Source organism: Simochromis diagramma, unplaced genomic scaffold (genome assembly GCF_900408965.1).
Source record: "Simochromis diagramma unplaced genomic scaffold, fSimDia1.1 OVJJ01000603.1, whole genome shotgun sequence".
In the NCBI taxonomy this organism is placed as follows: Eukaryota; Metazoa; Chordata; class Actinopteri; order Cichliformes; family Cichlidae; genus Simochromis; species Simochromis diagramma.
In genome coordinates, this window is record NW_024387414.1 from 4,627,777 (window position 1) to 4,771,955 (window position 144,179).

Here is a 144,179-nt window from a genome sequence, read left to right on the forward strand (position 1 = left end):
CAACTGGTGGGAGATGACCTGTCTCCAAACAATCACAACACAGGGGTATTCCCCAGTGCAGAAATGTTTGTACGGCTGTGTTGAGGATACTTGCATAGCTCTAACTGTCTACCTGTGCATGCCCCTCTCTAAACTCGACAAAATACTTCCCTGAGAATGCTTGCAGGTCAAATGCAATTTGTCAGCCACACCCCTTAACAGCAGTTCTCCTCAATATGCTTGCTCTTGGTAATTTGGATGGTTACTACTTCATTGGCCAGGAAAAGAATAGGCCCCAAGAGATCTGCTAATTTTTAAGGGCTTGAGTGACTGGTAACAACCATGGAAGGCACAAACTATTACTTTTAGTGTTACACAAAGAGTTAGATTCTTCAGCTGTAGTTCTCCACTCATACATGGGAAACTAGAGGAAGAACCCCAAACCTTATTTTATATCCTTTTCATGGGCCCATGCCATACTCTGTCCCTCTCTTAAGTAAGTGGAAGATATAGCCTACTTCCTATGAGGAGGTTACTATGCCAATGCCCACTCCTATATGTTGTTAATGAATTAAATCAGATTTTTCTATCAAGGTATGTTTAAAGTTGAAATTACTCAGTAATCAATGTATATTTATGAGTACAACATTAATTTTTTCTGATTAATAAGCTAAAAAAAAAAATACTTACTGTACCTTTAAAAAAAGAAAAATAAATAAGTAGCATGTTCTTGAGCACCACAGGCTTTTTTATGGTTGTTTTCAATGTTCTTTTCTGTGTAATCATAGTTCATTTCATTTATGTTAATCTGTTTGGCAAGGACCTTGGGCAAGATTTAGAAACCATAAAAGTGTGGCACTGTCATGAGTAACACATCTGTGCTGTTTCACCCTGAATAATGATGAATACTAATGACTTCAGAGACTAATGTCTTTTTATTTTGGCTAATGTAATGATATGGTGCCGTCAAAAAGTGATTCACAATGCTGCATGGACCATACGGCAGCAACAGTATATTAGGAGCCCCTCAAGAGAAAATAAACTTATTGCCTTTGTTCTCAGTAAAATATAAAACATGGTGACCTCATTAGTGATTTCACAGAATGCAACGAAGCCACTGAGTTATTTGTTATTAAGATGGCTAAAATGAATTGCAGGTCATTGTCTGTTAAAGAATAAATATTTACAACTTAAAAATAAAATTCCAGTTTAATCTGGACTTTCCAACAGTTGTATAGTGGCAAATGATAGGTAGTATAGTGGAAAACAGCTATGTACTACTGATTGAATCACCTTGCGATTTCAATGATTTATAAAGTTGCAATATGGGCAGGCTGTTGGATGATGTGGAGTTAATTTATTTGCATTAGTAGAGATAAAAGTTGAGCCTCCTCCTTACACATTTCATTACCCCCTCCAGTAGGCGCAGTATATATAGATATGTGACTATTAAGGCAATCTATCAGTCATTGCAGATGCTTTGGATTCTTGTTGTCTACTGCTTTTCAACCTTGGATGCTCATTTGTCCCTCCATCCCCTCGGCGTCCTATTACATGCATCCTCTAATGAAGCAGGAATGGAATCACTGTTTGTTATATCAGCGGGGGTCTGAGGACTGTCCTGCATAATTGGGAAGTAAGTGGAATAGATATGTGAATATGAATAAATAAGCCCAATGTAATTAATGAGGACCAATGATTCGACCGGTGATAATTAAATCTGCCGTGTTTTTCAATTTGCATGATTAAGATGTTAGTTAACGTTATGTTGTACCCACACGTTACAGGTTGTTCATTCTCAAAATGTCAACATATCAGAATTCTCAGCACTGCACTTAATTATCTTCAGGAGCTTTAAAACTATCAGCTAAATCAATTAACTTTAATCTGTAACCAATTAAAGTGTGACTTTTAGGAATGCTAATGTGCCACATGTTGTACTTACAGTATATATCGGTCTGCACAAGCACATGCATCGCCAACAAATTTTTCAGTGACTTGAAGCGTGGGGGACTGGTTGCTTACTGCTCACTGAGTGTTTAAGCAAGAGCCGTATTTTTTTCAAATTTTTTTTCTCATACTCAAATTTAAGTTGGATTTTTATGCTGTGTTTTATGATTCAAAAGAGGTCAGAAGTGATTTGCATATTTTGACATTTTAAACAATTCACAGTAGCTCTAAAAAGGATTTTAAAAAACTGCCTGAAATGAGCCAGAGTGGTTTTGAAGGAGCCGAATGGAAGGAACCAGCCTGAGTACTCAATTGTGCTGTTAATATCATACTGTCAAATGGAGAGGGCAGCACTTGACAATGAAGAACAATGAGTATTTCCAAGCCTTTCATGTCTACCCGCCACATGCCTATTGAGTAGAGCTCTTTTACTGATATGCTATTTTAATGTTCCATTGACCAAGACAGCAAGAGAAGGTGAAGAGGAGGAAGAAGAGGAAGAAATAAAGGAGAAGAAAATGTTGTCACTTTTAATGCAGAGTTCTTCCACCCACTGCCATTTTGCAGACCAGCCCAGCTTCCAGAGTGCATTGTAACACACTGATATCCTATTGTAATCCTTCTATTGGCCTACAGGTTGTGTAAATAGCACAAAGATTAGCTAGACAAGTTTGTGACTGAAGGAAAACCATGGTACTTTTGATCTTTCAATCATTTGGGAAATCCTGGGAGGGGAGTGATTAAGCACTGGTCCCAATAGTCCCACTTCCTTTAAAGCTTTTTTTTTTTTTTTTACAGTAAAATAGTACCGTGTCTTTTTCACTGTTCACAAACTGAACATGACCATTGCAGTGTTGATACCTTAGTAACTGAAGTGACAGTGACTTACAGGGTTCACTTTAAACTTTATTTATATAACAACTACAAAAAAATGACCTAATCTGATAATCAGTTAACAGTAGGAATAATTTTCTAAGCTAAATGCCTTAAATTGTTTCACTCTAGTTTCTGTATTGTGTGGATTTACTGCCTTTCTCTGTTGTATATAGTTAAAATGAAAATCACACATACACAAACTCCTAGACCCACACAGGTACACACGCACATTTCCAGATGTACATTTTTGGTACAGTATATAAGTACAAAAGCAGAGTTTATACAGTGCTAATAAGTTTGAAAGTACATTTATTTGAGTGTCTTCATAAGTTTATTGTAAGAAACACACATTTTTAAAAACTGCAGCAAAAACAAAAAACCCCAGCATGTGCAACAAAATAAACTATTTTCAAAAGTATAATCAAAGTTCTAAGTGTCCCAGGAACTATATAGAAAGGCACAAAGTCAAACATGACTTTCAATAGCACCAGTGGAGCTTTGAAAGGCCCCAGAGAAAACTACATTTCCTGCGAAAATGGCATCACTTCTGGTTTCCGCAGGTAATGGCACACATTAAACCATGTGATAGTTTGTGTTGATAAGGTGATGGCATTTATTCCAACACAGGAAGTCCTATGAAATTGAATGCATGATATATAAGTAAAGCTCCTCCCTTTTCATATGCAAAAAGAATTATTGCTCTAACTTATTTGGTTGCCATTCTACTGGGAATTTAAAAAATATATGCAAATGTGATTGTGGGGGATCCCTTCAACTTTTATGGGTTAAGCAAGCTTTCTTTAAGTAGTTTCTTTTAGTAGTCTTCAGGAATAGTCCATGGCCAGGCTTCTTGAAGGTCATTTAAAAGGTCTTCTTTGGCTTCCCTTTGTTCCATTTTTTTCAAGATGATCTCACATTGATTCAGTACTGATGAGGTCCTAGATCTTAGGAGGCCAATTGATAGTTAAAAGTGTTCCACGATTGCTAGGATTTTCTTTTTGCCCCTTTGTTTCCTTTGTTTTTTTTTTAATACAGGTGTGTTTTACTGCATTGGCAATGTGTTTTGGATTACAGTAATGCTGCAAAATGAGGCTGTTATCAGTCAGAGACTTTCCACATGGTATTGCGTAATGGATTAGAATCAGACTCTACTTTTCTATGTTAATAATTCAATTAATTCCCCAACACTGTTGGCTGAAATGTAGCCACAAACTATGGCAGAACCTCCACTGTGTTTTATTATTGGCTGTGAGCACTCACTGTTGTCTCCCTGCTGCATAGAGAGGAGCTAGAAACGATGTGGAAGGAGAAAACAACAATGGTTACCATGGTAATCAGAGAACTCGGTGCACTGACCCTCAAATTTGATGAGTAGCTCCAACAGACCCCAGAAATGACATCAGATATCTCTATCCAGAAAAACCCAGTCCTAGGGACCGCACAGATATTACAGAGGAATCTCAAGCTCCCAGGCCTCTGGTAGAGGACCCAAACTTGAAGGATAAAGACTGCCCACAGAGCAAGTGGGGACGTGTGTTTGAGTCATCATTGCAAGGCACAACAATAGTGATCAAAGTACTAAGTAAAATGTATGATGATCAGGTGATGGGGATCATATTTTTATCAGGAAGATTACAATTTTCAAGAGATAACACAGCAGGGAAGATAGAGGTTCACTTAGAAGCTATTAGCAAAAACACCAATAAAGTCAAGCAGAGCACAGGAGGGATGTCAAGCTAATGGGCTAGTTTAAAGTTTCTAGTTATCTCAACCTTAGCCCAGTGCTGTTTCAAGGCTCACTGCTTATTAAAATGAGTTCTAGGTGTTGGGTTGGAGACTCTGTGAAATTAGTGGGGGCAGCAAAATTATCCCTACTCATGAACTCCTAAACAGAGAATACCCTGGAGTGACTATCCATAAGTGTGGACAAGCTTGTGCTTTAGATGTCGAACAGTCAAGAAATAGCAGAAGAAAACAAACAACAAACTTTATATATGCTAACAATCCCTGTGGTGATGACTTGTTATGTGGAGTCTGAGACGTGGAAATGTGGCACACGCTGCAACAGCTCTGTGATTAATAGTACTGACAAAGCAGTAACTAATGATCGATTGAGGATGCTTGGGTTCCAAAGACCATTTCCCCTTCACTTACTTTGCCTTTTTCAAAGCCATCTGATATTTTGATCACTGGCAGGGGCCATGTCAGTGGAATTAATCACTAATTTAAAGTTGAAACCTTCTAATTTGCACAAAACGCTGCTCACAGAAGGAGATTTTTGAATGATTAGTTCGTTTCAGATTCACCTGATGTCAGTGGAGCTGTTACCCTACCTTTGAAAGAACGTGCAATGAATAACGACAATGCAAGTTTTATGAAAGTGTATATTCTTGTATTAAACATGAATTAGGGCTTGCGCTTTGAAGTTTGACATCTTGTGTTAGGCAGTGTTTGTGTGTGTGTGTGTGTGCGTGTGTGACAGAGAGAGGAAGATTAGACTGCATCTAAGAAATATTAGCTTCAGCTACTGTAATATGCCTTTTGGCGGTTTTATTTACTTTAAAGTTTGGAGTATTTTTCTGTTTTTTAAATGCACAGCCCCTCCCAAGCAGTCATTCTTATACATTTATCTCTGTCCACACATATCTGCTACGCTTCAAGTGTCAGTCGGTGAAATCTTCATTCATATCGAGAAAGAGTAACATAGCTCAAGATTTACAGCCTTATGCATTATGCAGTAGGAGCTTTTAAAAAAGATGATTGGAGAATTCCCATCTGAAATGCAGCTGCAACATCAAAGCACGAGTGGGAGGAAAATTAAATGGTACAAAAAATATATAATGGTAGACTTGATGTCGTTGCTAATTGGGATGTCTGGCACTTGGGTCAATAGGGCTCCACCAGGAAAAACCTAAGAGGAACAACTCTCGTGTGTTAAGGTAGTAAGGTGTAACAACTTCTTGTGTTGAAGTGATGGGAACGTGACTTATCATTGCAACAAAGAGAAGGCAAATAAGTGCTCGGTGCTCAGTGGAAGGGAGTGCGTTTCACAAAGAGATTCGGGGAAAAAGACAGCAAGAACGACAGTATACTGACATTCCTTTCCCGCTGCGCTAATGAAGCCCCCCCACCCCCCGTGACTGCTGCTAAGTAGCTATACAAACACTAGAGGGCTCTCTATGTGGACAGCAGCACGGGCCTCTGTTGTCACTCATGCACTTTTCTGCACTCACACACACGCACATTCAGGCATGCAATGATGAGCGTGACCTTTTCACTAACAGTCTTAATGAAGACCTGTTTAACCTTTTCCTTTCTCCTTGTTTTCTAAAACTCTGGGATTTACGCCCTTTTTTATGCTTTTCGTTTCCTTTCTTTTTTTTTTTTTACACCAACTTTCGTTTCGAAAAATGTAAATAAATGTGACCATTGTATTCTGTGTTCTTTGCTTACCATTGCTTTCCATGGTAGCCCCGCAGTGTGTGTGTCCATCTGTTTATTGTTTAACCATATCAAATGGCATTGTAAATGAGCAACTCGGCTTCGTTTCACCGGTCGTTTGGCCTATTTAATTTCATTATTAACCCGGAGAACCGAAGGCCAACACATGCGTCACTTACTAAAAGAAAAAAAAAGAGAGAGTAGAGAAAACACACACACTGCGATAAGAACCGTTTTACCTGCACACATCTAGATAATACCTACAGCTGCAGCCGGCAATGTGAGACGATAACCTTTGCGCGTCCGTGCCTGGGCAGAGCGGCATGCATTCATTTGTGCGCCTGTTGACCCGACTCCTCATCAACCCAATGAGCGCAGTGGAGGGGAGGCTCTCTTCGCCACCGTGCATCTCTCCTCCATCTCTTCCTCACTTTTCCAGTCGGCCAGCAAGCCTGTAGGAGCTCTTAACTACAACACCAACACTGTCACTCCGCACTGACAAACTGCGGGAAGGATTTCTAGCCGTTTGACTCTCCGGCTTTTGCTTATTTATCCACCGCCTCGAATGAAACGCATTGGAGTTTCTGGCGTTTTAAGGGGAGAAATAATGCAGCACTGGAAAAGGATGCAAGTCTCACTAGTAAGTGCAGCCCACCACCATAATACATAAACCTAACAGGTATTATTGAGGTAAATTGGTGTTTTGTGGAGAGGTTGAACAGGACTTCTTATAACCCCTTTCTCCAACGCGTGGCTTCAGCGCATTTTGCCGGGCTCGTTTACAGGAGCGAGGTGACTCGGAGCGACAGAGCAAGTCTACAGAGAGCTCAGCAACTTAGGCTACCTCTTTTGTAATTCATGCTTCCGTCACCAGTATAAGCCGGTCGTGTATGTCTGAATGCTTTTTTGGTTTTGTTTTTTTGAATTCTTATGCACGTTTAATGCGATGACACGGAGTGACTGTCTCCTCAAAGGGTAAAACTTCAGATAGAGAGCAAATTTGGGTAATCGGGATACTGCCTCAGACTATTTTAAAGCCATGAAAGGCGAGTAGTAAGCTCAAACTTTGGGGGTTTATCCTTTCATTTTGCTCGTTGACTAGCAATTAAAATCTCCCTATGTGGGAATTTCCTACCTTGGACAGCTCTTCTTCTTCTTCGCCGCTCTGTTCGCGGCTGAGCTGTCTGGACCGGCTGCTTTCTGGCGGGGAGCTGTTCTGTCTTCGTGGTGCTGAAATCGCTTGCTCTGTCACGCACCACAGAGACTTAAAATGCCGAAGAAATTATGTCAGTGATTTAATGTGACTGACTCGGAGAGAAGATTTTTAAGTTGGCTACGATTTGGCATTTTACCAGTTTCACTTACTCTCTCATCTGTATGCAATTCCGTTTTTCTTCTTCTTCTTCTTTAGTCTTTTTTTTTCTTAACCTGGTCCTGGATCTCTTAGTCTCCGGGTCGGTGTCACAGTAATTCGGATCTCTTCACACTTTGTTATAGTGCAGCTTCAGGTGGAATTCATCGTTACTGTCCTTCGGAATGCGACGCTGTAATCACACAGCATATGACCACAGTGAGATTCGGTGCATAGTAAAAGTTACCAAAACTAAGATTAAACCGCGCTGAAAGTAAGCCGTTCTGTGCTCCGGTAGCATCTCCACCTCCATCAGTTTTAGCTGAGGACAACTCAAAGCCAACCCTTTGTACCTGTGCCTGTTTTACCCTCTGATTTTGCATTCAGCTGAACACTGCCCGTCAGACTGAGCGAAGCATTTAAAGAGCCGAAACTGTTCTTGATTGAAGGGCAAAATTTACATTAATTTACTCACTTCTTCTATTATGTGTTCCTGTAACATCAGTCTGTTGTATCCAATTTTGTGTGTTTGTGTTTCTGTGTTTACGGAAACAACTTTATGTTCACGCTTATCAGAAAACAGCAGTTCAAGTGTAATATTACACATTTGTTTCAGTGAGTAAACATGGCTTTAAATACCACAGCAATTATTTCACCTGGATTACTTGGATATCAGTGAGCTGCAGTGCTGTTGACATGGCTCACCTGCTGCCAGCTTCTCTATTTAAACCTGGTGCTATTGCATGCATGCACGCACCAATATCTAAGGAATATGACCGCAGGCTTTAACAATGCCTAACCCGAAATGTATTGTCAAAACATTAATCACAAGGAACGTGTAATTTCTCAAAATCTATCAGGATAATCCCCAGAACAACAGATTAAAGCAAAGCAATCTGATATTTCAGGATGAATAGCCTCAGAGTGGAGACATAGCCATTTGTTCTGTTGTAGCAGAATAATATGAAAACAAGATTGGAGCAAAGGGTCAGGCTGCTACAGATAGATCATTTGTAAAGATGAAGTGACATCCAGACTTCTTATCCTACAATGAGAATTTATTTTCTTATTAAAAACATCTTTGTTGTATCATTTTGCTACTCTAGAAACATTTTTTCTTGCCTCTCATGCTATCTGTGTCATCTGATTTCTTCAAATGTTAATTTGACTCTGTTTTTTAGTTTGCTTTTGTTTTGTTTTTTTCTGCCTCTCTCTGTCTTCATCATCTTCTGACAGCTCCCCACAAAACCAAGAGACAACTAACAAACTGTGATTTCTTCGTTGCAGGTCCCCCCCTCGGAATAATGCCAAATGGATGCTGTGCTAAGAGAGTTACCCCCTCACCAAATGCTATGGAGGTATGCCAAGGTGTGCAAGTGACCTTTACCACACCATGAATGCAAGCACTGCTGTTAAAGGAGGACACAAGTAACCTTTTCTTGTTATCTAAGAAGGAGCGGTTGATCTGAAGAGAGGAGGGGGCAAACAACGCGGAGAGAAGAATCCCGTAAAACAAACAAACAAACAAACAAACAAAACACACAGCGACAGGATGCCAAAGCGGTCTGAGGAGATGCTCATGGATCTGTGGCTGTCCTTGCTGCTGGTGTGGATTACTTGTGTTCTGTCCGTGTCTATGACTCCTATCATAGGCCAGTCCAAAAGTACACAAACTGGTGGGTCCGCAGTGGTGGCGAGCGGTGTTGGCGAAGGACAAAGATTACTAAGCCGCGCCAAGAGAGGATGGGTTTGGAATCAAATGTTTGTGCTGGAGGAATTTTCTGGACCAGATCCAATTCTAGTTGGCAGGGTGAGTGCTGTGATTGTCAGCATTATATTAAGCTCGCTTATCGTGTGGAAACATTAATTCGGCCATTTGAATGCTCCCTCCATTTTTTTGTTCTTCCCATGGGCAGTGGGAGGGTTGTGGTTGTCAAGGGGAAACAGAGATATGGGGACGAGAGCGGAAGGCAGCGAGAGAGGGTCAGAAAATGCTTATGGAAATAATTAAGCTCCCATCAAATAATGGTGGCACATTTCTTGCTTTTACATTTGGATGTTCTTGCAATCCAAGTTAGTCAGAAACAGAGAAACAAACACAACTGTTAGTTCTTAACTTTTACTTTTTTTGCAAAAAGTAAAGGTACATGATGAGGCTGCAGTCCCTGATTTTTTTTCTTTTTAAAATGCTAGTATTCTATTTTGTCATGTAAATGCATTCTTTAGACACAGTTTATAGCATCGATAAAATCCTTTGAAATAATAGGTCTATTTTAGCACTGGTTACATTTTCCATTGCGGCTGTGTAATGGACAGAATTGCAGGCTAATCCTGCAGCTAAAGGCCACCTGCTCCCTGGCCTGTGTGGAAGTGTCAGGCAGGTTTCAGGGGAGGGGAAGGCTGCTGGCCAGCCCAGCCAAAGCAGCTTGTTCACAGCTCATTGCTGGGATTCACCTGGGGAGAGTAAGGCTGGCAGCCACGCTCACATCCCTCCCTCAGAATATCACCCAGCCACTCTGGCATGGGCAGGGATTCAGGCCATCAAGCATAATATTTGATCTTGTTCAGTCGTAGTTTTTGCAAACAGTTTATCACAGCTAATATTTGATAATTGGTTAGTATGTCTTTTTTGTTTGACTTTTTGCCGTTGCAGTGAGTTTAATTCTTTTTTTCACTCCCTCTGTTATAACTGATGGCTGGACTGATGCAAAAAAGTTGTTTCTATTTTTTTTGTTTAAAAAAAACAAAACAAAACAAAAAAACAAGGCAAGTGCATCATTTTATTCTCACTTTCCGTCTTTTTTTGTTCTTCGTTTATGCTGAGCGTAGTCATATGGCTGCATCAATTAAACATTTACCACCATGTGGGATTTGCACCTGTGTTTTCTAAATACCATGCTAACACAAAAATGCTGTTAAGTGATGCATTAATCTTTCAACTGTATCAATTAGGCAGCCACTGCTGAATTTAACAATGGCTGCTCATCAGAATTCTGAAACAAACAAACAGTAACCGGATTCACATTTTCCATTCTTGAGCCTGGATTTCACAGGCTAGATGTTCAGTAGCTCACAGCTGCAATTGAACATTTCACACATCATCACCCAGACAGTTATATATCCACAGATATTTATCCACATAAAAAAAAGTTTCTAAAAACAGAATAAAGTCAGCACCCTTTAATAAAGATAAATATGTGGATAACACGGTTGTGATTTCAGTTCCAAGCTTACACACGCTTTTGCTTTGAATACTGTGCTGTGTGCCCCTGGCCAGAGTGTCAAATGTTCTGCACATTGTCAGCAGAGAATTGGTGGCACAAAATCAAGTTATGTTCTCGGTCATGAAGGATGTGTTCTCTCAAGGCCTCAGTTAATGCTTTGCAAAGTTGACTGTAGGATAGGTTAGTCATAGATATAAGCATCTTCCTGTTGAAGGACAGTGCAAGGATTGGGGTAGGGTTGGGGGGCAGCTCTGGGCAGAGAAAAAGGCAGCTAGCCTTTTTTTTTGTAAAGCGATGATGATGGGTAGCGTTCACTGCAAGGTTAAGTGCTCATGAGTATGCCTGGCAGAGCTAAGATAAGTCCTGTGTTAGACCAAGATGGCACTGCATCCCTTTAAGACTATAAATCTCTCTTCCTTTCTGTCTTCTTTTCTTCCCCTTTCCCAGTGTTTCTCGTGCTTAATTAAAAAATGAATCAAATGGGTGGGAGGTGTGATTCAAATGGGTCACAAAGCTCTCTGTGTATTTTGCACAATTTTCTCTGCTGTGTGAGGCCGCCTGTGTCTGCAGTTGTGGGATGGTTGACAGGGAGTCCAGGCCAATACTGGACTCTTTCCATCCTATAGCTTTTTTTTTTTTTTTTTTTTTTTTTTTGCTGGTGCACTCTGATGACTATACAAATACTGGTAACAAGAGTAAGAGATTGTATTTGAGAGAAATTGTGCCATTGATTTTTTAACTGTGTGTCAGCCACGGTGCTCTCTCCCAGCAGAGACTATTAGCATAAATGCAGGAAAGGAGGGGGAGGACAGGGAGGTGTGGAAGAGTGAGAAGAACGGCCATAAGGCGTGACAGCCCCCTTCCCTTTTGGTGTTCTTCTTCAGCGCATCGTTTCTCGACATTGTGATTCACTGAGCGGCGTGCTCGTCAACCCCCGTCAGTCCTGCTTGTGTCGCGGAGGCAGACATGCAGTACCTGTTAAAGTGAAGTCGGGGAGACAGCTGTGAAATCTTGTTGCTGTAGCTTAAAACGAACAGCGTTGGAAGGGATTTTAGGATTACTCATCTTCAGCTAGGATGGTTCAGAAATATCCCATCATTAAGAACCGAGAGCTAGTTCATATGGACACATGTTTGGTCATCGATGACAATGAGTGGGAGATGCCAATACCACTTGAGCGAGTAAAGACTCTTATGGAGACCACTGGAAACCAGGCAGAGGGTAATTTTGGGCAAAGCAGCTCTCGATTTACCATTGCATTATCACAATGGTGAAAAATAGCTTTTATTTTAGTATAAAAAAGAGTTTTGTAGTCGAATTTAGGACTTTTTTTTTCTGTGTTTCTGTACAATGCCTGGCAAGGCATTAGCCATGTTTACCAACCATTTTGCATCTTTAATCAGAGCAATTTCAATTATTCAAACATACAACAAAGAAACTCAATTACACCAGGCCATTAAAGGCAAAACATTGCCTTAGAACAGAAGACAAACACTGAACAAATTGCTGTGTTTGCACCAAAGAGATATCAGAATGTGTTTTCTTTGTAGTGCAAGGCAGATTGATGGCAGTTTATGAAGGAAAATCTCACAGTCTCAGATTTAACTCTTAGCTTTACTTCCAGGCAATCATTTAGCATATGGTGTAGTATTGCTAATGATGGATTCCAGGGTTGAGTTGTACTCAAAATGTGTTAAACTGAGTGATCCCTCATCCTATTGTCTAGCACTTTTATTCACCACAGGACTGAATGCTTTTTGTGTTTTTTTCACAAAGAGAATAATGGACCATTAATATTCATCAATTCAGGTGAAACTATAAGATTGCAAAGAGTGACAGTGATGCAGAAAGAAAAATCTGGCTTTGATTACCGATTCAGCAAAGACAACAGATGAATCTCTACAAAAAAAAAGAAGAAAAGAAAATGCTTTGTCTTTCTTCACATAGGTTCTTGGGGAAGAAAATGCAAGCTTTATTCTTCCAAACAAGCTGTTTGACAGAACTCCCAACGAGAAGAGCCAGAGCACTATCAGATCGGTGGTGTAATATAAGTCTGCTGGGTGTTTTGCTGGAAGCAAAGGTGATATTCTGTAGCTCTGTTCCCCCCTAAAATTGAAGACCTTTTTTCTTGTACCGACTTGTGTGAAATGGTTCAATCTTCCGTTCTTGTTTTCCCCTTCAGATGTACGTTCAGGTGAAACTGAAAGATCACAGCTTGAACCCATCCGCGTGTTCCTTGGAAAAAATGTGTCCCTAGTATGTGTTTATTTATTTATTGAATTTTGTATTTGAAAAGGTAAAATTCCCATCACTTCACATGATATCAGAAGAGAATGTTATTTTTTTCAGTCTGTTTACTGTCTCAGTCTGGACCTGAATAGATTACGATTAGCTAGCACAGTTTTTCGAATTCGGTTCAGATCTTTTTGTTACTTTCTGTGCTTTGGACTGCTAGTACAAGATGTGGGATATCACTCTATAAATACTGATGCAAGCTACTTTTGCTCAGCTGGATTGCCTCTCTCAGTCTCTGTTCCCCACTTCTACCTCCACCTCTTTCTCCTTCTTTCTCTCTGTGAAGGGGTGATTATGGAGAGAGTGGCTCTTGAGCCCAAGTAAGCTTGCCTCTGGGGCTGATGGGGTGTGGTACAATGACATTGTTAAAATTTCTCAGAGTGTTTGGCTTTGGCGATGTGAAGCAGTGAGGCAAAGCTAAGGCGAGATTGAGTCCTGAATACAGCTGCCAGAGAAGCCTCAGACTCCCTGGTCCCGCTAAAGGCGCCACTGTTGCCGCTCGAGCAGATCAAAGGTTGAGCTTGCTCCTTGACTCAGTAGTGCCGATTTGGCCTGACGTTAATGAGGATCGCCCACCTTTATCTGAATTTACTCTGGCTCCAACTGTTGAACGGATATCTGGCTATGTCCTTGATTGATGGATGAGGAGTGGGAGTTAATGAGAATATTAGCCGATTTATTGCCAGTGATTGATAGCCATTATGACACATAAATTATAAGCATTGGCTCAGATATAATTAATTCTGAAATATAGCCCAAATTAGACACAGGTTCCAGTGCCATAGTGAGAGGGTTGAATAAAAAAAGCTGTCATCAAATCCAGAAAAGGAAAGCCCATCAATGTTTGTTGGACTTCTTTCCATTCCATTTGGTTTCTCACACCCACAACAGCTCCTGGAATACAGCTCTGTAATCTCTCTTCAGGCAGCACCACACAGATCCATATTGAGCTACAGCTCCTCTGTCTTCCAGCTCTTAGATCTCCATTCCCTCTTCATTTGCAGTTTAGAGAAAAAAAGCAACCCCCCCATTCTCTTAAAAAAACAAACAAACAAACAAACATTAAAAACACTCTAACATATCCCTGTCCACTACTTCCTGCACCTTCCCCTGCCCTGTTACCACACTCTCCTCTTTCCCTGTGAGCCTCACCTGTACAGTACATCACTAATGCCAGCAGGGCCATTATATCAATGGGCCATGGTCACACCCCCCCTTCCTTTTTCCAATCTCTCTCTCTGTCTGTCCCTCCCAGTCTGTAATAAAATACTGGGCCCAGTGATGGCTCTGATAGAGCTGTGGGATCACATTAGTGTTGCCCTCGAAGAGCTTGACAGGTTGTCTATGGCTTTGTATTGTCATCCTGGTTCCCATTAACAAGCTGCATATGTGTATGTGCATGCGTGTGTTGTACTCCAGTCCATTCAGGAGTGTTGAGACAGACTAAAATGAGATGAGCGGACACCAGCTTGGATGGAGTATATTTAGACATTAGGGTTATGTGTGCAAGAGTAAATACAGTGTGTCCACGAAGCTTTATAGCTGGTCTATCTTAGCAAACATTTGCTGGGTTTTCACTGTGGTCATATTTCTGAAAGATTTCTCTCTAAACTGCACGATATGTGCTTTGAGCAGAAATTGCAGGTTGAAATCTACAGTGTTTCAAATTTCCAGGTGATCTCATCCTCACTGGCCTGATTACCTTTCCAGTGTACTGACAGTGCTTGTAGCTTAAATGTTATTGCCAAGAATTTTATTTTTACCAGCATGTCATTTAGTATAAGTATGATATGCCATATTTAAAAATATCACTGATTTCATTTCCCCCTTTATGTGTTTTTAAACACGCACACACTCACACACACCTCACAACCAGACTTCCACAGATCACAATTTCCTGCTTCTCCTCTCACATACGGCCACTGCTTACATACAATTACACACTATATTTCCTCCTCGTGTATTTTCTTATGGGAGCTGAAATAATGTTTCAGTTCAGTGTATCATAGGGGATGCACCTCGTCCGCCATCCCTGGAAGCTCTCTTGTGTACATGCATCAGCTGCAATAATAATTTAACAGGAAAGCACATCCATTCACATGGCTTCAGAGTCCCTGAGCAAAGTAACAAGCTTGCTGCTATCACTCACATCTGTGGCTCAGCATGATTAAATCCATGTTGTACAGTGAGTAGCTCATGTGGGGGCCACTTTTCCGAGCTTCTGCATCAGTACTAATTCATAACAAATGGTCCCTTTATGGTTTCACCTTGGACTGCATTGCTGCGATTAGCTTGCTCCCATGTCACTGTTTGTCAGTCAACAGTGTCGAACTCTTCCAGCTATAATCCAGAGAAACACTATCCTCTCATTAAGTCCGAATCTTAACTACCCCAGCCCTCTCTTAACTGCCTTCCCTCCCCTCAGCTCTCATCTCCTCCTGCTTCCCCCACTCTCCCTGGCTCACCGGGCTTGGCCTGTGCTGGCTGTGCGGAGGTGGAGCGCTTAGTGGGCTAAATCATCTGGCACTCTGCCTTGAACTTTGCTCTAACTAATTTATAGGAATTAAAGCGGTTCACCTCACAGGCTTGGCTGATGCATTGTTTTGTCTAAATTAGCCATGTTTCTTTTAAAAATGGGCTCAATTTTGCTTTGTTTGATTACATCTTTTTTTTTTTTCATCAAGAGTTAAATTTAACAGACTCGAGTTTTGTCTGTGCTGAAAAGTTTGTTGATTTCTTAGGCAAAATACTATGCGCAGCTAAATTAGGCAACAAGTTATCTGAATGACATTGGACATTCTGCTTATAAATATGGATTGTGTTTTCAAGTCAAATCGCTGGCCAAGCATTAGTAGCAGTAAATGAGGTTACAATTATTCAAATCTGATTTTTCAGATGAACAGATTATGAATATCTGAAACCTGCTAATTGGCCCTTGCCTCTGCCATAGTCTTTTGTGGGCATAAGGCACAGAACCAGCAGTAGTAGCTAAAGATTCTTGCTTCCCGTGCCAGTGTGCTCTTGTGGGCTGGATGTTTGGCTCAACTCCCCAGGAAGCTCCTCTCCTATGGACAGATCCCAGCGTATGTGAAACGCTGCAGGCAGCTGCAGGCGGCTTATCCCTGCGCCTCTGCTCCCATGCACGTCCCATCAGCCAAACTGGGACTGCTGGAGTAATCTTGTTAAGAATGGATGTTGTTATTGTGTGACTGGCTGTGCATTTGGCTTCACCGTTAGCTGGGAGCACACGTGGGCTGGAGCAGGAGAGACAATGGGGAGGGAGTTCTGGATCAGTTGGAGGGTGAGTGCCTATTTCTGGCACTTAAAAGATGACAGTCCTCAACATTTTTCCTCTGCTTCCTTACTGGCACACCTTGGCTTCCCTCCTATTTCTTCCCTAGCTAGTCCCTAGCCCCCTCCTCACCTGCCTCATGCAATATAAAAACAAAGTGGCCTTAGTAAACAGTGGGTGTGACATTTACTTGAAGATTGGTGTCTTCACCTATAACGGGTGTTAAAGATGATGATTATCATTACTGCTGAGTTGAAGGCTCGGGGTTGCTCACCTCAATCACGAATGTGACAATAAAAGAAAACACACACACATACATAAGGAGAATTGGCGGCGCCATCCTTTGTGCTTGCTTCTGCCTTAATGCAACCACTCCTGACTCGGGTATCTGGGTGCCAACAGACTGTGGCTTTGACCTTTCTCACAAATGAATTATTTTGGTTTAATGATCCTTTCTGCAGAAAGAACAAAAAGATAGCTGAAATAATAGCCAAGGGAGGCGACAGAGAACGTAAAAGGGCAGCACCCACACACCCGCCATACTTTACTACCCAACCTTACTTGCATTCTACCTGTGAATACACCTGTATCCCTTTAATAATCCTTCTTCCTAGTGTTTGTGTCTCCAAGGTGCATGTGATACAGCTAGCCTGTGTCTTATAAATCAACTAACTTCAAGAAAAAAAGCATCTGGGATGTAAGAAGCAGGTGGCGATGATGGAAACACATGCGTCTTTGTGTGTGTGAAAGTGACACTTTGGATAGTTCCCCCTCCTCCGATGTTTGATTAAGTCTTCTTTTTTCTGTCAGATCAGAAAAGGGGGTGGGATGTGAAGAGGAAGGGGGGATGGAGTGTGTGTGTGTGTGTGTGGGGGGGGGGCTGCATGAAAAATTCAAAACGTTATAATATAAAATCCAGATGAATCATGAATGCTTAATGGGAATCAGGGCCGAGCATGCAGGATGTTGAAAGTGTTCTCAAAGATTCCTGGTGTATGTGTGTCTACTAGTGGAGCATGCACAACGAGGGACACGGCATGTTACGTTGCCTCTCTCAGCTGCTCTCTGCTCTCGATGGCAACAAAATGATGTGCTGAGGGACACCGAATAGAGGATGCCAGAAACATGTGAAAAGCTTTTAGGGGCTATAGGCCGTCTGTTACTGAAGTCTGGCTAATTGCCTTTATCCTAGCGGTAAATGCTTGTTGTTCTGCTTGTGGAGCGGACATGCACCAATGGTCTATCTGATGAAATATTAAAAAATCTTCACCAATGCGTGGTCTTCTCTATTGTGGTTTAATGAAATGCAAAGTTCCAAGAAAAACTGCTGCTATTATGAATAATAGAACATCCAATTAGTGTAACATCATCGTAAATGAGTTTGATGAAAGACTGGACTTGTGTAATGTTGGAGGAGGGTGAACATTTAGTTAAGTTATCAAAGCGTTTAAATGTAGTATCATTGCAGAGGTTGATTACTTATGGCTTAATGGTGATGTCATACATGAATAAACATGAGTATTTCTTTTGGTTAAAGCTAATAAGGATGATTTCACAGACAAACTGATGTTTGAATTCTTTACTTTTATTTTGTTGGGTTTTTTTTGGGTTTTACACAAAAAGGTTGGAACCATTTTTGTACATAAATGTAGAAACAGCACTGAGAGCCCAAGCACTTAAGTGATATCTGAAAGCCAGAGTTATTTTCTATGGTAAGCTAGTGATTGAAAAATGTTGTGTTACATGAATGTTGACACAAGACTCTCAAGAAGCTCTCAAAAGCCGGTTATCTAATATTGCCCCGAAGGCTGGACTACCAACTGGGTTATTGCCCTCAGCCTCCAGACCCAGAGCCCTGGGTTTAGTCTACTTCATTTATGTTTGTGTAATTTCTTTAACTGCAAATTTGTTACAAATTTGTAACTTTGATGAAGAGTATGAACTATTACATCATCACAGACCTCGCGGCACCACTTGTGCAATCTTGTTCAGAGACCTTATTTACTTTATTTAGTAATGAACTCATTTGTCCTAATGATGTTTCAAATCAAATTGCTTTATTTTTTTTCCTGTTTCTGCAATTAACACACAGAAAACATCTCACAAGGTTACATTATTTCTTTATTGATGCATTGTATGCGTCTTGTACTTCTATGATGACATTAATCATTTTTAAAAATGCATTGTTCACTGTGTAAAATTAGTAATAAATGGCCTAATTTACATATTCAAGAAATCTGGCAAATGTTCACAATTTGTGGCATTTTTAATTACTTGAAGTGGATGGATTACTTACCAAGTTGTTTCTTTGTCAGATCAAGAGTGCCGGTTGGTTTCTGGGTAACAAAGAAAAAAGATAAAGTGAAATAATTAGTAGTTTCAGCACAAGCCAACAAGAATCTTTATGCCCTTGGGCACCTTAAGAGGTTAATTCAGCCATAGTTCCTTCTCATTCAGCATTACAGTAATATCATCAAGAAGATTGATTGTTTCACTCACTTCTTGATTAGATTTAGGCATCATGAGATACTTGAGAACAAAAATCATGGTTTTGGTAAATATTCACAATGTCACCCCTGCATGTTAAAAGGGAACTTCTGATTTAATGCCCAAGTGTGAGCATGTGATGAGCTCAAAGTAAGAGCAGCATTGTCTATCCCACATTATGCAAAGGGGGTGTCTTTAATTTTTTGTCCTGTTACCTCAGTCGTACTGGCTGCATCAAAGAAGTTGGTGCTTTGATTTCTGCTTCCTGTGGACTGCATGTCAGAGTCCTCGGACAAGATACATGATAAGGAAAGTGCTGCATGTATACAGTAAAATTATTGTGTGTGTGTGTCCGTGTGTGTGTGAACAGATGAATGTAGCTTGTAGTGTAAAGCAATTTGAGTAATCAATAAAGCCCTATATAGATGCAGTTATTTTTATTTGTACGTTACCCTGTAATTGAATCCTTACACAGAGGAACAAATGAAGTGTTCAAATGTCAAATAGCAGATGGGACTGAGAACTGGTAACAATTTCAGCCCACTAGCAGGGTTAGCAGACTGTGTGGTCAGTGAAACTGAAGCAAAATTAGCTTTACTGGTCACCCACAAAGAATTTGTACATATCAAATGACTGAATATTACAAAGCACAACCAACAGTGTATGCACTCTGGAGACTTTGTTTGTCTGTAGGCAACAAAAGCATGCTATATTATCTAAATATACAGTGGGGCAAAAAAGTATTTAGTCAGCCACCGATTGTGGAAGTTCCCCCACTTAAAATGATGACAGAGGTCAGTAATTTGCACCAGAGGTACACTTCAACTGTGAGAGACAGAATGTGAAAAAAAAATCCATGAATTCACATGGTAGGATTTGTAAAGAATTTATTCGTAAATCAGGGTGGAAAATAAGTATTTGGTCACCTCAAACAAGGAAAATCTCTGGCTCTCACAGACCTGTAACGTCTTCTGTAAGAAGCTTTTCTGTCCCCCACTCGTTACCTGTATGAATGGCACCTGTTTGAACTCATCATCTGTATAAAAGACACCTGTCCACAGCCTCAAACAGTCAGACTCCAAACTCCGCCATGGCCAAGACCAAAGAGCTTTCGAAGGACACCAGGAAAAGTATTGTAGACCTGCACCAGACTGGGAAGAGTGAATCTACAATAGGCAAGCAGCTTGGTGTGAAAAAAATCAACTGTGGGAGCAATCATCAGAAAATGGAAGACATACAAGACCACTGATAATCTCCCTCGATCTGGGGCTCCACGCAAGATCTCATCCCGTGGGGTCAAAATGATCATGAGAACGGTGAGCAAAGATCCCAGAACCACACGGGGGGACCTGGTGAATGACCTGCAGAGAGCTGGGACCAAAGTAACAAAGGTCACCATCAGTAACACACTACAACGGCAGGGAATCAAATCCCGCAGTGCCAGACGTGTTCCGCTGCCGAAGCCAGTGCATGTCCAGGCCCGTCTGAAGTTTGCCAGAGAGCACATGGATGATTCAGCAGAGGATTGGGAGAATGTCATGTGGTCAGATGAAACCAAAGTAGAACTTTTTGGTATAAACTCAACTCGTCGTGTTTGGAGGAAGAAGAATACTGAGTTGCATCCCAAGAACACCATACCTACTGTGAAGCATGGGGGTGGAAACATCATGCTATGGGGCTGTTTTTCTGCCAAGGGGACAGGACGACTGATCCGTGTTAAGGACAGAATGAATGGGGCCATGTATCGTGAGATTTTGAGCCAAAACCTCCTTCCATCAGTGAGAACTTTGAAGATGAAACGAGGCTGGGTCTTCCAACATGACAATGATCCAAAACACACCGCCCGGGCAACAAAGGAGTGGCTCCGTAAGAAGCATTTGAAAGTCCTGGAGTGGCCTAGCCAGTCTCCAGACCTCAACCCCATAGAAAATCTGTGGCGGGAGTTGAAAGTCCGTGTTGCTCGGCGACAGCCCCAAAACATCACTGCTCTCGAGAAGATCTGCATGGAGGAATGGGCCAAAATACCAGCTACTGTGTGTGCAAACCTGGTAAAGACCTATAGTAAACGTTTGACCTCTGTTATTGCCAACAAAGGTTATGTTACAAAGTATTGAGTTGTATTTTTGTTATTGACCAAATACTTATTTTCCACCCTGATTTACGAATAAATTCTTTACAAATCCTACCATGTGGATTCATGGATTTTTTTTTTCACATTCTGTCTCTCACAGTTGAAGTGTACCTCTGGTGCAAATTACTGACCTCTGTCATCATTTTAGGTGGGGGAACTTGCACAATCAGTGGCTGACTAAATACTTTTTTGCCCCACTGTAGCATGCTATATCTAAAATATCTAAAAGTAAAATTAAGGAATTTAATATTTTATACTGAGTTCTTATTTACATATGGCACTTTAAATGTTGGTAATTGTATACCAATGCAGAACCAATATGTCTTACAAACAGCTTGGAGCCATATGGGGCTTGGAGCCTGCCCCAGTACGCATTGGGCAAGAGGTGATAGTTTGGCACTATTACAGGTTGCCAATCCATCACAGTCGAACACACAAACTCTCTCACACACATAACACATTCACACCTACAGGCAATTTAGAATTTCCAGTTCACCCAACATACATCTGTGAGTGGAGCAAAGTCAAAGATGCATAGCAATTCAACTTCTGATGCTATCTTTTAGAATTACATTTTGGAAATTATAATTTACAACAAAAGAAAACAAAGAAGAAAAGAAAAGTAGAGAAGCTTTTTTCACATTTGTCATTAATAATTGTATTTGAGTAATACATTGAACCAAATGCATCCAAAAAATGTAGCAGCGTCAATAACATAGTATGCTTTGTGGAAATTCTTTGCAAGTATTGAAGAGTGAGACTAGAAAGTGCAAAGATGCTTTAAAGGTAACAAAAACAAAGAGATGTGTCTTAGAGGGAACCCCCCTCCTGAGATGTCTCTCCTCGACACCAAGAAAAAGAACCCTTTGCCAAATGGCACAGTGCCCTTTTATGTTACTTTCTCTGCTTTATTCACGTCACGAAACCGCATTGCTGCTGTTAGCTGATGAAGACAATGAACAGCTGTGGTGAAGCAGCAATATTTTAATGCCTCCACAGATCTTTGAATGGTTTGTCATTGGGGGAAACGACCTGGGCCAACCCCAAAATCATTGTAGCCTCCATCTGGATGGAAGCAGTCACACAGGTCCTCGTTTCTCTCCATCTCAATCTGTGCAGCCCTCTCAGTGTTTACAGAAGCTGGGCCTGCTTGAACCACCACTTGCCAAGATGTGGCATGTTTATCAGCGTCACTCTCTGCACACAGTTACACGCAGACACATAAACACAGATGCACATGCAAACACAAACACAAACACACATTGTCTATGTGTCTCGTTGAGTGGCCAGATAAGAAAAACATGACATTATCTTTTTGGTGTGCCCGTGTACCAATGCATGCCCACTCACACAAGCACGTTTCTGTCCATGTGTGAACACACTTAATGTGTATACTGTCAAAATGCTAATGCCATATCTGCCTTGATGACCTTCTCTTCTTTGTTGATGCCCAGTGTTTTTATAAATACTGTGTTGATATCCTGGGATGTGTAATTACCGCACTGCAGCAACACACTGCCTCTTTATTAGTTTTCTGACAATGGCCTTCCTCATCACTGCTGAGCACTCTGTGTATGTGTGTGTTTTAGTGTGTGACAGGGTATTCTGTTGTCCTGTTTGCACAGCTGAATCCTATAGTACACTAGCAGTTCTCATGCTGCTGCTCTGTGGTTTAAGTGTGTGATGTCGCTTCTATTTATATGTCAGTGTAGCTCAACAATAGTCATAATATCCATAATATCCATAATATCCCATTTCTTATCCAGTTATTCATCTACAGGAGCTTCTTAGAAATTATCTCTGGGGATTCATAAATGGATCATATCCAGTCCAACACACAGATGAAAATAGGATGGAGGGATTTAACTGAGCAGATGTGTGAGTGTGCGGCATTGCTTCAACAAATACCACATCGGATCAAGATAGGATTCGGATCAGGTTTTATCAACACAAAATGTGTGCTAACATTTACAATGCAAAAATAGAAGTGGGTTTCCTGTCTTTGTTGCATCACTGGTGCGTAGGGAAAATGCATGTCAAAAAGGTCTATGTGAATATGTAATGGGATCTTGGTCTGCACTGGCTCGGCATTTGTCGATAAGGATCACACTCCCCAGGTTCGACCCAGGGGATTAGGGCAGAGGCCGTTTGATCTTAGCGGTTTTGCATAAAAATCACAAGTCTCCAGAATCCTGTAGCAAAGGAGCTGAGTTAGCTAATTGGGGGGGAGTGGGGTGCTGCTACATGCCGGGTTGGACTTCATGTGGTGTCCTCAAGATGCCTTTGACAATGCTGCAATTACAGTAAAGTCAGAGTGCTGTGTTAATGACGCTTTCAAAGTAGTGGAGACTAGGGGGTATTTTGGGTCGTGTAGCAATTTACACATTGTAACAATGCTTTAACTAACAAACTATCTCAATACTGCAGATGTGTAAGCACAAATAACAACTTATCCCAATCAGACAGGAAACTAAACGTATCCATCATCAAATAAAAGCTGTGGTCAGCCGCAGCGTATCAGAGCGTATCCTGCTCTAAAACTGCATTCAGGGTCCCCTGCGTCCACATCGGATCCACATGTGCCTAAGCAGCCAACACAGCAAAAGCAGAGGGGGTGTGCCAGTTACGGAACATAATTGCTACTAATGACCATTAGGAGTTTGGTTTTCATCCTCCGGGGACTGCAGAAAAGGCCTTCCATCTTATCAGTTGATTAGAAACAAATAGAGGGGGCCGGATCCTGCATATTAAGTAAACAGGGGGCTAAAATGGTGTTACTCTATCAGGAGAAAGCCTAATGGAGTTGCTGGTAGCTCATCCTCTGCTAATGTGTCAGCAAATGGACAGCTACTCAGAAACCCCCGATCCACTTGTCAAATATTGGTAGCAGTTTGGAGTTTTTTTCTCCTGCCAGTTGAAACTGTATCTGAAAATAACTAAACAGCAACAAAATAATAATTCCATCAGCTGCGTCTTAGAGTTTAGTTTCCTGCTTCTAACAGTGAAATGCTGTAGACCTTTGCGCTGCTCTGTAGTAAAGACACTTATGTTTTTCCAGCAGCAGTGCTGGTATCCAACTGTCAGCGATGGCAGCAAAGTTGTTTTTTCCTCTCAGAGGATTCATTTGCATTATGCAAATGAACAATTGATATGGATCTTCTCCCCTCCGATGAACATTTTGCACAGCAATTTGCCAAGCAAGTAATTACTTATTGACAGAATGATATTACACAGGAAATTGTTGTATAAAATGGCAAACTCATCTCATTGAAATGGTGGCAAAAATAATAAGAATAACAATAATAAAATTAGAAGTCATCAGTTAAATGGACATGAGTTATGGGGGCTTGCACTCATCACAGCTCTTAGTGCGCTCACTTCACTGCCACCTGTGGTTGCACTCTGGGCTCGTGGCTTTGCATTTAAATTAATTCCAAACATTATTAAGGATACAAATTCACTGTCTCACTCGACTGCACTACGCAATGTAGTTGAGCTGCAGGAATATCAGCAATTATCCATATAGTGATGGAATATTTATGCTGTGTTTGTGTACCCTGCATGTCATATTGTGTTCTACCTGCTGATAACACTTTCTTTTTTACTTGTTGTAACATGCTAAAACTGGAGAAATACAAAATATTTGAAAGTGAATAACAACTCTCAGAATGTGCATATGAAAAAGTTAAAATGAGACTTTTCAACTCTTAGTCACACCTACCTCTTTTTTTTGGCGGGGGGGCATTTTCTCCTGTTAAAATATAAATCAAAGACTGGCTTCAAAAACTATGAATATGTCCATATATCTGATATTGTTTTTTAAGGTTAGTGTAATATCAGCTCTGAGGGAACGTCGAAGCATTCATCAACAGAGAGCTGTGACCTTTGATAACCTTGGTTGAAAAAAACGCTTCACAAAGCGAGTAAGGAAGGCTCTCTGGTCAGCAGGACAAACTCAGACTTCTTTTTAATCACCTAATTCATAAGGACCATTTATATTTCCTTTTTTCTGTTTCCACCTTTGCCGCAGAAAGAAATTATTTTTTCAATGTGCTTGTGTCAGCGCCATTCCAGCTCTAATATCGAGCATCCCGAGAGATTGGCACCTGGAGGAAAACAGAGAGGGAAAAAGAAAAAAAGAGGGCCAGTGTGCAGCTGCATTTTCTTCCTCAGTAATCAAATCCCTCAAAAGGGGTCCATTTTTCTTCATCTCCCCAGGTCCATAGGACCTTTAAACAGAGCAAGGCACCAAAAGAAGGCGCCATAGAACACAATTATAATTCCAATATAGTCTTGTAAAGAAAATGTAAACAGATAGCCAGGCTGCAAAGCTGCCCCCATTTTCCCAGAAGACTGGTAATAAAGTAGAAAAGATGTAATACTGGAAGAGGCTTTTTACCCCCTGTCCTTTTCTCACTCCAGAAATTGAAAAGTGTGGCTCTCTGCAGTGGTGCTAGTAGAAGAAGGGATGCTCCGAGATTTATGAGAGATTTAAAGGGGAGACAGAACCGGGGTAGATTTTACCAGAGGCGTTAATGTGGTTTTGCAAATGAACTTTAATGCATGAGTATTGATAAGAATAAATGCTGCTATGCAGCACTAGCAGAATGGTTTTTTCTAGTACAGTAACTGCATGTTTTGTCACAAGCTTAATTTCAGAACCCTCCAGACTCTGACAGGGGACACAAACAAGCCACCATCCCCTCCAGAAGTCTGAACAAGAGCAAATTGGTGGCAAATTTTGATTTGTAAGAGTGTGCAGCTTTCCTATTGGCAAATCTTGAATTCTCAGAGCGAGACATTTTTATCCCTTCCTATACAGTAGTTTCCCCCACTCGTGAATATTCTGTTTGTTGTGTGATGTCTTGGGGGTAGTGTTTGTTTTATGCCCGGTTTTGTTTTTTCTCCAGTTTATTCTCCAATCATTGGAATGCAGAGAAAAACAGCAATAGGCTACTTATGATAATTTCCTGGCAGCGGTTGCAACTGTTCTAATAATTATTACTGGTACTGGAAGCTGCTGGGGCACACAGCTCAGGGGTTTGTGCATGTGTGTGCACGTACCAGGGACCAGTGTCTTTGTGTTGGACTCGTTCAGAGCAGTCCTCAAACTTGAAATCATCCATCATTTATACTTCAGTAACAGTCATGTAAGGTCAGGAATGTTCAGTCAGTAAAACAAGCTGGATGCTTAGACAGTGTTGCTGGATTTTCAGCTGTTTTAGGAAAAGTCTATTCTTATTATGCAAAAGAGGTGATGGCCGACATCTGCTGCCGCTCTTTGCCATATGGGCTGTTTGGTAAGATCCAGTGACGTGACCTTTAGCATTTCAGTGTGAATCCAGTCTTGTAGAGTTACTCACTTTGCCTGAGAGAAAATAGGCTCCAAGAGTTGTTTAGTGGGATGAATGTGTGGCTATGCAGTTTCCCACCAAGTGTAAATCACAGAGAGAAAGAGAAAGGCATGGATGCTTGTTCTTGTGAGAGTGTGCATGTATGAATATCCATGTACTTTCCTCTGTGTGTGTGTGTGTGTGTGTGTGTGTGTGTGTGTGCGTGTCTGTGCCGATCTCAGTCCGGGCCAAGAAGCAGTAAGGCCCGGCAGGCTGGGAACGAGTGGAGAAGGGGGGTGTGACAGTTTTGTGTGAGAAGGGGAAATGGCATGGTGCTAGTGAAGCTAGTCATCCGTCTGCTGTGACACCCAGCATGCATGGGAGATGTCCCCAGGACTCGGCAAAGGCAGAGGAAGTGTGGTCTTACAGAAGAGTAGGAAGTGTCATTCTCTCTGTAAGTGTCAATGTCTCTGGTTCGTTGTCTTTCTGTTACACAAGGCCACCATATTCCTGATTAAGATTTGCTGTCACATTCTAAATGTCCAGCCACCTTATTGTACAAACATTTGTATAACCTGCTGCACCCTGGACTACTCCCCAGGCCTATGCAATACATATCCATGAAATATATCGTCAGCCGTGACACTAAGTCTTATGAATGAAAGGACTGAAGGGTCCAGTTTGCTGCTTATTCTTAGATGTTAAGAACTATCAACACTTTTGCCACACCAGTTTTTTCTTGCTGTGGGGAAATATACATATTTTTGCTTATTATATGTCCAAAATTCTGATTCCTGTCTCCCGAGGACCCAACCAATTCTTTTAAGTGTTCTATTTCATTGGATTAAGGAAAATATATTCCACAACAAATTAGCTCTTCATGACATACAAAGTTTAATATATCTCAATTCACATTTTCAGTAAATAGAACTTTTAATGGACTTTTATTTTTAATGATGGCAGCATTTTTGAAGGGAGTATTCAATTGCTTGTGAATCCTTGTGAGGCAGTAAACACTACACAAACATGATCATTCTAACTATTGAAGAGTGAAGGGTAGCTCACATTGAGAACACTTGTATAGATTAGTTTTTCAGATGAGAAACATAGGAAAGGAACAAAAGGATGAAGGCCCATGCTGGAAAAGCGTTGAGGATGTTGCCCTGTGTATCTGAGGACACTGCTCATAGAAATAAAGGTTTTACACTAATTGAATGTGCTTTTTATAAGGGGGGGGGATTTGTATTTGGTTTCTGTTCACTCATACGTCCGTGGGCTTCCAAAACACACTATATATGTATCACTAACAGAACAAATAAGACAACAAAAGATTAGAAGAAAATAGTCTTAGGCCTTAGTACACAGAATAACTCATATGGTCCGTAATAGGTCTTAAAATTAAGTACAACCTAATTTTTACCTTATAAGCACAACCTCGGATGACCAACACCATATGACATGTTACACTGTGCCATTATTTACTTAACAAAAATGATTTTCACTTCCATAGAAGGGAAGTGGCAGGCAGGTGCTGATAATCACATGCACTTCATTAACCAATTATCAGAGTGACCGCCTCTAGAAAAGCAGTAGTAGTTTGGAAAGATGAGAAATGATATCAGCAATGATCTCAAAAAAGCAACTGTTGCTTCTCATCAATCTGGGAAGGGTTATAACACCATTTCCAAGTCCTTCATTCTACAGAGAGATTATTCACAAGTGAAAAATGTTTAGGACAGCTATCAATCTTCCCAGGAGTGGATAACGCTGCAAATTGACCCCATGGTCTGAGCATGCAGAAAACCTCCAAAAAACCACAAGAGCTAAATCTCAGGGTCTACAGGCCTCAATTAGCATGTTAAATATTAATGTCCATGATAGTAAAAATAGAAATTAAATGAAGAATAATAGCTTATTTGGAAAAGTTGCCAGGATAAATTCTCTTTTCTCTGAAAAGAACATGGCAGCACAGGTTAGCTTTGCAAAATTTCATCTAAACAAACAAAGACTTGTGATGTTCTTTGGACAGATCAGAGCAGAGTGGTGATGTTTGGCTGTAATGCACAGTGTCATGACATATCAGCACAAACACAAACACCTCATTGCAGCTGTAAGCACAGTGGTGGGGGATGATGATTTGGGCTTGTTTTGTAGCCACGGGACCTTTGCACCTTGCAGTCATTGAGTTGACCATGAACTGCTCTGTGTATCAAAGTATTCTAGAGTCAGATGTGAAACCAAATCAACAACAGAATGACTGGATGAAAAAAGAAAAGAATCGTGGTTTTGCAATGACCCCGTCAAAGTCCAGACCTCGAACTGATTGAAATGCTGTGCCAGGAGAGAGAGCTGTGCATAGATTAATACACATAAACTCCAATGAACTGAAGTAATGTAAAGAAGAGTGGGTCAAAGCTCTTTAAAATGTGAGAGGCCGATAAAGTCATACAGAAAATCATTACTTGACGTTACTACTTTTAAAGGTGTTTCTACAGGCTACCAAATCACGAGGTGTACTTTTAACACCACTAACTGCAAACAACAAGATTATTTGCATTTACTTTATTTATTTACTTTTAGTTTCTCTTTTTAGACTTTATGTGTGCTTTCTTCTTACCTTCATTGTATATATTTGGAAATCAATACTTGTTTATTTATGCACTTTACCATTGAAGTCATGGATATATATATTTTTTGCTGAGACAAAAGTCTTTAAAAACCATGAGAGACCAGTGTCAGGTACAAAAAAAAATCTTAAAAATAGAAGTCCTGCCTTTAAAAAATACACCAGTACTGGTGGAAAAATGCAGTTGAGGAATTAAAATATTTAAATTTAAATATATCTGGTATATACATATACACACAAATATTATATATACAGAAATATTTAAATAGTAATACTGAATACACTAGAATCTATCAGAAGAGATACAAGTTGCACTTGTTCTTTCAGTAATGATCTGCTTGGTTCAAGATAAATAATTCTTCTTCTATGAATAATTTTAACTCATTTAATGTTTTTAGAAGAACAACCTATTACCTTCAGTATCACGTTTCTCGCAGGGCTGACCCAGTTGGGAGAGCGAGGGAGACAAAGAGAGACGGTGGGATTGAGAGGGGGGCCAAGGTTGCTGGGATTTTAATGGCTCCTGTCTGCCAAGTGTGGTCATGAGCCTCCAGTGCACAGACAAGTCCTAATCAAAAGTCTCATACCGTGTGAGTGACAGCATCAAAGTGCATCTGCACACTGAAGTGAATTCTCCCAACTTTCTGATTTCTTCACAATTAAAGTGTATACACGAATGGAAATGCACGCTGTGATGATTTCTTCCGCCTTATTTTTTTCAACCCCTTCTTTCTATTTCCTCTATCGTATCGTAAACAACTCAAGCGCTTCTCCCGTTTGCCTGCTATGTTTGTGTACATTATTTCCCAACCCTCAGGAGGCCCAGGGGAGGAGATGGAGAATTAAAAAGGGAGAGGAAGAGCTGAGGGGTGAAAATGCAGAAAAGACACGCAGAGAAACTGAGAGGAAGACGAAGAGAGGCAGTCAAAGCTAAGAGAATGTGAGAGAGCTGTATTTTCACACTATTACTGTTTGAAGAACATTTTAGCACCCTGAGAAACTACGCTACCTCCCAAAAAAAGATGTGCTACTGCATAAAAACATCTTTCTGGAAGACAACAGTGTGACCACAGCAACAACAGTTGACCAACAAACTATAAACAGAACTTGAATAATTTCCCATCTCAAAGACACGACACAGTAGCTTGTCTTTGTTCAGTCGTGTTCAAATTTTCCTCTGCTATTGCACAGTTTCCCATAAATATTTCAGGCAATACAAGTTCATCTAAAACATTTCTTTGAGTGGTAGGAAGCAAAAACTTCAACAGGATAAAATTTAGTTGTCAGGTTTATAGTTTCTATCTCTATTTCCCAACCTCCCATTAGTGGATTGGCTACTTAAGTGCTGCTTCCTATCAAGGGAACAACAAAACCGCACAAACTAGAACGGTGAAAATTACTTTCCTGGCTTCTATTTTTCTCTATGGCAACCGTAACATGCCTGGAGTGTATTTCAAATGTAATTGAGTTTGGTTCGTTCACAAAGGCGTAATAGTGTGCTAGTGAAAATCTGCACATTATTTCACTTTTGGATATGCTGCCAAACTTTTTACCCAAGTATATTTGCCTCCTTCCAAAATCCACCTGGGACTCGTTGACACTGTCATGTGGCTGGTTTTGTTTCATACCTGTGTCCTTTAGACCTTTCAGTCCACCCTAATCTCTTCTTCCAAAGTGACTCTAAAGCTCTTCCGGTTGGCTTTGATGTCATTACATGAAAAGACCTCAGGTAGCAGTGGTTATGCTGGCACTTGCTCACAGCATCACACTTGACAGCAGCCTTTGGGAACACACCAAATTCAATTTCTTTTACTGCCAGCCTAATGACGATGACGACCTCACAGAGTAACTGCAAAGTTAAACTTTTATTTATTACAGACTCTTAGAGATTATCCCTGATGCTGTGACATCCTTTGTTTTTTCATCCACCCGTACTGAGAGTGCAGGTCAATAGGTTTGGCCACCCTGTTTCTGTGTATGTAAGCATTTTTGCCAGCATCTGGAGCGACTAAATGGATATTGGAAGCTGTTGCCGGAGCCGAAAGAATGTTGGACAATGGTTGAGATTGATGAGTGTTTGGGCGCTTTCCCTGTGACCCCACCGCATCTGGCAGGAACAAAGTCAGGCAGGTGTGACAGCCAGCATCCATCTACTAGTCAGCTGTAATAGGGAGGGGGCATTTGTACAGGGACACACACATACAAATACACACAAACTAATATGCACACTACAGGCTGTGTTTTCCACACAGCTTAGCAAGCAAGGATGCACACACTTATGTCTCTGTCTCTCTCACTCACGCACGCACACACGCATAAAAAAGCAGAAAACAAACAAAAAGAAAGAACGGTAAATTGTGCACACATTTATTTAAGCACACATGCACACTCAGAGTGACTCACTGAGGGAAAAAAAAGCCTTCCTGGCAAGCTTCACTGTGTGTCTTTCCAGGAAGGAGTCGTTTTGCAGTGCTGAGTTTCTTCAAATGTCTGCGAGCTCTCATGTCTTATTACGGGAGACAAATGGCATGTCGTACCAACGGCGCATCCCAACTGGTTAGCTCCGGACATGACAACCATCGCAACACATTTCACTTCACTGTGTGCGCTCTTCTGTTGGTTAAACATCTGAAGCAGTCAGACAGAACACATGTTGGGATTCGACATGTAATCACTGAAATATATGCAGCTTATTTGGAGTTTCAGTTAATTAATAGACAATAGCATGTAGGATAGTATTGCTGCTTAAACAGAGGTCTTGAACCCAAGTTGCATTACATAAAATGTGACTGAAATGTACACCATTCAGTTATGGTTTTTTTTTTTCCTGGAAATAAGGAGGAATAGATCATATTTATTCTGAAGTTCACATAACAGTCATCAATTCTGATATTTTTTTAGTACAATGTACACATTTTTTTAATATATACATTTTTGTAATTATTAGAATGATAGGTTCAAAAGGTTATCCTACTGATAGCAACTGAAATATAAGTCCCTTACAGCTTAAATGGCACTATTATTTAGCTGTATTAAAATGAGGAAATGTGGCTCCACAGTGCTGTATTCTACACATTTTCCTAATAAGGAAAAGAGCCCCAGTTTGATCCTGGGAGGAGACACAAATCCCGTGAGTGTTGTGTCAGGAAGGGCATCTAGCGTAAAAATCTGCCAAATCACATATGTGATGCTACCTGCTGTGACAACCCCTCGTGAACAAGGGAGCAGCTGAAAGTAGCTCATTAAGAGTAGGAAATCATTTTGAAAGCGATAGCATTCTCTAATCATTTGCCTAAAGTCATATTATGCCACTGCAAGAGTTTGGGGTAGCACTCACTTATGGATCCTAGTCTATTATACATGTCATGATTTCCCTCAAAAAATGCTAGAAAAGAAAAAAGAGTATAGCGGTAGAGCAAAATTAAAATTCCTGCCAGTGGTTCTGGTGGGCCAACAGAAATAAATTCAGAAATGACTTACAGATGCAGTCCACAGATAAGGTCCATTATGATTTTCTTTTTACAGAGCTTACTCCATGTAATAGAATGTAACATTCAGTTTCAGGCTAGCTGTCTTAGCGCACAAAAGCAGAATCAGCTCCCCACCAGCACTAGCAGTAAAACTAGGCATCCGTGTAAAGAGGTTACTTTAATTTTGCTCATAAAACACAACATTATGTAAGCTTTTCTTAATATTGGAATCAAAGTAATATGACTTTCCAATTTTGTTATATTTTCATGATTCAATTAAGACCTGGAAAAAACTGACATAAACAATTTTGTAAAGCCTTATGGCAAAAGCAAGAAAGTGTAAATAGAATACAATGAGAAAATAGGCAGAACTATGTGAGACAGTGCTACACTTAGTTAGTGAAACCCCTAACAACCACCTTGGATGCATCGGTTTGCACGTGATGCAGTTACTCTTACAGGCATGACAGTGGGTGCAGTAAATGGAGTATCGAGACTCGTCTAGCATGGGGCCCTGATTTAGTGCGGCGCCACTTCGTTGATAGATATGATTACAGGTGTTCTACAAAATGTTTTTTCCATCTTTTTATTGAAGTTCTGAGACGTAACAATCAAACTATAATCCAGTTCCTCATCTTACCCAATTTAACAGACACAAAAACGCAGCAGGCATGAAACCACAACACACAGTTAATTTCATCCCAGAGGATCCACAGTGTCTGTGACTGGCTGGTGTGAGTTAGTATTCTGCTCACCTTATACCAAGTCTTTCACTGAAGGGGCATGTTTGGAAATCCAAAACTGTGCTCAGTATATAATCACTACAGTCTACCTCAGTTTTTAATTTACATATTAATTGCTAAATAATCGCAGTATTATTGGTTTGGTGGAGTGTTTACCATGCCACCATATGGCTAAAACCATTAAAAAAATTGCTGTGCAGCTTTTTTTGTTTTGTCTTTTGAATATATCTAAAAAAATGGTCTACATATGAGGTAAAAACATAAATTTAAGCCATCGGAAACACAGTATATACTGATTATATGCTGGAAATAACTCAGTCAGCCCTGTGTGCTGTATAGGGAGAATGGTGACATTTAAGGAGGAAGGCCTGAATGCAGTCACGCTGGTTCCCTTTGCAGTAAAAGCATCTCTCAGCCGGGTGGTCGACGCCACTATTGTTAGAGTGCCTTACTGCGTCAAGCCCCAGGGTACTGGCTCCATTCACCCCCACCTCCTACTTACCCTCCACCACCATCACCGTCACAGCTCCCATCTCTCTGCTGGCATGGAAAATCCCCCATGAGCCTCTTCTCTGATGTAAATCACAGGTAGGGGAAATGTGAGCCTGGCTGATGCACCGGCACTGTGCCGTGAAATCTCTGTTGACATTACCGACGGGCGATTCCAGAAAAAGACACAGTGCGAGAGCAGGAGAGGAGGAAGAGAGTGATAAAGACGGGGAAGGAGCGAAGGAGAGAGAGATGTGAGGAGACGTGAGCATTTCAGAGAGTCACTTTTGACTTTCTTACTTTTTGACTCACTGTCTTGCCCACGTCTCCAAGATGATGGACTGAACTCAGTAGGCTGCGTGCTGTCAACCCCAATCTTGCATTGTGATTTGGCATCTTTAATGATTTTTACCTTACTCTTTATAAGCTGACAGAGAGAAACTGCCATTTTTTTTGGCTCTTAAAAAAGCTTCTTTAATTCAACTGCATCTTACTGTTATAATACCCTTAAGGCCTAACCTGCTTTCTTACTTTTTGCTAGGCAACCTTTTAACAGACAAAGATTGATTCTTTTTTTCTTTTTTTTTTCCAGAGATGGTATGTTTGTTATATGATAGCAAGTAGTAGAAAGATGAGGATAACTTGGAAATGAAGTGAAGGCAACAAGGGAATCAGGGAAATGGGTTATGAGAGGCAATTTTCATGCCCACTCCCATCCTGTGTGCAGCGAAGGGAAGAGTAATTGACTTTTACTTTACTGTATAAAAATATTTAGTTGTACTTCATCGCAAGTGCAGCATTCTAGGAGAACCTTTGATATAATTTTTCTTTCTAGTTTGTGTTTTTGCCATGTTGCAACTAGAAGCAAAAGTTGCCCCCTTTTTAGCCAAAAGATTTTATTATGTAAGTGAAAGTCCTTAGCTGTTTGTTGTGGCAGATTAAGTTCGGGGACTTTGTCCCTGAGCGATGTGGCGAATGCACTCGATGGTTGTTCGTGTTAGGTGAGTTAAGGCATAAAAAGAATGTCATTGCAATCAGCCATGTAAGACAACAGAAATGACTCTGTCTCCTTTCTCTTGTCTACTTTTTCTCTGTTCCTTGTGCCTTTGTTCTTCTTTCTCTCCCTCCCTCCCCACTCTATGTCTCTGGGTCTGTGTTCCAGACAGAGTGTGAAACACGTATAGTGGCATCATGACACACAGAAGGAGTGCTTGTTCTTGTAGCAGCCGTCCACTCCAAGGTGATCTGACATCTTAAAGCAATGCTCTGTGCAATTGCACATTCACTCAGACAAGCGTGTTGACATTGCTGCCTAGCCAAAAGACCCCTCCTGTCCTCCCTTACCAATCTGAAGCTGGCTGCCAAGTGCTTCCGCGAAGAGGATGGCTTAATTGTTTCTGCCACAGCCATGCCTCTTCTTCATTTTTCTCTCTTTCCTTCCTAATCCCATGGACGGGAAAATGGAGCTGTTATTTGCATGTCTAATGATACTCGATATCACAGGCCTCTCAAAGGAGAAGGCACAGATGATTATTAATATAGCCAACGAAGCCCTCATTTATACTGCCTTTTGTTCTTAGGTCTGTGCAAATACTGCTTTCCAGTACCTGCATTTTTAAAGCCGTATCCCATAGAGAGATACGCTAGCTTTGAATACGGTAAAACTACAGCTGATAAGTGCAAAGCCTTTTTGTGACTTTATGAGTTTTGACTTTGTGGATCTCTTGGTAAATCTGGCATAGATTACTGATATGAAAAAAAAAGTTGTAGCTGCGATATTGATCCTGCTGGACATGAGATCGATGTTCCTATCCTTAGATGTTTTTTACACATGCATGATATAGTTTTTCTTTTTTGGCAACAGTTACTTGTAAAACCTATTCTGACTTTATGGGAAGATTTTTGGCATTCAAAGAAGATTAGAGTAATTTCTTGCATTTATCATTACTAACAAATAATAAATCCATAGTCTGTGTCTGTTTTAAGAAAGAATAAAGATGAAATGAAATATAGCAGAATTTTGCTCCAAGTCAAAAAGGTGGTTAGCCAAGGCTGTCAGAACCCATTATTCAAAGTTACATAAAGAAAATGTATTGTATACGATACCTGCAGGAATATTCAACACCAGCAATGCATGCCTTTCCAGCAGTGGCAGCTGGCATTGAAACTGGCTAATTTGCAAGACTTCTCAGGTTGAGAACAATGACTTTGACAGCTCGAACAGGCACTGTGGAGCACATCTGCATTTTTCCACAGGAATAAGTCCAAAAGAATGGCTCCGACTCTGCGTGCCTTCCAATTATGGAAATCTGAGCATATCTACATATGCTATACATGAAACACATTTGAAACTATGTTTTCAAAATTAAAACTTTGATAATTGCCCATTGCAGGTTTGTCCACTAATTTATCTAACAATTTATGGCTTTATTTATTTCTTTATTTATCAAATATTCATAATCATGCTTATACAATCCTTAATCTGAATATGATTTGCCACCGTTAGGAGAAGTAAGTTTGTTTTAGTGTTTTTGGTTAAAAGATTGTACGAAAATGTTGAGTTTTTTCTTTTTTAAACCACCTTGTTATTTGAGTTATTTACCTGAAATGATGGATATCCGAACACTGTTACATTTGAACTGTTTCTACAGGGTTAGAAACAATTCTATAGAAATCTTTTTGAATAGTTTACCACATAACATAATTCTATACGAAGGCTATATTTTCAGTTTATACAGATCGCTTTTTCCTGCTTTGCTTTCCAACAATTGAGCTCCAAGATCTCTTCCATAAAACTCACCAGCCGGCATGTGTTGTTTGTGACATTTAACAAGATCAGAGGATCGCAAGCTTGACAGATGAGTTTATGATACTTATCCACATCAGTACACATTTACTTGGTTGTTAAACGACGAGCAAAAATCAGAAAAAAAGAGAGTGAAAGAGAGAGGGTGGAAGGAAGAAAGAGAGAGGGAGGAAGGGGGAGTAAAATGTTGAAATATGAATTACAAACCCGAGCAGCACCATCTGGACCGAGAAAACACACATCATAGTGGAGAGCCGGCACATTGAATTAGACTTGCTACGGGATCCATCTGCACCTCGTGAAATCAATCTCATTCCTTGATTTGATTAGGTCGGCCACACAGAAGAAAGAGAAAACTGTTGTGGTCCTTGATTAAGCTTGTTTTGTTTAGCACCTCTCCACACCCACCCATTTTCGGCATGCTGTGTATACCGATAAGTTTGTGGCCCACAGGTAGGGTAATGGCAGCAGTTGAGGTTAATGTTAAAAAATCTCCCTCTATTTAACACTCGGCATGTGTGCCGTAGCCCTGTAGCTGAGCTCATTTACACTTTTTCACACACTGTCTCTTTATTGTTCACAATATTTCTTCCTCGTTTTTTGTTTGTTTGCTTGTTTGCAAATCACAGGTTTTTCTCACAAAGGCTTAAATCTGACTGCTGAGCTCTTCAGGGGCCACATGTGGAGCAGCCATGAATTGGACAAATGTGTTATATCAGAAGTCGTGTTGCTTTAATTTACCTTTGTTTTCTGGTTATATCAAGCACACACCAACCAACAAACTGATTGTCCAGTTCTCTCTTGTTCTAACACCAGGATATAATGAGCAGGCGGTAAAAATCTATACTGAAGATTACTTGCATACAACAGGTCTTTCTTGAACTGAGAGCCAATATTGCCGACAGCCTGAATGCATAATGCGCCATTGTTTTTATTTTCCTGTTTCCCATTCTCATTGCGGTGACACTGTACCCCGCTATGATTAAAATGCATCCTCCAATGTATCAACATTCACAAACAAAAGGCTTTTCATGGGTGGCTTAATCTAATTGTGTTGCCCTCTTTTACTAAAGGTAGCTGCTTTGACTTTGACTTATTCTCCAGAAGCAATAAAGTGCCAGTGGCAGTGAATGGAACACATGTGCCATTGCTCAAAGTGCATGGATAGACATGAAACACATTAGCCCTGATTGACCTTGGTACAGACTGCGCACAAATGCAGTACAAATTGTTGCCTTTTTTGTTTGTCCCATTAATTCATTGTTGTCTGGGAAAAAAACTAAAGCAGAACGAAAGCAAAAGGTGATAGCTTGCTGACAATTCAGTTCTGTGCATGTGTGTGGAGGGGGTATAACACTGGGAGACTCTTTACTGATTGTAATTACTCTACCTTTTCTGTGTGGAGTTGGCTTCAATTACAGACCATCACCTTTCCCTGTATATGGGTCATGACACCATCTCTCTCTCATTGTCTCAATAAAGCAAGAGTGTCAGCAGTAATAATAAATGAAGAGGAAAACATGTGAGACACTCTTCTCTCTTTTTGGCCTCCGTGAATACTGTGATTGACCTCTGAAAAAAAGCAATATTGATTATTGTTATATGGCAACCAATGGCTACAAATCCCAAAGGAATCAGTTCCTTTGTGTCATGTGCAAGGGAGCAGCAGTAGATAACGGATCCTTTAAAACAGTTTATCTTGATTGGGGGTATGTAAAAAAATCTATATTTGCTCACCACAGAAGTAAAAATGACTGAGTCACATAGCATCTGAACGCATTTACTTAACGCCTTTAAATTTGGCCTCATTTGTGGTGTAAAGAATTGAAGAGCTGACAGCATTTCACGTTATGATATTTCTGAATTAAACTTTCTATTTCCAATGCCCCAGCATCACAGAGCTTCACTATATGATTTCCTCCAATAAAGTCTTTTGTGGTTCACACCAGAAGGGAACTTTTCTGTCCAATTTGATAAACCGCTACGTGCCATGAGACAGACTGGAGGGAAAATGTTTCCAAGAATAGCTAAGTGTATCATATATCATGCATCGCACCATCTGTTCCGTACATTCAAAATGTTATTGCAATATTTAGAATTACAGATTATTCATGTAGGTGTAATTAACAGAGTCAAAATCCAACAAATGGGAGGAAGCTACAATTAATTCCAGACATGTTTGAGTAGAATCTATCTGGAGTAACTATTTAGGCTACAGTTGCCTGAGGGTGTACAGATGGAACAAAAAAGCTCTAATTTTATCAGTGGCAATGAATTACCCTCTATTGATCCCTCATTGCAGTATGGGGCCCTCTCAAATTAATTCTTTGGATTTCTTCTGTGAGATGGCATTACACTGAACAGATGAGGAGAACTGGGCCATATTAACTGACTGAGCTGAATAGAAAAAGGTCAACATCTGGCTCTTACAAAAGGTGCTATGCGAACTAGTTCATGCAGTGCACGGCCTTGAGGGGTTCGTATACATTTTACATAACAACATGCCGTCGTCTCCATATTTAATGGTTAACATGGCATTTCTACTCCACATTATCGGCCGGTCAGACCACGCATCCTCAGCTAAACAAACCCACATCGGGATTGTGCTAAACATGACATTTAGAGTCAACACAGTGATGCATTATACAGCACTTCTTCATGCTGTCCTGCACTTTTGGCAGTGTGCTACATTAAATGTGTTCAGAATGCCTGTATTATGTAATAACAGTGGAAAGAATCTAAGTGCTTTTCCTGAGTTAGTGGGCAATTTGGGGTAGTAATACTGTATTGGTACCTCTTTCTGATTCTTGGAGTTTCCACTCTTTGATATTTTAGAAAGGAATGTGTAGTTTTAAATAGCACAGTATTTGAACTGTTACTATAGCTCTTATAGATGGATTACTTTTCAGCTTTTCAGCAAACTGTAGCTACATACATTTGTTTTTCAGCAGCGGCAAAACATGAATCTTCTGTTCAGATTGTTTGCAACTGTTTAATGGCTGTAAGGAATAAAATTATATATTTATAAATATATATATTTTTTAAACTACCCAGTATAATAAGACAAAATTGTGTGTTTGTCAGTAACAGAATGTAGTTAGTATTTGGTATCATATGATAATTTGTTAAATATCATTCATTCTTTTTTTTTGGCAGAAAAAAATGTTTTTACTTTTCCTGCTTTCGTATATTTTGTGATCACTGTGATTCCATGTATAATATTAACTGCAGACCTGGAACATTTTTACATTTTTGTACATTTCCGTAAACAAAAGTAATGGATCTGACTTCTTCCACCACTGATAAAAAACCAACACAGTTGCAGATCGAATTCATCAACCTCTGACCCTTACTCCAACTGAAGTAGACTTTGCAGAAAGCAATCCGACGTACTGTGTGAAGTCTGTTCTTGCAGACGGTAGCTGACAAGCATCACAGTGACAGTATCTCCTCCCTTTCCCTCTTTGCGTCAGTCTTTCTCTCTCCCTCTACAGTCCTACTGGTACATACATAGGAGGAGAACATGTCCTATCTACCATTTGGCCTGACAACTAGGGAAATCATTAGTTCCTTCTGTAGGGCTACACTTAAGCATCAGGAGCCCAGGCCCATGGCGGGGGTGGGGGATATGTGGGAGTAGAATCTGTAGAATCTTCCTCATTAGGACACAGTGATTGTTCAAGTGATTGCCATAAAAGCTCATCTTCAGCAGGGACTGACATGTTTCCTCCTCCGCTGACAGGATAAGCAGTCCCATGCAGCCCCTGATTGGGAGTTGCGGTTGGCAAATGGAGGTGTTCAGTACTCTATGTTTATGTGTGTGTGTGTGTGTGTGTGTGTGTGTGTGTGTGTGTGTATACTGGCAGACATCAGAGCACACAAGTATTGCCACAGGAAAATATCTTCTGTCACCCAAGTCTTTTTTTCTGAACTGGAGCTTCAAAACATATGGATGTCTGTCTTTTCAACAACCTGACCTACAGCGGCTAAAGCCAGAGATATAATAACTTCCAGAGCCTGGATGCACTTGCTGCACATACAGACAACGTTATTTCTTCTTTGTGATAGATTTAGTTAACGTTCATGGAATAATGCAGTCGATGCTCACTTTAGTTATGAGAAGACTGGACATACACATGAGAGCAGTAGTATGTTTGAGTATTATTTGAGTTTTAGCAATGCGTTGACTCGATACCAAGACAGATGCTAATATCGTCAATGCCATTCTTACTAAGCCAATACATAATCAACACAGACACAACAGACATTGTGGTGTAAGCTTTCCTCACCCTGTGCTCAGAATACTTGTTGTTTTCTGACACCAGTGTAGCACATAATCATCACAACTACAGTGTTGTTATCCATTATCTGTTAGTTTCCTGAATGCCAAAGTCAATGTCACTTATTGTTGGTGCTGTTTTAGTTGCCCAGGCAACTCAGTTAATGACAGGGACCTGTGACAGACTTTTTTTTTCACGTAATTGTACTCTTTGATGAGAATTTGTGCACTCTAGTGTGAAGGCTGTGTACGAAGTGGGTTCCCAGGGCATTTAGAGGAGACAGTTTTGAGGATTGTTGTTGGTTATAGCTAGCTCAACTCAACCCTTCGTGAATTTAAAGTCAAAAGTGGCAGCTTCTGGGAAAATGACTGAATGTGTGACTTTTCTTTTTCAAAAGAAACACAGCATGCCTTTCTATCAAGCTTTTATTCATCTTCTGAATTTTTGTTAGGTGTCTGTGACAAGGCAACATTGCTCTACCTTGAATCTATACAATGGTTTAATGTCATTTTTTTTAAAAAAAGAAGAGAAAAAAATGCTTATAGAAGCTAAGAGACAAAAGATTTAACCCCATCTTAGCTCAAAATGTGTTTTAATCAGTGGTACTCATCTTTAGTGGGCATTAATTTTTTTCTAAATGTTTTTTTTTTTTTTTTTTTTTTAGATTATTCAGCTTCAAAACTGTCTTTGCTATCTTATGTTTGCTGGGTGGGAAACAGGGGTTAGGTGTTTGACGCAGTCTATTTAATTTAGCAACTTAATTTTAATATTTTTCATTATGTTTGGTTTCTTGGTTAATTAATGAGGAAAAACAATCTGACATGCCATGTCTCAAGCATCCATGTGTACAAGGTATTGTACAAGGCGCATCCTGACCAGTACGTGAGAAACACAGACAGGCACCAATATCCATACATCTAAAATCTAATTTAAAATCAGCTTTTATGATTTAACTGTATGTGAGAAAACCACAGCATCTTATTTCGTCACATGATAATACTGTAGGTCGTTTCCAGCATGCGATGAGTTTATAGCATACAACCATGGATAAGCATTTCAGAGAGCAAGAATTAATCTCCACACTCATCACATATTAAGCCAGTACTGGGACCATAATACAATACAAACTTGTTTATTTTTAAATAAATATTTATTTATTTTTGCTTAGGTTCTATTCACTTGTTTATTCAAACTATTTAAGTGTCATGAGGTTGTAGTAATTATAACACTTCGCAGTGTGATTTTTATGGTGGGGTTTTTTTCTTAAAATATTTTGATTGCTTTATAAGTTGCATGTTTTGTTGTTGTTCTTTAGAGTAGATTTTTAGACACTTTTTAATGCATTTTTGTTTTTTAAAATGTTTACAATTTCTTAAATACAACTCCACAAAATTATCTACACCTGTGCAAGTCCTCTGGGTTTAATAGGAGAACAGGCACAGCACAGATGTACATGGCAGTGTGACTCAGTGGAGCAACCTCCAGCTTGGAATAAACATGGGCCGTAATTTTATTTGAATTTTATTTGGGGCAAGTAGGCAACAGTGGGCTTTATTTTTAAGACTCTCAGACACTGAGATGGAGGCAGGGGAAGACAGACATGAAAAGTGGTCCAGTCCTCAAGACAAAACTAGCAGACAAGCAGGATTCAGCTTGCCTCAAGGCCAAATTATGGTTCAGCGGTGGTAGCACATTTGAAGTCCCTAAGCAGTGTGTGAGCAGCTATGGGCAGCTTTCTATCTGGAGAGAGCAGGTAGTGGGGCAAAAGGGGTATTATTAAAATATGTGGGGGAAGTGTCAAAAATATACAACCAGTCTTTGGGCTACTCTTCTTTAAACTGTTTTTGGTCCATCAGCCAGCCGCAGAGAAGAGTGGGATTATAGCAGACACAGTACTGAAGTGAAACAGAGTGTTAAAAACAATAAAAAAGTGTCCACTGCAGCCCCTGCCTGTACTTTTATATAGAGCAAAGTGCAGTTGGATGACAGCACAGAAGCACGTTTGCGTTGGTTGAAAACGTCTCTCTGTAAGCTCTCTGTGGGCATTACATATGGAAACAGACACAATCACAGTACTATAAAATCGCGGTATTGCTCTGCACCTGATCAAAAAGGTTTTCTTTTTCTCTTTTTTTTCTTTACATAAGTACAGAGTGAAGAAGTGGAGCGTCACATTGAAACAAACCAGGATTAAATCCAGGATACTTACCTAAAAATATTTATGATTAATGAATAAACCAAAACCAATATGCTGCTAAAATAGTCAGTTTGCCTCCCGTTGCGGGAAGCACCAACATGCAGTCATATATGCTGAGCTGCAGGCTTTAGACTTCACATAAGTAGTCATGCATGGGATTTAAAAAAACAAAAAAAACAATGACAGACCATCATTAATTTGAGCTCATTTAAAGAGTTTCTCAGTGTGCAGGATGTTGCGAGGCATTTGTGTTAATGAGCTACATCATTCATGTGAAATGATGGCACAATTAGGAAAACAAAAGTGCAAGGTGTGACAATTTAAGCGAATGTGCTTTGTCAGTGTCTGCAAACAACACCTCGGAGACAGTATATGCATAAAAGCCAGGTTCTGAAAACATTGCAGGGGGTTTAGGGGTCTGTAGTCACCAACACATTTCTACCTTGCTATTCTATACCCTAAGCGTGCTCCCACAGGAACCTCTGTTGAAACGCCGTGGCAGGGAATGAAATTAAAGCTGCTGAATACAGATGTTTTGATGTATGACTGTGTACTTGGTCATGTGTGTGTGTGTGTGTGTGCATGTGTGTTTTTAAGAGACGCATAAGTTGACAAAAATACAAACTGAAAAGAAGAGTGCTGCCAGCCATGTCCCAGCTATATTGTTGGATTTGTAAATGTTGCTTCCCCTCCCTTCTGAAACTCACTCACTTTAGGAATCAAGAGGCTTATATGAAAGGTGACTTTCAAGTACAGGAAATGCTCTGTCTCTTTATAGGAGCAAAAATTAAATTCTTTGCTTCTTTTGAGTCAAAAGGCGGCTCTTTCTCTTTTTCCCTGACCTCTTTGTGTCCATACCATTGTATCCTGTGCCCTTTCAGTTGACCCTTTTAACTTGAAACAGCAGAATATTTTGCCTGCTCTTCTCAGCGCAGATATTTGAACAGCTTCATGCCGCATCGTCAAATTCATTAGTTATACTCAGCCCGTGCAATGAGTGGGATCCAACCACTCAGCCGGGCATGCAGTTCTAGTGAACTAATGAAACGGTAATTACAAAAATAATGAGAAATATGAACCATCGTCCAGTATCTTTGGGGCTAGTTTGAGAGAATGCATCATTGTGTGTAGAGTTTCCTGTTGAATTTTTAATGGATTTCTTATTTTTCCAGTGTAGTACGATGAACATTGAAAGGACCTCTAACGTCTTTGTCCGGTAAATTTCATACTGTAGGGAGCAATATACCCCATAACACATGTTTGTGTGATGTATTTGTGATGTATAACGAGGAACAACCTAGACTAAGGTCCATTTCCTGTGCAACTTATAAAGTTATTGTCCCCAGCGGGCCTCATTTAGCAAAGTGTAGGCTATGCTGAGCCACGTTTAGTATCTAGTTTCCACAGAGTACAGCAGTGCAAACAGCGCATTATGGTCATACTGTATACTTAACTGCATTTATGTGGTGAGAACTTGTAGAATCTGCTGAGCATATCAGCTTGCATTCATTAAAAGCTCTTCACACCCGGCTCCCTAAGTTTGTCTTTACACTCTGGGAAAAAAAACAAAATGGAACTTATCCTTTATTTTTCTTCTCTTTTTAATTGCAGCTTCACACAGACAAGGTGGACAATGACACAGCCAGATACAGCCTTTCAGGTGAGGGGGCAGGCACCATCTTTGCCATCAATGAGAAGACAGGTGACATCCACGCGATGAAGAGGTTGGACCGCGAGGAGAAGGCTGAATACACACTAACCGCCAAAGTCACTAATGGCATTACAGGCCAGCTTCTGGAGCCCATGACTGAGTTCATCATCAAAGTCCAGGACATAAATGACAATGCACCAAAGTTCACCGAAGGCCCGTATCATGCTGCTGTTGAAGAAATGTCTGCTGTTGGTAAGTCACAATACAGACAGAGCTCATTTCTGCTCCCTGCCTCACACAGCAGCCTAATCAGTCTGTGAGATTTCCGAGACGGCTGATCTCTAATGGGCTATTGCATAAAAATAATGAGTGAATAAGAACAAGAGGAAATGAGTATGCCTATTTACACGCTTGCCTGCTATGAGTATTTTTCCACAAATGAAAATACAAGAATGATAAATCAAATCAAATCACTAGGACTTCACCCATAGCTCAGTGCTGTGACTGAACATCGAGCGTCAATGTCGACACACACTTAGGGAAGGCTCTCAACAAACAGCTCACTTACAAAGAACTAACAATATGGAAACATGAGCCAGATATTAGATTGTAAAATTAAATAACTCACCACATGTGGCAAGCATGTGGTGAGTTATTAAAATTTTCATACACAATCAAAATTCTGCACAAGCTGAAAGGCACCAGTGGTACATTTCGGACAGGCTACAGCAGCATATGTAGATATTGCCTTAGGGCATAAATCTGCTATTCTTCACTTTGTGTAGGTCAGGGGCCATTTTTGGGTTAGTTTTTTTTTGTGGGGGGCGGGGGTATTGCACTTTCCGTCAGTTACTGTCAAATTATTATAGCACACTATAATAGATGTTTATCCAAGGATTTAAAAGTGCGGAATATAATACTGATTGATGTTGAAAGCAATGGCAAGGAGATTAAGAGGGTGAACCTCTGTGGACTGCATTACTTTGTGTCAAAAGCATTTACAATTAGTCTTTTTTTCCCATCTTTCACAACAGTAAAGCCTAACAGTCCTCAAAGTAGGAAAGGCCTGATATGGACGGCTGTTACTTCAAGATTTAAGCATTATAATAATATCATGGTTGAGAAACATGTTTGCATGTGCACCCATAAACTGTCAGTTAGCTCGACAATACTGACGGACGCCAATTGCAAGCTACTATTCCTCAAGCCCCCTCAAACTGGTACGCAAAACTTTTGCCCTTGCACTGTATGCTAATATATTCATATATTCTCCTTCTTATTTCATCCATGCATTTAAATGACCACTGCATGATGATAATGCAGCTCATCTAGGACAGACAGAAGCCTGTAAGTGGATTGTTACACTGTTTTGAGACCCTCACTACTAACCCCGGCGCAGCTGAGTCTTGTAGAAAAAAATGCTTCCATCAGTAGCAGGAAGGAGATCAGAGTGTGTCTTTATGCTGTGTTGACATTGCAGGAGTTCAGCAAGGATGCTGGGGTCCGTTGTTGGGTGGTATACACTTGTTATTGTGTTTCCTCAGTGAGCTTCCTGTTGTTACCTGTCACAAAGCTGACATAACTCGCCAGGACAGACGGTGTTAGGAGTGTAATGGAGTCTATTTGGTACATCCCATAGGATGCAGTCTTTGCATCGGTTCTCAGGGGGAAAGCTATATAAATATATATTTCTGTGTAGCTTCTCATGATAACTGTATCTGACTCTTATTAGCTGCTGCTGTGGAAGCAAAAAGGAACAAAACACAATGCAAAAGTATCCATGTAAACACAAAGTAACAGTGAACTGTTCTTGTCTGAACTCTGTTACTTGATCCCTGCTGCTCAGCTTTGGATCTCAAATGAAATGTACTGTAGCTCTCCAAGGGTTTTGTCAGTGGAGTGCGGTAACAACCATAGTGATAGGGTAGAGAGCAAAGTGGTAGTTGACAGCACTCTGTGATTTGCCAGTGGGAATAATGCATAAGAAATGGAAATCGGCATCTCTTTGTTGATTGTTGTTCCCTTTTGTCACTACTGATTAATTAAACATTCATGAAGGCTCAGTTGTTAGCTTGAAAGGCTTTTCTTTTAGCAACTGGTTTCCTTCTTGTTAAGTTTTCATGTGCTGTGGTGTTATGGGGAGAATTAAGCTCTCTGGACAAACAAACAATAAGTCGTTCATCTCGCTCGCCTCATATTCATAAATCATCGGATTCTTTACAGTAAATTAGAATTTGCACAGGACTCGGTGGATTCCTGCGTTTTGAGTGGCGCACAACTAATAAAATCCACGTGAAAGAGAGCAGAACAGAGATGAAGATGGTGAAGTCGTATGAGCAAATCTTCACAGTGACAAGAAACTGGGAAACATTAAAATGCAATATTGCACATGCTAAAAAACGTTGCATTACATTTGGTACAAAGCTGAGACAATGCTGAGTGTGCTGATGAATTTCTGCTTAGCGTGAACCCACCTGTGTCAAATAATCAAAATCTAATCCAGACCGTAACAGCCTGCTTCTCCTGACGATGTTATCCACTTACAGAGCTTGTCAGTTCCACTTCAGACTTCATCAATGTCTTCGCAGCTCCTTGCTTATCGGGAGTGTATCCACACAGTATCAGCGAGACCAGGGACAAATATCAACACCCACCTTTTATCTGTCAAGGACTATGGCTAGATAGAGAATCCTCGTACTGAATGTCACCATCCCCCATAGGAAACGGTCCCCACAGCCGCATGAGATATGTGACACGGGTCACCGAGGTCGCCATGTATCCTGTGTGCGCAGGAGCATAGAGGTTAATGGGAAATGAAGGAGAAATACCTTTTGTTCTTCCTTTAAAAAGGGCCAGTCGGATAAGACGTGTGGCTTTCTGTGACTTTTGTCTGACTTTCATTTTCCTGAATAGCTGAAAATGGAGGTGACTCACATTTTAATTGTTTAGTGAATTGTCTCTGTAGGTACAGTGGAACAATAAGATGAAGGGGAAAGCAAAGGTTTTAACTTCACTAAATCTGCCAAATCTGTCAGAACACATTTGAAACCATTAGCATAAGCTGCTAGAATTTCTGTGAGTGCATTACATTGAATTGTTTTCTAGGGGTAAAATGCTTCTACAAAATTTCTTCAAAACTGTGTTAACTGATTTTTTTATTTTTCTGGGCTGCTCAAACCCTTTATGAATAATTCCACTTCATTTCCCATTACTGTGGCTCATGTTAGCTATGAACTCTCCACCTAAAATTGATAGATTTATGATTAAGCACAATAAAAAGTGAATATCTGAGTAAATCACGTACAGCTTTCTGAAAATTAGATTTTTCCTAAACTCATGGTAAAGTTGGCAGATCACAAAAATGGGCCACTTTCAAAACTCAATTTGCTTTCGGTATCATCTTTTCTTTTGTTTTGTCCGTTCCTCTGCGTTCTGGTTTGAATGGGATCGGTTGTCAACAATAAAACGATTGCACCTGAAAAGACCCCTCCCTCAAATTTCAGCTCTACCTACTGTGAACATTGTCTTATGTGGTGTCCCCTGAAAACTTTATTGTAATTCAGTTGTCTTGCGCATGACTTGTAGTCTTCCTATATTTTTGCATTTTTATTTACTTCGACATATGTGCCATATGTTACAAAATTGTTGTTTATTTCTTGATATTGTATCTTGTTGCTTGTAATTCCTTTAGGGACTATTGCTTTAACATTGTGAGCAATCTCAGTTCATCACTATGAGAAACCATACCCAGAATACTCATGCTAATAAATTATTTTATAGATTTAAAAAATGTTAATAATTGCAGTTTTAATAATGGATACTAAATATAATCTGGATAATTCTGTTTTTTATGTTTTGATAATATCCTCTAATCCTCAGACAAATAGGGTGCAAATTATTATCCATTCATTTGATCCAATGAACAATATACGTAGGTATACTACCTCAGTTTCTTCATTACATTGTAACTTTTTTAGAGTCACTTGAGGGAGTTAGCTGCTTATTTTTGCAAGCTGGTCCATGATTAGAATTTTAATTCTTTCACATGGATTGCAAAGAGCTCACAAGATTAACAGATTTTGTTCTCCTGTTAATGGGGTCTTCAACTTTAAGGCCAGTACAAGCTGACAAATTCCCTTGTATGTCTGTCGACCATATGCTGGAATTATGAGGCTCTGCCACCCGTCTGCAGCTAACAAGGGGGTTGTGATGTAGTTGGAAATTACAAAATCTGCTTGAAGTGACACAACAGGTAATTAGGAGGAGGTTGCTAGACCCTCCTTCCTGTGCTAAGGGGGGTGCAAATGACAATAATTGCCACATTGCGAAACAAACTTGCTGCAAGTTGTTTTGCCGGTTGGAACTCATGTGAGAGTTGCCCCAGGAGTATTGGGCTGTGAGTTCGCTTCATTATCAGGGCGATTAATAAACGGGCACGTAGACAGATGGCCCATCTCCTCTTTGCATGGGCCATGCTCTGTGAAACTTCAGCAAAATGAATACCTGTATGAGAGCACAGATCCCTGCCAAATGTGTCAAGATTTGCTAAATTGGAGTGTAGACATAAAATTGAAGTGACATTAATAGATTACCTGGAGTTGATTTGCATTTTCAGAGTTATTATGGGTGCGGATAAAAGGACTAACAGGCACAGCCATCTATGTAGGACCTAATGATGTTTCTGATTACGCTCTCATCACCATCGGCAGCTGGGAAAATAAGTAAAGGCTTGTCATCTCAGATTTGGACGATAAATGAGCAGACTTGATCAAGGGGAGACATATGGAAATGAGCAGTATGCAGACCTTTATCAGAGCTGATCGTCTCATGCTTCCAACATACAGGAGTACACTCTGATCACAGCTGATTTAATACGCTTGCAGTTTTCAAAGTGATCCATAGATACATAACCTCAACGAAGCATAACGATATTAAATACTGCTGTATATTTTGTCATAGCTTGTGCCTTTCTGTGTGTTCGAGCATATCTATCTATCTATCTATCTATCTATCTATCTATCTATCTATCTATCTATCTATCTATTCTTTCGTCTCATGAATTTTTCTGCACATTGCAGTTGGTCAGATCAATACAGGGACAGCTGAGATATTTTCAGACCATTTCATGCTTCACTTGGGCCAGATGTTCTATAAAAATCCTCTTTCTCGATATACCAAAAATATCATTGTTCTGTGCTGATCTTGCAGTAAATCTTGAACATATCTTGCTCTTGGAAAGTATGGCTCTGAATGCATTAAAAACAGCTTAACTTGAATAAACCCTAACAGTATTTCAGGGTCACAGCAACCCACATAAGCAAAAGAAGCCCATTTATAGTGCATCTTTTATCTGGCATTTCTCAGTTGAGCTTTGAGCTGAGAGCTGAGAAAGAGGGTGTCTGGTGTTTGTGTCTCTCTTCTCTGATCCTAGGCTCTGGTCTGCAGCTTGGCAGATGGGCTGAGTGGCAGGGGGCCCCTGGCCCTTTAACATAGTGGGCAGCTGGGCCAGAGCTAGGCCAGGGCCGGGCTGGGGCACATCTGACGAGCAGGCTCCTGGGCTGGACAGGGATGCGGCAGACCGGGACCATGATGATGGTGGTGGGTGGCTCACAGGCTGAACTGGGGTGAGAAGGGGTCAGAGCAGTGAACCTGGCCAAGGCTCTGACTCTCTCAGGCCTGTCTAACTGCCAGGAAGCGTCCATGCCAGCCTGCCCTTTTTGTGGCCATGCTAAATGGGAATAGGACAGGCCTCTGAAGCAGAAAGGATTTAACTGACATGGAGGAGTTTGTCTGTAAATAACCTGCTACGACTATTTATCTCACCTCATTTGGCACTAGCATTCTGCATATCTGAGTGTATTTACATGCTTGATTTGGTTACTTGTGATACCAGTTAATTGCCCAGTCACTTCTTTTTTCCTTTTACTGCTACGTTCTTTTTACATTCGCTTGTATGTTATTAACTTAGATTTCTTTGTTTCAGACTAAGCTGCAAATCACATGGTATTCAAGAGTTAAAATAAAAAAAAACCATATAGCTGTTCAATATTACCTACAAATGTGTATTACTAATTCATCAGATATTGTTTATTATCCAATGCACCTCTGAATTATGCATGTAACATCATCAGTCATTGGTCCAGATACAGTAATATGAGCCTTTTAAAGCCCCCTGGGGTATGTTCTCTTTTTGAGAATGCACAAAGGCATCCACGCACATACACACATACTAAACTGTGTGTTTCACACGCACATGCATCTCTAACATGCATCTCTGTTAGCATGAACCCACAGTGCAGATGTAAAGATGGTGTTGTTCAGGTGTAATTTGTCCCTTCTCCCCTGTGTAGCCTGCAGAGATGCACTCTATTTGCAACCCTCCGCACATATTTTTCCTCCTGTTCTGTACCTCTGCCACCCTCGCACTCTCTCCCTTTTGCTCACCATTGCTTTCCTCTGCTAAGCTAATGCTCTCCTTCACTCTTCCCTCGAGGGAGAACAAAAAGTAGCTGGCTTCTAGGTAATGAAGCCCTTCAATGTGATCTGCATAAGATTGCCTCCCTTGCTGGACTGGCTGCCTTGCCCCAATGAATAGCAAGAGGCTCTCAATGAGAATAAGGACAAAAAGCTGCCTTCTCTTTAGCCACAGCATCATTCCTCAAACAAAGTCTGACTTCTTTTTTTTCTTTTTCCTATGGAGTAGAAAGAGAAGAAAAATGAAAGGCAAGGAGGATAAATAACCAACAAAGTTCATGAAAGGGAAGGTAAATGAGAGAGAGAGTGCATGTTTATTTATGTGTGAGAGCATGTGCGTTGGCTCTTGTGTGCATCTTTTTGTAATGATGGGGAGACGGATGTGAATAACTGAGGCTGTCATGAGCGTCACCGTCTGTGTTGTCGCACTGAGTGGATGTGATTAAATGAATTTCATGCAACAGGGTCAACAGTAGCACAATGGGACATGAGAAAATCAAAGGTTAAATTTTAAATTTGTTTGTCTGAATGCTCTTTTTTAAAATATTTATAAGGCTGCGGTATTAACCTGAATAATAATCAGGAAAAAGTTTAATCACATACAACTAACCTGTCACATTTCCAGGTTTCTTGCTTTTCAATTAAGTATTAGTCATGAAAGTTTTGTTGCTTTGAAATTGGATTATTTGTGGTTGTCATACTATCACACACTGCTGTTCATTATTTCAAGGTCAGCTAATTATTCTGAGAACAGAAACAAGGACGCAGCATCCTCAATTCAGCATCAGTGCAGAGTAGGAGAGGGGCTGATTCAGTTCAGTGTGTCATCTAAAGATAGTGTAATGCCTTCTAATGGCCACTGGTGGGCATGCAGACTAACTGTGAATATTGCATTGTACAGATTAATGCAATAAAATTTACACAAACTGATGCACCAGTAACTAAGGGTCAAAAATATTAGTTAATTATTCAATGAGAAGAAAATGAATCAGTAACTAATCTGGTAGTGGTAGTTTTTTATTATTGTTTAAGCCATTCCTTATTCTACGACCAAATTTTTAATCGATTAATGGATTTTTTAGGAGAATAAACAGATGATGAATCAGTGATGAAATTGCTAGCTGCAGTAGTAACTCTAACCATCGCTGTCCTTTACTTGGATGGTTAAGCCTTTGTCATGCATCAGCTTTGAATTGGCATGCTTCTGATGCCAGCATTAGAGACGGCTTATGCACAATGAAAGACTCATTTAATACTGTGAATGAAACACTTATTGAGATGGGTACTTCTCATTATAAAAGGCTACTACAGCCATGTAGTTGGCCTTCCTGTCATTTCCCTGGAGTTGGAAATTTAAAGACAGCAAAATAATAAAAAAATAATCAGAAGGAGGGCGAAATATCCTAAATACTGTCTAAAAAGAAACAAAAACCCCGGATCCTAAAATTCCCATAATCTCACTCCATGCAGTTACTGGTTCACCAAAGTTTTCTTGCATGACAACACATACAATGCATGCATTTTTATTAGTTTTGAGCTCGATCAGCACTTACAGTACACAATGCTAATCATGTGTAGCCCACAGTGCATCCTGTTGCGAGCATGTCCAGAAATGTAAGAAGATGTGTGCAAGACTGTGTGCAGACTTCAACAGGTTGCCTGGATAAAATCCCAAATCAGTATTACGTGTCATTTAATTTAACAAAACTATATCTTTCATGTAAAAAAAAAAGACCATATCCAATAGGGTGTGATGGTCGAATAATGCTAAAACAGTAGCTTTAGTCTGTCATATTCACAGCTATGACAATCCATGTACATACTTTCCAAGGTCATTCTCCCTGTTGTCATTATTTTGTTAGAGTAATTTTGGTAAAACAGCGCTTAAGTTCAACATTTATTAGCTGTAAATCCCACGTGATTTATCCAGTTCATTTGAAAGGCATCTGAAACACTCTTAAGTCTAACACTGCATTATAAAACCATCACTGCCTCCTAGCCTTTTGGAGGTTTAATTACGAAACACATTAATGTATATCTGTGGGGAAAATGACAATTTCCTCGCAAATGACTTGAAATTTCACATAAGTCATGTAAAACCTCAGTCACATACACCTAAAGACCAGTTGGCAACCCCCTGGCAACTTCTGGTCGCTAGGGAAAAATGTGTATTCCCTGTCCAGTTGTAAATGGGCTTGCAACCTTCACCTGGCAGCAGCCAGCTGGAGGCTGCTGGATGCTGCCAGGTTAAATCAGTCATCAAGAGGGTGTTTATACAAAAACCTCAGTGTGATTGCTTTGCTAGCAGATTGCCACAGTTGTCAGAAGCTTATATGAGAGATGTCAACTGGTGCTCTGCAAATACACACTGTTTACTCTGTCAGCTGTACTAAAATTTGAAAAAGTATGACACAAAATATAAATGGTAGTGATGGATACACCTTTTTCCCTCACAACCACTAATTGCCAGATGCCAACAAAAAGCGTTTTGGCCTGTGCGACCAGGGCCCAGTCATTGTTTTATTCGGCACATACATTAAAACATTAATTAGAGCAAGGTTTAAAAACACATCTGATCAAATATTCTTAGAAAGAAAATATAACTGTCCCAAAAAGAGGAAAATTTGAATCGGCCAAGTAAGCCTTCAGTTAGTGCATGTGCCCTGTTTTTTTTTGTAGACTGTTGGTAGAGTAATACTTTAAAAAACACTATAATTACTGTTAATGTAAAGGGGAATAGTTCCATTGTTTAGATCAATCAACTACTTACTGTATCAGCTTATATTCAATCTGTTGTCACTGATGCTGCATTGAAAGCAATAGATGTGATTGTCGAGGAAGATTTGTAGCATGGCGATCAATCTTTAATTACTCTTTAATGGACGTGACCTATTTAATGTAAGGGTTCTTTGTGTATGTGTTTTACAAGTTTGTTACAACACATCTGCAGATGGTGGCCTTCTGCTATTGTGCATATCAACTCTAGCGATGCCACACAGGACTTTGGCACAGCCTTGAGTGTGTTATTGCTTTATGCAGTACTCAAGCACTTGTAGCCACAGACATGGAACCTCTACAATACTGAATATTATATTTAACCTTTTGTACCACAATATTGCAGTGTATTTAAAACTATGGAGGGGGTTTTTTTTGTTTTGTTTTTTGCCATTTTAGCCTCTTACTAAATACGCTAAAGCCTTATACTCAGTAACAGGGAACCAACTAATATTAAGCTAAAAAATATATACCTTCAAAAAGCAGTACTGCAAAATAGTGCTTTTTACAGCAACGAATCTTCAAGAAAGCAATAGCATCTTTTGTGTGTGAAAGAGAGAGCGAAAAATAGGGAGATCTGATTAATGATTGATAACTTGATGAGTGTATTTCAGAGAAAGACCTGAATAAATTGTAAAACTCAAAATGAGTCCTGTAAGCACCTTGAATGAATTCTGTGTATGGGAGAGATAGCAGGAGTATGATAAATGACTGATCAGATAATCAGCGTCTTCTAGATAAAGATAGAATTGAAAACTGTACAGCCACACAAAAAGCTGACTGCCCCATTTTGGGTTTTTCTTTTTGGGTTTTTTTGCTAGACTCCCACAGAGAGCTGTAGCATAATCAATGAACAAATCAACTAATAATTCAAACAGAAAATGCTGCTATCTGACTTACTAGTAATGCCGGAGGTGATTTCAAATGGGAAATGGTATCAGAAAGGAAAGCTCCTTCATTAGGGGGCTTTTCCCCTCAGCTTCTGCAAATTTGTGCAACAATAAACATAGAAAAACAATTTTTACATTAAAAAAGACAATTTTCAAGTGTCATTTTGCACCCATTTGTGGTAAATGTTTCATTAAACACAGTTTCTCTGGTTCTCTTTTGGACTATGTCTACTTTGTTACTGAGTCTTTTTGCTGTTAAAATATGGGCCAAATGTGCAGGGGTTTAGAGAAATAATTGGGCACACAACATGTTAAGTTATCCATCCATCCAACCAGATTCTTCAGCTTATTTAGAGTTTTGGTGGTCTAGGCAGCCTATCCCAGCTGTAATGGGAAAAGAGACAGGGTACAACCCAGACAGGTTGCAAATCTATTACAGGGCTAACACAGAGAGACACGGACAACTTTTCACACTCACTGTCACATTCACACCCACAACCAATTTAGAATCATCAATAAACCTAACATGCTTGTGCTTGGACTGTGGAAGGAAGCCTGAAGTATCTGAAGAAAAATCACCCAGACATGAGGAAAACATACAGTCCTAGCCACTGCACTACTGTGGTACTGATGTAAAGCAAATTTCTTAAAAGAATCATTGCACTACGCTAACTGTTTTTAGATGTAGTTTGGCCCTACCTCACTGGTTATTCCAGCCCCGAAAAAAGAAAGAAACTCAGTGGCATCACCCTTGAATCAACAGGTGTAGCTGACAGTACTAGAATTCATATCTTCATCCGAGACCTGTGAAGTTTGCTGTGGATGCCATCAGCTACATTTATTAAGCAGGTCACATCTTACTGGAAATAGATCTGGTGTAGCTCAGCTGAAACAGTCATTGTCTTACACAGCCAATCCTATACTTGCTCACTAATTGCCTACAGGCCCCCTGCTCTGCAGATAACAGACTGAGATGTGACCATTTGCTGCACATTCTCTGCTATGCTGAACTGTACAATATGTTCTTTTTTATAATTTTACACAGATTACACGTTCATTTTGGTTTTGATATCTCTTCACTTATAAAAGCATAAACACAGTGGGGGAAAGTTGATTATTAGCATGTAGATGTAGATTTTCTTCCCTTTTTAAAGTTTAGATCTGTTAATTCTTCAATATCACACTTCAAAAGTTAATTTTCAGATATTTTTGATGAAATTTAAATACTTTGTGAATGTGTGTATGGGTGTGTGTGCATGTATGTTTACATATCTTTGTGGGGACCAGCAGTCCTTACGGGGACAAATCCCCGTCCCCAAGCGTTTGAAGGCATTTTTTAGGCTCAAAATGCAATTTTAGTGCCAGAGTTACAATTAGGTTGTGGTTAAGTTTAGGCTAAGGGTTAGAGTTAGGCATTCATTTTTATTGTTAGTGTTAGGGTAAGCAGCTAGGGAAAGCATTATGTCAGTTAGATGTCCTCACTAAGATATGAAAGCAAGTGTGTGTGTGTGTGAGTGTGAGTGTGTGTGTGTGTGTGTGTACTATCACCTGTGATACATAACAGCTGATATAGACTGTTTGAAGTCATGCTGGTGAGTGGAAGGTCTTTTCTACATTACTGCTATAGCATGCAAACTGAGGATGGTTCCAGATCGCACCTTAAACTTGGCGCATGCTTACTCATATCTGCTGAGATGCCAGAAAGGTTTCTACTTCAGTACACAGCCATGGCTCACCTTTTAATTATTCAAGAAGAATGTTGTGGATTTTTAATGTATTGTTGTAGGGCCTTTTTTTGGTGCAATTTTCCTGTGGTGTGTTCAGTCCTCTTTGCTCCTTTGCGTCTATTTCCTGCTGCATCTGGCACTGCGTCCGTCAATCCCACTTACTTTTGTTGCTTCAAAAACAGCAAGGATTTTGCTCCCTGGTTTTCCACTCAACATAGCGTGTGCAGGTGTGCGTGTGTGTGAGTTAGATGTTGTGTGTGCATGTTTTTTTTTTTGCATCTAATTTTACAGTGATGAAAAGAAAGAAAAGAATCCCCACACTCTCATCCCTCCATGTCTGCATTATTAATTGTCTGAGCTATCAACTATAGCTATTTGGACCCCGCAGGCACCCAACAGTCAGTACCTAAAATTAAAAGCAGCAATTGCTTCCCAATGAATGCCATAATAACACTCTTTAAAGTTACATTTTGCTCCCACAAAAGAGCGTAGACTTAATTTAACTGCAGAAGAAATAAAGCAGAAACTGCATAAAGAAAGACAAAAAGGAAGTCTTAAGAAAAATCTTTATTAGCTGTTTGTGTGTGTGTGAGCGTTCATGTGTGTGTGTGGCTACAGCTAAGATTTGTGCAGCCTACTGTAGCTTGTAGTGGAGAGGGATTGGTCAATGCAACATAAATGAGGGTGGAACACATTCATCAAGGTGGGAGAGATTTGAGACTAGAGAGTCCCATCCAATCACTGGCAGAGAATAAAGGGGAGAGGCATAAAAGTCTGTACAGCAAGGTCTTTTGAAAAAGAAGCTGATAAGACGAAAGGATCAAATCTCCAGTGCGGGCGAGGCCTTACTCTTGATGTCTCTCCCCATTAACTAAAGCCCTGGCTTGGCACATACAGTCGTTGCCACGGTTCAGCTGTCTGATACAATGACGAGAAAGTAGAACATTAAATAAATCAAATAAGTCTTTGCAGTGTTCGTCATCAAAACGTATGTCCCTGAAAATTCATATTTCAGTTTTTATTTTATATTTTTGTTCACGGATGACTTTAAATGATGAATCTTTATTGTGGTTTTTTGCAAAGTGATACAAAATTCCACTTGTGTTACTGTGTGTTTTACCCTCCTGTCTTACTATCACACGGGCTGCTGATTTTTGGCATCAGGCAACCTTGTTGAGCTCTACCTTTTTGTGTTTTGGAGCATTGGCAGCTGTATTGCTCTCAACACTGCAGTATGGATTTAGTCAGTTTGTAGTTTTACCACAGTCACAGTCTGGTGTACACACGAGTATGCACACGCACACACACACACACACACAAACGCACAACCAAATACACAAGTCAATCCTACAGCAGGTTTGCTATGTCACACTGGGGGCTGCTGTGTAATTGGGTGAATCTGCTCTCCAGCACGCAACAGAGATAGCCCTTTAAAATTTCACTTCACTTCTGGGAGTGTAAACAAACCTTGGGATTACTAGGGGTGTAAATCCACATTCTACCTTCTTTTCTTCAGTCATTCTCCCCCCCCCCCCCCCTCTTTTTGTTTGTTGGCCACGTCCTTTTGAGAGTTTATTGCTGTGCTGGATGTTTGCTCAGTATTTGGAAAGGGTTTCTGTGTGTGTCACTGTGACTTGTGACATGTTAACAAGCATGATAACAAGTGCACATCTGTGTGCCTATGCGTTCATTATAGATCTGCATGCGCATCTTTGTCGGCACGAGTCAGTAGGCGTACACTCTAGGCATGTATTTTAGCATGTCTTATGTGCGGACACTCTATGTGGCTGCGTGCAGCTTTCTGTCTGTGTGTTCTCTGTGATGGATTGCTTGTCAGATGCCAGCATAGCACCGCTCTTACCGGCTGATGGAGACATTAAGTCACCAGTCACGTAGATGTAGTACGTTTCAAGATTCCTCAGGGAAAATGCTTTAACCCTTCCCGCTCCAGGACGGCTGTCAGACGACAGTGTATGTTACTTAGAAGGTGCTCCCTGCAAAGACCCACAGTATGGCTGGATTCAGTTGAGTTTGGTGTCTTAATGCATTTGTGTGTACTTTTAGATGGGCCAATTGCTAGAGTTATGGGCTGCAAACTGTGTACTATGACTGTCTCTGAGAGGCTTGAATTTTTATTTTATTTTATTTACCTCTGCAAGCTATACGAATAGAAAATATGTAATCGACAGAGAACATCTTCTAGTAGTGGCAGCCTGAGGGAGTCGTTGCGGAGGGAGGGATTTTAATGCCCCCCCCCCCCAGTTCTGTCCTTTGTTTTTAATGCTATATTATTATCACTGCTGCTGCTCTCCCTAGAATATTAAAATAACACACTCTGAATGAATGTCAATGTTCACGCTGGCAACTAAGGCAAATCAATTTTTTTTCATTAGAAAAATCTAAACTAAGTCTATTCATTTGCAAAGGCTATTGTCGATCAGTATACTATCCAGTTTTACAAGAACTTGAGTGTTATTATAAAATGTATTAATGCATATAAAAATCTACTTTTTGAAATATTTATTTTTTGCTTTTAGATTAAATTTAGCCCTTTACTTACTTTTAAGAACATTTGAAAGATTCACCATCATGTGATTGACAGAGGCCTGGTAAGATAATCAAACACCTGTGAACTGTCATCCCAGCCACATTTAAATAAATAAATCTGTTGTAATTCTGATCATTATAACTGACCCCCACTTGCTTCAAAACACAGATAAGAGGACAGAAACACACACACACACAGACACACGCACACAAACCCACACTCAGAAATATCGCAGTGAAAATAACCCAAACAGTCAGACTTCTTTATGTTTATCTAGACTAGGACTTCAAAACTCGTAATAAAAAGCTTGCAAGAAAATGGTTCCAGAGCCTTTAAGCATAACCACAACTGAACATTAAGAGACATAACTCATTGAAGGTAAAAAAAAAAAAATCAAATTTTCAAGTTCCTCTGGCTTGGTAGTGCTTTTTCCTTATATTGAATCAGCAAGTCTTCTTCATGTCTGCACAGTACTGTCTATTTTCTTGTCTGGGTTTCAAGGGAACCTTGCTGCGTTATCTGCTGCTCTTTTTCTCCCCACTGATGTGGCCTGATGTTTTTCTGGAAGATTTGATCCTGAGGACATTTGCTGTTAATGCACTGTGAGGAGCTTGAACTTGATCAGTAGGGAAACCGCACAGTTTGTGTTTGTGTTTAAACAAGGATTTTGAAATAGGATGTTAGACTGTGCAATATCATGCATAGATATATATAAATATACCATATCCCAACAACTGTGTTATTCTACTGTGGCTTTCAATTGATAGGATGCTTATAATACTGTCCGTGGGAGCATGTACAGAATAAATCAGCGTACACACAGGATTTGTCTTCCCTGGTGTTCTCATGACCACTGAGCAGCTCAGCTGGAACAGTACAGGGCTACATACACTGTTAAGGGTATTTTAGGCACAATGTACACAAGCAATTCATTTCTGATATTAAGTAATAACTTTGATCTTTGGTTTCCGCACTCAGGAGCTGGTGGTAAAAATATTAACCGCAAGTTCATTTCCTACCTCGGTTTTGCATTGTGCTGAAACATGTTTTTTTTTTTTTTTCATTCTTCCATTGAGGAAGAATAATTCACATTAAACACCCTCGCCCCTGTGGCAGAGTTCCCAAATTAAGCAACATTTTGTTCATTTACCCATGATAAAGTTGTTCATTAGACAATATACTTTGCCTTATTCTTTGTTATTACCTTGCCATTGTAAATGCCTTGGGAGCAATTAAATATGTGAAGTGCCCAATTTTCCGTCCTCGACTTCCAGTCCTGAACTCTATCTGCATGTTGCACACATTTCCTATGAACTAATTAAAGTGAATCAATGACACAACCCTTTAAAATGGCGGCATATGTCAGGGCCATCAGTGGGGAACAAAAGACCCTCTTAATTATTTTGTTCCTGCCGTTCCTGTAAATGGCTTGTCAAGGCAGCAGACTCAGTAGCCGACTACTTGAAAAGGAGATGTCATGTACACACAGAGACACACGTACCAGCACATAAACACATACACAAACACTGGTTTCTCTGTGACGGCTCCCTCTCTGTCTTATAAAAGACTAGTAATTGTACTACAACAATGACAATGTAAGTGCTTAAGTGTAACAGTCCCCATACTCTTCAAAGGTGCAGCATCCCTTATCCATCATTGGCTCTGGGGAACTATTTCTTGGATGCTGACAACCATATCTTATCTTGAAAAAAAGAAACAAAAAAAACCAATCTCACCCCTCAGGGGGAATCTGCTGAAGCCACTCTTCCAGTTTCAGGATACCCAGGTACTTCTAGCTGTCCCGTATATCTGCTATTCTGCCTTCTGGAAACTCCACTCGTTCAGTCCCAATCGCTTTCCCCTGTGTTTGTAATCGTTCAGCCAAACCAGAGTGATATCATGATTTCCTCATCATGGATCACTGTGAGATGATATCTCGTTCACTCTTGGCATACAGGTTGATGATCACTCCATTTCTAAATCTATATCTGTATTCACTCTTAGTGATAAGATGGCGACTTGTGTCATTGCCTTGGAGTTGGCCTCCAGTGTTGCCTTCCACAGTCCTGCTGAGTTTATGATGATACAGCTGGAAACTGTAGTGGCAGCATCACTGTTTTTGCAACATTAGGTCAGGGTTTGAATCCCAGTCAGGGCATGCACACTAGATACCCAATGCTACCCAAGCCTACCGCGGAACATGAGCGAGAGACAAATAATTATAGCCATTACATTTTTTTAAAGAAAAAATCTGGTGCAAGTTGTTCCTTGCTGTTCCTCATTCGTTTAACCCGTTCTTCACCTGCATGCTGAAGCCCTGCCTAAATATGCAGCTTACCATGAGTATGCATTAATTCTGTTATAAACACTGATGTGTTACAGGAGACTTTGTTTTTTCCCCTTTTCCCCTGCTTTGCAATTATTAATCTCACCATCCTGCCTTGTAAAATACTTACATCTGCCTCATATTAATGTAAATCATCTTAGTGAAGATGTCTGGGCTGTAGATGAGTGAAAATGGTGACAAATGAAAGCACGGGAGTTGTGAGGCTGCACTGGTAAATGAGAAAAATTCTCACATGCCAGGTGTTTATGAGCATGCTTATTTGTTTAAGGGTTTTTCTTAATGCCCATCTGCATTGTTGCCATAAATGCCCATCTGTAGCCCAGGAATCTCAAAGTGGCTTTGACTACTGTCAGAAAATCAACTGGCAGTGCTCCAAGTATGTCATCTTCTCCTCTGAGAGAATAAATGGACGGGGATGGTTGGATGGATGAAAGGATGCCTCGACACGCTTGTTTTCTCCACCTCGTTACAACCATTTTCTGTGTTATCAAGAGCTTTGGCCTGCCACACTACAGCACCGCGCTACACTTTGTGTTTGACAATACTCTGCCTCACAGTGCTAATCGCCTCTTAATTCTTGCATTACTCCCCATCCGTGAACATGAATTTCAATTGCATAGGTGGTACTGTCCAAAAATAGTGCTTGCAGCACTGCCTGGAGAGATGGGCTGTCAGTCTACCTGTCTGATCATGAGCTATTATCCTCTCTGCCCACAGACAGGAGGGAGAGCTACACCAGTGTCTATGTGATCATGATCAATACATAATCACTTTCCTGTCACTGCAATGGTGCTATCGGGGGACAGTCCAGCCTCATAGACAAGCCATTTCACAAAAAGGGATTTGGCAGACCATCGTTTTTGACCTAGAAAAAAGGTTCGGTTGTTTTGTGGGTGTGTGATGGTGGTGGGGGTCACAGTGGTTGAGGCTAGGTCGGATGGCTAAGTGAGGGCTGGATTCATTTAATCAGTAAATACTATGTAGTAAGTACCAGTAAGATTATTACATGGTCAGTATGCTTGGATAAATTGCACAAGTTTCATGCTTATAAGACTTTAAACATAGTTTCTGAAAAAGACAGCGTCAATAAAGATATTTACAGCTTCAGTAAACATGCAGTTGACAATTGTCACCAGTTACTCCATTTGTTGCTTCCCTATTTCATAATAGATTTTAATTCATTTAATCTGCACTCCATAGCTGAAAGTGTATTGCTGATAGTAATGAAATAATCCCTGGCAGCAAGCTGGAAAAAAAAGAAATTTCTGTGAAGATTTTTCCAATACACTGTCAAATTGTCTGAAATCCAAAGTCAAAAGTCCCTCTGGATTTCAGACAGATTATTTAAAACTATTATAATGTTGCAATTTATGAAAAACTAGCACATCGTCATATAGCTGAGGGAAACAAAGGGATTTAAAACATGATGTAAGATTCAGAAAATATTTTGTCAACAGTATCTTATTCTTGTTTGGAAACACACACACACACACACACACACACACACATACACACATATATATATATATATATATATATACACATATATATATATATATATATATATATATGTACACATACTGATTTAGTTACGTGATTACATTACTTTTTACATTACAATTTTACTTTCGCACTGTCCAGAGCAGCACATTGATCAGATTCTGTGCTGGTACAGCTGGCATCAATCTGCTGATGTAAGTATACGGGGTGTAATGTTAAATACAGCAGCACTTCAATGAATTGAAGTATCCCTTTCACATTTTTCTTAATCGTGTACACTGAAGTGACTGATAGTTTTGCTTGCTGCAAACATATAATACAGTAAAATATAGACAAAAACCACACATCAGCAGTTGTGTTTCAGATGAGAAGATGAATGCATGTCCAGTATTCTATCTTGTTTAAGCTCTACTTTGCTCCACTATGGTCACCACCTGATTGGCAGCTTTGAGTTTGTGCTTTTTGGTGCTGGGCAAGATTTATTTATTCATTGATTGATTTAGTTTCATTTTGATGAAATTAGTTAGTTGAGCAGATAGCTAAAGAAAATCAGACAGCTTTATAGCAAACACACTATAGCCATTGGGAGTTAACAAAATCTTATCAAGATATTCAAATATTTAAATTTTCAAATATGACTTTTTAATTTTTCTCCTCAGAAAAAGGTTGTTTTAATAGAATTAAATTTTGTTTTATCATTTTTTTTCCTCAAAGAAAATATTGTAATATCACTGTCTAATCTGCATATTAAGCAACAAGCTATTTAATCTTCTGTGCACCTATGTGTACACCGCCCATCTTCTTTTCTGTCTATCCATCCTGGTTTCTCTCTCTCTCTTTTAACACCCACAGTGTAAAGCCAGTCAGACATAAACAGTATTGTTTTACCCGGGTAGGGCTCACAGCAGGGCACTGTTAGCACCACGCCTCATGCAGCCCACAGCTCTCCCCATGCCTCAGTGATATCCCTTCTCCATGGCTCAGTGCTTGCATACATATGAATGCCCCCTGTCTTCTACCCTTCACGGTTCTGAGCTGGTCCAAGCTGAGAAGAGCTGAGATGTTACACAGCTGCCATGCTTGTTGGACAGACAGATGTGGAGGAGAATTGTAGCATTCCAGTGTTAGTAAATGAACTGTAATGACACATTCTTTGGAGTGATTATAGGTGTGATGGTACTTGAACTCAGGAGTGCTTTCCTGCGGTGCGATTTGCTGAATTGTACTAAGCATGCTGAGGGTGAATTTGGGGCAATAAAGGAAAAAGAGGAGTTTATCAGTTAGAAAATGCAACCAGTATGTGTATGCAGTAAACATTATAATGAAGACTTAGTGCAGTGTCAGAAACTGGGCAAAGGTTTTTGTACAGCAGCTGATCCTACAGTGTATCCTAGTTGTGGAAAATGAGCATAATAATGGAACTTTCACATTTCTGGACACTTAATAATGCTTTCTTTTTGACAGAAATCTTGTGGTTTAAAAGTGAAGATTCTGCTGACAGGTAAAATAAAAATCTTGATTCGAAGATAAAGCTTCAGAAGATTTTAATGCTAAAACTGTCTTTTTTCCTTGTTCTGCACAGCAAGTTTTACTACTTTGGTCTGTTTGATTATACTTATATTTCTTCTAAGGAAATAAGCAAACTATACAGAATCAAGCTGTATTACAGTACAATGTGTTATTGAAAATAAGCCGCAGCGTCCTTCCGCAGCCATTGTGTGTCACACTGGGCTGCATCTCCCAATTTATCCCCTCTCTGGTTCAAGAAAGATTCCTATTGATTTCCTATCACCGAGCCAGTGTACAGAGTAAATAGGAAGTGTGAGCCCTATTATTTCTGTCGCTTGGTAAAACATAAGGATAGACCCCCGTGTCTTTATCACGAGGAACCTTTTAGCCACCACATGCCCTTCAACCAAAACACTACGGCTGTAAATTTTCACACACTGTACAGTAATGATGTCCTTTGAGAATGAGTTTGTGTTTAAATTATTGGTGTGGTATTAAATCCTGTGAACTTCAGAACATGATTAATGAGATTACACTTAATGTGGGAAAACACCCGTAAACGCAGGCTGTATTTTCATACAGGCTTAATGTGCTTTCCCCTGCGGGCCACTGCCCAAACCAATAGAGGGAGATTTGCTTTCCCGGGAGAAGCTTCTGTGCACTCTTTCTGAGTCTTTGCATGTGCTAAGCAGTAGGAAACAGGTGAGACAAATCCCTTTAGACACCAAATAGCGCAATTACACGTTTCTTCCATATATGTAACAGGTCTGACCAAGAATATGCAACACTTTTGAGGAAGAAAGATGTGTGCAAGACATTCCACTGAATAGTTTTCATATTCCATTGTAGGCTTTTTACATCCTTAATCCATTCCTGCATGTTTTTTGTTTTTAGCAACCATTCATATTTTTCATCCCTGGACATTTATACTGTAGGTGTTGTGTTGCTATTATTGTAGTCGCCACAATGCTACAGGCTTCAAATAAAAGCCAGAGACAATATTCCTCCTACAATTGAGTTTCTGTGCCCATTGCCTGGCCTACAGCTGCATCCATTTCTGCAGTGTCCCTGAATTCTCTGTGCATTATCAAGGGGAAGGACGAGCTAATCTGCACTGATTTGAAACAGGACCAAAACACTGGCTTTCCTAATCCCTCATTTTTTTATCAGGGGTAGTGAGGAGCATTTTACCCCTGTGGGAGGGAAAGAAAGAGGGAGCTATTTCATGCCTCACTGGTTCCACTGTTTTTATGAAGATTTTTTTCCTACCCCTACTTCCCTACTTCAATCCATAGTGTAACTGAATTTCTAAAGCCTGTTTGCAATAGTCAGACACCTTTTAGAAGTACGAAGGTACTTTTCATAATTAGGGATGTGTAGATGGCTGCCTCCTCCCTCTGCAGTAGTAGTAATTTAACTTTAAGGCAGATAAGGCTCTGTATCTCTGAAAAAGGGAGGTGCAATTTCCTTGCTGTCTTTCATTTTATTCATTTGACAATTGGCAAACACCTATGGCACACAGGATATAATTTGCTTCCTGAAAATACAGCACGAGCGCTCCAATTTGGATTAATGCACACATCTGTGAGATATAATTCAAATAATTATGTTTCCTTAAATTCTGTCAACCAATTTATGTAATACTTCATTCACTTATGTAGCACGTTTGTTGGAAATTTCCACTTTACATCAGGTGCTCTGGCAGGGTTGTCACATGGAGGCCCTCATACTGATTTTTCTCCAGTGCACATGCAGTTTCTGTTGAGTAGAGTTTGCAGCATTGATAGATACTGAAATGTGAAAATTTTCTATATAATGTAGACTGAGAACAGTTCATGTGAATGACAGTTTCAGCAGATAAAAGCAATGCATCTATTTAAGTGTATTAGCAGCTGAAGCTCAAGTTGCGCTGGGTGTTGTTGTTTTTTTTGTTTTGGTTCTTTTCTTCTTCTGTTTTTTTTTTGTCAGTGCTAGTGCAGTGAGCAGAAACAGAGAAAAAGAGCTCATTGATCTGCTATGATCTAAACACTGCAAAAGGCATGGGGTGTAACAAGCTCAGGAAATTTACAAGGTAAGCCTTGGCAACACAACAGCACGGGTCATCATAAGACTATGAATTACTGGAACACCTCAGTCTCAGAGGACCACTTGAGGTTCTCTCACTGTGAAATAATTGGGTTGCAACAGTGAAACTGCTACACCAGTTAGAGTGCAAAGGGGGCTTTTGCTTTGTTTTGCTGTTACAAGACCGCAGACACGGCTGTGACTATTAATCAGCAGGTGACACGTGTAGCTGACGGCATAAAATGGGAGATAAGATCAAAAACTGCACCACATGGATGCGAAAATCATCTTATTTGTAATTTTTTAACCCATTTTATTTTGCAGTTGGTAAACACTACTGAAGCTATTTGATGTGAATATTAAACATGTATTTTCAGATTGTTTGAGTCCTTATTGGTTAGAAGTAGTACGTCATTACTGTGGTGCACACTGGTGAGCAGGCTTGATGAAAATTGTTTCGGTGCTTGTAGAAATAGCAGAAGATGATACGCCAACAGAATACAGATGTCTGATTTGCGGGTTACACTTTGTAAACTATGGAACAACTGCTCATATCACATCTGGCAAATTTATTTATTTTTTTTATTTATTTTTCGTTATTTAATCCATAGCCGAACATCTGAATCAGAGTTCTGGAGCCAGAGCACTTAACTTGTCACAGGTCTTTGCGCAACAAGCATTTTCAGTTGCAGCGGACAGATTTAGGTGCCTGTGGCAGGACCTCCGCCGTCTGTGACTGGGGACATCTCACTTTGTTGTCAGAACACCTCTAAACATCTTTCACAGAAACAATTACCATACCATCTGTAGCTTTCTGCCAGCATGTTGCTCACTGTCAGCACGTTGGGTTCTTTTCTCTTTTTTCTTCTCAAATGCTCTCCTACACCCTGAGACTCATGAGGAGTTAGGTCACTTTGGATTAAAATGGATGATTTTAATTACGCGAATTGCCTCTTTATATCAATATTTTCAGTGCTCGTTTTGTCCCGATACCTTTTGATGGACGGGTGAATGGTGGATTGAATTGCCACTAATGTATTTCCTGATTTGCGCATTTGACTGACTTGGAATATTGATGAAAGTCCTTGGATACATTTTACTTATAAAGACCTTATAAAGCTGGTGTAAAAAAGAAGTTTATTTATGTTTGAATACTGATGGTGTGAAGGTAATTCTTAATTGCTGTAATTGATAAAGAATGCTTGATATCCCATAAGAATTTAAAAATACATGAGCCAACACTTACACCAACACAGCCTTTAATTTTAAACTTAAAAACTTTTATTTGACAAACTAAACTTAATAAACACGCTACTTTAATAGAAGGAGAAGTGTTTTCTTTGTGGTTACATCCAAATATCAAATAACCATCAACAGAGTAATACTTATGCTGTCTGCTGTTCTGAAAGATCAAAAGCTGTGAAAAAAGTAGTCTAATTTGCCCATACATGTCTGCAATTGCTTTGCCTGCTATATTAATATCTAACACACAAATATATGTCACTGACACACTAGATGCCACAGAAAGGACATATAATTAACAATTAAATAACTTCTTTGCAGACTTAACTGAAACTTTCATTATAAAATCTTCAGATCCATTTTTCATGCCATATTTACCACAAGTCAGTAGACACTCCTGAACTATAAATTAAAGATATGCATCAACACATGACCAATGCAACGTTTAACTACTTAGGTCTCCATCACAAAGTCACACAAGTAACCCACTGGGAGTGTTGGGGAGTAACGGAATACATGTACCACCGTTAGGTATTTAAAATACAAATTATGAGTAACTGTATTCCGTTACAGTTACTGTTTAAAAAGGTGGTATTCAGAATACAGTTACTTTGTTGAAATGAATGGATTACATGGCAGTATTTTCCTGTTTCATAAGGCTATGCCCTCTTTATTTTTGGTTTCCACGCAGGTGGAAACCCTAACAAAACACGCATTAAAAGCCTCTAATGTCTGTGTCTCAATCTTACTACGGTTCGGAGCCGCGGACCTGTTTTATATACACGCGGAATAGTTTTCTATATGAGATCGCTGCAAAAAGTGCAGCCTTACCTAATGTCCACCCTACTGTTACTCATTTTATATTAAGATTTAAAAATCTAGTTGGTATTGATATGGTGAATAACCTTCAGTAAAAATAATAAATCACACAGCAATAGTACATTCATGTAGTTGTAAAAAGCATGATAATATATTAAGTAATCCGAAGTATTCAGAATACGTTACTATCATTGAGTAACGTAACGGAATACGTTACAAAATACATTTTGGGGCATGTATTCTGTAATCTGTAGTGGAATACATTTTAAAAGTAACCTTCCCAACACTGCCCACTGGCAACCTCTGGTCAAAACAGAAAAATGTTTCTGTTCGGCAAGTAGTTACTGGAGGTTCCTGGTTGTTGCCATGTGGAATCGCCCACAAATTGGGTGCTGCACCAAACACTTCCTTGTGATTGCTTTTACTGCTAACAGATTGCTGTGGTTACCCATAGTTTGAATGGAATACACTGACATGTCTGCACACACTCATCCAATCCGGCAAGAGAATGTTTGCTTCCAAAGCAGAAATTTCACACTTTAAAATGTATTGGTCGCAGTAGTAAGACAGAACAAATGTTATTTCCAGTTTGTATTGCAGTTTTCAATACTTGGCCAGTAGTGTCTGCAGACTAGTCAGTGTTTTTCATGTAAATTTTCCATGTAAATGACCACTTCAGAAACCAGCTACAATGACCAATTTTATGACAACAAGCAACCTCTACACACTTATATCTTGCAAAAGGTGGTTACTAGGATTGTTCTCCAGGCCTCCACGAATGGGCCTTTAGCAACTGATTTTACAGCAACCACTGGCAACCACTTGCATTCACTAGGCTGGTTTCTAGGCCTGTGTGATTGGGGCCTTAAGTGGAACAAGATGGGATAACTGGGACTAGAGTCTCATCTGGATTCACTCAGCACTTAGAATTTTAGTTTACAGAGACATGGAGATCATTTCCTGTAGGGATGTTTATACATTTGTCTTTCTGCACCACAGGTACCTCAGTTATCACAGTAACAGCTACAGATGCCGATGATCCGGTGTACGGAAACAGCGCTAAGCTAGTCTACAGCATACTGGAGGGACAACCATATTTCTCTGTTGACCCCAACTCAGGTAAGTCTAATTTCTTGATAATTGCTGAATTTTAGGCTTAAGCTAAAGTAGTTTGATCAAATACTCCATTGCGTTCATGAAGGAAAAGCTGATTAAACCTCAGATTCCAAGTCTTGTGTGAGTTAACAATCATGTGGGTTAAAAAATTCATGCATTTAAAATATTTGCACATGCAAACTAGGGAATTTATTTTATTTTAATTACATTTCCTTTGTTTTTAGGAGCCATCTGTGCAGGATGACATTTAGTTGCATATTAAGTAAAAAACAAAAGAAAAAAAAAGGAAACATGCAATAGTTTATAGGTCTCGTGTAATCAGAGTGATTTTAAATAAGGAGAAAAAAATGGAGGGCACCTTTATGGGCCAGGCAAAGCCCTTTGTGCTGTTATTCATTGTTTGCTTGACAAAGCCTGACGAAGATTTCTGTGAGATCAAAACGTTGCTTCATTAAATTTAATGGGAGCTAATACAATGTGCAAGTCCTTTGTCTGCTTCTAACCAATGGAGAGCATAATGTATTACAAAATGCAATGAATGAACACGGCGTTCATAATGGGACAAAAAGGAAAGAAATAGGTTTTACAGAGAGATGGTGATTCCATCTAAGGATTATTTCATAAGTCTTTTTCTTCTAGACAGGGCCATGCACATCAGGCCAGAACCTTTTAGTATTTAAACACTGTCCTTTTTCATTACCTGCTTTGAGTTAGATAAATGAGCTTACAATGTCATCTCAGGTCAAGTTGTGGTCTATCACTATGTGGACAAGTCTCTGGTTAAGTATGTCCAAATGACAGGAATAACTTTACCAAGGTCAAGCTTATGCATAAATCTAAGTATTTTAAGGACACAGCTGAACTATAGGGACTGCTTTAAGCTTTATGGACCCAACTCTGTATCTGATCAGCTATCAAAAAGATTGAAAGTTTAAACAGTAACTGAAACATTTTGAAAGTTATCTCACTAAATAGCTGATAATATTTTAGAGGTTTTAGGGTTACGCAGCACAAATTGCATTGATACTTGACTGGATTTGTTAAGCCCTTTATAGTCACAAGGCTTAATTGTTTTCCCATTTAAAATCACTATAATAAAACACTGATGCATACTATGAGTTGATACTGAACCCACTGCAAATTAGTGGCTGACTTGAAGTGGAGTTTTTTGCAGTAAGGTCCATTCATGATATGAAATACTGTGAGGAATTTCCCCTTTGTGTTATTTAGGCCATAGGTGTCAAACTCTGGCCCGCAGGTCAGATTTGGCCCGCAGCCTAATTACATTTGGCCCGCGAAGCCATACCAAATTATTATTAGAGCTGGCCTACTGGTATTATACAGCTAATATATATATTGTTTAGTATTAAGCTTTGCTTGTTCCATATTCAGTTTTTCAGCAAAACTTGTTTGAGTCCATAAGAAGAGATTCATTCTTAAATCTGGAGGAAGATTTTTTGTTTTTCAATAAATATTAATGTTAGCCCGCGACCTTGTTCCAGTTTTGAATTTTGGCCCACTGTGTATTTGAGTTTGACACCCCTGATTTAGGCTGTATACTTATCCACTCTAAAATATATATTTAATGGAAGTTTAGTTTAGTTTGGAACCATTCATTTCTAATGTAGTCGACTTTCTGGTACCTCACGTCTATGTGCTGCCAATACTTGGGATTCAAATACAAAATAAATACTAACAGAAGAGAGATATCCTGCTTTTAACATGTGCACTGCTAGCAGGTGCTACAGGTTGTACTAATTCCAACAGGTGGAGATGCAACAGCTTCCCCACCTGCTTGCCCACCTGAGGTGATAGCAGTCTGTTGCATTGCATTTATGCATAAAGTGCAAACACCTTCTGTAAGGACTAAAAGAGGATATAGTCTGACACTTAACTATTATAACAAATGCTGTATGTCTGCATTTTCATGCAACTTCAACTCTATTCAGCAAAGCTGTAAGGGACAAAATTACATGTCTGTAAAAAGGAGGCCTGACAATGTAATAGTTTGAAAAGTTGTGTAAAAACATCAGTTCTGCAGGTAACTCAGACCATCTGGTTTTTTTATGCTTGTAGATTATTGCTGCATGGGGCTGCTGTTAAATGTGGCTTCCTGGCTCACTCCCTTTTGCTACAATTCCCCTCTACAGCTGTTCATTCATGTACATTTATGTTTCAATATTTATACCATACGCAGTGGCAAACAAGTTTTTTCCTGGGAGCATTGTAACTGTTCCAAGGGGTGTACAGATTTGATTGAAACAATAGATATGAATGTAATGGAGCAACTTGATAGAAATGAATGAAACACAAATATAGTCCACACACACTGGTTCATAATATATTGCATAACATATCATTTTGATTTAACAAAAAGACTATCTAAGTATGCAAAAATATTTTCATGAAATAAAAATAAAATATTGTATATTGGCAGTATTAATTAAGGGGGATCTTTATAATAAATTAACTAACCATGGCTTTTGTACTCAGTCACTCGGGATGGCACTGAACAATACTAAATGGACCTTACACATTCATAACCTTTTATAAAAGGAAGGATAGAATTTGCATGAATTTTCAATTCAATTAAATTTCATTTCATTTATACAGCACCAAATCACAACAACATTTCCCTCAAGGTGCTTAATGTTGTAAAGTACAGATCCTACAATATTATAAAGAAAACAGAGAAAACCCCAACAATCATATGACCCGCTATCAGCAAGTGCTTTGGCCACAGTGGGAATGTATGTGGCTAAAGATACAATTCCAACATTTTTCAGTGGATAAATCAAGCAATGAGGTTTAACTTGGATAAGTAACATCAACGCATTTGAACAGTGGACAGTACTGTACAGTTCCACAATGAGTTGCGTGGAATTCATTATTGAAACCCAAATGAGATTTATATGAGAGCTTTGCATCAGTGAGTTGCATGTTTTGCTCAGCTGACTTCAAGTCCTAAGTACTAAATGGGGCAGCACTCCTATGATGCTGTGGTCCATAACATCACTGGGTTATGAATTCCAAATAATGGCAATGATAATAATTACTTCTTCCTTTCACAAGGCAGACTCTTCAGCAGCGTCATGGTGCATAAAGTTATCTCAAAACATATTCTAGATTGGATCTTTAATTGCTTTTTCAGCTGACTTTTTAACATGTGTCTGTAAGCAATATGATTAAATAATGGTGAAATTACATTAATAAGAAATGAGATGGAAATTGACGGCTCACAATTTGGAAAACAACACACAATAAACAAGCTTCAAGAAAGGAGGACTCAAAATTTATGTACATAATTAGAATGAACTTTCATAATTTCAACACATAAAAACCGGGCTTGTCCTCACTGGTATAGGTGTCGTAATCTCGAAGCCTCTACAGCTGGACCGTGGCTGTCGAGAAGGGGCTGAATGGACAGTTTAAGGATTAACATTCATGCTTTGTGTGATCGCTGTGCACATGCAGATGGCTCATTCAAGTGAGCCAGATGTTTTAATGAATGTTAATGAAAAATAAAAGGTAAGGGGAAAACAACCATTAGAATGCATTTGACACTTACAACACCACACTGGAAATGAAAAGCATTCAATAAATAAATAAACATCATGCCCCAATTCATCACTTGGTTAATGGTCGATGAAAAAAAAAAAGTTGAAACAAATATCTATGGAAATGAGTGTTTGTCTATCTTCCCTTTTCAGTGATTAGGAATTAATTTGAATAATTAACGATGATCAACAGAGATGACGGTGTTGCTCGTAGCAGGATGACGGAAGAGTGTGTGTGTGTGTGTGTGTGTGTGTGTGGGGAGGAAAAGTAACTTGTTTGTGTAGCTCTTTTTCCTTATTGATTTGTTTGTTTGCATTTCGGGTGGTAGGTCTACCTTGTTATTGCACATCAGAGCTCAGAGCTAAAATTAGAGAGAAGTAATTTAAAATCCTATTTCTCTATATAATATCTGCCTATTCATTAAAACTGCAATGACTTGGTGATGCTGATGAAATGCTGGTTTTACACACTTCATCTTTGAGGCCATCTAAGGGTGTCCCATGTAAGAGAGAGTATATACAGGGAGTGCAGAATTATTAGGCAAGTTGTATTTTTGAGGAATAATTTTATTATTGAACAACAACCATGTTCTCAATGAACCCAAAAAACTCATTAATATCAAAGCTGAATGTTTTTGGAAGTAGTTTTTAGTTTGTTTTTACTTTTAGCTATTTTAGGGGGATATCTGTGTGTGCAGGTGACTATTACTGTGCATAATTATTAGGCAACTTAACAAAAAACAAATATATACCCATTTCAATTATTTATTTTTACCAGTGAAACCAATATAACATCTCCACATTCACAAATATACATTTCTGACATTCAAAAACAAAACAAAAACAAATCAGCGACCAATATAGCCACCTTTCTTTGCAAGGACACTCAAAAGCCTGCCATCCATGGATTCTGTCAGTGTTTTGATCTGTTCACCATCAACATTGCGTGCAGCAGCAACCACAGCCTCCCAGACACTGTTCAGAGAGGTGGACAAAATACTCATTTGCCTAATAATTCTGCACTCCCTGTACATGTAACACAAGAGCTGTGTTGTTGTGTTACTTTTTTAAAAAAAATTTCAAATAGATTTTCTGTAATTATTCTTTCAAATAATATCACAAGTGTGTCCGTGGTGTAATCATCTATAGCTCTATTCATATAATTCTACTTCACTTATTTAAAAAAAGAAAAAAAGAAAAGGATTCTCGAATGTTTTCAAGCTTATTTTGTTGACGTGACACTACATGCGGTTTACTAAATGTACAAACATGTAGAAGTTTGGTTTTACCCAAGATGCTTCCTCAATAATTTTATACATAGCATGTTTGTAACCAGTGTGTAACAAAAATAATAAACGATGGCCAAATCAGAAGACTTCAGAAATGTCACGAGCCAAGCGGATGGGCAGCCACAATGAAAACACAACCATATAAACGATGAAGCAATACTTAAGTTGTATTAGAATTTTTTGTGCACTGTATTACAACTAACAACAATAACCAAAATAGTGTGCGGACACAGAGACCCCCAACAAATAAAGAAAAGAAAGTTAGACCCAGGTCTTTTAAATTGTCAGTGTGATCCAGTTCAGGCCTGTTAGGTGATCTGGGCAGTTTATTGGTGTGAGCTCAATCCGATGATCGATGTATGATTTGCACAGTTTGTCCTACCACAATTCAGGCAACCAGACTGCAAGATTCAGTTCCATATGGGCTGTGGCTTGCCATCCATTGCAATGGAAGATCATTCTTCTTCTATGGATTTTCCAGAAGGTCTGTAATTCGAAGCTCTCTGTAGAGTCTCAGCTCCTTGATCTCCAAATCAAAAAACCTGACCTAAGAGTGAGGTCAGAGTTACTCCAAATGAACATTGTACATACTTAACTAACAATGATCCATAAACATTTCTGCTTAAGGAAAAAAGCATGAAGAAAGTCTGTTTCAAATTTCTGTTTCTAATGCGTTGTACAACGATCAAATTCAAAATGTTTTGCATTATGTGGCAATGTAGTTATCACCAATCATAAAACTAAAATTAATCAGGTCCATAGATCTAATCCACACTGCTCCTAGCAGCAGAATCAATATACTCTCCTCATTGCTAATTAACAGCAATGGTGAATAAAAATAACACAACAAAACATTTCAATGCAACAGGTATGCATGCTGTTTTTCTTAACCTACAATAGCTAATAAGTTCTCAGATAACAGTGAACAAACAGGATTGTGAGTTTAGATAATACCCGCTAGCTACTTGCGCAGGACCTTCACCGTTAGCATTTGTTTCCCAAGCGAACAACATCAACATTTCAGCAAGCCGATCAGCGGCTATAACAGTTCAGTTACTCACCAGTGCAAAGCACTGTGTATTCATAAAAACAGCTTCGGGTCTCCAAATCAGCAACCACGTTCCTCTTACAGGTGCAGCTATGGCGGGTGTGGGCTAAGCAGCCTTACTAGCATAACCAAACAAGAACAGTCAAGGCGGGAAAAACAATCCCATTGGTTAAGGACTGACATTGTGCATCCAGGTCAGAAAATAACCTTTGTTAAACAAAAATAACAAAAATAAAGTACATTGAACCCTTCAATACAAAATAACTAAATGTTATACAATTTTTAAATTAGAAAAGGAGTTAATTTGAAATGTAAGTTTTACACTTTCAGCTGTTTGTAGAAGCAGGAAAAAAAGTCAAGCAGAATTACTGCTAAGAAAACACGAGCAAAAATCAAGACATCACATTTGGTGGACAGAAAAATCTCATTCAAGGTTAGAACATGGGAGGAGTAATCAATTACCCCAGTGTTATCAACTGGTCCAAGTCACATTGGTCTTTCCACCCCACAGTCACTAAATGTATTTTTTTCTTGTGAAAATAATAATAACATAGTTGAAAAAGACTTCCTTTAATAAATTACTCGAACAACAAGGGCATTGTTTTTTTTCAGTACAGTCTTACTGAAGAGGTGTCCAACTATTGTCCTTCATTTTCTCTTTTTGTTTAAATCGTCTGTGTCGTGTGTGACCTCCAAAAGCACAACTGACCCTGAAATTTCTCTGAGGAAAAATCTATCTGTAGAATAAAATGCAGACACAGACAACATTCTAACCCCTCCCATGTTTCCCATCATAGCCAAGCATATTATCATTGTCTGAGGCAGCTCAGGACCAAGGCAGGGTGTCATGCCAAAGCCTGGCTTTTATGAGGGGTTTTATATTCATTTGATGATCCTGCGGGCCTCTGTTTCCTGAGTGGATTATCCGTATATGCCGGTGCTGAGCCCTTTTTATATTCAGTGCTGCGGCAGAGTCAATAAGGTCCATTCTGCATACAATATTCAAGATTATACAAGACAGACAGCATAATTCACACTCAATCAGAATACAAATGACTTCAGACGGTGGAACAACACATTCAAAAACAAACACAGCTGATTCTCAGTGCTGCGACTGGCTCAGTCGTGGGCACCTTACTACATTCACTCAGACGGTGCTTTTTCTGAGACTAAGCCTGCAGGGAAATCTTTAACCCTGCTGAGTATGGGGTTCATGTTTAGTAAGGTCATGGTCTAAAATAATGCATGTTATAAACTGGGGAATAATATGAGCATGAAGGTGACTGCATGCCTTTTTTTCCTTGAGCTTCCTTACGTTTACTCACATGAGCATCATTACAATTATGTGCAGAGTATATCAGTCATATTTATAATTGGGTGAATGTGTTATGAACTGTTTCCACCTCCAGCAACCATAAGAATTGCTCTGCATGGGATGGATCGTGAGATGAGAGAGGATTATCAGGTGGTCATTCAAGCTAAAGACATGGGAGGTCACATGGGTGGTTTGTCTGGAACTACTACTGTCAGCATCACACTACAAGACATCAATGACAATCCACCAAAGTTCTCTAAAAGTAAGTAACTTCATAACCTTACCCATCCCAAATTGAATAAAGAGGGAAAAGAAATTACTGCCGCTCTAAATGAGCATTTCTCTGATTGGTAATAATTAGGAAAAATAAATGTTATTTTGTAAATGTCATCAAACGTGCTCCTCAGAAACTAATTCCTCTAACTGTGAAATGTCTAATGATGATGCAGTAGTGTAATATGCTTCTGTAATTGTGCTTAATTTGATCAACGTTTCTAGAAACCAAAAAGCTGTGTCTGTTCATCCTCAGGTTTGTATGAGTTTGTGATCCCTGAAGACCTACCATTAGGGAAAGAGGGTGGCAAGGTGAAAGCAAATGACCGCGACATCGGTGAGAATGCCAAGTCGACGTACAGCATCATCGAAGGAGACGACCAAGGCGTGTTTGAGATTATTACGAACGCAACGACACAAGAAGGGATTCTACAGCTCAGAAAAGTAAGACCTAGATGATGTCAGGATAAGAGCTAATTGGCTTTTTTTCTGTCTCTTTCTTTTCTGTTTCTATAATCAATTTAAGTAAATCAGTTATTTTACTTCCCGTACATATAAGTCAATACAGTATAAAGATTGATGTTTAAATCCCCTTCTCAGTAGGTCTCGTTCTTCTGTACTTCTTCTAGCGATTTTTTTTTTCATATATATGCTTTTAGAGAAGGCAGTACTCAACAGTACACCATCAAATATTAAACACTGAAGCTTTCCCCCTGAGTAGCTTGGAGGCTAAAGGAGCATTTTTTAAATACATTTCTAAAACCTACTTTTCTTTTATTCAGAAAAATCTATGAAAGAAGATAAATAGTAGGAATAAGCTTAAAGGTAATTTTTAACAATATTCTTTTTGCCAGAAGTAATGCAGACTGTGTGTGAATTGACATTAAGTTGGAGAATACGTTGGACTAAGAGTTGAGAGAAGACACTTTTATTTTGCATTACAGTCCATTCAGTTGTATTTCTCTTAGCTCAAGGTAAATTGGTACATATTGTAAATTTGTTCTGCCCACATTCAAAGTTTGCTCAAGTTTTGCTGGCATCATCACCATAAGAGCAGATGGACTGAACACAAAACTGCAGTGCAAATGTTTGGCCCCAAAGTAACTTTAGTAAAACAGTTGCTTGTTAATCGCCTTGTTCAAAGGTACAGTTGCAATATTTTAGAGAAGAAAAGACAATGCTCATTGTTCATCAAGATGTTTTCAGATGTATGGTTTTGAGAAAAATCAAAGAATATTATTTCTGTCACAAAATGTAACCTTTCACCTCGAGGCAGTAAATCAGGCCAACAGTACAGCATATAAGACACATCCTGTGCTGCTAGTAGAACAAGTATCCAAGAATCCCAGCAATTTTCATACATTATTATACATTATTATACATTTTTAGCCACGGAATATCAATATTTCCTCCAGGTTCAGAGCTTGAGAAGTTTAGATGTCATCACTTGCCAGTAAACACTTAGAGCACCCCCTCCCATACCGTGCTTAATACCGAAGTATACTAAATTCAAATTTGAAAAGTACAATGCATTTTAATAACCTGCAGGAAAATCTGGATGCACCTGTATCACAAGGACATCTGTAGAAAATCAAACTGAGATTTCAACAATATCAAACATACCACTGCACATGCTATTTATAAATCTATTATATATGTATGTATTCTATATATTCAAAGTCCACAGAAGCTCAGCTTGGTAGAAGATATTTACATAGACTGAATCATACACATGATTGATGGAGGAGGTTTTTAAGTCTTAAGTCATGGTTGGTTCAGTGTCTGCTGAGGACTACATATCATTCAAATGCACAATGCTTTTGCGTTGTGATGTAAAATGACATTACCCCAAGGACATGTGGTGTGACTTTGTCAAAGTGTGAACAATGAACTGTGTGGGGGGTGGAATGTATAAGAGCTAAGGCAATCTGCTGGGACTACAATTCATTGCCACTAAAGAAAACATCAGCGCTGCAGAACAAACTTGACACAAAGTCATAAAATCTCTAACTGTTGACAAAGCAAATGTCAAATGTGTTAGTCTTTTAGGCAACCTCCACTTCCATGTCCCACAGAGACACTCAGTCTTCCCATGTCTACTCAGTTTTCTCTCTGTGGCCCTGAGTTGGCTGCCTACATAACTGAAGCAAGATAGATGATAATGCACTGGGAAAGTAGCAAGACATTTGCACACTCACTGTTTTCTCATCCCTCCAGATGACAGTGTCTCAAGTTGAAAGGAATTTACGAAGCAGTTGTTTCACTTTTCTTCTTCTATTCTGTACCTTCACCAGTTATCCACCATCCAGTGTGACAGATTAAACCTTTAACATAACGTTTTTTCCCAAACACGCCTAGTCTCTGTCAACAAGGGAACACGTCTATGAACTCCCATCTAATGCAGAATTAAAATTATTAAAGATACTTTGCGGCAAGGTTAAATCATATTGATCTGAGGCTGGAGAGGCACAAACCAGGGGAGAGATTCTTTTCTGTTTGAGTTTTAAGCTTTTTATCTACTAGCCCCCAGGCCTGTCGAGAGATGTTAGTGGGATGCTGAGCTTTCACCCCTGCAGCCAGTGCTGAACTTTGAAGTCTCTAAATGGCCTGTGTGTACATACTGATTTGATGCTAACGCTTGAGTGAGAAAGAAGAATGACACGGTGGGGTGGGACACGACAGCAAAGATAGTGTTAACACTGAAAAAACAGGAACGGTTCTTCTTTTGCTGTTTGTGCCTTTTCTTTATCTGTTTTAAATACTTGCAGATGTTCAATTAAGCTATGTTGTTTGATGGGAACATTGGAGAATATAGCTTGACTATGCAAAGTTTGCTGCGTAATGTCTCGTAGTTCTACTCATTTGATTTTGCACTCGTGAATCTCTCAACACTAGCTCCATAACAGTGCCGCCATGCATGCTAATAAAAATCAAAGTGGCTCTCCCTGGACTATTCAGTGAAAGCACTCTGTTTGTTTATTGAATTAATAATTTGAACTGGTCATAATATGACTTGTATTCTGTTTTCATGCTATTAAATAGTTTTAAAATAGAAGTTTGAATAGATGCTTTATTTGATTTTGCAATTTGTATCAAAAAATAATTAAAATTACTTAGTAACAAGGGTAATTAAAGAAGCTGTTTACAACTATGTTTTCCTTAAAGTGGATTTGGTATAATTAAATATTCCTCAAAGCCTCTCTCTTCCCCTTTGCTGTTAGGACACTGGAAACAAATGTAATGAGTTCTTTCTACATAATATCACATGGGAGTTATACTGAAATATGTTAACAAGAGAAAAGCAAACCCATGTGAGTAGTAGTGAGTAACTATATTGTAAAGAAAGAAAATTGCTGTACTTATACCAAGTTCACTTTAATCTCAGACTGCAGCCTTATTTTTTGTTTCCTAGCAAAATTAAAAGTAGAATGAGAGGCAGACACATAAACTGTCAGGCCCTTATACTGTGGAACCAGCTTCCAGTTTGGATTCAGGAGGCAGACACCCTCTGTATTATTAAGATTAGGCTGAAAACTGGTAACCCTGAACTCTCCCTTAGTTATGCTAATTATGCTTATGTCCCAGAATGCACTGGATGTTTCCTTTTCACACATTTTTTTCTTTCTTTTTCTTTTTTTTTTAAACATTAGCAATTGCTAAACTCTCTCTCCTAAATTTGCCTCTTGTCCTGTCTCTCTCTCTGCCACCTCCTCTTTCCCCTCACCCCCAATTGTTTACAATAATGTGGCAGATAACTGCCTCTCCTTGTGCCTGTTTCTGCTGGACGTTTCGTCTTTTTAAAAGGGAGTTTTTCCTTCCCACTATCACTAAGTCCTTGCTCATAGAGAGTTGTGTGATTGTTGGGATCTCTTTGTAAGCTTGTTGGATCATAAGCTTGTAATATTAAGTGCCACTGGTGCTATATAAATAAGAAGCAGCTCAGAAAAGTACTTTTAAGCCTGCAATAATCACCAACTTTATAATATGGAATTGGTTTCTCAAAGTTAGACTCATATCATTTTTTTAACCTCGACAAAATTCTAAAATTATATTAACTAAACACCTGCTAAAGCATAGAATAGCCATTTGCTAAAACACAATTTAATTACATATTTCTGTGTTAAATTTAAAAAAGCAAAATGAAACCACAGCTTTAATGGGCCAAAATGTTTGCTGAGATGATAATGATATACAGATGAAATGCCATTCCAAAAATAATTAATATTAAAATTTAGGTCTTCCCCATTTCTCCATTTCCATAGAATCGTTTCAAGTGTCCAGCCAAACATTATACAAGCTCTTACTCTCCACTACCTCTGAATTAAAGCGTAATCCATTGGCTCAAGATCCAGCCACACTCTGTACTTTCTCAGCACAGAAGGCAGGATCAGTGAGAGAGAAAAAGAAGGGATGGCAGAAGAGGGTGGGTGTCAAGTGAGGAGGAGGGTGAGGAGGAAAAGAAGAGGAGGTTAATAATGAGTGTTCCAAAGAGCTCCTCCGACCGTGGAGAGGCCTCAGAGCCTTTGGTCTACTAGTGGCCTGATGACAGAAATGTAGAAGTGTGGAAGTCAGAGCCTCAGGTCACTTCCAGCGTCCCTCCGGCTCTTGCTGGTGTCTCAAAGCTGGGCCCCAAGACACTCCTCCACCCACCTGCACATTCTGGCCCCTGATCTCTCAGCACTGGCCCTCTAGGAGCTCAGGGGCAATTCCTCTTTCGCACTCCTACCTTCTCTAACTGAATACATTTCTCGTTTTGTTCATCTCTCTCTTCCAAGTCCTTCTCTCTCCCCCAAGCCAGCTCTTGTCCCCTCAAGCGGCAAGGCCCAGTTTTGATTTCCCTATAAATCCTGGTTATGGAGCGTGGAAGTGACTTGATCCCATTATTCTAGTAGTATGAGAGCGACCAGAGGTGATTCAGAATGAAATTGTGACAGTCTGGGGTGCCCTCAGAGATGCCAAGAGAGTAAAATTGTTACTATCCTCTTTCTTTGAAATATTAATGATGGGCCATCAATTGAGAAAAAGAAAAAAAAGATTAAATAGATATTCGAGTCACACAATGAGATGTTCCTGTACAAAGTGTTTTTATTTCCCTTTGTAAAATTACTCCTTTCATTGGTAGTCTTCTATAAACACCTGTCTCATTTACGTTCTGTGAGCTGGTTGTGATAGCAGTATGAAAGTGCCAATAATCTACTCTAACTGAAAGCTTTAGCGATGAGATTTCTGTTCTTTCATGTTGATAATGGTTGAAAAATATTTTCAGGTTATATAACTCTGAAAATTGCACAGTGACTAATTGATGTGTTGTGATGTTGAAATAAATTCTGGCCAAATAAAATGGCTTGCTAGAATATACAAATAGCTTAGACATTATCATAGGCAGTCACAATCTCTTCAAAAATAATGTCTGTGTGCAATATGAATATGCTTAGAGCAGGTTAAAGCAAGTGTCGTTTAGAGTACGGTAAGTTTTTACACGCTGAGACTTTGAGTGTGATTTGCTGGTCTCGGCACCGATGCTGCCAGGGGTTTGGGGACACGTAAAAAACAAATATTACTTTGGTTCTCGCCACTTTAATGCTAGATAAATAGTTTTTTTTTTTTGATATTGTGTGTGATTGATGAGATATGTGCGAGACATTTTATTTACATTTTAATAATTTAATGATAACATTATTAGATTTTTGATTGATTGATTGGTACCTTACACCAAATACATTATTATTAATTATAATAATATTATTAATTTTAACAGATTTTTTAAAATAATGTATTATTATAAAATTATTTAAAATTTTACATTTAAGAACATTAATAATAATGTTGTAGCCACAGCTGTCCTGGGACAGACTGACAGAGCGAGGCTGCCATATCGCGCTATCGGCCCCTCTGGCCATCACCAGTAGGCGGTAGGTGAAGCGTCTTGCCCAAGGACACAACGACCGAGACTGTCCGAGCCGGGGCTCAAACCGGCAACCTTCCGGTTACATGACGAACTGCCAACTCTTTGAGCCACTATCTGAATACATAATATAACACCACATGTCTTGATCATATGTCAAGGTTGTTCAGTTTTGCGTTGAATGACAATCAGTATTAAAGTTATCAATGCCGAGGATATACAATCCTTAAACACTTGCACTCCACTCTACTTTTTACCCCTGGACTGTACATTACATTTTGGTGCAGGGTTAGTTAATTAAAATAAAACTTCTGTTTCATCTTTTCATTACAGCCTTTAGACTATGAGAGCAAGAGAAACTACACACTCAAAGTTGAAGCTACCAACATCCGCTCAGAACCCAGGAGTAATGGGCCCTTTAAGGACACAGCTACAGTGAAAATTGTGGTTGAAGACTCAGATGAGCCTCCTGTTTTCTCCAAACCTATGTACTTATTAGAAGTGGATGAGAACGCGCCCATCAACAAGATCATAGGCACAGTCACTGCCAGGGACCCGGATGCTACTGGGAGCCCTATCAGGTAAGATGCAGCTAACATTAAGCCTGTGACAGAATTTCCACCTTTGCCTCAAAACTATTTGCTGTTAACTGACCACAGCAGAATGGTAGCAAAATCTGCACACACACACAAAAAGTACGTTGACTTCAAACAGTGGAGAGAAGGTTAACAAAATGAACCTTTTCAGGCTATAATGACTTGTTTTAATAAAATGGTTGACAGTGAGCCATGCAATTAAACCGCCTCATGTCTTTGACCTTTGGAGAATGTGGTAGTGTCTTCTGCAGTGAGGAAGGGACTCAATGATTGTTCTCATTTCCACAAATGTACAGAAAAAAAGTAGATTATGAGTTGAAGGCCGCACAACTTTATCTTTCATTGTATGACCAGGCCTGCTGTACTCTCTTCTAGTGTGACTTAGTCTTGGAAATACCACAAGGGCACCTTGAGGATAGGTTATACAGGCAATTTCTCTCCCTCCATCTTGGCATTTCATTAATTCTCCAGTGACTTGCTGACCGCATTCCCGGGACAACACTCAACAGGTTGTGTGTAATTGCATGATAGAGAGCAGGCTGGGTTTCGTAGATTGGCTGAGGTTATAGAGCAGTGGCCGTTCGTTCTATTTTTTTTTTTCTTTTCTGGTGTCATCCTCATGTTTAGTGATGAGATTGCCAGGAGGAATTGAACCCCACAGATGCATGTCGCTTCCCTGGTAAATAGAGAAGGATATTTCATATATAATGACATCCTTGGCCTTAAAACTCAGTTTTACGTCACGGTGCTCTTATGTTTGTTAGTGGAAGTCTGTGTTGGGGAGAGTGACAAGGTAGTCTATAAATTAGTGAAATTATATTCTAAGTGTGTGAAAGTCCACTTCATAATTAAATACAATAATCTCATAATTGCATTTTACTCTGAAGTGGGTGTAGCTTTAATAGCTAGTTGTGTTCACATACTTTTGCTATTTGCTCTCTTCAGTGGATCATTATTGAAAGAAAAAGTAATTAAATAACGAATGAGTGTGGCTGCAGATGGCAGAACCCTGCTGACATGATCTCTTTGGCCATTTGTTGCAATGGAACTGTCCACATATCAACACATTCTTGGCACAGTCTTGGCACATTTTAACTATTTTGAACATGAGACAGTGAAAATTGAGTGATTGACTAGGTCATTTCTATATTTGCAATTTATATTTTATTTCTCTTTCTTTATTAGTTGAACTTATTGCAGAAAAAATCTCTAAGCTCTTAATCACTAATTTAATATTTTGCAGTGAAACGGTTGCATTGCTTCAAGATTATTTTTTTTAATAAAGCTAATTTTAATCTAAAATAGAAAGCAGAAGAAATGGTGACCAGGTCATAGAATGCAGTAAAAAAAAACCTTTATGTGCCATTCTTCATGGGAAACAAAATACAAACAAACACCAGGCTGCATTTTGCCAGAACAATTTGCTTTAAACTAGCACATGAAGGTGATCTGTCTGGTGAGATGGAGCAAATTATTGTCATGGGGGTCTCAGTATGTTGCACCACTCTTACTAAAGACCACTGGATTTCACTTCCAGCTCTGGAGTTTGGTGTTAGCATGTATTGTGACTCTGAGCATTTTTCTGAGAAAATAATTCAGTGAGTTTTTGGTCCTTGTAAATGTATTGGCTGACAGAAGGTTATAGCTTCATGCCTCATAAGAGATCCCAAGTCTTTTCTACAGTACAGAAAATCTAAACAAAGACTTATCATACAACAAGTCAAACATTGAGTCGTCATTTGGTCTCAAGAATATCATAGAAATCATATTTTCTTTCTCAAATGATTTACTTTGTCCAATAAAACCAAATGAAAGCTCAGTGACTCACAATGATAGAAAACTGAACCAAAGTAGAACATTTACACACCACAGAAGCCATGTTTTGAAACTGGAATGATTGATAAACATTAAATGTGCAGTATGCAATTTCTTCACAGTATCCAATTTCTTCTGCTGGGGTCCTCTCAATCAAAATAATAAAATAGATAATTTAATGATGTTTTCAAGTAGTGTGAGAATATTGCCAATTAAAATCTGTCATACCTCAGGCAGAAATGTTCACGAACAGGGTGATATATTGGTTTAACACACATTGTGTTTGGTGACACATACACCCACAAATTTTTAGTTGTGGCAGCTGAGTGGTCAAAGCAATAAAAAAAGAACTAAAAATGAAAATTGAATGAACTAAATCTTAATGAACATGTTGAACATTGTTGTACAACTAGAAAGTGACAACCATTGTTTCCATGAAAGTAGAAACTAGAAGTTAAAATTTATTTATACAGCACGTTTTAAACAACCTCTGTTGACCAAAGTGCTGTACAAGTTATACAAATTATACACTAAATAGAAACAGTCACTAAATACAAAACAAATATATGCTAAGTAAATATTCATAAATGTGGCTTCAGCCCAACTGTAAGTTGACTGCAATCAAACACACTATTCTTATTGGTGAAAATGTAATTTTTTTCTTTTTGAAAATTCAAAAAGTTCAGGATAATCTAAATTCCAAAGTCACCCTGGTCATTTCAAAGTCTAAGCTCATCTTCTCAAAGAAATGGCATTGACACAGAAACCCTCTCTACTTGCAAGATTAGGTTTAAAACTTTTCTTTTTGACAAAGTATATAGTTAGGTCTGGATCAGGTGATTCCAAATCTTCCCTTAGTAATTCTGCAATAGGCATAACATGCTGGGGGCCTCTCATGATGCATGGAGTGTTTCTGCAGTCAGCACTCACATAGTTTGTCTGTCTTTGGACTCATCTACGCCCAGTCGGACGATAATCACTTAGGTCTGGTCCTGTCAAAACGTTTTGTGCACTGTCAAGTTCTTGCCATCTCACTCCCGTATTTTGAGGGTTTACCGATATAAGCTCGCGACAGCATAAGCCGCCCCTCCCTGAGTCTGGTTCTGCCAGAAGCTTTTTCCTGTCAAAACAGAGTTTTTCCTTCCCACTGTTGCCAAGTTCTTGCTCATAGGGGCTCATCTTATGTTGGGTTGTTTTCTTTCTGTTATATGTGTAAGGTATTTTAAGCATGGTGCTGATTTTCTAACACTAGAAAATAACTCAAAATGTTAGAAATATTCCAGTGTTAGAAAACCAGCACTCCTCAGTGTTAGCCACTGTTAATCTTCAAAACTGACTAGGTTACTTTTAAACATATAACACTGTCAAAAGTGTTAATTTAACACTCAACTGTGTTGTATTTAACACTCAGAGGTGTGGACCCATATAGACACTCTCCAGTGTTAATTTAACACTGGAGATTTTGCTGTGTACCTGGAGAGAACCCACACAAACACAGGGAGAACATGCAAAATCCACACAGAAAGACCCCAGCCTGATGGTGGAACTGAATTCAGGACCTTCCTGCTGTGAGGCAACAGTGCTGACCACTGTGTTACTGTGCCACTGTGATTTGGGGCAATATAAATAAAACTGAAGTGAATTGAACTGAATCCACAGCAGTCAACTCTGATAACAAATGAGGCTTTATGCCATCCATTGACGATGGCCTATTCAAGTAGATTTTGGAGCTTTCTTTATAAGATGAGAAACTGAGAGGTCATCCTTCCATCTTACAGTGAGGTCCAGCTGGCGAGATGTTTTTAGTAACCATGTCCTGACTGCCACACTTCTGGAAAGAGAGGCTTTCTTCTAACACTGACTTGAACGCCTCAGTCAAAGGTTTGGTGCAGCGTAGAGGAAAAATACTTGGCTGTTGTTCTTGCCTTTGCAGTCTTGTTTACTTTCCTTTGAAACGTAATATTTTCGATTGGTAGGGCTTAATGTTTATTACCTTTGACCCTGTGGAAGTCTGTATATTTGGGGATTACTGCAAGGACCTTATTGTGACCCCACCTGTAACAGCCGTCTCCCAGAGCTTTGAGGCAGCCAGTTAATATATGATTAAAACACTGGTTTAAAATATACACTTTATTAATCTGTGTTTTCCTTTGTTCTTATCTCTTTGTTTTTCTCTTCTTAGTCTCTTAATTTCTTCGGTTTTCTAAAAGAACAGGTTCCTACAAAAGAAAGCTGTCGTTAGTAAAGTCGGATCTATAGCTTTGGAGTGGCAGCAGTAATAGCAGCTTTAGTTAGACGCTCTCCTGCCATCATCTGAACAAGCTCCTGATTCGACCCCTCTGATTAGAATCACTTTCTGTCTTAATCCCCCCCTGCCAGACCAGACCAAACCAGTTTGAGTCAAAACCACTCGAGGCGAGTGCTCTGGTGGGCTGCCATGTCCTCTGCACTCAGGAGACAAACTACCCCTTAGCTGTACTTAATGCATCCAACCAATAACATTTCAGGTGCACTCCATGAAATACTTCCTTAGTACAGCTTTTCTCTGGAGCTTGTGCTCTGTCGTTTTCTACCTGACTGATCACAAATAAAAAGCAATGTGACATCTGGCAGTCACTAAGGTTGTCTGACACAAACTGTTTGATTTCATATAATATGTGTAGTTTATATCGGAAATATTGATACAGTGACAAGCATTGGCAAAAGATTTTAAACATGTTTGATTTTCATCTTTTTGTTCATTCTTGTTTTGTTTTTTTTTACTTTTACTTTCACTTTGAAGTAATTTACAGGAGCATAATGAAATTCTAAAGAATGTTTGTTTATGCCGGCTCAATATGTTACGGCACAGCTGACAGCTGGCATACTATGTATGGTAATACAAGTAGTCAAGCAAAGGAGATGGTTTTGAAACAAATGGAAATGTAATGTCACTAAAGAAAACACCTTCTACTTCACATGGATATTTTCCTATATTTTTAATATTTTGTTATTTATACTATATATTATTTCTAACTCTCAAGCAAATCACCATCTCCATTAAAAGAGCTTGGAAATGAAACTAAATAAGATGTTGTGTTCAAACATAAATGGTCAGCATTTAAGAGTCGGGAAAACGAATGTTACCCCTGTGATCCTCCCAGGGGAATAACTGACCTAATAGCAAGCAGGATTATCAGGGGCATTTTATTTGCTGCCGACAAAAAAAATAAATAAATATTCTCAATCTTTTTACCTTATAGTCTTCCAACTTGTACAGGCGCTCAGTCATTCACATTCACACTGTAATGGAGATAAAACCCCAGCCAGTCAGGGGTGTGAAAAAACACAAATGGACATAGAAACCTTTCCATGGCTGCTTAGCCTATAACAGATAACCACATACCCGCAGCACATGTTGTGTAGCATGCTTATATGATATATTGGACGCTTGCATAACAATACATCAAACAGTTAAGTGGGAGGCATCACTATCATGCCTAGTTTGGCCACAGTAAACCACTCATGTATGTCTTTCATTTTGAAATAAGAGTAATAAGAATTCTTCCATAACGACTAAATAACTTTTTTGAACTTTTAACTCTAACCGATTTGAACTAATGAAAACTTTACAAATGTTTCATTTATTATTATCATAACATTTTCTCTTGGTTTTTCATTGTATTTGAATATTTTAATTCATCGTACTTTATAAAACTCCCTCCAACATTGCCAAAGCCATATGTAAAATTGTTTAATTTAAATTTTTTAGGAAATGCTTCTGTTTTATGTGTACATTTTTTTCCACACACATATAAAATTGGTTATAGAGAAACTGAATTAGAGCCTAATTTTGGGAAAGGAAAAAACAAACATAATATACTCATTTTATAATAGAATCATTAGTGTCATCTTAATGATTCATTTTGCACTTTATGAGTATAGCACAGCAATGTGAACAAAAGCAAACTTGACTTTTTTGTTCCTTTAACACATAAAGAATTTTTTTTAATAATATATAATATGTAATTGGGTTTTGTTCCTAGTCTATGTTATTGACTGAAGAAAATTTTGTGACAGAAAAGAGACATCACTGTGCATAGTAAGCATGACCAATGATAGCTAGTCCCATCCTGGCCACACTGTTTGATAGATGACACTCTGTGAAAAATGCAGTGCATCAAAGTTCTAATTACAAAAAAACAAACAAAAACAGTCTAATTATAGCTTGTAGCTATTTTGCTATTTGAGCTTATGTTCCACTAATGTATGATGATGATGTTTATAGTGATTCTGAATATTTTTGGATGTCAGCTGCAGCACTTATAAAATATTTGGCACAAACAACCTCAACATGATGGATAACTGTTTGACCTAGGCCCGTCCAGAGCCTTGGAAAAAAAAAATCTTCTGAAACATAAAGCAAAGCTGAAATGATGTGATAGAAATACACGGACGCGTGAATACATTTGCACCTGTTCTCACATCACACTCGGGAAAGCTGCGAACGTATAATGTTGGAGATCATTTTTTTTATTTGCTTTTAATTCTTTTCACATCACATTGTCAGTTTGAGTGACAGGTGGCAGAACATTTCAGGGTCTGTCTCCTCTCTTCCACGTGAGGCTGTCAGACTTTGACTGGGATCCACTCAGTCTGCAGGAGAGAGGCTGCTCCCAGGTGGGTTGCTGCTGTCTGCCTGTCTTGAAAGTGCTTTGCGTCTGCAGGCCAAGAGAGAAAGAGAAGGAGCGGTGGGGTGTTGGTAGTGGGGGGTGGGGTCCTTATGGACCTCTTCCAGCCTGGCGTCTAGAGGATTTTACACCATTTCATCTCAAAAATGGAAATGTCACGGCTCGGTACATCTCCCCAACAATTGGAATCTGGGCCAGTGGTTTATTTATTTCATTCCCTACCATTCTTGTATAAGCAGCAACCTTCTTCATATAAATAGTTATTGTGACTTTGTCTTTGCCATTTTCTGGTGCTCTTTTTCTGTTTTTTCTTTCCTTTCCTCTGCATTCCTTTCCATTCTGTCTTTTCATTCATTCTCTCACATAAATACTATAGACTCCCTGCCAACAGGTCTACAGTGATAGGGATGAGCAGTTCCAGTGTGAGACAGAATGAGACCCAGGGTGAGGAAGGAGGAGAGACAGGGTGAGCAGTGTGCCTGATGGCCGGGATGTCTGTGTGGGGAAGGGGGTTTGCTCAGAATTGGATAGGGGGATTGGATTAGTAAGAGCTTGTGACCCAGCTGGATAGAAAAGGAAGAAAAAAAAATACTTTTGCAATATTGTGGGTGGGTAGGTGGGGTACTGTGAGGAAACAGAGAGAAAGTAACAGGGACAATGTGTCCTGGAGGTATGGAAACCCTTGTGCTGTGCAGTACATGTAATTAGTTCACGTGAATCACTGCAGCCTTGTGTTTTGGGTGAGTAGGATGTTTATGACAGTCACACATAATGGCAAATGAAATGTGTGAAACCAAAGATGACCCATAATGACAGATTCTTTTTTAGTCAGTTTTGTGTGGGCTTGTCCCAAGAATTGGCGCTGTGCGTGCTGCAACATGAAAGAGCGATTTCACAGCTTCAAGTGGCATCAGAAAATTCTCTTTTATGTGCATTCCAGTGCTTCTGCTTTTTTTATTTTTTGGGGTGGGGAGTTTTATGTGTTGCACTATTTTTTTTAAACTTGAAGACTATACAAGTCTCAGTCAGTGTGTCACGGGCAGGGTCATAGATTAATTTCAATCTGCAAAAGGACAGCTTGACAAAAATACGTAAATAAAAAATGAATAAAGCATCTCCTTCTACTAGTTTAAAAAGAAAAAAAATAATTTGCTGAAATCGGACAAGGGTTCTTAATAGGCAGGTCACTGTTTAACTCCTGTAATATTCATTACCTCCCCACCCCCATGCCCCTCTGTTGTTGGTGTTGTATGTGACACAATGCTGTCCTAACTCATTAATGCAAAGCCTTTGGGAGCCATTGAGTGTTGACAGATCCCAAACAGGGTTAACAGCACCACATCTCTTACCCTGACATAACATGTACTAATGGTCTTTTTTGCAGGAAGGAGGCATCGCCTAGATGGGGGGGAGGGCTTCTAGGCTGTAATGCCCCCTGCTGTTCATGGGGAGGCAATAATTATCCCTCAGATGATAATTATTGATTTCCAATTGTTTTTAAATGAATATTGATCTACAGGTTTCTCCTGTTAGGCACAACACCCCAAGGATTAGAAAAGATGCTTCAGTGGTGCTGCCGCAACAGTGTTTTGGCTCAAATTTCTGGTGTTTGTTTATCTTGGTAGGTACTTCATTGATCGACACACAGATCTGGAGAGGCAGTTCAACATCAATGTGGACAATGGCAGGATCACGCTGGCCAAACCATTGGACAGAGAGACAGACATGTGGCACAATATTACAGTAACAGCCACAGAAGTCAGTAAGTAACATTTGCTGGCTCTGTTCTCCCCTGCTGTGCACACTGTCCGTAATGATTTACCCCCAAAGCTTTAGAAAATAAAGCTTTGGGTTTTTTTGTTTTTTAATGGGTAACAGCAGAAACACATGTATGCTATCTTACTCCTTTGAACAACTTTATGGGTGTTCTCAGTCAAAGGAATCACTGACCTGCTTCACAAAGTTCTCCATTCAACAGTATAGAGCTGCTTTCTAAACCAGCACTTTTAATCGCTCCAAGAGTATGGCACAAACAATTAGCATTTGAATCCACAGAGGCATTAAATACGTTAATTTGCTGAGTTTTGATTGAATTAAACAGCTCAGTAGTCAATTTGTGAAAGTGCAAGAACATTAAGACGTATCAAATAAACAGTTTTAAAGACATGCTCCAGAGTGGATTGCTCCAACGCCAGCATCCATTACAGATTAGAGAACATCTGCGAACCGCAAAACTCACTGACTACGTAGAAAATCTTGCCGGCAGAGCTACAAACAGCTCCAACCATATGTAAGGCTTTATTTGCATACAGATTGTTTCAGGGGGGCTGTATGTTGTGATAAAGCTTAATGTACCCCTTTAAGCTATTGGAATAGAAATTTACACAGCTTGTAACTTTTTTCTGTCTGATTCGTCTCTTCTATCTCTTCCTCCTCTCTATGTCTCATCATCTATCTGTCACTTTCTTTCTTTAATCAAAGAAAACACATATTAATTGTCAGAAAATAGAAAGAAAAAAAAGTCCGTACACTGTCGCAATGTTTTGGCCATGCGGTAAAGACAAATCCCACCGTCGCAGCAGCCTATTGGAGAAACTGAATGTGTCTCATTTGATAAGCTGGTTCCCTTGTCATGTCGTGCACCCTTACATTGAAAGCACATTTTCATGCCTCTTGGCAAAGTAACTGTGGCTTGAGATAGTGGCATCTCTGAGAACACCTAATAGGAATTTGCCAAAATAAATACAGCAGTTTTGCTATTCTTCACGGATGGGGAGGAGAAGCCGGTGTCTTCTCTGGCGTGAAAAGCAATAGATGTGTTCCCAGTTCTATCCCGATGCCATTTGCCACCCAAACTGAGGAACGTTCTGCTGCCTCGCACCAGTTGACATCTGACTAATCAGATTCTATTCCCTGTCTGCTACTAGGGGGAAATCGCTTGCGAGGGGAGGGCACACTGTCTCCCCTCCCTCTGCTCTAATCCATCTATCACTGTCTATCAGACTGTCAATTTCCACTCACCTCGCTGCTTACCTCTTTTTCAATTCATCTCCTGGAAAGGCTGAAGGCCCTGAGTTTCTACTGCGTCTACTGCTTCATTTTAAGGTTTTACTGAAATTATGAAAGAGAAAATGCTTTTATGCAAATAATTTGGTATTCCATGCTCAGAAATGTATATTAATGTAATCCTCTGTGACAGTGGTTTAATTTCTTCATAGAAATGTGACAGTGTAACTTTTAAAGACAACAGCTGTTGGAATGGCGGGAATTATCCTAATAAATAAGCAGTGAAAGGCAGTCTGGCACTTTTCACAGCACTCAGGATTTCTGCTGCTGCAGCTTCACTCTGTCTGGTATGGCCCGATGTTTATAGCAGATAAAATCTGAGAACTCTGGGAAAATGCGATCACATGTGCTGACTTTATGATGTGGTACCTGGTATACAGCATAAAGTATGTTGTATATAAGCATGTCCTCAATGTAGCTAATCTGTAAAAATGAAAGGAAATTACAAAAACACACGCACGGTTCAAGAAAAATGTAGTGTACGTCTAAAATAACATTGCAAAGCATTCTCTTAAATTGATAATTTTCCAAATCAATAAAAATAATTTAAACAAAAATCACTATTGTCCCTGGCCACGGTGACACAACCCTCTTGGGTCCACATTAATAGATAATTGCTTTTAAAGGTGGCATTTGCACCACTGATTAATAAATACACCATTCACAGAGACTCTCGAAAGCGACTGTCAATTACCAGTGATGAATAATTCCAATCAAAATCTAATCTAATTAAACTGCCTTTTATTGTCTTTTTAGACTTCAGTTACCAATGACTCATTAATATGCATGTTTTAACCCTCATGTTTTAAACATTACAGTGTACAGGGGATTTTCAAAAGCACTTTGAATAGGATTTTTTTCCATTTCTGTTGCCTGGAATCCTGTTTTGCATCGTTGATACTGGCTGAAATTTAGATTGATGTGGCTTATCATCTGTCCTCCCATCAGCCCAGGAAATGAAGGGAGAATAAAGATGGAAAATAAAGGAAATTAAAACTAGGTCACAGAATTTACCTGGGATTTCAAGTATAACATTTTTTCCATCACTGTCTCTTCTTATTTATTAATCTCCACTTTCCTCTACATCTTTTGATTCCTTATGATTCTATCTATCTATCTATCTATCTATCTATCTATCTATCTATCTATCTATCTATCTAATCAGGAAATCACAGCCAGATATCAAGGGCAGTTGTGGCCATCAGAGTAATGGACATTAACGACAATGCACCCGAATTTGCCACCGAATACGAGGCCTTTTTATGTGAAAATGGAAAGCCTGGACAGGTAAGGAAAGAAGACGCTCATTCATCAAAGCAGTTATCTATCAATTTCTTACTCTCTGTCCTTTTCTTTCTCTTTCTCCTCCTTTGTAATGATTGGCCACAGTGAATTATAGGCTATTTATTTCAGTGGGAAACTACAGAGGTGGGAGTACGGTCCTTTTTCTCCACAACAGTCCTCCCTCCACACAGTGTGCGCTGAGCAAAGGGGAAATGAGAGCAGTCAGGATTGATCAGAGTGGATCATAATTCAAGACTGTCTTTCATGTCCTCCTCCAGATGGCACAATGCTTCCCCCAGCCAAAAATCGTGGACAAGTACTTAGCATTCTCCTTTTCATCAATCGACCTCATTCACGGGACCTGTGTATATACCATAGGGAGTTTTATTGAAAGGAGGAGAGAGAAAAAAAAGTAAACAGAGAAAAGATGAAACTGTCCTGCTGGGCCTGAATTCTAATTTCCAATAAATCATAAAGACATACAGTGTGATAAGACCTATGATGACAGATTAACAGATAGAGCCAGGAGCCTGAAAGTGTGCCAGACTAGACAGGACCTCATTGATAATAATCTCAAACTCCAGGAATGAATAGGGCACATATTTCATCAGGTATGATCCAGCCACTATTACACTGAGGCAATCTGCGGTGGCAAAAACAGAGTAATGAATAGGCTGCCTCCTCTAATGGCTTTGAGCCCTCCTCTGTAAATCTGCTTTTCTATCTGTTTTCAACACAGGTGATCCAGACTGTCAGTGCGGTGGACAAAGATGACCCAATCCAGGGCCATTACTTTGACTATCGTTTAGTCCCTGAGATGCTAAACAACCCCAATTTTACCATCAAAAACAACCAAGGTGAGAAGCAGGTGACATCAGAGAAAAATAAGTCTTTTGTTGCAGAATGACTGAAGTTTCTGCAAATTTTTTCAATGGCTTTCCAGTCTAATCTCTAACCCGCGGCACGTTAGCCATACTGGAGATGAAATCTGGTAGATCAGTGTAGCTCACAATTAGCAGATGTGAAATTGTCTGGACACCAGCTTCTTTTTACTCCCCAGCGCGTTTTGAGGGAAACTAAATGAATGGGATCCAAATGGCTTTTCCTGGTATTCTTTCAGCTAAATGTAGGGTGACTTCCTAGGAGCTGTTGCAGTGTGGCAGATGGTACTAAATTTATTTGCTAAATACTTTGAATGGTTTATTTGCCATTTTCTCATGTTTTTTATTCCATTCCTCTTCTCTTGCCTTTCCTTCATTACCGACTCTGAACCGACTGTGTTCACCATGAGTTGTGTAATAGTTTCAGCTTGGGGCAGAAAGATCTTCATATGGTACTACCCTTCTGTTTCGATGTGGAAGCTGTAGGCAAAGTTACTGCTACCTCTCTTTGATGCAAGATGGGTTTGTATAAATCAGGTCAAGTGGGGTACCATTTTTTTTATTATAATATTTTTTAACAAACCTTGCGCTTCCGAACAGCAGTGGCAGGATATGTGTATAACATCCCAGCGTGTTATGAATAAAAGGCTGCACCAGCACAGACTTGCTTCAGATTATTTAGTCTTAACTCTGGATCAACTTCAAAGTTTATAAAACTTGCATGCTCCTGAATCCTGTCCTTTTGTGCAGAGGAGATTTATTAGTTTCTTAAGATGATGTAGCAGATAAAACCTCCACTAGAAATGATTCACCTCTAAAAGCACAGCTCTGTGTTTGACCAGTGAACAAAAAGCCTCCTCTCTTCCTCAAATGCCTGAAACAAAAGTAAATATGTGTTGTGGTTTGGCTCCATATATTACATACCACACCACAGCAGCCACTTGTCTATGGTAATGTTAATTCTAAACAGAAAAAAGCCCATTGCACCATATTCCTCTGCACTTGAGTGACTATTTCTATCTGAGGCGGCAGCTGTGGGAGACACTTCAGTGAAGAGCGTCGGGCTCCTGTGAGCCTCTGTGTGCTGCTTTTGTTTGTGATGATGAGTCTAATTGTAGGGAATGCACAGTGAAGAGGTTAGGGGTAGCCTGCCATGGGGAAAATGGCGAAGGTTCTGACCAGCTATATAGAAGATACTGAGCGTCCTCACAACTGAGTATTCAGTAGGCGGGATGCAACAGAGCAGGGCTTCCCATCCTTGGTAGCTGAGACAACATACTCACCATGATGCAAAAAATGTAATTCTGCTGATAGACATTATTTTCACACTAACGTTTGTATGAGGAAATAACACAATGTTCCTTTTACAAATGCAATGTTCAACACATTAGGAATAAAATGTACTATTGCTGAATTCATTATGCTCAAGGGTTTTACCGCTACAGTTTCTGGTGGCTAATGTCACCTAATCTTTGACAGGTACTGCTTTATCGTCATTAAAAGAACAGAATCATCTCCTTTTAGAATTATCTTTATACTTGTGACTATTCAGAGTGATCCTTGTTTATTAAAAAATTAAAGGGTCCATCAAAAATGTAATTCCTACTTGGCAACACTTTTTTCCTGGGTCCCTCCAATATTTGAGGTTCATCTCTAGGTGCCCTCCTATTTCCATGACCATCAAGATATATTATGAATAAATGTCATACATACACGCACCGTGCATGTGTTTATCTGCTTTTGACTGCCAGATTGCCAGAGTGCCTGCTGCACACAATCTACATATGCAATCCACACAGTATATCCGATTTTAAACTGCAACCTCGTAATCCAGGACCTAATACAGTTAGACAGACAGTTAGATGCTGAATAATTTTCTCTAAAATTGCTCCTTCACTTTACCTCTACTTAAAACCATGTTGCCTCTTTTTTAGCATCATTGTGAGCGGGACAAGTAGCACTGGCCAGTAACTGCAACAGTCCATATTGCAGTTACTGGTTATGATACATTGCTGATAAATCGTCTCTTAAAAATTTAAATATAAACAGACTTTTCAAATAAGAGTGTAACTATTCAGACTGCCCAAAGTTTTGTCATTATGCCCCCTCTTTCCTCCTACAACACCAAAGAATTGTGTCTTGCACCCCGACTTGCTGAACCAGCTACAAGACAAAGGTTAACAAAGGAAAAGTGCTTGCTAAAGTAATTTTGCAGGCTAATTAGCCAATTAGCTGTACACCGAACAGCTTCAAACTTTACCTGCAAGTGTCAGTCAGTTTAAATATTAATTGTTGTAGTCCTTATTCTTCATCACCACTGCTGAATGAGCCTTTACTGCATGTTAACACAAAATTGTCTCCGGCTCTATAAACAACATTTACTGCTGCAAGTTAATTTTGTTAATGTTGTGATGCTGAAAGATTGTCAGTGAAACATGTAGTCTTACACTCAGATTTAAGGAAAGGCTTTTTTAGGGACTAATTATTAGTGTCTGTGATTATACAGCATACAATGACATGCCAATAATGAGGACACAATACAACTGTGACACAAACTGACACCCTAACCATTTTGTATATTTATTTCTAAGCAAATTTGGCCCTACCAATATGACCTCTTTCACTTCTTAGATCCTTTCATGTTAGGTTATAAAACATTTAATTTATGTAGGTTGTGAAACTTCAGAGGCATTGGGAATTTGAAAGTGTTTAGACTGTTGGTGTCACTTTTGCTGTCACTGCTGTCATTTGTAGCCTCCCACATAATACGTTATTTATAGCAAATCTTAATTTAAATAAGGCTTTGCTTTTGTCATAGTGACAATTAATATTTCAATGTACACAGTGTTCATCAGAACGCTAACAGTCAGTAGATGAAACACTGTTCAAGTGGCCTAATATATAAAAGATAATAAAAACAGCATTGTTGTAAACCTGGTGAGTTCAGTCTGTTTGAAGGTTATGTGCACAGCTGTCTTTCTCTTTGAGTAGAAACTCCGTGTGTCGATTGGCAATTCTATTTTTTACCATCAATAGTTGCTAGGAAAATGCAAATCATCTGCATATCAGAACATGCCCCAATGGTTTACTTCACTATAGTTTATACTTCTTACTATGCAGTGCTCAATGATCTAAATAAAAAGGGACATGTCGGTGCTCACAAAGCAGAGTGTATCACTTTGTTGCAGCACTCATAAGAAAATAAATCTGAGCATATGTTCACATCAATTACAGATTGTGCAAAGCAAATAATTCTATCATGAAGTCTTCCATCTTATGATTAAGTTTGCTCTGTCAACACGAATGTTTCAACTTGGCCCTTCTCTCTGTATCACCCTCAAGCTGCGAGGCAAAGGTTAGACTATCAGAAATCTTGTATGTTTTCCATAAGATCAGCAGGAGTAGGTTCTTATGGGACTGCAAGTGTTTGATAATGTGAGGAAGCTAAGGAGTGCCAGCTAATGAGCAGACAGCTTCACAGAAGTGCCATCAAAGAGCAGCTGGCACCTTTCTGGGCCGACATGTGCCATCTTCTTAGCCAGTGTCGCCTGCCGTGGTCCCTTCATTTCTTCCACTTTCAAAGAGGGACGGCGAATTCAGGTTCACCTTTCTTCAGAATCCTCAAATTGGACTGTAGAGAAACGAAGGAAGGTGGTTGGAATCTATCTACAGCATTGGAATGTGAGAATGCTAAAAAGCCTAATGGCGATTGATGTGAAATTAGTTTACCCTCATGCTGCACTGATCTTCACACAATTTAATAATAGAACTTCAGTCTGTCACCACCATGAATAATAATGGGTTTTTCTCACGCCCTTGCAAAAATTCATCTCTGGCTTTACATCTCTCTGACAGACAATTCAATCAGTGTCCTAGCCAAGCATGATACCTTCCGACGACAGAAACAGGAGATGTACTTCCTGCCAATCATTGTGACGGACAATGGGAATCCGCCGATGAGCAGCACCAACACCTTGACGATCAGAGTCTGTGGGTGCAGTAAGGATGGCATTGTCCAGTCTTGCAACGTGGAGGCGTATGTCTTACCCATTGGACTTAGTATGGGGGCTTTAATTGCCATCCTTGCCTGCATTATACTACTGCTAGGTGAGGTATCCGTTCTGTTGTGCATCATTCCATTGAAGTGGTTTTAATGGATGTTGTAGACATCATAGATTTTTTTTCCTCCATAAAAGATGTACTTGTACTAACACAAAAATCCACTTGACCAATCCTAACCTAGTTTCCCGTGTATTTTTCTACCTATTTTTCAATCTTTCTTTCTGACAGTAATAGTAGTACTATTCGTGACCTTGAGGAGACACAAGAACGAGCCTCTGATTATCAAGGATGACGAAGATGTGAGGGAGAATATTATCCGTTATGATGATGAAGGAGGAGGTGAGGAGGACACCGAAGCATTTGACATTGCCACGCTGCAGAACCCGGATGGCATCAATGGGTACCTGCCACGCAAGGATATCAAGCCTGACCTGCAGTTTATGCCACGGGCAGGTCAACATTCGGGTCCAAATGGTGTGGATGTAGATGAATTCATCAACGTACGGCTCCACGAGGCAGACAATGATCCAACAGCACCACCTTACGACTCCATCCAGATCTATGGATACGAGGGCCGGGGATCCATTGCTGGCTCCCTCAGCTCACTGGAGACAGCGTCATCAGACTCTGACCAGAACTATGACTATCTTAGAGAATGGGGTCCACGCTTCAGAAGACTTGGGGAGCTCTACTCTGTGGGTGAGAGTGACCGTGAGACCTGACCTTTGATTTCTTAAAAACAAACAAACAAAAAAAAAAAGACTTAAGATTTTTTTTTTCTGTCCACATACTTGTGTATTGAACGCTAGGGGGTTTGTTGGCTTTTAGAAACTGGTGTTTAAAAAGAAAAAAAAACAGTTAATAACAAGGGAGGCCACCTTTTTGTAATCTTTTTAGAGTGAGGTATAGCAGTTGTCATCTACTATGTCAAGCGCATTATAATTGTTCAGCCAAACAATGTCTTTATTAGGAGATCTATGATTCTTGTGGAGTGTAACTTAGATTCCGTTGTGGAGTGTCTAGCAGTATTTTGGGTGTTAGTCATTTACTGTGACTACCAGTAGCAGAAAAACCCTGGCATTGCTGGTAGTTGCTCAGTGAACAGATATTTGTGGGTTCTCTGAAGCTTGAGCGGACACCATGCTCGATGCTCCATGGACAACAAGCTGGACTACAGAAGGTGGAGAGGGTTTCCTGTCTCCCTAAGCCACCCAGCTGATGGTGATTGCAAGGAACAAGACAATGACAAAGCAATATATGGTCTTCATTACAATGATGAATGTATGTATGATTTGAAAAAAAGCAAAAAGACAAACCAGTATTGGCTTTAAGGTGAATTTGTTATCATTTGATATGTTCTCTGGTGGCCACATTTATAAACTATCTAAAGCCCAGAAAGGCTTGCTTTATACAACTCTTTGTATTTACATGCTACAGGTGTGGGTTGCAAGCGTTACTAGCCTATAAAAGACTGAAGTGAAGACAAAAAAGAGAAATGTAGAAACTCTGAGGCCTTCTTTTTACAGAAGCAACATTAAATACAATTGTAATCTACTGTTTTTGACAAGAGATGTGTTGATTCTTCATTATTGTTCTGAGTTTTTGTATATCTGCTCCTAAGTCTTTTTTTTCTGTGCTGACTATTTGAAGTGAGTGTGTTCAGATTATTTCACATTCAACAGTTTTTTTTCTAACCACTCAAACACTATTTCATAACAGCCAAACCATATCATAAACCTATTGCAGTTGATGATGTAGATTAGATTTAAGCAGGCAAACAAGACCTCTAGGTTACTGTAGCAATGCAGATGAATTCATTAATTGGGACTTCAGAAATGGGATCTTTCTGACACATGCTAATTCTGTGTAAAATATATTTCGTAATATATTCCGAGGTGCAGCGTCTGAGCACAATAGTCCAATTGAGAACTAAGTGACTCTTTTTAAACATCAAATCTCATTTAGGAAACACAGATTGTGTTAGCCCAAGAAAAATGAATTTGCGGATCAAGACCATGTGCATATTGTGCTTACACTGTATGATATCAATAAAAAGACTTGTACTGTACATAGAGTTACTGCTAACGTCATTAGCTTTCAATGAGGTGGTAGGTTTTGTCTCTGCACGTTAGCTCTTGCACATTATGAGAATTTCAATGGCACTACAGCTGCGTGCATACTCAGTTTGTACTGATACAGTATTATGGCAGTTCTCGGTAGACTAAACAATATATATGGAATAGTCCTACATGCAGATCATATTTTCTACTGTGCTTTAATGCTTATAAATGTGTATGTTCAATTATTTACTCCCTGTACTGTAATCTAAGATACCCTGTATTGTTTCCTACTTTGTGAAATATATTTTTATAAATATTGCCGAATGAGTGTGCTTTTCTTATACAGGCTAGAGGTCAACACTACAAAACGTTGAAGACAGTGCTATGAAGATAATTTTCATGTCAGCTTAGTGACACAAAGCACAAAGTCATCCTTGGGCATATATTTGAAAAAGTAACCCTGATGACATCATGCCAGTGTCATCAAGGTCATCCTTGCCTGGAGACTACAAATAGTATAGCAGAAAGCACGTTTTACAGACATAACAAAACAGGACCACGGCCATCAAGTACTGATATTCTCTTTGGTGTCACAGGCATTGCTACGTTAGACACAAGTTGTACACTACTGATGGACTGCCCCACCGCTGGACTTTGAGAGCTAATTTGCCATTTTTAAAGAACAAGAACGCGTACATTTGATTGCGATATTGTAGAACAGAGAGAAAGCTGGGGAGACAAAGTGAGGGAATGACATGCAGCAAATGGCCTGGGGGTGACTGAAACCCAGGCAGCTACAGCAACAACTAGGCAGCTCTGTCAGGTATGCTACAGGGGTAGCCCCACCACCTATGGTTTTCAATGGGACTCCTTCACGAACCTCTATATGTGATAAATTGGGAGTGAGAGACCAATCTGTAACATACAAGCAGCTTTGACAAAATGTCAGTAAGATATCTGAGAACAGGCCAACTTGGCTGACTACTGAAATATTAGGATACCACTGTTGTTTAAGCTATGTTCATTACCTTGTGCCTGCAAGTTCCTAAACTTCCTGAAAGTAAGATTCAAGTATATAAATTAGTTGAAGAAGACCTATTTAAAAAAGCAAAATCATTTACATTTTTACACAAAAGTGCACTCAGATTTAAAGGAAATACACCAGAAGGGATACTGCAAGACATCAGCACAAAATAGCTCCTGCAATGTTTTGGATGTTCAAGAAACAAATACAAAACAACAGAATCTAAGATCAGCAGACACAAGTGGACCCATTCTCCAAACACCGGGATGGCTGTGCTGGTTCTCTAAAAATGCTTCTGGCAAGATTGTGCATCATCAGACAGCATGATAAAGACAGAAGCTGCCCTGTAGCATTATATTTCCCACACCGTTCTTCACTTAGTCACCTAGCATACTTTGGCCCTGCGCTGCTTGAATGCTATAAAAGTCAGTTTTGCTGTGTTGTTGATGTTGCTTTGGAAAGCAAAAATGGACTTCTAACCCACTTGAGTTAGTATTCTGTTAAAACAGCCTTAGACTAAACCTGCATCCTAAAAGCAGAATCAAGATAGGGAAATACATCAATAGAGAAAAAGAATGTCAGTGCTTATCATTTTCCCCTTTCCCAGTTTACTTGCCTTGAAAACAGCTGTCATGTTGAAGGTAACCTTTCATCCTTAAAAGTTGCCACTTACTTGAAGAAATTGTGCTGTCTTAAGAATTTAGTTTATCATTTTGACATTATGAAGATGGAACAGTTCTAGTTTTGCGAGAATGTAGCCAACAGTGCAGCAGGACTGAACTTTGTACTGCTTTGTCATGCAGATTGGAAAACAGCAGTCATTTATGGTTGCAGAGTCAGTGAGGGAAAGAAGGATAGAATCAAGAAGCATTACACATGCTGTGTGTATTTTTACACACTTGTCAATATCTAAAACATTTTGTTAGTCTTAACATTTAAACTGTGCCATATCAAGATACCATTGTGTATTAAACCTGATTTATTACTCCTCTCAGATATAAACCAGAGAGATTCTATTGTGTTACAGTAAAGCTTATCTGACCATGCTATTTATTTATTTATGTTTTTGGAGCAAGATCTCCTGTTTCCTGGCCTTTATAGCATTATTTCTTAACGATATTTCCTTTTCTTGATGTCTTCTTTCTGTTAATCTTGTTGGAAGATTGAAATTTTTACGGGTTTATCTGATATCAAGGTTTCTCATAAATACAAAAAAGCTTTGATAGTATCAAATACAGACACTGCCTCACTGAACTGAAAGACAAAAAAAAATCATGCTAATCTGCTTGCACATATGCCTACAGCATATAAAGAGTGCACATGCACAGCTAATACTGCTGCAATGAAAACAATACAAATACTAGCTATAGTGATTAGTTACATTTAAATTAAAAACCAAAAAAAAATCTGATTCTACACACTATTATTCACCATTTAGTTTTCCAAACTTGCCAGAGTGGTCTTAGTTTTTCAGATGCTATTGGCCTCTGGGTTTGGATATGATGTTAAGCCTGAAGGCTGCTATCTTTATGCACCTAAACCATTAGTCAAAATCAGCCATGGAACACATTTTAGCAACTGATATCTTCAGCTAAATGATAGCACAAATTGTTTTTTGGAATGTGCGACCCCGGCAGGTCAGCAAACTCATTTGTAGTCAATCTTCATGCTCCCCCACTGCTGTGTATGGCTGCAGGTTTGACAGAAGTTGCCTAACTAAAGAGTAAATCAAATTACCTTCTCACTTTTGTCACGTAATGGAAGTGTCCCTCGGGTGACAACTTTGCGCTCGTTGTTCCCTGCTGATATGTGCCAGATTTTATATGGCAGCCCTGTGGCTCCAACTCGTGTGGTGTAGAAACTGTAATTACTGTTGCCTGGCAGAGATGCCCCCAATTATAAACAAACTTTGGTGCATACAAATTAAGAAAGCTGCTTTCTATTCTGGCTTTGAGCTACAGATATCACATTTTTTTCTTCTTGTGTTTTTTTTTTTTTTGTTTGTTTTTGTGTGTGTGTTTAGTTTTTTGTGTTTGTTTTTTTATTTATTTATTTCATATTCACCTTGGCTTTATTAATATTTACTGGTAGTGTTGGAACGGGTGAGGACCGCTGATGGGGAATTAGGGAAAATTGGGGGTGGTTTCCACTGATCTAATTTTAAAAGTGTCAGAGAATAGAGGAATGAGAAGTACGGTAGCAAAATGATTGGCAGCAGTCTGAATGGGAGGAATTCCTTCAGTGAGATGAAGTCTTGAGTTAGGAATCATCTTGCTAATTCAAGATCGTGTCTAACACTAAACTTCATGATAAAGCAATTAACCAAAGAGCTAATGAGCTTGAAAAGAACAAAGCTTGATTGAAACATGCTATACTGCTGCAGAACACTATTCATCCTATCAGCTATTGCTATTTTAAAAAAGTGTTATGGTTTAGAATTTCAGTAATGATAGTTAAAAACTTTAACAAATCAAATGTAACACATCTCTGAAGACCAACACAGAGAGACTGAGGAGAAGCTTCTTTCCGCAGGCAATACGGTCTCTCAATCACACCACCACATAGTACTGACCCACACATATGGTTTTTACACACACACTGGACATTCTGGACATTTGTTTACACTAGTGGCCACTGCACAACTACACTGCGTGGTCATCTAATCAAATCACTTTATCACAAGTCACTTAAATAAATCACTTTTAAGCATATTTGCACTGCACAAGACACTTAAATATGTGGATACAACCCTGGACATTACATTTCTTTCATTACCATTTATTACTCGTACAGCTGCTCTTATTGTTCTATATTTCTTCATTTATTCTTATATATTTTCTATATTGTGTATTTTGTGTATTGTGTATTTTGTTGTACAGTTATTTTATTTTTAACTTTAATTGTTATATTTTATTTTATTCTTTCCTAGTTAAATTTATCCTTAATTTTAATTTTCATATTTATTTCCTATCCTATTCATAGTCTTTTATTTTAGGTCACGAGCAGTTGTCTAAACATTTCACTGCATATCGTACTGTGTACGACTGTGTATGTGACAAATAAAATTTGAATTTGAATTTGAATATAAGTAATATATAAATTTATCCTAATGTTCTCAACATTTTAGCTGCATATTTAGTTCCCAAAGTTAAATTAACAATGACCAACCGAAAGACAATAATTGTGCAGCTTTTAGTAGGACTTTCATTTGCCTATTAGTACATAATAATAATAATAATAATAATAATAATACCTCTCCGACCTTTTACACCTTTATGTTCCATCTCGTGCTCTACGATCTCAGCACTCTGGCCTTCTAAAGGTTCCTAGAGCCAGAAAAAAAAACAATTGGAGAGCGTGCTTTTTCTTTTCGTGCCCCGTTTCTGTGGAGGTTTTTTAAACTAAGTTGAAGACACATTTGTTCACCCTATCCTGCATTTCTTAATTCTATGGCTTTTAGTTTTTAAATTTTTATTGTTTTTAATTTGTATTGTGTCTTTTACCTGTATTGCTATGTATCACTTTTATTCTATTTATCTCTTAGTTGTACAGCACTTTGTTTGAAAGTACTTTATAAATAAAGTTATTATTATTATTATTAGTAGTAGTAGTAGTAGCACATACATCCCCTGTCTTAGGATTGAAAATAACTCAAAAAATTAAATATTTGTAATCTAACTCACTGAGCTGCTCATAAAGATATTGCTAAAAGAAATCATTAGCCTTCCAAATACATACTGTACATATTACTGTATGAAAAACTAAGCCCTGTACAGTTTCTCTTAAATACTTTTCTTACCTTTTCTCTCAATAAAATCCCAACAGAATTCACAAACAAACCTGTTTCTTTAGTCTATGAATTTATTCCTTCATTATGATTGAACTTATTCAGAGAGGATAACCTTAAAAGTAACTTTTTAATTATGTTCCATCAAACAGTATTTACATATCTAATTTAGTCCACTTTGATCTTCACTACAAAAGAAAATCAAAGTAAAAACTGGATTCAGGTACAGCGATAATGGAATACATGGATGTTTCTACACAAATGATAATAGCAAAAAACAAAAAACAGAAAAGAAAACACCCAACATTAAAGAAAAACTGTCTTTAGGCTTGTTTCCAGAATGGAAAGCGATTTGAAGGGATTAAATCCTACCAGGAAAAGAATCATGAGAATGGTCTAACTAATCTTGTGTTTTCACCACTGGTCACTGAACCGCCAAACCACACAAACACCATATGGTCCCAGCTGCTGGACTAATTCATTCTCCTAGCACTGTTCAAAGTTTTCTTGACATGCAAGACTGTGTGACCAAATCTCAGTCAGCAAACTTTGACATTCAGTTAAGCTACAGTTGGAACTTCCATTCCTTCTGGTTTGTTGATTTGTGTCAGCCGGTAACTAATAAAATATATCTAAATAAATTTTGTGTTCCAAGAATGCAAAACAAAAAAAAGCTACAGCAGAAATCCAGCCACAAAAAAACAGAGAACTCATTCATCCAGACTCTTTATTTTCTTTTTTTTCAGTATCATCAGCTACAAGCAGGCAAACATACACGAAACAAAATTTTTCTTTATGTGCATTTATTTTTCAAGAGCCTGGAAGGTAGTTTTTAGTCAGAAATGTATTCACAAATCCAAGTATATGTTAAATTATGGTTTTCAGCTGTAATCTATCTTTCAAAAATATTCTGGTCATTCCTTGGAAAAACATAAAGTCTCTCTTATTATACCTTTAATTCAGCACCAATATGGGGTTTTTTTGTGTTTGTTTTTTAGGTGTGTGTTTGTGTGTGGGCTCCAGTTTTAGCAGCAGAGAGGATAGCTGTTGTTTTGATTCATTGGTCGCTAACACGGTGGTCCTAATCATGCACCATGGAGTGTATAATTGACCCCTCTTGCAATTAGCATTAATTAGCACCTCTGTTGGTGGATAGCACAGCCAGCAGAAATGCACCATAACTGTCCTGCCGTTTCTGTCATGCACCGTTTTCTCAGCTTCAGCCAAAAACCTGCTGGAATCCAAATTGGTTCCTGAGCAGATCGGAACCCTCACAGCTGCTCTTGGGATGAAAGAAACTTGGTCCTGCTGGAGTACAGTTCAGGTTTTATGAGCAGACACGTAGAGCTGGTTAGACACTGCGCTATTGAGAGTTACAGCTGTTCACACCTACATCTTCACATCTATTGTTGTTTTTTTAATTTGGTTTCTTTTCAATAAAAGCTACATAAAACTAATAAGCAGCCGGAACTGTAAATGACAATTAAAAATATGGGCTGAAATATGTATTTTTCAATGCTTTCCATAATGTCCAAATGGAAAACAAGTTTAGTCTATGCACCCCTGTATTTAGTACTCTAAATCAGCAATTACCATAAACTTAAATATTTAACACAACTCAGCTCTTTCTACACAATGACCAACCAGTACAGCACCAGCAGTAATGAACCAATCCATCTTTCACTTTCTTGTTCCACTCTCCATTCACTTGTGAACAAGGCCCCTTATTAAGCTTTGTCTAAAGGGCGGATAGGTTCTCCCTTAAAGATAAGGTGAGGATCACAGTCATTCAGGAGATGCTCAAAGCAGAATCGCATCTCCTTATCAATGAGATGGTTTGGACATCTAACTAGGATGCCTCCTGGGTACCTCCCAGGTGAGGTTTACAAGCATATCCTAGCAGAGGCCCCTGGGCAGATCCAGGACATGGTGCAGGAATTGCGTTTTGAACTCAGTTCCTGGCTCCTGGTCTCTGTTTTCATGTCTGGTGTGAGTCCATCTCACATCTCCCATCTCCATGTTTAGTGTGTCTTTTGAGTTGCTCCATTTTTTTTTACTGAGTTTTAGTTCATCTCTTGCATTGGTTAAAATAAATAAATAAAACAACTCATATTTTGTTATACAATCAGCCTGCGGTCACCCACATTTGGTTCATCTCCTCTTCCTGAAAGCATATTATTCTTAATAGATGACAGCAGCAGTAGATTAGGGGCATGGAGTATTTTACATATATATGTTTTGTAAATTCCAAATGTTTTTCCTTACTTTTAACAAAATAAGACTGTGGCATAAATGATTCTTATATGCTGATTTTTTAGTTGATAGTATTAAATACTAAATAAAATTTAAAAACAAATAAGTATTGTTCACACCCTATTTAAGGGCACATAAAAGCAGTCACTAATGGCCAAGTAATAATGAAGCAGCATTGACATAAACTGCACCATTTTAAAGAATGTAAAAAATCTAATCTGAACATAAAGAAGTAATGATTAGTTATTTGCCATTTAAGCAGCAGATGCAGTGGTCATAATGTAGACATGGCATACATGAGTTAATCATTGTACACTGGGTCATTAAGGTCTACTGCAATGCTCTCCAGTAACATGGAAAATGTTTTAACTTTTGATGTAGTTAATTACCTAGCAATTAAACTTTCTTTATCAGCACTTTTCTCAATGATGTATTAGCCTGTGTAGTAAGAATAGAGCTGATATAGTCAGGACAAAATGACTTACCACATTGTCACTTCAAGATGTGATGGAGTGAATTTATCAAGTTGTATCAAGAGACTCAAAACGCCTTTTTTGCCTTTCATGACAAATGGGTGCAAGCTGCTATGTGCTGCAACTTTTCCAGGTTGAGAAAGTTTAGACAATTCAAAGAAACTAAATGATTTTTTTCCATTATATATATATATATATATATACGGGGTGCACATAAGTGGTCCGCAGGTGCGAATCTGCTGTCAAAATAAAAGATGCGCATCAGATAAGAAGTTGCAAGGCACGTTTGCGTACATATAAAAGGCACTGTTTTTGTCCACTAGAGTGGGATTTTCACTGCATATTCTGCACCACATCTCTGTGCATTCATCATTTGTTTGAAGCCAGCTCACCTCCTGCAACCACTTTTCCGAGAATACGTGCTTCTTTTGCGGTTCGGACCCCTTTCTGACATTTCTTTGGAGGTGGAGGAACACCAAAGTAATTGCTTAAAGGAGCTTGCTTGCTTGCTAGGAGATCTAAACAAATGTCTGTCCTCCTCCAGAAAATCTTATGTACGCAAACGCGCGTTGCAACTTCTTATCTGGTGCGCGTCTTTTATTTTGACAGCGAATGCGCACCTGCGGACCACTTATGTGCACCCCTGTGTATATATGTGTGAGTGTGTGTGTGTATGTGCGTGTGTGTGTGTATGTATATGTAAGGGGAAAAAAATCTGTGTACTGATGAGACAAAAGTTTAACTTTTAGGAAGGTGTTTGGAAGGTGCCTGTGGAATTCACAGGTACCTGTAACTGTCCACAATGTCTGCAATGTTGCCTACTGGAACTGCAGTCAGTTCTGACTACTGGCTACTCCCTCTTTTGTTACCATCTGACTAAACTTCTCCAGTTCGAATAACATTGCGATGTTGATGCTGTAGATCCTAGCGGAGTGGATCAGTGAATCGATGTCTTATTAACTCCCGGCATACAGCTTGAAATCATCCATGTAGAGGAGATATCTAATGACTGGCCTATTCTGTAGTTTGTTTTTGTAGCCAGTCTTGTCAGTGATCTCACTGAAGGGGTTCAGGCCTATGTAGAACAGCAGTGGGGACAGAGCGTCTCCTTGCTAAACCTTGCACTTGATGGTAACTTGTGCTATGCTATGATGCCTGCCAGGAGATGTGGTATCGAGGCAGGTTATTTGGAGGTAGTTGGACGGGCCCGGTCCCTTTTGGGGATCATTGTGGATCGGGACTGTCCATTCAGGGTGAGTATTGTGCATAAGCAGCTTGTTCGTTTGTGCTCCTAGAGATTGATGAAGTGTAGTTAGCATCTTTAGCCAGTAGGTGTGAATCACGTCAGGGCCTGGTACTGTCCAAGACCCTTTCTTTCTTAGCCTCTTTAGCCTCTTACTTAGGTTACTGTGCTCTTGGATCCACTACTATATACATATATATGTACTCCATGGACATATGATACCCACATGAATTACTACGCTAATCTGACTCTACATGCCCAACATTTTATTTGACCATTTATTTTGTTGAAAATGGTTTCACGGGTTATATGTATATATATTGATGTTCCCTAGCTTGTAATCCTGTTGGTTCAAATGTAATATTCTTTCCCTCGAAATGTATTATTCATCCTGTGAGTTGTTTTGATGTGGGAAATAAAAGAGTTGGCATGCAGGCCTCTCTGTCCAAAGCCTCAGGTAAAAAAAAAAGATGACTGCTGCTAATCTCCAGCTGGACTCTGTTACAAGCAATCAATACCATTATATTCAAATCAAAACCAAAGCCTCCAGATCACAGTATTCCATGAGTATGGTAAGTACATTAATCCATTCTCTCTCTTTCAGTCTTCAGAGACAACACAAAAACCCTTTCACATCACCTAAAACTATTTTTAAATAAGTAAATGTATTTGTAAAATTGCAGTTTTGGACAAAATGGTCCAAAGGCGCTTAGGGTTTCAAGAAGCACATAAACTCCAGGTTGTGAGCTCTTGTAGAAATGCTGCCTTGCACACCATCACCTTTGATCGTGATATGCATATTTCATGGCCAATGTAATGTCAATGAGTCCTCGACTAATCCACCTCAGAGCCACTGGGAGCACACCCAATGATAAGGGTGAGTGAACTCAAACAGACTGAGATAAATATTGTATTTTATGAGAGGGAGAGAGAAAGATGTGACAGGACCAAGGGACACGAAGTCAGCAGGAGGTGAGATAGCGGGAGGGATAGTCAGAAAGAGAAGTATTTGAAGAACGAGACAAAGAGCAGACATGGAGATGAAGTGATAGCAGGCTAAGAAAAAATAGAAGACAGCTAAGGTTATTTTAGGCCAAATGTTGCCATCTAGAGACACTCAACGCTGAATTAACAAGTTTTTTCAAGTTTACAATTTCTCTGCTCCACTGACCCTGAAAGCATACAGTATTCAGGTCAACACCAGCTTGTTTCAGATACTGTATTGACTCATCTCCGATCCATGCATCATTAAAAAATCTATTAAATCCCTCTAACAACCAGGAATTGATGAAACAGATTGAAAGTTCAAAAAATTGATTTGAATCTTTTATAACTGTGGCATGTTTTAATCATTACAAATATGTTCTCACCCTGAGATCATGTATTTTCCAATATGGCCATCGGGAGACAGATCTAAAGGCACCCTGCTGAGCTGGCAAATGGCTGGTACCTTCCATGCAACAAAACAGCAGGGGAGCAGAGGAACTGAACTGACAGCCAGATTTAAAACTCATTCATAGGAAGACAGGGCGGGCTTACTAATTTGTCAGACATATAGGCCTATATGTCTGACAATTCACTTGTTTCATAAACTCTCTAGCAGCTGAAGATGAGAAAAAATGAACACCACAGTTAGAGTTTTTCCATAGATATGTTTGCCACTTGGAAGCTTTTGATTCTGACTTTTTTTCTTTCTTTTTTTTTTTTTTTTTTACCTCAAAGCATCCTAGCCCTTTGCACATCCTCTTTTGAAGAGATGTGACACTAGATAAGTGATTATAGGGTCCTCCATCCCCCTGGCAGTGGAGGGAAGAGGTTATGTGTTAATACAGGAAGAGAGGTTGTATTTTATGTCCAATCATTAGCCTTCTTAGACCTAATTATGTCTCTGGGGACAATTGCTCTCGCCTTCTATGGTCTTCATTGCTCCTTTTTCCTTCCCTATTCTATTTCTCCTCTATTCTTTTTTTTTGTTTTTCTTTTTTCCTTCTTGCTTAGACCATTCTTTTCTCTCTCTCTCATCTAATAGACACTCAAGACTCCCTTTTCTTTCAACACTCACATACCCTGCCCCCCCCCAAGTAACCCAAGTCAGCTTGAACTGTCTACAGTGGTGTTCATGAGAGAGAGAAATAAAGGTAAGGATAGGCAGACAAGCTAAAAAAAAAAAAAAACTTAAAAAAAAAAAACCTAAAAAAAACCCCAAACCTCCATGAACGGCACAGAATTTTTGTATTAAAAGAGATGAAGGAAAGGAAAGGGAAGTAGAAAAACAGAAAAAGAAAAAGAGAAAGAAATGATTTCCACTACACTGAAACCCACTTCTCTTGATTGTGCATCAATCCCTGGCTATCTCTCAGCTGCAGATGGATGTGAAGGGAACCCGATTCCACCTCAGTCTGAAATCTGAATAAAACATGCTCTCTGCTTTACAGTTCAAGGCCACTTTAAAGGCATACAGGCCCCTCTAAACTTCTAGAAGTAGGACTCCCACTCAACAGATGTCAGTTTGGCATCCTATCATGAGCAATCGGAGTGTGATGGCAATCATTGAGTACAAACATGAAACCTTTGGGGTAATAAACTGTGGTTTACTGTTACTCATTCAATACCTCTTTCATGAAAAAAAATCATGCTTGAACAAAGTTTATAGCATTTGAAAGAATCAGTATATTTATTTATTCCTGTAGAAATAAATGAACTCAGCTTCTTTACCATGGAATAATGAAGCGGTGGACGAATAACAAACTATTCATCTGATGCTTGGGCTACTTTCCTTGACTTTTCATTGTGAGTAATAATCTTTTAACACAATTAAAGAAAATAAAAATGGGGTAAAAAGAAACAGAAAATCTAATATTAAACATAACAGTTACTGTGGTGCCAACATGCAGCTATTGATGGCTGCCAGTAGCCTCGTCCAAAAATCCCCACATCTTCTAAAAGCCTCATTCACATCTATTCTGTATCAACCTTCGGGCAAACAGCCAGCCAGAACATTCAATACCAATAAAGGAATTTCCCATCATAGGTAAATACAGTAGAACTAGGTATTTGCAGTGAATGGTAAGCATTAAGTTGCAGCATCAGTGCTGCACTCGTGTAATAAAACTGCATGGTTATATTAATGGTCTTTTTTGTGTGTGATATAATTATAATGACTGCTGACCTCAAGCTTGTCATGTTTGGCTTACAAGACAACAGCAACAATGAACTATTCTCCAATGTGAAAAAAAAGGCAACATTTTTAAAATAAGCTAACACGCAGTCAGCTCAGAATGAGTTTACTGCTATCAATGATCAATGCAATAGTCAATTTGAAACTGAGCTCTTCCACCTGACACACTGACATGTGTTTGCCATTACCAGTACTATCTATGTTTCGCCAAACTGAACTAATAACTTGTGAATTATAATCCTATAAAGTTGTGGAAATAGGGAGAAAAAGAGGGCGAAAGCAACCCTAGAAATGGAAATGCCAACACTTTTTTTCATCCATCCATCCATCCATCCATCCATCTTCATCCGCTTTATCCGAGGCCGGGTCGTGGGGGCAGCAGCCTAAGCAAAGAGGCCCAGACCTCCCTCTCCCCAGCCACCTCCTCCAGCTTATCCGGGGGAACACCAAGGCGTTCCCAGGCCAGCCAAGAGATATAATCTCTCCTCGGTCTGCCCCGGGGCCTCCTCCCGGTGGGACATGCCTGGAACACCTCACCCAGGAGGCGCCCAGGGGGCATCCTTGTCAGATGCCCGAACCACCTCAGCTGGCTCCTTTCGATGTGGAGCAGCAGAACATATGGTCGCAGGTCTGGTGATACGATTACAAAATCGATCATCGACCTACGGCCTAGAGCGTCCTGGTGCCACGTGCACTTATGGACACTCTTATGTTCGAACAGGGTGTTCGTTATGGCCAAACTGTGATTAGCACAGAAGTCCAATAACAAAGCACCGCTCGGGTTCAGATCAGGGAGGCCGTTCCTCCCAATCACGCCCCTCCAGGTCTCGCTGTTGTTACCCACGTGAGCATTGAAGTCTCCCAGCAGGACAACAGAGTCTCCAGGTGGAGCACCCCCCCTCAGGGACTCTAAGAAGGCTGGGTACTCCGAACTGCCACTCGGCGCATAAGCGCAGATGACAGTCAGGACCCGTTCCCCGACCCTAAGGCGCAGGGAACAAACCCTCTCATGCACCGGGAAAAACCCCAACGTACCGGCAGCAAGCCGAGGGGATATTAGAATACCCAGCCCGCCGCCTCTCACCAGGGGCAACTCCAGACTGAGACAGAGTCCAGCCCCTCTCCAGGAGACTGGTTCCAGAGCCCAAGCCATGCGTAGAGGTGAGCCCGACTATATCTAGCCGGTACCTCTCAACCTCACGCACTAACTCAGGCTCCTTCCCCACCAGAGAGGTGACATTCCATGTCCCTATTGCCAGTCTTGGCAGCCGGGGGTCAGTCCGCCAGGGCCTCCGCTCCTGGCCGCCACCCGGCACACAATGCACCCGACCCCTATGGCACCTCCTGCGGGTGGTGGGCCTGCGGGAGGATGGGCCCATGTCTCCTCTTCGGGCTGTGCCCGGCCGGGCCCCATGGACTAAGGCCCGGCCACCAGACACTCGCCCTCAGGCACCCTCCCCGGGCCTGGCTCCAGGGCGGGGACCCCGGTAACCCTATCCCGGGCAGGGTAAACTGTTCCCTCGATATTCTTTTCATAAGGGTCTTCTGAATCGCTCTTTGTCTGGTCCTTCACCCAGGACCAATTTGCCATGGGAGACCCTACCAGGGGGCAAAAGCCCCCAGACAACATAGCCCCTGGGATCCCTGGAACACACAAACCCCTCCACCACGATAAGGTAGCGATTCAAGGAGGAGCACTTTTTTCAGATAAACTATATTGTTAAACTATAAAGAAACCTAGTCAGTTTGTTTTACTGCAGACACACCATCAGCTTATTGCTGTATGCACATTGACTGATAAATAATAAAAAAGACTAGTGAAAACAGAATCATGTGATGGATGTGAGGAACTAAATATATTCCTGTATCAACCCTCGTTAATTGTTAGCAAATGGTATCATTATATCAAGTTTTGTTTTGTTTTTTGTTTTCATTTAAATACAGCTAAACTCAGTATTGACTTTGAGAGTGTTTGCAGTCTACAATTGTTGACTTTTGCTTAACATTTGTACAACATTTAGAATCATTCATATCTATTTGGATTTCCTTGTACAGCAGAACATGTATCAACTCCCTTTCATGCTACCTTTATTCAGTTCAAATTGAAGTGAATTTGTGATTGAGTGGGCAAAACATCTTAGTTTGTGCATTTTTAAAAAGAAAAAATCTCATTTCTAATGGGTTGAATAGAGTGAAAGGGAAACATGCAACATTCCCCTGACACCAATTACAAGACATGAAGCTGTGATAATTGCAGTTGATTGCTTTTTACAGGAAATCTGATGAATCCCTTGATTTTGTCCGAATGTGAAAAAGGAACTCTGGCAAATGTTGATTTCACACTGAATTACAACATTTAACACTGTGATCATTTCTACAAGGGTGACACATAGGAAAGCACAAAGAGTTTAACTCCACATTTAAATTTTAATTGTTTTCTTCTTGGTCTAAATGGCACACTATCTCTAAATGCAGCATGGGGAATGTGGAAGGTGGAAGTGCTAACTGATTACTTAGTTGACGGCAGAATGTGCCATGAATTGGTGCGCTGAGCGGTAGAGCAGAGCTGAAGTGAGCGTCCACTGATTGGCTAAGTATGCAAAGTGCTTCTGTCCCTGCAGTGTGCTGTGCTCCATAAACACTCATTTACAGAACCAGTCCGCATTTTTGTATAGTGTGCTTCTGTCTATTTTAATAGTCCAATACAAATTTCTTTCAAGGATTATAATAAAAGCTTCCACAGCAGGATGATATGGCAGAGTGTTTCTGATGAGCTGACGATTGCGGTAAAAATAATAGGAAAGATTACACAAAATCAGGGGGAAGGAATTGCAAAACCCATAATTTCTCCTTAATAATTTGTGAAAAAAATAATCACAGCAACTTAAATCTCAGACAGAATCTATTTGTTTGGAGAACGTCAGAGGAAAAGACAGACACATTAACCCTGAATTATCCTTGCATGATCAATATGTCGCAGCTTTGGCCTCGGCTTTAATGACTATACTGTGCTAGTATATTAGTGTGATGCATTATAAATCCAATAACTTTGTTTGCCAGTGTGTGTTTGTCCCAGCATAACAAAACAGTGACATAATAGAGATCAGAATACTTAGTCTTAATTTTCCAACTCACTGTAAAAAAAGAAGAAGAAAAGACAGAAAAATGTATTCTTAATATTCCTCTTACACACAGTTTGAATGTGTGCATGCCTTTTTTCCCGTCTGTCCTCTGCTGCTGTCTGTAATTAAATGGGGTGAAACGGCCTTGTGTTTCACTTTTATGTTTTTCAATTTTGTCAGCAAGTTTCCCCACAATGCACCCATCTGAATTTCAAATGATAAATGAAAATTCTGCTCTTAGTGAAGTAATTCCATTAAAGGTCCACATTATGGAAATAAAGACAAAAACCTACAGTATGTAATTCAATTTTCTGTGTTTGGTTTCTCATAGGGACCACAGTGGATGAGACCATCTATTGAATTTACTAATATTTAAGTGCCTTGTCTTCCCTGAAAACCACATTACTCTGTGCATAAATGAAGCATTTGCATTGAGCTATTCGTCTAAAATGTATTTTCTTTTAACTTTACTTAGCCTGCATGAATTAGATATTTGGAATTTATTTCCTCAATAACCAAATCACTGTCTCTTCTAGACCACATCTTCTTTCTATTCAAAGTTTAAAAGCTTATCGGATTTAATGAAGTCAACTTTTGTGAGTTGCAACCCTAACAACCTTTACATAACTCGGGAGATTGATTACACACATAGTGAATGTTTGAATAATGTGCAAGACATGACAGAGGGCACAACCAGGAGTTATTTTCATGCTCCTGGCATGTGTTTGGCTGCAGAGGTGGCAGCCTTAACAGGAATATGGATCCTGGCCTGGGGAGATGTCTCAGCCTTGCTGTGGGATCATTATTCCAATGGACAAAGCCTCAGTTATAAATAGGTTCATGAAGTTCTTGGGCGGCACACTCTTTGTTTCCAGACTGGCCCTATTTGTCTTATTGATCTGAATATGTGTGGCCACACAGTTGCTGTTTGGAGGAATAGGTGAAAGGGTGTTTAGGTGTTGTTTTTTTCTACTTTTTTCTACTTCTGAAGTCTTTTTTTTTGTTGTAATTCTTTGGTATGTTCTTATATAGGTAATACTTGACTAATACAACTAAAACTAACCAGTAAACCAGTATAAACCTTCATTCACTTCATTTTAATGCAATTTTAATTTATATAACAGCAAATTACAGTTGTCTCAAGATGCTTTCTATTGTAAGGCAAAGACACTACAATAAAAAAAAAAACACTGTCAAGCAGATGACAGTGGGGAGAAAAAAACCCTTTCCTTTTAACAGGAAAAAATGTCCGGGAGAACCATGCTGAGGGAAGAGCATCTGCATTCTGCTGCGACTGGTAAATGCATCCATTTTAAGCAACATTACATGGTGCGGTTCATTATATACACTCAAATATTTGGACAATAAAAGTTTTGTAATTTTGCTACTGTATGCCAGCAGTTTCAGACATTTTCAGTAAAACAATCAATATGTCAATATGATTTTCAACATTAAAACTTTGGACTGGGTCGTTTTTTTGGACGTCATGTGGATGTCTATGACAGGTGCGGTAAATTTGCATGGTTAATAAAAGTAATATTTTTATTTACAAATATCAACATTGTTGTTATGAATATGATACATTTGCACCTTAGAACACACATGCATCAACACTACAATGAGCGGGTGGAGGGAGGTTTGGAGTCTTCTCTCACCCCCATTCTCTGCGGCCTGCTGGAGCGGGGGGGCTAGGAGGAGGAGTTGGCCGTCCGACTGCGGTCTGGAGTGTGGGGCCTCCCTGCTGCTGCGGAGTCGGGGCGGTCTGCCTCCCCCCACCGCAGGGAAAAGGGTAACACCACCTGGGTCTGGGTGCAGTTCCCCCTCCAGGGGCAAGGGTACCTAGACCCGGTTCGTAGAGTACACTTGGGGAGTGTGATCGTGTGTACAGCGTCTCTTTATGTCTGTCTCCACGTTGGTTGAGTGTGGAGTAAGTGCATATGAGAGCATGAGGGTGGGAATGGATGTTTGTATCTGTGTGTGCCTGTATGTCTGTGTCTATATGTCAGGTTGGGTGTCAGACACCACTTCTCTGGGGACATCTCAGGCCCTCCAAGGTTTGGAGGCCTATCTCCCCCTACCACCACTTCCCCTGCCAGTGGCGGACTCCCTCAGATATCGGTGCGTTGGTGGTTCTTTGTGTCCGGGGATGGGCGTCCAGGTACACACCGGCTCACTCCTTGGCGGCCGCTTATCGGGGCCTGGAGCCTGGGGCTCGCTCGGGCCACTTCGGAGGTGGGGTGCCCCCGGCCTCTTGGCCTGGGGCTCGGTCACTCAGGCACGGCTGGCTGCCGGCGGAGCTCACGGGCGCGTCACTGCAACTCCCCCTGGCTTCTGCTCCGCGGCTGCTGAGTGAGCCCTCATCTGGGACTCTCCTCAGCTCTTACTGGGACAGTGGCGCGGCTGCCCCTCTGTTGGTCTTCCTTGGTCTCTTGTGTTCTGGGGGCCTCTGGATGTCTGGAGTTTTGATCTCCTCCATACCTGCTTCATGCCCTGGAGGACGGGGCTGTGGCCCCCCCACACCCTCTAGCAGATCATTACATGAAGGAACCTTTTAAAAAAAACAAGCGCGTCCATGCTCACAGGTGTACACACGGGTGATCACACCCACAAACTACACCCTTTTTGGCTCCTACCTCAAAGCACACTGTGTTCTGTTGATCTTATGTGCTGCACAATAATGTTTAATATTTAGTATTTACTGTCATATTCCCATATATCATTGTGATGTTGTTTATTCTATTACTCTTGTTCTCTTCTGCTTGTTTTCTTTTTTCTTTCTCAGCAGGTGATCCAGGTGATTGATATATGCATTCTTTTTTTATTTTTTTTTTCTGCCCATTCTGTTGGTTTTTGTTTTTTGCCCTTCTCCCCCGTCCCTCTTCTCAGCTGTTTCTCTTTCCCTCTTTCTTTCTCCCCTTCTTTCCCCCAGTCAAGTCTGTCCCGTATTCAGTAAGTGAAAATAAAATAAACAATAAAAGGTGAATCAAATGGACCATTACGGCAAGGCTGGGATGGTCAATTTGGTAAAGTAAATCCGTTGGGCATCTTTCTTTGCCTTTAGACAACAATTCTGATGGCAAAAGAGCCAAACGGGACAGGCAAAAAAAAAAAAAAAAAAAAAAGAATATGATACATATGAATGGATTCTTTCTAAAACACGATTTGTTATGTGTGAGCCTATTGATTTATTCAGTACATGTGGATAATTTTTTTGTTATTTTACATTTTTTTGTTTTTGTTTAACTAGTTAATTTATTTCAGTTAATCAAATTATTTGTTTGTAACCAGGTTAAAACCATCATTTATTAAAAGGTGTTGAAATATCAAAAATGTTGAATTCCATGTTAAAATATAAAATAAAAATGGTTAAATTATTTAGAAAAATGTATGCTTTTAAAAGGAAAACAATGTGTTTAATACGTTTAAAAGAGCATTTGCATTATATATATATAGTAGCTTGTTTTATTGTGAAGAGCTTTGTATGAAGAAGGGAATGTGGTTGTGATCAGCAGCATGACTGAGAGAAGAAAGTACAAGAAGTTTGTGCAAGTGTGTATGAACTGGACTATCTGCTTGAAAGTCTTTGTCAATGTGCACAACATGAGATGTTCAGTAGACGTCACTTTGCACAGTGGGACTGTTTACACCTAAAAACACGAAGGTCACAACAGACTTTGTCAAAAACATTCCTGGGGAAAAAAAACTTTAGACATATTCAACCAAGATTAAATTTTACCAGAGTAATGGGAGAATAAAATATGGGGAAAGAAAGGTACAGCTGATGCTCTAAAGCATAACACAACATCTATCAAACAAAATATGTGGCATTAGTGTGTGGATGCCAGTGGAACTAGTTCTCTGTATTTACAGGGAGTGCAGAATTATTAGGCAAGTTGTATTTTTGAGGAATAATTTTATTATTGAACAACAACCATGTTCTCAATGAACCCAAAAAACTCATTAATATCAAAGCTGAATGTTCTTGGAAGTAGTTTTTAGTTTGTTTTTAGTTTTAGCTATTTTAGGGGGATATCTGTGTGTGCAGGTGACTATTACTGTGCATAATTATTAGGCAACTTAACAAAAAACAAATATATACCCATTTCAATTTATTTTTACCAGTGAAACCAATATAACATCTCCACATTCACAAATATACATTTCTGACATTCAAAAACAAAACAAAAACAAATCAGCAACCAATATAGCCACCTTTCTTTGCAAGGACACTCAAAAGCCTGCCATCCATGGATTCTGTCAGTGTTTTGATCTGTTCACCATCAACATTGCGTGTAGCAGCAACCACAGCCTCCCAGACACTGTTCAGAGAGGTGTACTGTTTTCCCTCCTTGTAAATCTCACATTTGATGATGGACCACAGGTTCTCAATGGGGTTCAGATCATGTGAACAAGGTGGCCATGTCATTAGTTTTTCTTCTTTTATACCCTTTCTTGCCAACCACGCTGTGGAGTACTTGGACGCGTGTGATGGAGCATTGTCCTGCATGAAAATCATGTTTTTCTTGAAGGATGCAGACTTCTTCCTGTACCACTGCTTGAAGAAGGTGTCTTCCAGAAACTGGCAGTAGGACTGGGAGTTGAGCTTGACTCCATCCTCAACCCGAAAAGGCCCCACAAGCTCATCTTTGATGATACCAGCCCAAACCAGTACTCCACCTCCACCTTGCTGGCGTCTGAGTTGGACTGGAGCTCTCTGCCCTTTACCAATCCAGCCACGGGCCCATCCATCTGGCCCATCAAGACTCACTCTCATTTCATCAGTCCATAAAACCTTAGAAAAACCAGTCTTGAGATATTTCTTGGCCCAGTCTTGACGTTTCAGCTTGTGTGTCTTGTTCAGTGGTGGTCGTCTTTCAGCCTTTCTTACCTTGGCCATGTCTCTGAGTATTGCACACCTTGTGCTTTTGGGCACTCCAGTGATGTTGCAGCTCTGAAATATGGCCAAACTGGTGGCAAGTGGCATCTTGGCAGCTGCACGCTTGACTTTTCTCAGTTCATGGGCAGTTATTTTGCGCCTTGGTTTTTCCACACGCTTCTTGCGACCCTGTTGACTATTTTGAATGAAACGCTTGATTGTTCGATGATCACGCTTCAGAAGCTTTGCAATTTTGAGACTGCTGCATCCCTCTGCAAGATATCTCACTATTTTTGACTTTTCTGAGCCTGTCAAGTCCTTCTTTTGACCCATTTTGCCAAAGGAAAGGACGTTGCCTAATAATTATGCACACCGGATATAGGGTGTTGATGTCATTAGACCACACCCCTTCTCATTACAGAGATGCACATCACCTAATATGCTTAATTGGTAGTAGGCTTTCGAGCCTATACAGCTTGGAGTAAGACAACATGCATGAAGAGGATGATGTGGACAAAATACTCATTTGCCTAATAATTCTGCACTCCCTGTATTGACAAAGGGACTGCTGATAGAAGTATAAAGATGAATTTTTAAATGTACGGGGCTTTAGTCTGCTCAGATTCAGCAAACTGGTGCAGAGCACAGTGCAAGTGGACAATAACCCAAGAGTTTCTTAAAGAAATGGGGTGTTCTTCAATTTTCAAGTGAGACACCTGACCTCAACCCAATATAACATGTTTTTTATTTAATTCAGACAAAACTAAAGGAAGATAAACACAACAAGCAAAAACTGAATGTGGCTGCAATAAAGCAAAGACAGTGAATGGGAGGAAACACAGCATTTGCTGATGGCCATCCTTTTCAGGCAATCTTTGATCTCAAAAAAATTTCAATCAAGTAACTAAAACAGTCATTTTATTTAAAATAAGTTTAGCTTGTCTGGTTACGTTTGTGCCTCTTAAAACGATTCACTAAAAATGTCTCTAGTTCTGTAATAGTTAATCCAATACTAATATCACATTAGTAATCTGTTCAATCAAAAATGAAAGACTGCATTTCAATCACATTGTGATATATTTTAAAAACAACTGTAGTGGTCTACAGAGGGAGAATAATAGAAAGACTGTGTTGTTGTCCAAATACTTATGAACCTTAACTGCACCCAGTAGAATGAACTTAAACCAGTCAGAAATTTGTGAATGTTCGCAATTCCACATCCAAACACAATAGGGACCCTGTGATACAGACACTGCTTTAGAGCACCACTAGTGGTCAAAAACTCCTCTCATCACCTTTAAGCACTTTTAGCTTTTTACTAACAGATTCTGTTTATAAAAATAATAGTTTAAATCAGTTTACTGTCCTTTGGATCTTACATTGTTAGTGTACATATGCAATTTTATTATGGATGTATATCCACAACACCACAACTGCCCTAAACAGACAAGAAAGAGCAATAGTATTGTTATAATAACCTATATAACAATAATTTTTTTCTTCTCCAAATGGTGTGTGATTTTATTAAACATTAAGAGGACAAAAGGCAAAGGAAATACAGGTTTTGTCCTGCTTTTCCTTAAATCCAATCATAAACTATTTACTTCCAACATTTAATTAATTCAATTTTGAATGTGAAAAATACTGTTACTAGAATTTCATTGCAAGAAGGCAAAACTGCATGCTTAGTAAGGGAGGGAGAAGTTTTCAGTTTCTCAATCCAGCATTGCTTTCAGGATCAATAAGGACAAGGAAAAACTTGGTGATATTTGTGAAAATAGACTTCAAACTCTAACCTTCCACCAGTGTGTATAAGATTAGGTTAATTTTTGCTGCGCTGCATGGTCTCAGTAAGGGCTGAAATCACAGATGTGCTCTACAGGGCTCCACATTGTTATACCAGCGTCAGCAACTTTCCCTACCACCTAGCATATGTGGAAACTCAGCCTGGAATGCATCCATGAGGAAGAGAGCAAAGGAAGCTTTGCTGACCCCAGACAAAATCAAATGGAGGGAGGTGAGGGATGAAGAGAGGGATGGAGAATGGAGAACACAGTATGTTTGTGTGTGTGTGTGTGTGTGTGTGTGTGTGTGTGTGTGTGTGTGTGTGTGTGTGTGTGTGTGTGTGTGTGTGTGTGTGTGTGTGTGTGTGCAGAGGATGGAGGCTTCCATTTTCAGAGGATTAAAATGTGGCGGTAAAAGTTTAATGAGTCCCTGTCTATGGACACAGAATCACCTTGCTATCTACTGCTTGTCCACCTTCCACATATCACTCAGTTAAAAAGAATATTACATAATTAAAAAGCTGTGATTTGTCTCTAAAGACCTTTTGAATTATTTTTTGAACAATTAATAAATAATGTTTTGGTGCATTGAAACAGTGATAGGAGTACATTAACAATGCTCGAGGGTATTTTGACCTTTTTGTATTTTATAATTTTGTTATTTATACAATCAGACATTAGTGTAGTAATTAAATAATATGTAAACAAGGAAATCACCCTTAAGAAATGCTCTTTTGCCATAAGCTCTTCTTTTTCTTTGAGCTGCTCCCTTTAGGGCTGAATCAGCAGATCTTCTGTATGCTGGCATAATGAACTGAGTTGTATGTGAAAGTTTCCGCTAAGAGCATAAATACCTGGAATGCTCAGGGTTGGATGACACTTCTAATGCTCTCACTTTTTTAGATGCCTATTATCTTTATTAAATTGCACGTAAAAACTGAAAAATTACAAGCAAAATTTCCCTTAATCCTGTGCTATTTATAGGCAAAATATTGATATCAGACATGGCAGAGGGTGTGCCTGATATCAGATGAGAAAAGGCACAGGACGCGTTCACATGTAAGTGATGACATCACTGCAGTCAATAACACATGAATAACACACCAAACAATGTATTGTTGTCGCTTCAATGTGTATTTGAACATTTGCAACATGTGCATTTGGTGGTTCCATCACGTCCACCTGTTAGAAGGAACTGACTGACAAGATGAAGCTGCCTCCAATAAGAGGCAATATAACAGCACATAAAGAACTACAGCAAGTCATTTGAGCCTATATTTGCATTACCTTACACTTGGCCCTTCTGAGAACCTTCCACTGTCATGAAATGTGGTTGTTAAGATTTTTTTTTCTTTTTCCTCCCAATCTCCTGCATTAAAAGAGAAATGTGTCTTACCAGTCACAAACTCACATTGCCCTTAAGCTCATATCTTTTACAGCAGCCAATCAGAGTCATTTTCATTTCATGTCCATGACTGGTCTGTGGGCAGGAAATTGTCTTCTGCTCTAATGATGCCGCAAAATGAAACTGTGCATTGAAGTTTAACACAGACTGTAATGGAAAAGGAAAGGGGAAACTAATAAAAGTGTAGATGGATATAAAAGCATGGTTTAATGAGTTTGTGTGTCTTTTCTTACTGTATGTGGCAGGGTAAGAATCTCCCTTTGTGCTGCATTTACTTATAGTAAATATGCGTGTTTGAGTGTTTCTGGATGTATGCGTCGTGTGTGTGAGGGAACAGTTGGGAGACTGGCTGACCTTTCAGAGGACCTCCCTCACTGAAGCAGTCCTGTAGTGGTATTAACATTACCATTTCAATACACTGCCAAGCCTGGCTGGCAATAAAATATTCAGTTGACCTTTAAGGCAAAAAAGACTTAGTTAGAGACTGTCATATCATTTAACCTTAAGACTGTACGGCATAAGTGTGAGCTGTGTCGCTGTGTGCCCCTCATTACTGGCCACACTCTGACAGAGTTGTCTCTTTAACTGAAAGCAAGCCTGTGGCAAAGGGACAACCTACTGTTCCCACTGAGGGCCATTTATTCCATCTCTGCCACCAAATTGAAGACTCAACCTTGCATGTTAGTGCCATTCATCCTGATGCGTTTCTTTAAGTATGCATGCGATTTATATACCTGTAAACCACATGCAGCACTTGTAAAGTGTGTAGTGTATTTTAATATTAGTTTCATAGCCTGCAGGTTATGATTGTATTCTGGATTGTCATATCCTCCCATAAAATGCTTTATGTCAAAGTCAACCTGTTACACGTGTACTTATATACATTTGAAATAGATCAGAAAAACAAACAGTTAAAATAATTAAGTTAAAATAATCAACAACAGTCAACAAAAATGAGTAGCAGAGACTCCAAATAAGACATCAAGCATCTGTTCTGACTGACAAGTGATCTTTAAGCAGTCCAGTGCAAAGAAATCATAGTAATGATGCCTGGCTAAATGTTTCTTGATAGAATAGCAGAAATTAGGTGGATAAGATGAAAAACAATGATTGATGATGACTTGTTTTTCCTGGGTCAGTACAGAGCAATAACAATATAAAGTCAATTTAAAAAAAAATAAACATTACATGAGATGATCAGTCAAGTTAACACAGACTAAAATGAATTCATTCATCTTCATGCTTTAATTTTAGGAACTGTGAATTGAGTTCATAATCCCCAAAAGAACTTCATATTTCATATTAATTTCATATTAATTGTTCAAGCTATGTTTTTTTTCACCTGCACCTATCTGCCCATTCATCATCATCACCATCACATTTTGCCCCCTATGTAAGTAGCTAACTTTTGCAATTTTACAAAAAAACAAACAAACAACCTAAAAGATACTATGTTTATTTAGATTAATTAACATAAATTGTATATAAAAGACAAATGTTACCATCACATTGTAACGCATTGTTTCATGAAGTCCTTTTATGAAGCCTTTTTCACCATGGCCATCTTGATGAAACTGTATGGTGTTTGTCTGTTGTGACAGACAAACCAAGAGACATGTGTTCAAATGAAAATGGCTGGTCCATCACAGCACAGGATCCTCCTAAAGCATAGACATGAAGACACGAAACTGGGACCCTAAACTTGTCAGAAAAGCATTTACTGAGGTTACTAAGAGGTCTTTCCCCATTGACTTCTATGCAATCTGATTTCTTTTTGCAAACAACAGGAGTCAACCCTTTAGAAAGAATGTCATTTTAAGGCACTTGGGGAGTGGGTTTTCATCCACAGAAGTTGTGTAAAAAACAAAGTCTTCTACATGTTTTTATCCAAACATTATGTTTATAAATGAATCACAAAACTATCAAGGGCTTCAGTTTACTGATTGGAACGGTTCTTAAAGATAACGCAGTGTGATCATCGTGTTGTCATTTAGGACATTTATTTACCTGACTGTTCACATGCAGACCGCCTGATGCCTAGGTGCTGGCATGAACTTTCTGCAGGTCGCTTTGTAGAGATTAATGGAAGGGCCTTTGATGCTAGGCCGCCTAGTAAAAACAACGTGGACACCAAAAACCAAGGCTACTTTAAATTAAGCATGCACTCTTCAAAGAGAAGTATTTTTAAGATTATTTTCAAATGTGTGTGTGTGTGTGTGCGTGTGCGTGTGTGTGTGTGTGTGTGTGTGTGCTGCTATTTTTAGAACTGCAGTATCTTTACCTAGCATCAATATTTATTTATTTTTCCTGCTGTTATATGAACAGATTCAGGAAGTGGAATTTCACCAACTATTTGTGTTAATAAGAACCAGCAGTCATTTCCCACTATGATGCATATTTATAGGTTCTATGTTGCCATTAAGTTATACTGTGCACCTGTAAGTCACTGTAAAGAAAATCCTATCATCAAAATATTATTATATTTATTATTAATGAAACTGGGTTAATAAATAATCAGTAGCATATTTCAAATTCCAGAGTACACTTAAACACACTTAGATTTGTGTAAACACATAGTTTTTACACGTGTGTGATGGAGTCACAATACCTAAATATCTAAAACATTCACCAACGGTATGTTGTAATAACCATAAATGTCACAGGCTTTAGTGGACAGAGAGCTAAAAAAAATATAACAATTCAGTTTTTTCATCAAGTCTCTTTAACATGAAGACATTATACTGGCAACTAATAATCCAGTAGCTGTGGCAAGAGATGACCTGAACAAACCTCCTTCTTAAAAGTAATTACTAAAATAACTTGCAAGCATTTTTATTTTAACTGTTATAGCAATTTGGAAACATGAGGACAGCTGGAGGCCTTGGACACATAATTCTGTCTTCTGTGTTTGTCTTTAATACATTTTTGTGCAGCCAAGAAAAAGCTGAGTTTCACAGTAGCCGTAATCTGATCTTAACAATGTTGTAGGTTAATGTAGGTCTAGCAATTGTTACTGTTATAGTTTTTATAAGACAGGGGGCACCTGTCTAGGGTTGAGCAAACAGATAAATGTATCAGCTAAGAGAGTTTTTTGGTTGAGTATTATTTTAATGATTTATTAAACATCCTATTAGAAAATTGCTGTTTTGATTCATTTTAGCTTTTTTTTGTTTGTTTTTTTTGTCTGTGACTTAAAAATTAGCTGCAGGTGTACTTTCTGCAACCCATCTGCTCTGCATATGCTACGCATTCAATCCAGCCAAAGTGTAAGGGTTACATAAAAGGGGCTCTTACCTCCTATCATCATTATTTATTGTATTTTTATGTATTTTTATGTTTCTTACTCCCTCCAGTCTTTACATTTAGAGGCTGTGTCAGATTTTAAGTAATCTAAAGAGGCCATATTAAGCTTTTCGGTATAGGGCAGCGTAAGTGTGACATACTAACTTAAAATCCTAATCCTTTGAGTCTCGCCCATCATCACATTATTGCTCACATCACCCTCAGAGCTGAATGCTATTTCCCTCTTTTTGCAATGTGCAATTGGATCATTGCATGCAAAGATGTGAAGGCCAGCGCTCTAATCATGTATCTCTAGTACAGAGAGACACATGCTATGTGCACACCACAGACGCACAACATCTGCATGAATAAAGGCACATAACTACATGAAGCAAACACGTTTATGCGCACACGTATACACGGACAGAAAGAGAGAGAGAGCGAGAGAGAGGACAGAGAGAGAGAGAGACCCCATCTGCTTGGAACAAACAAAATGGATGCATGCCCTTTGGGAGTCCTGGCAAATGAATACTGTTGACAGAACAATTAGCATCTTAGAGACAGGATAACCTTTACTCAATACATCATCTTTATTGTTCTCGACCTTCATTCTCACTCCATTTCATAGTAGCCCTGCATTCTTCTGTGTGTGTGTTTTTGAAAATGCGCTTATGTTTGGCTGTCTGTGAGTATAAGCATTTTTATCAAGGCCATGTGTATGAGTGTAAAGAACAGTGTGGAGCTGGGACCCTGAGGAACATGTGAAGTGTTTAATGTGGTGAAACAGGTGCAGCGAGACAGAAAGGGCAGCCCAGCCAGAGCTCGTAGGTTAGTCACACGGTGACCCTCACATCACAGAGCTGGCAGTGCTGTGGGCGGAGATGTACAAATTGCTCTTTCCTCCTCCTCTTTCCCTCCCATTCTCTCTTTCCATCTCGCTTCTAGTCTCAGTCAAAGGTACACACACAAAGAAATCATACCATCTCATCCATTTTTTTTTTCATTTTACACTTGTGTGTTTGTAGGCTGAGGATATATGCCAGGCAAAAAACAATCAAGCACACTCACAGAGCTTCTGAATAGGCCATTTTCATTCTCTATTATTATTAATATTTTTATTATTATTATTTTAATAGCTGTGTAGACCCACAACATCATTACCATTCAGCTTTAACATTTTAACAGCAAACTTCTCAACATAAACCAACACACCCCTTGCAAGTCCACAATGTGACAAAGGTAAACCAAACTTTCTTCTATTGTTTTATTTGATCACCTCAATAGAAATAAGTTTCCAAGTTTCTGGTTATCCATATTTGTACATTACTGTTTGTTACTGTTTGGTGTTCCTTTCTTATTCAGAATGAAGTCCACTGACAATAAATGTGTGCATTTATTTGCCTAAGTGTATTTTGTGTTCTATGAGAAAAAAGACTCACCTATGAGGCACATGGCAGCTAGAAAGACAAAGACTTTTAGAATTAAACCATGTGTATATTGGCTCAACAGAGGGACTACCACTGAATACGTTATACTTCTGTCTTTCAACTGCCCACTTTAGGAGTTGCCGCGACAGACCATCTGCCGCCATCCTCACTCCGTGCGCCCAGCATCCTCCTCAGTCACCACAGCCCTCTATATGTCTTCTTTCAAATACTTGAAATATACTAAAATTTGATCTGGGGACCAGGATCTGCTGTAGATAAATTCTGCTACAAAAGACAGTAGAGTTTTTGTAAAAAAGCATTATTACTTTATAAAAAGTATCAGCTTTAATTAAACAACAAATATCTACTGTTTCAAACGTGCACAGTTTACAACTTATCTAAAAACAAAATTTAAAAAAACAACAACATTGGAGACCCAATACTGAAGAATACAATTCTTTAGTCTCTGGATATATTGTTTGTCATTATATTTTGGGCACCTGCACCACTGGATTATATTTTTTCCTTTACTTTGAGTAACTATGCACACTCAGTTTTCTCTACAATGATGGATTATTAGCTACCTGGCATGTGGGCTCACTTTCAGTTCTTTCTCCAGTTGAAGGGTGCAGATATACAGCTTCAGTCTTTGTCAGATTTTTCCATGACTCAGAGACTCTTCTGGTTAGATCGTTGGTGTTTTAATGATGGCAGTGCTTGTGCTGCCGCACAGCCAGCTCCAAATTCTCCCCGTGGTGTTAAGATAGGATTGCTGTCTTGGAAGCCCCAGCATAATTCAAGTCAACTACATACGCCAACTATTCACTGACCCTTCGTGATCTTTCTAGAAGAACATGAACAACATTATTTATCCACAAAGGTTTTCATTTTTACCTCATTGATCAGTGTAATCGTTGCTTGTGGGCTGTAGAGTGGGACTACTTTGAGTCTTTATTATTAAAGTCCAAGTTTTGTTTGTCCAGCTGCCAGGTGTGTTTGACATATTACCATCAATGGCAGCTTTGACTTTTTAAAAAAATGAAGCTATTCCATAGAGCTACTATATTAAGCAATAAACAGAGTATATGAATATGCTATGTTAGGAAGTACACAAAAAGATTTAATTGACGTCTCCATTGCTGAGACATTCAGCATAATTCAGTCTGATTACTTTTTCTTTTTATTTAAACATATCAATCAAGTGAATTGTATATTCACAGCACTACATACTTCCCTAAGGGAACTGGGCCTGTAATCACTGTTTATTGCACTGCATTAATCTAGGAAGTACAGCTGTATGATTTCAATTTTTGAAATTTACTTGCATTGTGGAAGAGATGCATAGCTGACGATGAAATACTTACTGAGCTGTCTATGATGTATTCTTACTTTGTCTTTTCTTCAGTGTCATAGTATATTTTGGTGCTATGTGTCTATTTTTTTATTATTATTATTTGTCCTTCAAGGTTTTGCCCTAGCACAAATGGCCTCAGGAAATGGAAATGGACATGTCTTAAAAGCACACTTTTGGCCTTTGGGCATCATTTCATCAGCCAGGAAAAGTCTGAGACTGGTAATGTGGGAGATTTTTCAGAGTATATTGATTTTATCCACCACTCCAGGCAATGGTTTGATTTACTTGTGAAGGCTCGCTTTGCACTGTGTGTCATTTCTGCACCATTAAATAGCTTGTATTTATTGGAACCAGTGATTTACATTTTCTCATGTTAAACCACCCACAGGATGACGTCAGTGCTTGAGGGTTAACATTTGGGTTCCAGTTACGCTTTGACTATGAGAGCTCAAAGGGATTACTGGGAACACTTCTCCAATGGTCCAAGGAACAACCTGACTACTTCAAACAGAAAATAGAGCTAATGAAGACAGTATTGCTTAAAGTTCAAAGCAGTTTGATTGTAGTTTGCAGCCTCTTGGAGCAGAACAACCTGAGTTTGAAATATGACTAATGCTCAGAACTGAAACCAGAAGCTGGCATATAAATGGTTTAACATGTGCTACATGCAGGGACTGCAAGCACCCCTTTATATGTCATGCCTAACCTCTGGTGAGATTTAAGTGTAGTGTATCAGACCTGTTTGTCATTGACTACTTATCTTTAATGTAAAAATGTACTTCAAGGGGTTTTGTGGATTGTTTCGATCACAGCCCTCCTTCAGCCTGTTGATAGAGCAGTATATCATTGCCAATAGAGAACTACTTACCCCATATCTGCTTTCCAAGCTGCCTCCACACAGAAATGTGGAACCACCCAGACATGAAATGTCATAAACTCATTTGTGATATTTCTCTCTTAAACTGAACATGCTATAAAATACAAAGTAAATATGGTCAGGATAAATCCAGGACCTGTAAAGCTGTCCTTTCCTATGTATTTAATTTCACACATATTTGCACAGGGAAATTACATTTTACTTATCTTATATAGGACCACAGGTAAATACCATATTCCTGGATATTTGCTTGGATATTGAAACATGAGCATGGCACAGGACATCTCCTGTTCTTTCCAAAGGTCCAGTGCTCAGTCACAAAAAGTCACATCCATATGTAGCTAATTAGCATTATTGAAACACTTTTTTCAAGTGTTATATTGGTTTTCACCCTATCTTACACAGTGTTTATATTGGCACTGCAAATGTTTTTAAACTCTTAGGAAAAGGGCAAAATACGTAAACCTAGCTTGCCAGTTCCTTAAATGATACACACTCCTATTATTAATGTTGGGTTAGGCTTTGGAAAACAAAATTATATGTCTAAAGTTACGAAAAGATAAGAAAATTAGTCTGATGTTTTCCTTCCCAAATCTGGAAAGTGCAAGGTTTTGTCCTGCATACTCACTTTTTTGGTGCACAGTATACGATGCCCTGAGGTAACTGTTGTTGTGATTTGACACAACATAAATATAAATAGTTTAAACTACAATTAATTTGACCATTTCTATTTAAGTGATTAGTTTTTTCAATTATATCTTGACTTTGGTAAAGGTTGGGTAAAATGAAACCTTTGTCTCATACTAAGGAACGCATGCAGCCTCACACACTGCCTGTATTTAAACTCTATTTGTATTTGCTATTATTCTCTGACCTGGAACTTCCAATCAAAAGGAGTCATGCGATACCAGCAGCAATAAAACTTCTTCCAACTTTTCGATTTTTGGTGTCACACACACACACAACTTACCGATGAAATCTGCAAATCCATTTATTTGCTAAACAAATCCAGCATAAAAAAACTGTGGTGGTACTGTTAACACAACCAGTCACAGAGTATAGAAATAATGTCAGTGCGGCATTTCTGATTTGTTTTATTGCTTGAAGGGATGTAAGTTGTTGTAATACAAGAATGCTACAGAACGCAACGTCAAAATATTGTCACATTACTAACAGTCCTACATCAGAGCCCATCAATTACTGACAGCCTGGTTCCATTATAACAACTCTGTCTGCCAGAGACAGAGTGCATTAGGCCACATGTATTGTACATGTGTATAATCAATACACATGTACAATACATGTGTATATATGCTTTTCTAATTACAGCTATCAAGCTGCAGGTGGTTTGTTAATAGATGATTCTGACAAACTGTGGCCTCACAATTTATTATTATGCATTTCAAGATGTAAATTCCACAGCAATAATAGTTTCTCACATGCTAATAAGAGTGTGTGCAGAAAAAAAAACTTTGTCAGCCATCTGCTGTTGTCAAAAATGTTGAATCACAAGGTTTTCACTCTTTTAAAAAAAAAAATGAACAAAATGCTTTCAAGTCTATTAGTAAAAACGTCTGAATGTCAAGGGTTAAGCTATTTATTCATATGTCCTTATAGTTCAGCATGTGTTCTGAACAGTATGACAGGTGGCTGGAGTAGAATTTCCTCCTTGTTATCCACTGAGAGCTTTGTGAAGCCTGACCCTAATAACACCAACTGGTTATTCAGGGCCTGAGATATGAAATTGCTTCTAGATGACAAGGTAGTTATAGGTGAGAGAACAGTGCAGAGCCATGTCAACACCACTGACAAGGCATAGCCGCCTACCATAAACATAGCAGATTGCATGAGAAGCACGGTGAATATTCTCCACCATATGCACTAAATGCTACTAAACAGATGCACGAAGTCAGCAGAGCATATGTACACAACTTTTACATTAATGATGTATAATAATTGGAGTAATTATGAGAGCAGTAAGAGTAACACAGATTTTTACAGTGATTCACAGGAACATGAATAAAAATCAAGGACTTCCACAAGAAAGGGCTGTGGTTTTTCCCCTACAAAACCACAGAAAGTAAGTTTTAAGGACAACAGACATCTTTCTCTCTCTATGCCTCGAGCTAATAACAGTTTATATGCAGACTGACTGACAGCTTGCGGTGAAACCTTTGTTCTCCATGTTTTGGTCAAGTGCTCAAAGCACAAAATTCACCTTGAAAGAAATAAGAGTGCAATGTTGTAGCCTATATTACTTTTGACAGATTCTGAGTCATTCATTCCCCCCAGTGTAAGGATTAGTTTTACTGAACTCAAGCTAAATGTCAACTCATAAACTTACGTGCAGTGGCTTAGAAGCAGGCTTTCTTAATGCAACTTAGCATCAGAGAAGACTCGGTCGTGATTTGCACCGTAAAGTAATTATGCTGACCTCAAATGAACTGAATTGAACAATTGTTACATTTTAGCATATTATTTAAATCAAGAGGTGAGAAGGCGATGATGGTGGAAAAAGATGTCTACTGCAACACGTGAACGAAGACATCATAATTATTGATTTTAATGTTAACTGTCTTCTGTAAAAAAAAAAAAAAAACTTGAATTATAATCCCTTTGAGTGTTATATGACTTTTTTAATGATAGTGTGTGTTGAGAATGAAATTTTTAAGGGTAAATGTGTTAGGCTGCTACTTTTTCTGGAGAAGGCTGAAGCATAACGTCAAAAGCTTTGGAAGGGCACAAAAAGAGCCTTTAGTTCTGTTTAGTGCTGAACTCGTAGAAATGTGGTTCAATCAACGAATAATGCAGAACACACACTGCAGCACAGCCAACACTGCAATGGAACTTAGAAAGAACGAGAGCAACAGCTTGATTTGTGACAAAGTGATCACCATTTTTAACAAGTTGCTGATGCTGATGTTCCGCTTGCTCATTTGGCTATATGAAAAATGCAACGATCGCCTGAACGAGGCGCACATGTTGCATGTTGTACAAAGTCTTTTCTGCTACTGATCTCAGTGAGCGGGAGGGAAAAGAACAGAAGAGCATTGGAAAAATCCACAGGAGGTCCCGCCCTTCCCTGCCGAGAATGTTATGAACCTGTCTGGGAGACGGAGATGTAGGTCCCATGGCTAATACAATATTTATTATTCTCGTCATACCAGCTGTAGACACAAACAATGTATAATGGATCAAATATCTTTGCTAAACAGTGCTCTCATAACCTTCACCTTGAGAGTGAGCTCTATCTGCCTTTCTATCTTATAAACACTTCCTTATCCCATTTAATCCTGCAGTTTACATACATAGTTTTTAGTATTTAATAATTCTTTGACTGACCTGTACAAAGTCGAGAACTTGCAAATGAATCATTATTAACCACCATAAAAGTTAGAATTACTGAGAATTGCCCATGTCTTTATTGTTAAATATATTTGATCATTTTTGCTTGATACCAAAATCCTCTTCATGGTAAAAACCAGTACTCAAATGACACTGGTCAGTTTACTCTAAACATATGACACTGGCTCACTGAGACACTTTGTAATTTCAGTACTTGCTCAAAGCCGTATTGGTCAGAGGTTATCATTTTGCTATAAGGGTATGAATGCCATTAGGTGTCCTTGTTTGCTAACAACATAAACATCTCCTCTTACAAACCCACATTTGCCTGAAGTAAGTGCACATCTTCAAAGGCATGGAGAACTTGTTTTGAACTACAAGCAGGTTTTCTTTCTCCCATCCTTTGTTCTACTAATCATCCCATGGGCACACACCGTCCATAACAAAGGATGGAACAACAAGCCGTTATCTTGTGAGGAAACAGGAAAATAGATATCCCCATAGTGCATAATTTAGCACTGCTCCCATTTCTATTCACAAGTCGTCAGTGGGAATCAGGCTGTAGTACACTGTGAAGAAGGGAGAAAGAATTGGAGGGGGGATAGAGGGTGTGCGGGGGGGGGGATGCAGAACATTGCATTTTTTGTACATCATTATTGTTTAGCGTGATAGATAAGCCAATTTTGGCTGCATGTTCCATGTGCCAAAGCCTCGAGCTTCATGTCATCATCACTTACTAGAAACTGAAGCTACTGGGCTAAAGTTGGGATGCTGCAAAATTTAACAACACAAATAGAAAACATATCAAGTGATTTCATTCTGTAGAGACAGATTTTGCTTCATGAAATCCATGCAGATTCATTAGGCATGTTGTGGTGTTTTTAGCAAGCTGGTGTGCCACAGATAAGGTTGTCCAAATATTTTACTTTGTGTGTGTGTGTGTGCGCGCGTGCGTGCGTGCGTGTGTGTGTTTGTGTGTGTGTGTGAGAGAGAGAGAGAGAGAGAGAATGAGAAAAGTAGCACCAGTACCAGTGCAAATGAAAGTCAGACTTGGCTTACCTGTGGCAGACTGCTGCACATTGACTTACTGGGAGGGTAAAGCAGCAAAACTCAACCACTATGCCAGACACTATGTCTGACACACACACACACACACACACACACCAAGTCCTTCCCCAAACTGTGAGCACCAAGGACAGCTCAGAGCTCTGCCAAGAATTCTGAGATGGGAAAGTCAGTGCTCGGATATAAAATAAGAGAAAAAAAAAGTTTGAAACAAGACACTGCACACATGAATATTCTTTTACACTGCACAGCCTACATAGCATGTCCGCATGTCCGCATGCATGATGCATACTACCTCCCAAAAGCATTCAGATCTGATTTATTGTGTCCTTCCTTCCGATGATAGGACACTCAACAAGTGCAGAAGTACTGGAGTCCCTGCAGAAGACTCCAGTAGCTCAGGGTTTAAAAATAGAAAGAAATTAGTATTGTCATTGGTATTAGCATTTTCCTTACTTCTGTTTTTAATCTAAATTGCTGTTACTTTCCATTTCTTTAAACGTATTTTTCACATGGCCAGGCAGGAGAAATAGGCCGAAAATACTGACGGCTGCCCGTGCTGCATTTACAAGATTTTGAGAAAACTGACCTTGAAGTCAAAGTCACCAGGATTCAAACCCATCTGAGATTTTTAGTAGATGCACATGTGGTATTAATTTGAAAGTCTTAAGTGGTCTAAGGAGCTTGGAAAGAAAAGCGTCTGGACTTCTTTAGGTTGCTTAAATACGTTTCACCTCTCATCCAAGAAGCTTCTTCAGTTCTAGGGTCACATGGTGGAGAGTCCCAGATTTTAACCCAGTGGGAGTTTCCCCCCAAAGAGGGACAAAAGGACCCCCTGATGATCCTCTACCTAATCACATGAGCCAAGGTGTGAAAACGGGTGTGGGTCACAATCAGCCAAGGTTTCGGGTGAGCTCATTGTGAAACCTAGCCTCACCCTATCATGTGATTTCCTGAGGTCAGATGGCCCAGAGTGTGAGTGGGCGTTAAGGCGTCTGGGAAGGGATCTCAAAACTGGATTATAGATGGCAGACAGTTGGTGTCGTAAGCCACCACCTCTGTTGAAAGATGGTTGCTCACAATGGACATAAATGGCTTCTTTCACTCCTAAGTGACTTCCTTCTTGAGTTATCACATTCACAAGACTTTAGAAAACTTGACCTCTGACCTTGGGCTCAAGATCACTGAGATTTGAACTTCCCCGAGAGTTTTAGTAGAGGCACCTATGCTATCAATTTCTGACTACTACGCCACCTCGTTCTTCAGGTTATTGAATGTAAAAACTATGTCAATGCTGCCCACCCACCCAACAGGGGAAGCAATACCTTAACAGCCTTTTACAACTGAAGGGTAATAAATAATATACATTTCATTTTATATTCAACATATATTCAGTAACATCACTTGCAAAACGTTTGCAAGTAAAAGCATTAATTAATGTTTATTTAAAGTTAATTTTATTTTCAGTCCCTGTTTTGATATTACTTTATATTTCAGCCTCATTTCACTTTATTGTCAAATTAGTTTGGTTGTGATGGCTGTTTAATCTGATCAATCTCTGTTCCAGCTCCTTTCTGAATTTAAAATAGGGACAACTATGATGGAAATATATATAATCCAGAATCTTTTTTCTTCCTCAGATCTTTAACACTGCAGCATCTGTTGTGGTAAATAATAGAAGATTGATGTTGCAAATGGACATCACACAAAACTTCTTCATAGACTCTGTTCTGTTGAAAAGCAGCAGGGAAAAGTCCAAAGCTGAAACTTGCCTTTGCTAGAATATCAATTTGATACCTCACTTTCAATTGAACTCTCAATGTCAAGGCGCTGCCGTTTTGGGTTGTAAATAGTGACAGGATTCTAATAAACAATCTGCCACGCTTCACCCTGTGTTAATAACCAACTTTCATCTGGTGTCAATCTTAATACAAAACTCCAATTATCCAAGACTTTACTGGAGTGGAAAGAATTGGCTTTTCCATCCTCACTGGATAAGTAGAACAACACCAATCTACATTCACACTGAGCTGAAATCATTTGACTGCTCTCTACTTGCTCCACTGAAACTGCCTTTTTAGTTATCATGTTGGCCTTCTGCACCATTTTCTGACATGTTGCACATTATTGTCTTAATGTTACTGTATAGGCCTTAATCTGAATTGATTTCTAAATTGTTTGTTTTCAGAAGTGTTCCACTTGTGTTTTAGCGTTTACATAGTTTCTGACAGTTTAAGTCCCAACCACAGTTCTTCCCTCATCCATGGAAGATGGTGTCTCTCTGCATCTAAATGATGAGCTGATCATTAAAACTTGATTTGGCAGTGGTTCGCAAAGAAAAGCACAGATTTATGTCTGTTCTTTTTACTTGTTCCTGTAGTTAGCTATTATTGCAGGGTTTCCCTTACAATATAAAGCACCTTTAGGTGACTGTTGTTGTGTTTTGGCGCTGTATAAATAAAATGGAAGTGTGTGCGTGTGTGTGATTGTTTTGTATTTTATAAAAATGAATTGTTAAACATGTGTATGGTTTTCACAGAGAAAAATCCTAATTTTCAATGTTATGTCCTATATTTCAATAAATGATTTCTTTAAGTTGGTTCCACATATCTACCATCTCAGTATAGAAAATCAATATTTAAAAAGACATCTAGTTCACTGTTTTTGATACATGATTTTTGTAGTTTGGGAAAATACCCTTATAGTTTCATCATACCAACTATCCATTTAGCCATTTAATTAAAAATCCTGTGATTGGGTTCTTTTCAGCAAAGACCAGTTATCAGCGTATCAGCCACAGATACATTTGATTCTGTAGCAATCAAATGCTGCAGCCTGATGAGCATCTCTCCAGAAATGCAAGTGCCAGTTAATGCTTCTTGATGGAAATTGTCTCCATGAAACAAAATTTAATGTCACAGGCTGCAGTTCTATTTAGCTTTGTCATAATGCAATAGCCAGTAATCTTTCCTTTATCATTTTACCAATCTGTGTGAACATTTTACTGCTTATGTAATTTCATTTAAAGTAAGTATTGTTCAGCATTAGTTGTACATGAAAACTGCAATCAGCCATTGCATTGGCCAATTTAATGAAAAGAATAAAATATAAAATGCTGAATTGAAATTTGAGCGATAGTTTGATTTTTTTTTCTTGAAAACACAATATGACTCCTTAAACATTGTAATTCCACCTTCTTTTTGAACACTGCTTAACTAAAAAAAACAAACACAATTTCACAATATGTACCATAAATTGGAAGAGGTCTAGTTAAGAAACAAGTGTGATATGTTATGCAACCCACCAGTATATTCCCATTGCACATTTTTTGGATATTTATAGTTTATACTCATGTGACTGACTCACTACCCTGACAGGCAAAACATTACTCCATCATGACGGACAGTGGTGGACACTCGGTAGTGCTGCAGGACAAAAGTGCTGTTTATTTCACCTGTCTTAAGCCAAGACTCATCCATGCAGACAAACAAATATATGAAGACAAACTATGGATTTTGGAAATTTGTGATTCATCTCTAAAAGCGACAACATCTCTCTCAGAACTCCAGTTTGTTGGCATCTACGTGTATCTTGTCCTGCATGTATTTTCAATCTGGATGGGTAAAATAATGCCGCCATGTGGGAGGAGTAGAATAAGCAACTGTTCATTGTTAAAGCAAATTTTAGTGCTAAATAAATAAACCGCCACAAGTAAATGTTCCATTTTGTGGACTTGGACATTTACAGTGTGAGGCCAAGAAAGTTCAAGTAGTATTTATTTTTCACACATATGTTGTGTCCTAACTATAAACTTATTTGAGTAGTTTTCCAATATCAGGTAGTTCATTCCTACAGTTTAAATGAGCCTCCACTGACCGCCTGGGTTTCTGTGAAGAAGCAGAAATTGGTGGGTTTGGGCCTGTATGGGAATGTTATTAGAGGTGTGCTCACATGTTCGGACCATACTGTACCCTCTTCTGGCAGTAAATGAACGTTGATTAGTCCATCAAATAGCACAGCAACTGCCTGACATTTTGGCTAAATTAAACTCGAAAATGTTCAAAGGATGGCTGGAGGGCAAAGGATCACAGTACCGTTATGCCCTGCAGGTAGGCGTGTCCAAGTAACTTTGATGTCACATGAAAACTATGGATTGAAGTACCCCTACTGGATTGCCCCAAGTGTCAAAAAGTGACGGTAAAGGAGTAGCCTGTGTGTTATAATGTGAAACCTGTGGCTCTTGACCTGTTGTCAATAACTGACAACTTTAAAACAGGTTACACACAGTCAAATTTTTATACTGCTAAAAAAAAAATATTTATGACAGATAAACAGTTGTTGGTATCAACCTCTGTACATTTATTATTTTGCACAGAGCATACAGCATACCAGAAGCGGACATGGTTTTTCAAACCACGCAGCTTGCAAGTGCTGAAAGGGTTAGATCAAAAATAGTAAAAGTGGACAACTACTTTAATAGCAAAAGTAAAAATCCAACACAGTACATGTTTTTGAAATGTATTTGGTTTTCAAATGAATCAATATAACCTTGGATGTAGTTTCCGTCATACAACAAGAAGCCTCAACACTCCATTCATGATTATTTTATTTTATCCATGGAAACTGTAGGGCTTCACAAACTATAGTAATGCCATTGATAGTGCATCTCTTCTGTTGGGTAAAAGTGAATCGCTGCAAGCTCAGGATATGAATGCTACAGTCCATTTAACAATGTGAATAGGCAAGGACTGAAAGTTTTTCTAAGTAAACTAAATGTTGCTGACCTGCAAAAGAGGCCTCTCTTTGGATGGAAAAACAGGATAATCTGATTAGAATCTCAAGGTTACCATCAGTTATTCACCTTAGTCTAATGATGGGTAACAAAGACTTCAATGAACATCCAAGCCTCAGTAAGCTCCAGTGTCAAAAGAAGCTTGCCAGCCACTAGTATCATGTGGTTTCTTTTTTCATTCAAAACAAATCTGAGAAATGTTTGAAAAACAATGTTTGCATTGCCATGTTTATTTTTTAAAATAATATATTCAAATGGCAGTAGCTGAATAAAACACACCCCATTTTTTCCGACTGATAGAAAAAGAAAGAAAATCAAGAAACCTGCATCCCTTGTACCAAACGTAGGAGTGTAAGGCTTTGGGCTGTATTCTGGCTTCCTGCCGTTGCCATTGCAATGGTGCAGCTGCCTCCTGAGATATTCCACACATGACATTTATCCAGGGGAGGGCATTGACAGATGCTTCAAAGCAGCTTTGTGGCACGGCCAAGAAAGGCCCCTCGTCACATTAGATAAGGCAGGGGACTATCATATTAACCTATGTGTGGTGCTGCCATGTTGAAAAGTACATAGGACCAGCCAGTGGACACCTGCTTTGCCTGCAGCAAGCCGCCTCACAGCACACAGTGCCCTAACAAGGAAGGAAAAGGATAAACAGCTTGACAAAATTCTTATTGCTAGTACATTCATGTGCATACACAGGTTTGTTGTCACTACCCCAACAATTATGTGCTACAGGGTACCAGGCTGCAATGTTATGTGCTTGACAATGCATATTCTCCTTGCAATCTTCAAAGTTTACAGGAAAGATGTCCAATCATATTTTGCTATCATACTGTATAGTAATTATTTAATTCACACTTTTAGGTACCTTGTGAGAACAGACTTGATGTGGTAATGAGTGATCTATATTTACTGCTTGCCATTTTATTTAAGTGATGAAAATCTGTAAGATTTATGTTCCACACAATGCTGACAAAATAACAAGATACATTAAAAAAGAGAAATTTAAAAAAGTGCTAATGGGTTTTACTTTCCACAATGTAATGCCATTTAACATTTTTTCCTCAATATTGCAATACTTTGTCTGTCATGTAAGAAGCAGAGAATGATAACATTAGTGTTGTTGGAAACATGAAAGGCAGAAAAGGTAAGTCATACCAAAAAGAAGCAGCCAGAGGAACATTTTACAGCTACAGCTAATTGACAACCGGCCAGTAATGTGATTCTTCAGCAGATTTTCCCCAAAATACTGAACCTACAAATTCAGGCGCATTTTCAAGATAATGTTCCTTGGTGTAAAGTTTTAAATATGTTCAAAATCTCATCATCTGCATTACATGTCACCAAAAGAGAATCTGGTGAAAACTGTGAAAAGGGCAGAAAACTGAAAATCGATTTTCTTCCAACCGAGTATTGGATACCCATAATCTTTGGGCCTGATGATTCTGGGATCCAAGAAACGGAAATCATTTTTTTCAGGGAAGGCCTTGCATATTTAAGGAAGACAATGCTAAACTGCATGGGTTAATAGAATTGTCTTGTAGAATGAAGCCCCAGTTTGTGCCATAGGAATGCAAAACAGCAGCACCTGAGAACTAGTCTGACATCAGCAGGTTGAGTTTCAGTCACGCCGTCATCGCTGCTCAGATTGGGGCTTTTAATGAAGCAATATAAGCTCTCTTTTTCATGAGTGGCATGAGCAGCACATGCTCCAGCTGTCTTGGGTCCAGTAGATCTAGCAATCTCTTCTTAAAAATGACTGAATGGGTGTTTTGGACTGGGTCTCCTGGGACCACAGTGATGTCACAACATTATGAGCAAATGGAATAAAGTCATAAAAATGGGAATGATAAAAAGCACATGGGAGATATAACAAAAATATATATAGGTATACGCGGTCTGGGGACCCCACTTGGTAGGATGAGAGTTAACTTGTGACAGTAAGGCCACAAAGAAACAAAAGGCTTCTCAGAGTAGGGCTAACGTGTATACATGTTACAGTGATAACATACAATATGGAATTATTGCTAAATTGTATTAAAATGTACATTGGTGTTACTTTTCCTCAATGAATTTGTTTTGTGCATTTCTCACTTTTAATCAGTTTACTATAAATATATATTTTTAGATAAACAGAAAAAAATGGACAAATATGTGGTTTTTGGTGGCTTCTATAATAACGTATTAATGTGGGGGTTTAAGTAACCAAAAACCAAATTATACAGTCTAGTTTAGCAGACTGATGTGAGATGTGTCCCCTCAGACTGACTACTTTCTGTTTAAAGAATGGTATGGGTGGTGTGGAGTGTTGTTGGAGGTGTGTCACAATAAAACTAATCAATCTTGTCTCTATTTCTGAGCATTGACTGTGTTTGCCCCACAGTCATGCTCCAACCAAGCAGCACATAAGAGCCAACAACTATCCAGCGGTGCTTCAAACTGCTCCCCCGGCACAATGCACCAGGTGAGCGTTGGGTGCTGATCAAGAGGCAAAGTCAAGGCTCATCACAAGTTTCACTTCAGTGCTTACCAACAGCCCTGCCTGACCTTTACAGGCAACTGTCTCTATTGATCAAACACATACGTCCTGTCACACTAGTAAAGCCCATTTTGTTCGGAGCTGTTCAGCATGCCAGTTTGAATCTTCCTCGCATATGGAGCTCTACCTGAATCTGCAGAAGTGACCTGAGCCAAAGGTCAGAATGACATTACTTGTGTTTTAAATGGTTCAGTGGAACACGTGTGTAAAAACTGCAAGAAGCTCTCAGCACTTCTGTTTCATATTTGAATAAATATTAAATTTAAATTATTATTAGATAGATGGATAGATAGATGCTTTATTAGTTAAAAACAACATTATTATAATTAATGTTAATTTTTTAATGATTGCATTGCAATGTAATATCTCAGGCATATGAGGGATTTTTTTTAAGGTTTGGATTAAATGTTCACTGGATTCAAGAATGAATAGATTGAAAATTTTTGCTCAAAGATTAAGGTCACTGTGACCTTACAAAGCATAATTTTGCCAATAACTCAAGGATGTTTATGCTAATGTGGGCAAAAAAGTCATGCCTCTTTACTAGGAAGGAATAATGTAAAAAGTCAAAGGTCATGTCTGTCTCCAATTTAGTGTTCTGGTCAACCAATTGGTAGAGCACATTTTCAGGCCTTATATCTAACTGAGGCTTTCACTGAAACTTGACCTACCTTGTTGAGTCTTTTCTACCAATTGGTTTACATCTGTAATGCCAGAAAAATCCACCAGAAGGCACTGTGAATGGAAACTGTTGGCTCGTCTTATACCTCTCCCAACCAGGAAGTCAGAAACAAAAAACCATCCAACATATTTTGAGTGTTTTTGATGAAACTAAGGTAGAAAGATATAATTTTTTTGATATATGATAGTGTTAGAGGACTTACTAAACAGATGTAT

At 39.2% G+C, this 144,179-nt stretch overlaps 1 protein-coding gene across 3 annotated transcripts; it reads left to right on the top strand.

Moving 5' to 3' along the window:
• The first annotated feature begins 5,892 nt into the window (after window positions 1-5,892).
• On the top strand, window positions 5,893-105,357 carry cdh8 (cadherin 8). Of its 3 annotated transcripts, none has more exons than XM_040011245.1 (12): window positions 5,893-6,886; window positions 8,885-9,407; window positions 44,582-44,873; window positions 69,516-69,635; window positions 76,936-77,103; window positions 77,371-77,558; window positions 83,353-83,600; window positions 91,726-91,862; window positions 94,332-94,453; window positions 95,190-95,307; window positions 99,187-99,438; window positions 99,628-105,351. In XM_040011245.1, the coding sequence occupies exons 2-12, from the start codon at window positions 9,150-9,152 to the stop codon at window positions 100,113-100,115; spliced, it is 2,391 nt and encodes a 796-aa protein (XP_039867179.1). In that variant the 5' UTR covers window positions 5,893-6,886; window positions 8,885-9,149; the 3' UTR covers window positions 100,116-105,351. The 3 variants fall into 3 exon arrangements, with proteins under 3 accessions (XP_039867179.1, XP_039867178.1, XP_039867180.1); XM_040011244.1 differs by having other exon boundaries at window positions 5,982-6,886; window positions 99,622-105,350; XM_040011246.1 differs by lacking the exons at window positions 5,893-6,886; window positions 8,885-9,407; window positions 44,582-44,873; ... (3 more) ...; window positions 83,353-83,600; window positions 91,726-91,862 and adding an exon at window positions 91,871-93,205 and having other exon boundaries at window positions 99,622-105,357.
• The last annotated feature ends 38,822 nt before the right edge of the window (window positions 105,358-144,179 follow it).

Bases quoted from the DNA above. Each gene is read 5' to 3' on its own strand.
- cdh8 (XM_040011244.1), top strand. From the start codon at position 9,150: ATGCCAAAGCGGTCTGAGGAGATGCTCATGGATCTGTGGCTGTCCTTG. The intron at 44,874-69,515 runs GTAAGTCACAAT...TCTGCACCACAG, and splicing joins TGAAGAAATGTCTGCTGTTG to GTACCTCAGTTATCACAGTA. The intron at 99,439-99,621 runs GTGAGGTATCCG...TCTTTCTGACAG, and splicing joins CTGCATTATACTACTGCTAG to TAATAGTAGTACTATTCGTG.